At 44.9% G+C, this 143692-nt stretch overlaps 1 protein-coding gene across 3 annotated transcripts; it reads left to right on the top strand.

Moving 5' to 3' along the window:
- Nucleotides 1–23852: 23852 nt before the first annotated feature.
- On the top strand, nucleotides 23853–141135 carry RTN1 (reticulon 1). 3 transcript variants are annotated; one of them, XM_066321605.1, is made up of 9 exons: nucleotides 23878–24300; nucleotides 89901–90638; nucleotides 94229–95014; nucleotides 136065–136272; nucleotides 137885–138023; nucleotides 138874–138943; nucleotides 139334–139380; nucleotides 139477–139535; nucleotides 140313–141135. In XM_066321605.1, the coding sequence occupies exons 1-9, from the start codon at nucleotides 24111–24113 to the stop codon at nucleotides 140353–140355; spliced, it is 2280 nt and encodes a 759-aa protein (XP_066177702.1). In that variant the 5' UTR covers nucleotides 23878–24110; the 3' UTR covers nucleotides 140356–141135. The 3 variants fall into 3 exon arrangements, with proteins under 3 accessions (XP_066177703.1, XP_066177702.1, XP_066177704.1); XM_066321606.1 differs by lacking the exon at nucleotides 138874–138943 and having other exon boundaries at nucleotides 23853–24300; XM_066321607.1 differs by lacking the exons at nucleotides 23878–24300; nucleotides 89901–90638; nucleotides 94229–95014 and adding an exon at nucleotides 123117–123623.
- The last annotated feature ends 2557 nt before the right edge of the window (nucleotides 141136–143692 follow it).

Genomic DNA, 143692 nt, shown 5'->3' with positions numbered 1-143692 from the left:
AACCTTCCACTGGATCATGTTGTTCCAAGCCTCAGCCAACCTGGTCTTGAATAGTTCCAGAGATGGGGCAGCCACAGCTTCTCTGGGCAACCTGTGCTAGTGCCTCACCACACTGACAGTAAAGAATTTCTTCCTAATATCCAATATAACCCATCTCTCTGTCACTTTAAAGCCTTTCCCTCTTGTCCTGTCACTCCAAGCTCTTGTCAGAAGTCCCTGTCCAGGTTTCTTGTAGGTCCTTGAGACACTGAAATGTTATTTAAGATCTTCCTGGAGTTGAGTATGATGGTGGCTGGTTGTTGGGAGATTCTAAACACCCAGAGGTTTGTATAATATAAACTATTCTGACCATCTTCATATGGAAGGATGAGGAATTGCACCCACTTCTCCTTCCATTGGACTAAGTAAATAACAGAGTAAATAATTCAGAGACAACTGTCCTCAAAGCCTGTCTCGCATTTCTGGACACACATTCTCTGTATCTTCATTATCATGGAATGAATTTTCAGTTCAGATAATGAAAATATAGAGAAGATTCTTCCCCCAGGTCCAGATTCTTCCTCCTACAGCTTCAGATTCTTCCTCCTCACAGATTTATTTTTACCTGACATTTCCAGATTGGCCAATTCATGTTGCTCTCCCTGGGGCCTTCTCCAGGCTGAAGTACTCCAGTTCTTTCAGCCTCTCTCCATGGGACCAGTGCTCCAGCCCTAATGAGACAGTGAAAACTGTTTTTGGTTTTGTTTTTTTTTTCTTTTAAGCTCCTCGGCCTTGCTTGGCCAGCAGTTTGACAGCAACACCTTGGAGTCCTTCCCCATCCCTCTGCTGGGCTGCAAATCTGAGCTGCAGTGACATCTCTTGCACTGTTTGTGTGTAGAGTGGTGGAGTGGGACTGATAAAGTGGGTTGTGGAGTGTAAAAAAAAAGAGGGTTAGGAAGTTTTCCTCTGTCTTGGGCCATGGGAGGGTGTCCTGTCTGTGGGGCAGGTTGTCCCTGGGGGGAAATGGAGATTAACTGTGCCAAGCTGCAGCAGTTTACTGAAGTTGAAATCAGTGTGAGCCTCAGCTAAAATAGGCCATTGTCAAACCAAAAGCAGAAATTCTCACTGAGCCATTTACACTGGAATAATTTTATCAATGTAAGACAAATTATAATTAAATCACAATGTGTTTTGTGGGGATGTTTTTCCCCCTCATTTTCTTGCAGTGAGACCAGCTGCACTCTCCCAGGAGGAGGATTGCTCGGCAGAAAATTGGATCCTCACTGAAACAAATGTCATCAAAGGTGTTCTGGTTTGTGGGTACAGAGGTTAACTTCATTGAAAATTGGAAACATTTTTGTTGAAGTCTTTGCATTAATTTTTTTAAACATTTTATTTGCTCAAGCAGTTTCTGCCGTTCTGCCAAGGTGGATCATCTGTCTGCAGCTCATTGCTTGCACTGGTTTTTTCTGTCACAAGATGTCTCTCCAAGTTCACATAAAGCAGAACCTTCCACATTTCTACCTTGCAAAAGATGTTTTGGCCTCTTTTAGGTGCCTCATTTCACTTACTCAAGGACAAATATATAGCCATTTATTTTGAAATGCACTGCTTCTTTTAGCAGAAGTCTGTGACAAGTCTGTGAGTCCAAATATGTTCTCCTGAATTAACATGTCATGGCAAGTACATAATGGAACAATTTGAAATAAAAAAAAAAAAAAAAAAAAAAAAAAAAAAAAAAAAAAAAAAAAAAAAAGTTAATAATCTGAAAATTGTGCATATTTTCTAATTCAAGAAAAACAGCACCAAAACAATAGTCTACTCTGAGCTTTCTTTAGAGATATTTTTATGTAATTTTGCTTAAGTGTTCTGTTCCACCACCTCCTGCAAGAGAGAGGATCTTGCCTAGCAAATTCTTTTCTTTCCTTTCCCCTTGACAGCAATTCACTCCTTTTTTATTTCTTTTCTCATTGACAAAGAACCTTAGGGATGACCTTCTCTCTAAATTAGTTTTTGCAACAAGGCCAACTGATAATATTTTGTGATCAGTTTGATATTTTTAAACAGTAATTCAATGAAAAAGCATTAAAACTGGACAGGACATCCAAATTCAGAGATTCATTGGTACCATCAGTAGCAAATTGGAACTCCTTTTGTTTCTGAGTGTCTGAGTGTCTGACTCAGTATTGGCAGTGAGGAAAGCCAAATGATCTAATTTGGGTATAGGGATTTCTGCTTGACTGGAAAGCACTCCTATCTTACCAGAAGGGAATTATTGCACAAATCAACACCTTGGCCCTTTCTAGGTAACTGAATCATCTCAGAGTGACCTGCTCTGGCAGCCTCAAATCTGAGTGCCTCATATTCTTAATCTCTTTAGCTGCAGCAAACATACAGGGCAGCATTACAATATTAATCATTAACCCTGCTCATGAAAAGCTTGCTAATGTTACTGCTAGATAATCTTGGGGTGGTTTATAAAGCCATTAAAATGTATATTTGCATATGCAGTATTTTTAAATGTCTGGCAGCAGTTGCTAGGTTTCTCTTTCAATGTAAAGGATTTTCAAACCAATCTCAGACTGAATTAATCACTTTGAGTGTTATCTTTCACCTTCTGCTGTGGCACATTCTGCTCTAATTCTCCTAATGCCTTTTACTATAATTTGAAATAGTTTCATAGCAGTGAAAGCAACTGTTAAGTGCTGATGGTGCTTTGCTGCTGTATATTTTGGAATTGTCCTTGTACTTCTGCTGACTGCCATGGAAACTTTTGAAACTGATGTTCTGCAGATTCTCATGGATCACTGTGTGTCACAGACAAGTGTTTCTTTCTCTGCCTTCTATTGGTGCTGATATTTGATGGTTTCACTGGCATTGCTAAACAGTCGTCCTTGCATTTTTTTTGTAGAAGGGTTCCTCATCCTTAAAAAAAAATATTGTTTGTAATCTATGTGTGGCTTTTTGTCTGCTTCTGCTTTGTATCACTGGGGTATTTCTGACAGTGTCATTTATTAATCCAAGTGCTTCTGGAATCATCTCTGCAAACCAGTGTTTGTTTAGATGAAATGTCAGATTAAGAGGCAAGAAGCAGTCATGATAGAGCTCATGTTAATGTTTAAGAGAGATTACATTTCAGAAACTGGGATCTCTGGGCCTTAACCTTAGTAGAACTGTTATCATTTAGCTTTTAGTAGCAGGTAAGATATATGAGACAGTTTTTGGATTGGGTGGTTTTTCCCTAATAATTTTAGCAGTAAAAGTGTTTTGATATGAAATGAGATTTTATCTTATAAGCATTTAAAATAATAGATTTACAGACACTACCTGGATAATATCACCCTTTCAGCTGTGATTGGAAGCAGGATGAACGGGCAACAGTTGGAAAACCGATTACTTACACCGATGCCTCCATCAGAGGCAGGCTCCCACTGAGGTCGAGAAAAATAATACTGAAACTGATGCTGTGGAGTAGCTGTCTAAAGCAGAGGCCAGACAAAATTAAGAGAATAACAGCAGGTATTTATTGCAAGCCTTCACCAGTACACCTTGGGCAGTCAAAACCCTCCAAGGGGCTACACTCAAGTCATCAGTTTTTCATACAGTTACAAGTTTGATCCATTTACATAGCAGGGGCTAATCCTTCAATTACAGTTTCAGGTAATGAAGTAATTTACTCCAAGTTTGCCCCCCCAGTTCATTGCTGTTTGCATCTCTCAGGCCTGAAACAATAAGATGTCCTTGACTTTCAGGCCTAGAGAGGAATTGTTTTGTCTGGATAAAATGGGGGAAGAGTAAATGACAGGCTTTGGAGTTTTAGAGTTATCCACTAAAGCAGTACAGAATCTGAAAAATATAAAAGCTAAATCCTAAGGCACCAAAACAAGACTTTGAGGGTTTGATGCAGGAGTGGTGATGCAGTGAGTGTGTCCACAAGAATCCCATGAGCCATGGGCACAGGTGTGGTCCAGGGAGGAGAGCACTTGCTTGGTTCTGGCACTGTCAAAAATAGATATTATTTAGGGAGCATTGTGGCAATATCCCAGCCTAGTTACAGCCTCATCTTCAGGATTCAATGGAGTAAAAGTGTTGTGTTAATTCTGTCACTTGCCCACATGGAATGGGGCTGCTGCTCATGTATCTGCAAAAGCACACAGGAAGGGTGAGTTATCTCAGATTACTTTGGGCATAGCTGTTGGGAGTCTGTAAGGAGATTAACCACCCCTCTGAAGAAACCAACAAAGCTTCACTAGTGCTTCTAAAAACAGCAGGTAAGACATCACTTATAGAATATTTTATTATTGCAGTAACTTCTTCAGCCAGCTCTGGGCTGGGTGCCGTGCTCACAGGCAGAAATGAGATCAGCATTGATCTATAAATTAGCAGTTGCCTAGTGACTCATGGTCCTGGCATGCTGGCTTTATGCAAACAAAAAATATCACTATGCAGTAATGGATGCATGCCAAGTTTTTGTTAGGGTTACTGTCCCAGAGCTCACAGCAATTTTTGACATAAATTTTGACAGGAAGAGTAGCTTGAAAATGGAAAATGTCAATGGAAGCAGGGAATTGTCCAGAAACCATCAGCTAGGTAGCTACAGTGGAATGTTTTTATAAACAGACTGCAAGGGGAAAAGAACACACGCACAAATTATGAACACAAATGTATGAAAATAAGCACTGTAGATTAAAATAGAATTTGCAGGGCACAAATTAATGGTATAGGAAATTACCTTAACAGCATATCTCGAAATGGGGGAAAATAATTTTAAGGATTATTGATCAAATTAATAAAGCTATCTAATCATTTCCTTGACCATCCAAATGGGAGCATAGATCCCTTCCAATTAAATCTACAAACGGCACAGACTTCTTGAGTAGTAAGTAATGAAGTTCTGGCCACAGAATTATTTGAATTACCTAATTAAAAGCTGATGGTCCAGCAATATGCACTTCAATAGAGCTAAAAGCTCTGACACACCAGGGGTGCATGGGCTACAGCTGCACAATGGGTACTCCCATCTTGGAATCCTTTGGCTCAGAAAAGTGATAAAGGGCCATCCACAGCAAACTGCTTCAGCCTGAGCTCCTGCTGTAGTGTCCTGCTTAAATTAACCAACGTGATCCACGGGTTTGTCAAGTAGATGAAGACAGAAAAAAGACCCAAAGAAGGGATTTTTCTTTCTTGTGCAACACTCATAAAATAGCCTCTGTGATGGTGTGTTCACTTATTTTGTCTGAGATCCAGAAAAGGAGGCCACAATCTCAGCTGGGTACTGGAAGCCAAACCAGATTGTTCACTGTGGACAGACCCTCCTTGATGGATGCTGAAATTAATTCAGCTGGAGCATATAAAAAGCTACAGAAAATTACAGCAGGTAGCAGAGGGCTTTTGAGTATGACAAGGAAAGGTGCAGCAATGTCCAGCCACTGCAGTTTTAAGTTGGCCAATATACTGAAAAATGCATGTGAAGTCCTGTCAGCATCAATGGGGTTGTGCTGTGTCCATGCACCATTAATAATTAATTGTTATATTACATTAATTATAATTCTCTATAATTATATAGAAAATATATAGTTATACACAATAAAGCAATGTAATTATATTAATTATGTTAATGATTATGTACATTAATATTAAACAGTTAATGAGTCCTTCTGCACCATTAATCCGATCTAAGGATCAGCAGGATCAGCTTAGAAATCAGCAGCTGTGAAATTTCATCCTGGCATTTTCCTGGACAGTCTGGAAAAGGAAGTGCAAAGTAATGTTTTTCACTGATTTCAGCTTTATCCTTCCTTGTAAATTATCAATGAACTCCAATGCACTAAACCCTTTGAAGATTACAATTTAAAATTTTCAAACCCTATGAATTGTAAAGTAAATTATTTCTCCAAGCGGGGGGTGGGGGGGTGGGGAACAAAGTTCTCCAAGCTTTCTAAAGAGTCTCTGCATATATAGGAATTTGAGTGTGCTTCTCATCTTAGTGGTGAAGAATATTTCCAATTTTTATAAAAGAAGAAACTGTGCTTGCACCAGGACTTTGAAAAACATCACCATCCTGTTTATCTTTCTTTTCACCCAAGGGCCCGAGCAAGCTTTACTGGAACAAAAGTAAATCTCCCATGGGACATGGTGTCACTACAGGCTTATGAATCATAGAATCATGGAATAGTTTGGGTGGAAGAGTCCTTGAAGACCATCCCATTCCAACCCCTTCCACTAGACCAGATTGTTCCAAGTCCCAGCTCACCTGGCCTTGGACACTTCCAGTCATGGGGCATCCACAAAGGGTTTTAATTTTGGCCCTCATTTGCAGTCTCTGTGCACTCCTGTAGCTCCACTGAACCCCATGGAGTGATGCCAGTTTTGTCCCCAATGAAGGCTGGATTCTGGTCAGATTCTTCCCTGGATTTGGCTTTTTCTACACACAGGACATGAAACCCAACTGTAAGAGTAGGTGTGGAAGAATCATTTCAGTCTTCATCTTTATGAATAATCCTTTCCTAGAGCCTGGATACACAGGGATCGAGACCCTTTGCTCCAGGGTGGCAGGGAGGAGCAAACAAAAGTAGTCAGGAGAGTTCTTGAGCAAATGCTGCAGTCACACTGCAACGGCAGCTGCCAGAGGTCTCTAGGAAATGTGAACCTCAAAAAAAGTAGCATTGAGTATTTTGTCCACCATTTATGGCAAAAGAATGGCATTTGAGAACAACGAAGATATGCAGTGAGGAATTCTCACCTGAGGAATTCTTTTCCTGCAATTCTTCCATGGTGAACAGCACACCTCTGCCTCTGTGAGGCACAATGGGAATTGAAAACCTGCAGGATTGAAACAAGTGCCCTCAGCTTTCCAGGATTAAATAATACCTTAATAGTCCAGTCTGTATGGGAGAAAAAAACTGCCCAAGCCCTCTCATCTCATTCTGACAGAAAGGATGACAAAAGCACCTGAGATCTGATATCAGCTAATCTTCCTTGAGCTATTTGTATCTTTTAATGAAGAGAAGTGCTGATGTGATTTACAGAACAAGAAGACTTTAAATCATTGTTTTGAGCATGTAATGGACTCCTACATAACCAGCTTAATGAAATCTTAAAAGGATTGTTTTTATTTCTCTTGTAGGTTTTTTTTTTTAAAATTAATATTTATGTCCTGCATCACAGAGACATGACTAGCAAGGCACTTGGGAAAACACCCCTTCACTCCAAGGCAGAATGGATTTTTTTCCAAACCATCCCCCTGTGTGTTTCTGTAACCTGCTTTTAAAAGCCTCTGGTAGTGGAAATTCCAAATCCAAATACTAATGGCAAATTTTGATCCCAATAAGCAGAGAAAGTTAGAGAATGCGAGAGAAAATAGGGGCATTCTCAGTGTCCTTTTGATATTACATTAACCTGTGGATTTTCTGTAGGAGAGCAAGAACCTGGAAGTTTCAAAGTCTCATCTGACTGTGTCAACTCTCTGAATTAATTGGCAAATTATTTTTCCTTTATCCTGGCCAAGGAATACATTTCTTGTTCAAAGTCATGAGCTGAAAATTGATAGCAGGAAATGGAATGAATTTGCATTTTGACTTATAATTGTGATAGAGGAGAACACCACCCCCACCACCCCCAATTTAGAGTTTTGAACAGCTTAATATATCAAAACACTTCAAAATATAAATATTGAAAACTTTCAAAACATGAGGCCATTTTTGAAATAATCTAACAGGAAATAATATTTTGCTGTCACCAGGTCCCCACTGTAAAATAGTTATAACACAGTCTAAAGAACTCAAAGTTACTAGAAATATAGAATTAATGATCTAAGTTAATATTGTGAATGAATAAGTTAATGAAACATCCTGAAGGCTGCTAAACAATGTTATACTTTAGGCAAAGGAAGACTGACAGACAATCAGCCTCTATTATAACAAAACAACTCTATTTTTAAAAGAAGAAATTAAGGTTCTCTCTTTGTGTTATAGTTAATTTGAAAAAAAGAAAAAAAAAAAGAAAAAGAAAGAAAGAAAGTGAAGAATTCCAACCCAGTTCTGAGGACCACAATCAATGTATTTCTTTTGAAAAAGAGCAGCAAAGAGATGTCTTTGATTCCTTTTGTACAGCCATAGGTAAAAATATTCCAGGACAAAAGGGTTATGTTTGAGTTTCTGTTATTAAGTGCTCTGACAGCTTGGGGTACTGATATTGCCAAGGCAAAGGAGAATTTTGAGAAGCCCAAGTGACTGAGTCCATCTGAAATGGGTATGATTCCATCAGGAGAGGTGTCAGCCAGTGGAGCCCTGAATATCAAGAGTCCTGACAACTCCCTTCAGTTGCACTGGGAGAGGGCTTATGATTTCAAACCTGTGGCTGAAAGGCTGCACTCACATTTCTGGGAAGTTACATTAGCAATATAATACACCAGCCTTTCTGGGCAGAATATAGGAACTAGGGCTCAGGACACTCCAGTGTTTCATTTCTGGAGTGCAGAAAATGCTTTTCTCTGATGCTTCTATTGTTTGTGTGACATCTGACGTTGTCAAGTTCATGTACACACCTTTTCTAGACTTTCATCTTACCCCTTCTTTCATGATTTATAAGAAAATAGAAGAGAATGATAGAACAAAATAATTAGAAAGATAGAATATGATAGAGTCATAGAACAAATCCATTAAAAATCATTGGAAAAGACCTTGAAGATCATTAAGCTTCAGCTCCCACGAAACCACATGGTGACCACATACATTTACTTTGTGAACATTCTCAGCCATGGGGGCTCCACCATTTCCGGGACAACCTGTTCCAATGTTTAACCATTCTTCAAGTGAAGAAATTTTTCCTAATATCTGACCTCATGTAATATCCAATTCCTCACCTTCCCAAGGCATCTTTTGAACCTGAAGAATTGGACATCTTTGATTCTGTAAACATGATTTTTTTGTGCCAAATTTAACTATATAGGGAAGGATCAATCTTTGGTCAATGATGTTTCTCCCTACCACTCTGCATACAAAAACGAGATTAACTGGTGTAGTCATACTTCTTTAGATCAATCTGCATTTAATAATTTCTCTTATTAGCACATGGACATGGGTGTGGAGATTTTGAAGGGATGTGTTGTATGAATTTATTTGATTACTCAGAATCTATTAATAAGAACATGCAACAACTTAAGGAAGGTGTGTCAAAAATTAGAATTGATGATGAAAATGGTCTCTTGGTGCAGCTCAAGACCGTTTCCCCTTGTACTATCAAGAATCAGAGCTGGACCTGAATTTCCTGTGCTCTTTTAGATGGAACTGGAAAAAGAGCAGGAACCAAACATCATCACCATTACCAACCATCCCTCCCCTCCCTGCCCCCCCCCCACAAAAAAAAAAAAAAAAAAAAAAAAAAAGACAAAAAAAAAAAAGCTTGGAGAGAAAGTAAAACCCACACATGAAGTCCACATGGCCTAATGCCAGTCACTATTCATTCCCAGAGTAGGATAAGTCGTGGGTGTGTGTCTCAGTAAGGAATTTCCAGCCAGTACAACAAAGAGGAGAATTTCTCTGTTGGGAGAAACACAAACACTGACAGCATAAGGTGCTTGGCTTCCTGCAGAAGAAGGGAAATGTGGCTCCCCCAGAATGCTAGTTGCAGTACAGCATCACATTCTTGAGCACATCTTGGGCCAGCTGTGCTTCAAATTGTTTATTTCACCGAACTAAACTCTTTATAAAAGCCAGTGGAGCAACAGTAGCGAAGGCTGGTTTGCTATCGACAGCAACACTCACATGTGAGCAGAGAAAATGCCTTCTGGGGTTACGAGGGACAGCAGACTTAATGAATTCGGCTGATGAGACTTTTTTCTTGCTTGTGCTTCCCACGGACCAAATTAATTCCAACAGATGAGTAAAAGATGGAAAGACATGCTAATTAGCAGCTTTTTTTATGAACCAGTTCTCTACTTCAGAATCTAATTAGCTTTCTAGATACGGCTTAGGCTGAAGTTTGTTTCTGCAGTGCAAGGATTATGTTCCTGTTTCTCCAGTGCTTGAAGAGAAATGCTTGGGATTGATGGATATTTTCTTGTATAGTCCTTACTTATATATTTATGAATTGTATATAAACTTACATACAGTGCCTAGATGATGAGGGTCTCCTCTCATTACAGCTCTGGGGAATTAAACAGCACAATAGATTCCTCCAAGACAGAGAAGGCCGAGGGAACACAAAGGATTAAGAACTGTGGATAAGAGCATTTTACCAGAGTGATGGAGCACAGTTGTGGTTGTGAGACAATGAGCTGAGGGAGAACTGAACAGGAGGAGGTCTGAGGGGAACCACAGTAACAGGAGAAAAGCCAAAAGGAACTCCCAAAATCTATTTGCTTTTCCTAGAGTTTATATATTGAAGGAAGAAAATAGAAAATACTTGATGGAAAACAATGATAGAAGTAAATGTGAAATCTAGAGAAAAATACAAAAAAAATTAACATAGCTCTTTAGGTTCAATTGTCTGTGAGGATAAGGCAATCTCCTGACAAAACTTCTATATGTTTGGGGGGAAAAAGGTAAGTATGGTACATAGTTGTGCTGGAAAAAATAGAGTCATAACACTGTGTTGTTTGCAGCCCAGCACACTGGACTTACTGCCATGAAATATGTAATTTTAACAATTCAAAGCCATATTGGTGAGTACTTTCTTCCAAACTTGCAGGCTGAATTTTTAGTCAGTGTTTGTAAACAACTAGGGAAACCATGAAAGAGGCTGACATGCTAGGCCAGGGTCAAACTTGAACTAAATTTTGCATTAAGTCTGATTTCAGAAATACTCAGGTATCTAAAAATAATGGGATGGCAAAATATTCTCTGATTTAGGACATCCATGAATAAATCCATGGAGGAAGGGCATTTACTGTACTGCAATGGTGGTGGCATGTAGTGAATAAAGCCTTTTTCACTCTCTTAACATATTTGGAGGATAAGCTCTGAGCCTCAAGACTACAAAGGCAGAGAACTGAGTTGAATTAATTTGCTACTTGGTGTTGGTACAGTTAAACCACTAAGGATATTTTAAAAAAGCCACCCAACGTCCCAGCAGCTTCTTGCAATGTGAGAGATCTAGGACTGTGCTGCCACAGAGGTAATAAAGACAGACTCAGGAGTCTGCTTTTCCTTTCCAAAACTAGCTCACATTTCTAGGGACATGCTGAAAAAAAAAGAAAAAAAAGAGGAGGAAGAATGAGAAAGATGTTAAATTTGGCCACGATAATGAAACTCTGCATATTGAACTAGGATCAAGTTAGACTGATTCTCTCTTGCCAAGGAAATTTGATTGCTTTATTAATAGAATTATAAAATGGAATGGAAATAGGGAATCCAAAATTTCCCTTGTATTTGACGGAGTGTGTATTTGAAACACCTCAAAACTTATTTCAAGGGGATTTGGGGGGCGGGGCTCGTAATACCTATGTGAGACCCTGTAATGAAACCAAGATCAAGTGAAGTCTTCAGCTTTCCAATGAAACAATGACATCTCAGAAGTCTTTACAGAGGTTAGTGAAAACTGTGCAGTGCTGCCTCAATCACATCAGTGACAGAGGGCACAGGGACATTCAGACAACGTTGCTCCTGCTGCAGGGGAAGGAATGGCCACGCTGATTTCCATACCCAGATCCATCAAACACAGCCCACGCTGATCTCTTCCACTCAAAGTTATGGCCAAATTAATCTGCCTGCACTACACGTGTCACTGAGGGCTGTTTATGAGATTATGGTGTGAGAGACAAATCAGAAATTGGCGATCTGTGGATGGGAAGCAGCAAACTGTGCAACATGCTTCCAAATTCTTGTTCAATGGTCATAACGTTCCCTTCTCACTGACTGCAGTGAGGTTTGGTACTAATACTCTTGGAAAAGCAATTTGGTCTTTCTGTGTGATTTTCATGCCTCTAGACTCTCACTCACCAGAGGAAATACCAGAGGTCCAAGCTGGGTGGAAGTCAAGCAGAAAGCAACAACTTTTTTTAGCATTAGTTTACACACCATTTTAATTTCTAGAGTTTTGGGGTTGCAGTCCTATTGCTCCTGTTTTGGGGGATGGTTTTTTTGTTTTTTTTTTTGGGGGGGGGTTGTTTGTTTTGCTTTGGTTTGGTTTTTTTGTGTTTGTTGTTTCGTTTTGTTATTTTTGTGTGTGTGTGTGTGTGTGGTGTTTCACCAGGACTGGAGGAGATGGATGAAGCTCCTGTAAAGACAGATGTGACAAATCCAGGCAGCCTCCACACTCCCGTGAAGAGCAGAGCCTTCAAAACCAGAGCACACGAGTGGCTGGAAGAATCCCTGTCACAGCAGAGCACAGATTCAGAGTTGAGAGAAGAATCAGCAAGCTGAGCATGAGGGAGGGAAGTGGGGGGAGGCTCAGTGAGCTGCAAAAGAGTGGGAAATGATGGCTGGAAAGAGGAGGCAGAAAGGGCAGAATGTTCAAAGGATGAAACCTCCCAGTAACAATCAGCGGGGGCAAGTGCTGGCTTTGTCCTGCTCATCAGATGCATAAATGATGTGGAAAACCGAGAACAGTAACAAGGACTACAAATTATGTGGAATTCAGTTAGTAAAAACTAAAGCTGTCTGCAAAGAGTTGCAGAAGGGACTTCATAAAATCTGAGTAACTGGATCATAGAACTGTAGATATCAAACTCCACCTTGATAGCTGGAGGAGGAACAGGCATGAGTAGATATGCACCAATGAGCTCCAAAATAGCTATCTCCTCTCAAGAAAAATTATCTGAGTCATTGTGGGTGACTCAATGAAAACATCAGGTCCATATTTGGGAGCAATGAAAAAAACCCTCAAAGAAACAGACAAAAATTTAATAACCACTGAAGGGTGAGAGAAAAAACCCATCCCACCACAGCAGCAAATCCCCAGTGTACCCACATCTTACACTATGCAAGCAGCTTGACCTCTTCCCACTTCCTCATTGACAAATTTTTAAAAAATATAGCTGGAAAAATCTCAGGGAAGAGTACTGAAAATGATCAGCAGCTCTGAATATTTTCTATACAAGGAGAGGTGAAACAGAAGTGCCCGGCTTGGAGAGGAGAGGACTAAATCACAGAGGTATATGAAATACATTAAATACATAAAATATATAAAATATATAAAACATACAAAACATATGTTATATAAAAGTGTATTTTATATATAAATATTAAAAATATTTAAATACCTAACATATGTAAAATACATAAAATATTAAAAATATGCTCCACAGATGGCATGGAAGATGTAATTGGCGAACTATAGGCATTATTTCTTACTGTACAAACACATCATGAAATCATCAGCAAGTCCTGAACAAACAGAAGGAAGTATTTCTTCAAGCAGTCTATAATGAAATTGTGGAACTCATTGCTAGAGGATGCCATGGAAGCTGAAAGCATAAACGAATTAAAAATGTGATTAGACAAATTTATGGATTTGGCTCCATCAAAGGCGGTTAAACAGAAGGATGTGGTTTCAGTACTTGACTTGGGAAATCTTTCAGCAAAGATTGCAGGAAATCTGCAAGGATATACTGAGGAAGGAGGGCAGAGGATTTTCAGTCCTTGTGAAAGGGATCATTTTTGCTCCTGATTTTCCCCTGTGCATGTTCTCTAAACAGCTGAAACTGGATTGTCTCAGACACAGGATCCTGAACAATCCTTTGGCTTGACTCACTATGAGTCTTTACAATCCTTTCTTTATTTCATTTCTCTTTTCCCTTTATCTACCTTCAGTTTTTATGACCAAGCAATTGGATGAACTAAGTCCTTCAGTAGCATAGCTGCTGACTGACCAGACTTCACAACCCTTCTTGACTTGTGGGATTGTTGGATAGTTTACCTGTGCCTCGTCTTAATGTCCAGCACCTGGAAAACACAGGGAGGATTTTCAGTTCACTCCTGAGTACATGAGTCACAGAATTAATTTTCCTTGATGCATACTGGAGATGTTTTTGAAGACTCTGCTAGGCAAGGCTGGGCAGATGTCTGAGGCACACCATGGACTAACTGCTGGGGATGACTGAGCTGAGCTGGGCTGAAAAAAAATCCAATGAATTTCCATTATCTAAAAGAGCACTTAAAACACAACTAGGAAAAAAAAAAAAAAGTGTAAATGATCCAGCTCTGGAACAGGATGCAAATAGCAATTGGGGGAAATAAAGCAACTATGAAATGGAATCTGGAAATTAGTTTTAAAAACACCTATTTTGTAAACTGCTGCATCTGGGAATCACTCTGCCTTTCCTCTTCCTCATACTCCTCAAGGGGAGGCAGAAATGCAAGTAGGTACATAGAAAAGCAGAGATTAAGTGAACAGCAGCAGGGAAGTGAAATGATAGTGATATATTGAAATGGAAATGGGAGTGGACGATTTGATCTGCATATACAGGGGCATTATGTCCAGAAGCCTCTTGATTTAACCACGGTAAAAGCATATCTGTGGCTCTGCAGCTAGTTTCAGAAAACTGTTAATAATAAAACCAGAACAAATTGCACCAAGTTTAAAACCCACAGCAAGATGAAAATAGGGAAAGACTTTAACAAAGCCATGAATACATCAGCAAAGAGGAGGGGGAAAAGTTGTTTAAGCTGAAGTACATTGTTGGCACAAGAACAAATGGCTGTAAACTGTTCATGAATAAATTTAGGCTGGAGATTAGAAGAATTTGTCTAGCCCTGAGATGAGTGAGTTTTTGGAACTGCTTTTGAGTAGAAACAAGAGAGACAGAACACTACTTTATTTTCAAATGACAGTGAACAGCTTATATGATATAGTTGCCTGAAATAGAAAAGGACTGTGTCTGGCAAGCCAGGAAGTCCCTTATATCTTTATATTTTAAGTAATTCTGTATTATAAGATGGAAGTAGATTTGAGATCATAAACATTTGAAGGGCAGGGAGAGAATTACTTTCGTGAGAAACTTCTGAGAGTGGTTATGCAATATTTTCTCAAAGGGACTCATGGATGACTCATCCTTTGGGTTGTCTAAAATAAGGCTGAATAAAGCAGCAATCCAGGTAATTTCAAGATGTGCCAGCATGATGAACAAGTCAGTCTCAATTGTCACTCTTCATCAGGAGTCATGTCATGGGGCCCTGGTGATTCAAACTCTGGATCTCAATGGCAAAAGTACAAAACAGAGGGAGGTGGATTCTCTGAAAACTGCTGAAAAGGAGGAGATGGTGGCCAAAAGTTATGAATGTTGGGCTGGGCATTCCTAATTGCTCACCCCAAGTGGTGTTAGGTTTCCATTTCATCGGCATGAACAAGATCTGGATTCTAGAGGGGATCGTGCAGAAGGAAACATTTCATGTGGAGGATGCTCATGCACCCTGAGGAACCTGGTCTAGAGGAAGGTGTCACTGCCCATGGCAGTATCCTGCCCACGCAGGAGAGGATTGGAACTAGATCATCTGCAAAGTCCTTTCCAATCCTAACTGTCCTCTGATTCTATGATTTCAGAAGGAGGTTCAAGACCACCAATTCCAGCTACATAGTTCAAAAATGTCAGAGAAAAACATCAGACTCTGAGGCTATGTGTTTTCTAAAAAGTTCGCAAAACTAAGGTAGTATCCATGACAGTCAGTGCCTTTAAGATCAGACCTCAGGTATAAGGATTGGCCAGGGCAGACTGCAAAATTAGCTATTAATTTTAGTTTTATATTTAAACAGCTGACTACTCTCTGAAGATGGCTAGTGGGGTTTTTGTTTGTTTGTGTTTTTTGGGGGGGGGTTGTTTGTTTGGTTGGTTTTTAAAATATTAAGCCATCATTTAACTTTGTGTTTCGCTTTGGGAAAAGATGATGCTGGAAATGTTCAATGATCCCCTCTCCTCTTTCTCAAGTACACAGGAGGATGTTCTGTCATCAGAATGACAAAACATAGCAGAGGGTTTCTGTTCAGAGCTCATGGAACTTTCCAGACCAGTGGCGAACATGATGGCACAGAGACTGGAATATGTGGAAAACAGGATGGAAGCGCAGGCCAGAAGGTTTTTGTCTTACTAGAAGAGTGACTGGTGCTTAAATCTAGTGCATTTTTGAGATAATCTGGATCCATTGTAACATATCACTGTGGCACTAGAACAAGGCACGCTTCGGGTAAATAGTCATGAGGTAATGACCTCACAGTGGTGTTTTTAGCAAATTAGAACAGATCTGTAACAAGATGAAGATACTAATTCTAACTTCATCGATTGGCTGTTTTAATAGAAAATAATCCAAAGTTAAAGTAGACATGCTTGGGAAATGAGGCTCTCACAATGAGTTTTGTGATTTTAATTAAAACTCCAGTTTTGATTCTTTGCATTGTAAGCCTCATTTCCATGCATATCAGAACAAGATCATTTAATTGTTCTCAGAGATATCTTTTCATCTACTCCCTTGAGACTTACATTCCTTGATTAAATAAATATGGTCTGGGAGCATTTATTATCTGACCATGCCCACTTACACATCAGATGTCAGGCATTACCTTTTATTCTTAATATACAATCAAACAGATAAAAGCATTGAAGTTCTGGCCTCTGTCCAACACTGACAGATGAATATTTAACGTAAAAAAAGACTTCAAGTTCTCACATTTCTCGTTCATGATCTCCTTTTATGTAGCTTTCAATACTGAGAATACCAGAGCGGGACAAAACTCTGACAGTAATATTTTCACCACCAAAAATATAGGTTCAGAATCATTAATTATTTCCTACTAATTTTAAACTGCTTCAGCTGGGAGATGGAAGTTCAAATCCAGAATCCAAGGCACTGCTTTGAGATAGGGTCATTCAACTTTCACAGAAGTGATCATATTAATAAATTTTTTTTCCAAACTTGTTGTATATAAATTGGTCAATATTTAAAAATGCAGGAAAATCCCCCCATGTGTCCACCATTAATGAGCACAAAAGTAAACAATCTGATAGTTTGATACAGCTGCAAGTAATAAAAGCTAAGAAAGCACTGAAAAGTCCGATAAAAAATGGAATGGCAAATAATTCCTCCCTGTTTCCACAAGTCAAGCCTCAAGCAGCATCACACAGCTTTTAAGTTTTCAACTCTATCTTGAATCATGTAGTCACTTATTATGTGTTCATCTCACTTTGATTCGTCATCCCTAGCTGGAGAGTCAGACTTGTCAAGATTCTGCGTTTTTTCAGAAGCCTCTTTGGGAATGTCACAGGAATTCTGTTGTGTGACATGGAGGGAGGACTCAGCTGTGGCTTCCAGGCTAATTTTGTCCAGAAAGGGCTTGTGAAACATGTTCTACCAACAGCTGAACAGAAACACTGCTGACCTGAAATGTTTCCTTTTAGTACCACAACCCTCCTTCCATTTGGATTTAGCCTTTATGTCCTGCAAGCAAAATTATCTCATTGTTTTTCACACACACACACACCCCCCTCCCCCCAGAGTCCATCTCCATTTTTCTGTGCTGACTGAGGTCCTGGACCTCACAAAGCCCCTGCTGCCTGGGGTAGAGGACAGGATTCTGAGTCGTGCGGCCTTTCCATCCCCTGGAGGCAGGGGAATCCGGGGGGTAGGGTTGATAAGACTTTCAAGTATAAAGTGCAGAAAATACCCAACCGCTTCCACTTGCTTGAATTTTTCTCAACAGTTCCCCAAGCTGCGTGAAGGTCAAAAGTTCATTTCCTCTTACAGCATCTTTCACTGGTTCTGATCTCTCTCTCTTTTCTTATCTATTTCTCTGCCATGTTGAGCTGTAATGAGTTGATAAGAATAAGGAAATTACAATGAATGGAGTTGTTTGTTTTCTTCTTGGATACAAAAAGGACAGCTTCTCTGTGCCTTACTCTGGGAAATCTTCCCTGTAGTGTTACTTGTGAGTTGTCACAGAGATGAGCTGTAATCTGCAGCTCTGTCTTCACAACAACGATCTTAAAGGCCAAAGGTTTAATGTTAAAGCAACCTCTGAACGTTCCAAGGTAGCTCTTCATTTCAGCATTTTGAGGAAGATAAGGATTTGCTCAAGGTCCAGCATAGGGCCCTAGATATGATTTCACCTCTCTCTCTCTTTTTTTTTTTTTTTCTCCTTCTTGTGCAATGGAGCTGATACCAGGAAACCAGCTGAGCTTTGCTTTCAGAGGAGAGGAGAGGAGAGGAGAGGAGGGGAGGGGAGGGGAGAGGGGAGGGGAGAGGGGAGGGGAGGGGAGGGGAGGGGAGGGGAGGGGAGGGGAGGGGAGGGGAGGGGAGGGGAGGGGAGGGGAGGGGAGGGGAGGGGAGGGGAGGGGAGGGGAGGGGAGGGGAGGGGAGGGGAGGGGAGGGAGGGGAGGGGAGGGGAGGGGAGGGGAGGGGAGGGGAGGGGAGGGGAGGGGAGGGGAGGGGAGGGGAGGGGAGGGGAGGGGAGGGGAGGGGAGGGGAGGGGAGGGGAGGGAGGGGAGGGGAGGGGAGGGGAGGGGAGGGAGGGGAGGGGAGGGGAGGGGAGGGGAGGGGAGGGGAGGGAGGGAGAGGAGAGGAGAGGGAGGAGAGGGAGAGGAGAGGAGAGGAGGGGAGGGAGGAGAGGAGAGGAGAGGAGAGGGAGGGAGAGGGAGAGGGAGGGGAGGGGAGGGGAGGGGAGGGAGGGGAGGGGAGGGGAGGGGAGGGGAGGGGAGGGGAGGGGAGGGGAGGGGAGGGGAGGGGAGGGGAGGGGAGGGGAGGAGAGGGGAGGGGAGGGGAGGGGAGGGGAGGGGAGGGGAGGGGAGGGGAGGGGAGGGGAGGGGGAGGGGAGGGGAGGGGAGGGGAGGAGAGGGGAGGAGAGGGGAGGGAGGGGAGGAGAGGAGAGGGGAGGAGAGGGGAGGGAGGGGAGGAGAGGGGAGGAGAGGGGAGGGGCGGGGAGGGGCGGGGAGGGGAGGGGCGGGGAGGGGAGGGGAGGGGCGGGGAGGGAGGAGAGGGGAGGGGAGGGGAGGGGAGGAGAGGGGAGGGGAGGGGAGGGGAGGGGAGGGGAGGGGAGGGGAGGGAGGGGAGGGGAGGGGAGGGGAGGGGAGGGGAGGGGAGGAGAGGAGAGGGGAGGGGAGGGGAGGGGAGGGGAGGGGAGGGGAGGAGAGGAGAGGGGAGGAGAGGGGAGGGGAGGAGAGGGGAGGGGAGGAGAGGGAGGGGAGGAGAGGAGAGGAGAGGAGAGGAAGAGAGACAGACCCACAGAGAGGACACCTGCTCTGCCCTCCCATGCCTCTGCCTCTTAAGCCTGTGCCTCCCACCCATGTGACCCCGGACCGTGTGACTCCCACCATGTATAAAACCTGTCCCCACCCAGTTTTCCCACCTGGTTTGTTTCCTGAAAGGCAGCTCCTTTCACCCTGCTGGAATTATCTCAGGTGAGGTGACAACAGCTCCCCAAGCTGCTTTCTGGTTGTGGAATAGAATAAATGGACAGGGGTTTATTAAAAATCTGGGTTCAACCAGTCTTCTCTTTCTACTGCATGTGGTACGGGTTGGGGTATCCATGACATCATTTCACAGAGCTGCAGTTTATTGACCCAGTGCTTTTCTCTTCTCTGAAGTTGTTTATCCCATAAGGAAGCACTCCTCACACAGCTGTTCCTCTGGGAAAGCTGCAAAGGTGGGATTGCTCCTGCACCTTGTCTTTCCTGGCACGGAGGTGCTTGTGCCTTCAGAACAAAGTCGGGTGTAAGACTCACAGGCTGCTGCAGATGCTCCAAATTCCACAGCAGTCTGGAATTGGAGCCTGTGGTGGGTCCCGGGAGGGCTGTGGGGAAGGTGGGGAGGTGACGGATGCCTTGAAGCTCCAGAGTTTGGGGTACCTATTCCCAGAAAGACATAAAACATTGTCACAGTTGTGACACAGTTTCCTCCACAGTAGGAGGAAAAGATGAAAACGACCTTGGAGGGGCTGCCTGGCCCTGCTTCATTGCTGGAGCTTGAGGAGATCGAGAGGGAGAAGGTGTGAGGGCCAGAGACCTGAAGGCTCTCTAGGAAGCATCTCTGTGGACTGAAACATGGTGAATGGCCTTTGCTGTGGGGAGAGCCAGCAGCACCCAGAGGTCACCTTTTCGCTTGGGCCTTTTCCCTCCCTCTGGGGACGATTTTGGGTGGCTTGTCTTGCCCAGGAGTTGTCCTTATTCTCACCAGGTTTCCAGACTTTCTTTGGATGCTCCAAAACCTCTCTGTGCCTTGTAAGGTGAGTGTGTGCCAGATTAACCCCACAGCACTGGGGCTCCCTGGGTTCCTCCCTGGCAGTGTCCAAATGGGATCTGACTGCATGCTGCAGAAGGGAATTCGTGTGTGCTGGCCAGCCCGGGGCTGTCACACACTGCCAGAGGTTTTCCTCTGTGAGGATGTGAGACACGTGGAAAGCGGGTGGGCTGCGGTGCAGATGTGGTGAAGTGAAAAAGAGACTTGTCGCTGCTTCACTGTTGAAATCTTTTCTGTGCGGGAGGGGAGGTTGTTTTACTTATCTTCATTTTCCTATTAATGTCGAAAGCCTCTTCTTGTTCCCCCCTTTCCTTTTTCCTATTGCAAGTCATTTTTTCTAAAACCTCAAGAACAAATCCTCAAGGAAGAGGACATGATTTTTTTTTTCCATTGCTGAATCCCTTGATATACCCTGGCAGGTCTTGTGCTCTTTGCTGGTAATGTTACATTGGAGGCCACAAATCCCCTCGGCGTTCAAAGTCACTTTGTCCCAGCATTGTGCGGCACCCCCAGAACACGAAGGGCTATAATGGAAAAAGAGAAAAAAATCTGTGTGTCTGTGTTTTCACACTTCATATATTCACAGGTTTATGACGTCCAAAGGGTACCTCAGATAATTAAATACCAATAAGCAGAGGCAGATGAGCCCTGTGCAGGTCGGTTTGCTACACAGTACAATATACACTACCAGGAGCTTTTGTAAATGCATTAAAAATAGAAAGAATTCACTTTTGTTCCTTGTGCCACTTAAACTCACACCTCTCTTAAACAGGTATCTGATTAAATCTTCATCCAGCCTGGTCTTCCTGTGGGAACCTTAAAAAAAGCCCTGCAAATTAACTTCATGCAGGTCAGTCCTGGCTGTTTTCTCTACAGCATGAAAAATGGACTCATCAAGACTTTTGAGCATTGTTTTGTGGCTCCTGCTGATTTTTTTTCAGTCACCCTGGCATATCAAAGCTTTGCTATCAGAAGTACCCCGTCTGTGATGGTCAGTAGGAGCTCGGGGTTTGTATCCATGGTGTGAGATCACACCTCTGGTTTTCCCTTGCAGTATTGCAATTAATTGCTCTGCTGATGAGCGGAGCTGATTCTATTGCATGAGACTATGCCAGGTCACCTGAGGACGTAGAGGAAATGGTGAAATGAAGTCCTGGGTTGCGCTACATCTCCAGGCAGGGTGACTCCACCACCTCCCTGGGCAGCCCCTTCCAATGCTTGACAACTCTTTCAATGAAGAGGTGTTCCTGATGTCCAGCCTGAGCCTCTCCTGGTACAACTTGTGGCCATTTTTTCTTGTCCTGTCCCTTGTTCCCTGGGAGCAGAGCTGACCCCCACCTGGCTCCACCCTCCTGTCAGGGAGTTGTAGAGGGTGAGAAGGTCCCCCCTGAACCTCCTTTTCTCCAGGCTGAATCTCCCCAGCTCCCTCAACTGCTCCTCATCACATTTGTTCTCCAGGATCTTCCCCAGCTCCATTGCCTTCTCTGCACTGGCCCCTCAAGGTCTTTCTTGTCATGAGGGGCTCAAAACTCATCACAGGATTTGAGGAGCAGCCTCAGCAGTGCCCAGCACACAGGGACAATCACTTCCCTGCTCCTGCTACCGCACTATTTTTGATGCAGAGCAGGATGTTATTGGCCTCCTCGACCACCTGGGCACACTGCTGACTCCTGCTTGTCCCCATTTCTATTCCATAAGCAGAGCACACAGCCCACACTCTTTCTTCTCAGTCCTTTCCTGTAGAGACACTGCCTGTGTTCATGGCAGCAGCCTCAGACCACGGTGACCCCTTTGGAGTGTGGAAATGAATCATTCCTGGCGGCAGTGTGCACACATTCTGATGATGCTGCGCTATCACAAGAGCTTTGTGCTGGCCCGCTGCTCACACAGCAGAGCTGCCAGGGGCTCGGTGCTCTCACAGGCTTCTCCTGAGTGCTCCAGCCCGCTGCTGGAGCTCCAGCCCGCTGCACGCTCCCGCAAGGAGACTCACGGGGCAGCCCAGAGAGCGATGGATGCAAAAGAAAACTTGGAAAGCTGAACAAGGATGTGTTTTAAGAACTACGGGAAGACACATTTTTAAAAACAAAACATACTCTATATTATTAATTTCATTAATATCAGCAATGACATCATCAGAATCTTGCTGAAATCACAATCAGACACTATACATATCAAAGGGGGAAACATGAATTCAGAAAATCGATCTCCTTTGCTCCTGAAGTGAACCCTGATGCTATGGGATTTGGCGTTACAACTGTGATGACTAAAATCATTGCTGCTGATCTGCAGCAAGCATGTCCTGTCTTAAAATAAAGAAAACCTAATTAGCCAGGGCATATTCTTGACTCTGAGGGTGCTGAGGCCCTGGCACACGGTGCCCAGAGAAGCTGGGGCTGCCCCATCTCTGGAGGTGTCCCAGGCCAGGTTGGATGGGGCTTGGAGCAACCTGGCATAGTGGAAGGTGTCCCTGCCCATGGCACTGTGTTGGAACTGGATGCTCTCTGGCCTCTTGGCTTCCTTTCATCCCAAACCATTCTATGATTCTCAGGCAGCAGCAGGACAGAGTGAGGATAAGGGTGGCAATTCCCTGGGAAGATAACACAAATAGAAATCCTCAAGGCTCCTTTTGAAGGCTTTTCTTTTTCTACTGTGCTCTTACCCTGGATTTCCTCCCCCCTTGTCTGGAAAAAGTGGAAACATGTTGAGTTTTCGAACCCAAGCATAAACTTGCTGTAGCTGGAGAGGGTCTGAAACCTGCCTAGGGATGCTGTGACCCACAGATCACAGCTGGAGATCCACTGCTGCAGCAGGCAGAGAGCCAGTAGTTGGGAATGAAATCTTCTGGCTGGGGCAATGACACTCCACTGTGAAGCTTGACGTGTCACATGAAAAGAGAGAGGGCCCTTCTACAAGGCAGGGAATTTGTTTCCTTGACCTGTCAGTGCCAGGACTCTTTGCAATGCAGGAATGATCCCGTACCCTTCACCTGAGCCCATTTCCTCATCTGTAAAAGAAGAGTAAGGAAACTTGTTCACCTCAGAAGTGGCACAGATTCTGTGAAAGTGCAGATCCTGCCCTGTGCTTTCACCTTTGCTGTACGTCATGCTGCTGCTGCTCTCACTGACAGCAAAACCCCCTGACATTTCTCATCGCCTTGGTACACACACATGACTTTCGTGAGGCAGTAAACAAGCAAATATAATGGCACAAAAAAAACAAAAACAAAAACAAAAACAAAACAAAACAAAACAAAAAAAAAAAAAAAAAAAAAAAAAAAAAAAACCGCAAAACTCACAGACACCAGCAATGAGTTTATTTTGACAACTGCCAATAAGCTGCGATCGTGTCTCAAGCGCGGCTGCAAACAGAGAGAAGCCAACTGGGAAAACAAACCCAGGGGCAGAGTGCGGCTTCCCCCGCTGGGTTCGGGGCTGGCGGAGAGGGGCAGGAACAGGGCGATTTTTGGGTGGGCTCGCTAGGAGCTCTCTGCCCCCTCGGCCGAGCCCGGCGGTGCGGGAGGAGCCGGCGGCTCTCCCGGCGGGCGCGGCGCCGTGCCCGCCTGCGGCGCCTGCGGGATGCTCCGGAGCGCAGGGATGCGGAGGAGGGGAGGAGAGGGAGGCGTGTGCCTGCCTGCAAGCGGGCATTTCTTCCTTTACCCGCACCAGCCGATGCCTACCCTGCCGAAGCAGTTAAACGGGGGAGAGCGGCAGCCCGGCTGGCAGATTCCTGCCCTGTGATATGCCAGCCACAGGGTGACGCAAGGGCTGGAAAGCTCCGACTAACAAGCCATTTTCACCTGCGTAATAAGCGCTAGTGGAGAGCGATACGGCAGCAGCGGCGGCTCCCGCAGCCCGCAGCCGGCCAGACCCCAGCGCGGCCGCAGCAGCAGCCAGCCCGGCGGCCCCCGCAGCCTTTCCGGCGGCCCCCGCTGCACCCCGAGAGCCGGAGACCGGCGGCCGCCTCGCAGGCAGCATGTCAGCCCCGCCGGACCCCCAGGAGCTGCTGCTGGCGGGCACCGGGGTGCACTGGGCTGCGGACGGGGCGAACCAGTACGCGACTGGGGCTCCGCTGCGGGATGGAGATGGGGCTCAGCAGCGGGAACAGCCGGGATTCGGCTCCGCCAGGGAACACCCGCCCGTTACCATGGCGACTGCATCCCCAGGTAAAAGGCGAGGGGTGCTCGGGGATGCTCGACAAAAGGGGCCCTTGGTAGCAGCGTCTCCCGGTTGTCTCGTTCCCGATGCTTTCCTCTGTTTTTCTCCCAGCCTGGCTGCTTGGAAACGTTGCTGAACCAGTTAGTGAGTGCATGTAGGGAAACAGAAAATAACGAGGGATTGCGGCCTTTGCAAATAGTTATTTTTTGCCGATGTGGGGGAGGGGGGGAAGCAGGAGCCAGGCAAGTTCCCTAAAGCTCTGAGCAGTTTGTTGGGCACGAGACGACCAGATTTCAGGCAAGTGTTGAAAGGCATTTGATTTCACCTGACTTGATGTGGATCGGTCCTCGTTTGTCATACACCTGTTCACATCTGGAGTGACAGATCTCAACAGAGTTACTCCAGCTATTCCCCATGCACCTGGAATTCCTGCATGGCCCCTTATGTTACGTCAACAGATTTTAATGAAGTGCCGATTCTGAAGTGCTTGTACATTTTGTGCATGCTTTTGGGACTTGTTCATTTATTTGTGGACTTCTTGCTTGCTGTGTTTTCCACCTTTTGAACACTGAGGTGTGTTCAACTTCAGGTACATTTCAGTTTAGGGTCTGCAGGTTCACTGATTTTCAGTTTATTTTTGGGATGTATTCAATTTCCCTTGGTTTAAGGTTGCTTTCTTTAATAGGTGCATCAATAGCAGGTATAAATCTGTTCATGAACCCCAAGAGGCTTCAGCTCCCCATAGCTTCTGGTAGAAATGTTTAGGGGAAAATGACTCTCTTTCCTTCTTGGTGATAATTCCCTACTTTCTTTCCCATTGCTGTCTGTCAGAGAACCCAAACAGCCAGAAAACCCAGCCCTGGGGGAGCTGCTGTATCTCACTGGGAAGTAGATGTTTCCATTACAGAGCCTGAAGTATTAAACTTGTCTTGAGTGAGCTGAGGGTCAGGGCTCAGGACAGGAATCGATCTCTGTTATGCAATAGCTGCAGGAGCATTAGGAACTGCGTTTTTGGGCTGAGTCCCTTCTAATCCCCTCCAGTCAATCAGCACAAAGAGTAGCTGGCCAGGAAGAGTCTGTGTGGCTACGTGTGCTGCCCTGCTCATACCCACACACATGGTCTGGCTGTGCTCCCGACATGGACGTGTCCCTGCTGCCTGCCTGTGACTGAGTTCAGGGGTAAAACGGGCTCTCCCACACCCTCGGCTGATGTGGGAAATGTTTTGTAGCTCTGGGCAGGCGGCTCATCTGCTGATGTGCTGCTCATTCGCTGAGCTGTGCTGGGTTGTGAAACGTGACTTTCTGCTGGAGGCAGAGGGCTGGGAATGTCAGTCAGGCTGCTTGAGTGTGGGCAAAGAGGGGCAGAATTGGGGTCTCCAGGCAGGGCTGCCTCAACCACATAACGACACAGAGAATTGGGGAAAAAGAATCTTGTGAGCTTTTCCTGTTCACTGATGAATAAAAATATGGCCATGCTGAATCTTGGTGTACAGAACAAAGAGGGGTGGTCTCTTAAACTGTGTAAATCACCATTAAATGTGAAACTGCTTACATTTAATGGAGGCTTCTTCAGGCTTGGCATATCTATAGATTCACAGTTAGAGAATGCAAAATAGAAAAACAGAAAGAAAACAAAGAGAAGGAAAAAAAGAGAAAAAAAGGAAATAAAGATGAAAGAAAAAAAAAACACCAAAAAATTCAGCTTTTGGAATCCTCTGCAAAGGGGTTTTAGATGTGTTTGTTTGTTCGTGTCAAACTGTGGCAAGGTGGAGGCAAAGTGAGTGATACAGAGCTTTTTTTGGTATTTGCTGGCTGGTGGGCTGTCACGCTGTCAGCTCAGCAGTACCATAAGAGTAGTAATGTGCTTTAAACATTTCCCATTTTGTTTTCCCTGCTCAATAAAGAGCCGTTGTGTGGCTGTGCATGTGTCTGGCCGGCCATGGCAGACAGAGCAGCATCCCAAGCAGTGCAGCCCTGTGCACGCAGCCTCCCTCTGTTTGTGGCTGCAGCAGCTGTATTTCTGCTCCACGCTACCTAGAGAGCCACGACTCCCGCCCCCTTCACCGGGGGAAGTAAATAATTCCCTTGTTCTCTCTGTGTGACTAAGTATTCATAAGTTTCTGAATAAGAAGACTGTCATGCTGTTGAATATCTGAAACTGTCAAGCTTTTCTGAAAACTCTTTATTTCTCCTGCTCAGAGAGGGATTCCTGCCTGCTCCTAACCCATAGGAATGGACCCAGCAGGAGATGCACAACTCCAGGTTTTTTACAACACTGCCATAGTCTGCCATAAACTCAAACACTCCTGACACAATGGGCCATCTGGGGCCACTTCAGACAAGGAGCAATCCATCCAAACAGGAGTGAACTGAACTGGACAGAATAATTTTCAGGTAGCTCCCCAGCACATCCTCTATCTTCCTCCACACGTCAGACCAGTCTTTTTTTTTTTTTTTTTTTTTTTTTTGTGTGTGTGTGTGTGTGTGTGAAAACCATGGTTATGCTCTCTGAGGTAAGAGCAAGGCTTGGAGTCTGGGAGCATCTCTCAGCATGAAAATAACTGAAAACAAATGGTGGGAATTTATCACAGGTTTGCAGATATTTGCTTATACAACCTAAACATTTGCAAACTTTCCCTGATCATGGCTTTTGTTTTAAGTTTGAAAACCAGCCAGGGATTGTTGAAAGGTTCAGGAATATTTTCAAGCTGGCCGTGGGCCCGGCTTTGAGCCAAGCTGGCTTTGTGTCAAAACCTGGTGAGTGGTTTCTGAATGATGAAAAGCAATGGATTTCAGTCCCCATTCTTTGGATCAACAAAAATCGGCAGTGATTGAGACTGCAGGAAAAAATTCCCACGAGGAGTGGAAAGCTCAGAGATTTCTCAGGCAAAGTCAGGGCAACAGGGAGCTGCACATCCCACATCAGCTTCTCCTCTTGCAGGGTTCCAATGAAGATAAAATCCAGTAGCTTCTAGGCAGGGAATAAGGCTGTTTCTCTTGCTTTTATCCTTGGCCCCTGAATTTTGCTGAAAATGTCACTCTTCCTCAAATGCAGAATTCTTCTCCTTCCCAAAAATGAATTTTGTTCAGGGCCAAGAGGACCTTGCAGGCAGCTTTGGCAAGGACTGGTGAGCAAAGCAGTTCTCAAGGGCTGGTGAACAGTTACACGTTGGTGAAGAGAGCCCCATGTCACCCAACACGCCATCTGGTCACAGATTCTGTTATTTTATTTTTATGCACCCACAGTGATTAAAATCCCTTGACAGGAATTATTTCCAAAAATATTACACAGTCTAACAGGCGTTCCCCAGGATAAATACATATGGTTTCCTCCAGAGAAATGGCTAAATGGAGGAATGGACTGTACTTCCATACTGGGCACGTTCTTCAGGGAAAGGGAAGGAACTCATACAAATGGTAATTCCTGCATAAGGATCTGGGAAATTTCATGCAGCCTGGTGCATTGTGAGTATTTATAGGATGATACAGTCAGTGGTGTTATGTCCCCATGTCCATGCAGCTGAGGTTGAGAGAATATCCAGCTAATGCTCACTCCAGGCCTCCAGGCGGCCCACAGCAGTCAGGACATCCCTGGCAATCCTGGGCAGTTTCCAGCTGCCTCCAAAGTCAGGTCACAAGTGGGGTCCAGCTGCCCAAAGGAGAGGAGGACAGTACCACAGGAGATGGCATTCATAACTGGGACATGTCTATGGGGACACAAAGGGATGGTGAGAATGGCCTGTGGGGACCCTTCTGGAACAGCATCCAGGGGTTGGTTGGGATCCCCTGGAGTGCCTCAGTGGCGTGGAAGCCCTGTGCTTGTGGGAATAACAGCACCCATTTGGTGTCTGCCCATGAGGGACACAGGGACTCAGAGCTGCTTGGATGAGTTGAGGAACAGCCCCCGAGGAGCAGTGGGAGACCAAATCCCAGGAGTGTTTCATGCTCTGATAGGTGCAGATATAACACAGAAGACTATGAGGGGTGTTGGCTCCCACTGCTCCATGATGAGGACAATCCCTAATATCTGTGCTTAAAGTAAAGCACCTTTTTAAAAAACCCATTCTAATTCACATGATTTGCAGAGGCTGGGTTTGAAGATTGTGCTGTATATGTTCTCACCACAAGCTAACCCCTCAACCCAACCCTCTGCCTGCAAGGGGCTGCATGCACCAGCAAATCTCAGTTTATGGTCTCTCTCCAGTTAGTGGCAGCTTTGCACCTCAGCATGAAAGAGATTTCTGATAGTTTTCAGGCAGGTTGAGAGCCCCGTGGTTCACCTGGGTGGAGAGAGGTAGGCATGGGCATGAAATGTTTATGCTGCTCGGGTTTGGCAGTGACATCCCACTTTTTGGGATGTCAGATCACGGACAAATGCAGCAGATTCCCCAGGACAACTGGCTCTTTGTGGTCTTCCCACCCCTTCCCAGGTGTTGCTCTAGGAAGATCTCCCTCTCCCCAAGCATCCATAGCAATCTGCTGCTCAAAGCCACCACTAAGATCCAAACCCTAATTTTTTAAGTTGCTGTAGAAAAGCCTCGATATGACAGATTCACTGACCTAAGAATGACACAGGGGAGCCTCAGCAGGTGTTTGGAAATATGTCCTGAACTGCCAGGCAACCCTGCTCAGATTGAACCACTTGAGGCCAGATTTGGATTTTTTCAGATTTACTTTGGAAGAGTTTATATTCATTCCAATTTTACTATCAACATTTCAGTCCTTTCTGATTTAGAGAACTGAATTAATTTTCTCTCTGCTGTCTGGATTAGCCACTCAAAACTTCTTATCTAGTGCTGTGAGTGAAGGGGACAGGGATCATTTGGTGTTCTCCCCATTCCCTGGTGTTTTGTTAGTGCAAGCAGATTTTGCAGAGGGACAGAAACAAAGTGGATTTCTTCTCGGAGTTTTCTGTTCTTGTAATCCTCATGAAGCTTGAAAAAGTAGCCTAAGCCCACAGTTAGCCATCAAAAAAAAAAAAAAATCCTGTTGAACTACCATCCTTCATTCTTCCTTGGGTAAAGTCAGAGCAATGGCTTCTGCTGGGCTTCTCTCCAGAAATGCTCTGCATTTGAGGGGCTCTCAGAGGTGCCTAAAACTCCTGGTATAAAATCTCTGCAGCAGTGTAGTTCTCAACTCCATACAGATCAAAATGTAGATGGTTTTGCCCTGTTCCTCACAGGGATGCAGATAGTTCTGTCTGCTTTTACTGCCACACTGATGAATTTTCTTCAGCCTTCAGGGCTGCAACTGGGTTGAGGAAGAGGATGAGGCAGATGAAAGAGCAAAGTAGTACCAGGGAGGGTGACTCACCTGCCTTATTTTAATCTTCATCCCTCAGTAATGAAATGTTTTATTTATAGGCAAGGAACAGAGGGGGAGAGTTTGGGGAGGAGGAGAATGGCGTGGAGGGGAGAGGCTTTGAATGTCCCAGTTACTGCAAGTGTTGGGTTTTGTGAGCTGCAGTATTTTCTGGGCTGTGAATCTCCCCTGGGCTGGTTCATCATCTCACACTGGTCCAAGGGTCCCAGGAGGCACATCTGTCTCCTTTTTTCTTCAGCTCTGGAAATGCCACTCAATGACATGTTTTGTGCCTTTTTTTTTTTTTTTTTTTTTTTTTTTTTTTTTCCCAAGAAACCTGCATTGTGCAGGTATCAGTCTGTCTGAGGACAGCAACCCCATAAAATGCTTGCATGTTGTCTGTTTCAATCTCCCAGAAAAGTTTGGGCAGATCCCACAGGTGTGTTTATCATGTCCTCACAGATGATCCCATGAAGGGGTCCTGGCCCAACTGCATGGCCTGGATTGGGCCAGGATGCTCAGGATTAGGCTTAGGCTCTGCTTTTGGTCCTGAGGCCTGAGTTGGCACTGAGACCTAATTATTTTGTGCACAAGTGTTTTAGCTCAAGGTTCCTGAAACAACCAAAGAGTTGTGCTGCAGGTCCCCATCATCAACAGGGAATGGAGTTTTCTTAAATGGGGACTTCTTAGGAGTTTCCCTCACTCTCCCTCCTTAGTAGCTGGTACCTATAAAATGAGCCAAGTATGCACTGAGAGTTTCAATTTTTAATGTAGCATTTATGTCTTCTGTTCTTCATGTGTTATTCTCTTATTTATAAATCAGGAATGCTTACAAAATTCTGATTTAAATGTTCTTGTTTTTCTTGGGTTGTTTGTTGTTTGTTTGGGTCCTTTTTCAAAAGAGAAGGTGGCCTCCACATAGCAAACCATATTTCAAATAAAGAAGCATTATTTGTAATTAGTTTTCTAATTTAGGAGAAGCTGTAGAGTTGGCATGATTCAGCACTCGGGAGCACACCTCACATTTAGTGTTCTTGTTTTCTTAAGACATTTCTGATTTATGGTTAGTCTATTCCTCCAAGAAACCTCATACCTTTAACAATGAGAATATATTCTTGGCACTCACCTGCAAGACAGGACTTGAAACAGAGAGGACCTAAATCATCTATTTCTGTCCTCCTTGTTTCAGTGAAGTATTTAAGATTCTAATTTTATGGAACATAAGTGCATTCTTAACTGCTATTAAAATTAGGATGATCTTACACATATGCATAAAGGTGAGCATGTTTTGTTTAATTTAGGGATAAATGAGATAGAAGATACATCATGTATAAATTGGCTTTATTACCCATTTGACCAGACTGCTTCAGGACACTTGCATGTAAAATGGAAGCACCAGCACTTACCCATCTCATTACAGTACTGTGAAAATTAACCTTTAAAGAGATGGAAAGCTTAGAATGAAAATCATAATCGTGTTGCTGTTGTTCGTTTTGATCTATTGTGTGCATCTAGGTGAGAATAAAAATTGTTAGAAATGACTACATCCTTCATAAGTCTGCCACTTTTAAATATTAAGGTGTTACCTCACAAACATTGGCTTTGTACTTGAATATTCCTTAAGAGCAGGGTTTCCCATCTTTATTTAAGTAACAGCTGATAAAAGAGTTATTTGCATGTTTCTTCCACTGCTGTTATGAGTTGCCTGCCCTTGATGCAGCCTCCTGCTGCCATGAGATCTTGTATGAGAAAAGGTAGCTGGTTTTTCAGAGATGATTTCATCACAATTGCCAGTTAACAACTGCAGCATTCCCAGCATCTCCCTCACATAGCAGTGCCTCCCATCCTGGATGCAGTGCTGCAGCAGGGTGTTTGCTTGGGTGCAGATGATGGAGCAGGGAAGATGCTTTCTGCACTGGGGTGGGTCTACAGACCTGTAGAGTTTTATCAGCTCAAGGCTTCTCTGTGCCATTCAGGACATGAGTTATGTCTTATTTTTCAGCAGTGCTGAATTTATTAACTGCAGCTGATTTATTGCTGGTAGCTTTAAAGACATTGAAGGGACTTATTAACTGTGGCCAGTAAAAAGCAAATGCATGGGGCAGCCTTGCATTTCAGGCTGGAAACTTTCCTGCTTCCAGGATCTTGTATTTCTCATCTATGAGGGGCTTTTTTCAGTCCAGATTATCAGTCCATGTCCTGGGTGCACATGTGGGTGCCCCTGGGTAAGCCCTACTGCTGAGAAGGAGGAAACACCAAGTCTGGCCAGGGCTTTGTACCCCAAACACAGCCCTGGCTACCATCCCTCACCCCATGGGAGCCCCCATGGACATTTCAAAGCCACTAAAGCAGAAGTTACAGATCCCAATGACATCCCCAGCTTTCCCTGCACTGCATTAGTCACTGGCTGCATGATCAAGCAGCAATCCTTGTGCTGGGCAGGCTCTGCAGCACAGCTGTGCAGAGAAGGGCTGCAGACAGCCTGAGCCATCTGAGTCTGTGCTGATGTTCTCCTGCTGAGCCTGGGTGCCTCCACACAGCTCCAAAACGCTCAGAGGCACCTGTGAGAGAACTACTGGAGGGGCAGACTGCACTGAAGGGTTGTGATCAGCAAGAGACTTCTGCCATTCACAGGCCTGATCCATCCCCTAAGTAGGGGCCTATCCCCCCACAAGCATCATTTTGCATCTCAGGAAGGTGGGAACTCCCTCACTCCGCACAGGTTTTGGTGCACACATAACCAGCAGAGCAGCTCTGCGTGAGAATTTTTTTTTTTTGGCCAAGCTCCTGGGCAGCCCAAAGGGCTGGCTCCCGAGCACAGCCTAAAGCTTGCCCTAAATCTGCCACCACCATTCAGGTGTTCACCTGTATCCAGGTCAGCTGCATCCCCCTGTGCTAGGCACCGAGGCCACGGGAGGGCGGGGAGATGAAAGCCTGCAGCCAGCAGAGCTGGGGATCAGTGTCTCATCTCTCCCTGATGTGTGGAGCAGCATTCCATGGGCTCTGTGGGAAGGGGGAATGAGGTTTCACATTCAGCTCTCCGCTGGCTGCTGGGGCACGGAGGGGGGTCTGAACTCCAATCAGTCTTAATTGGGTCTTTCGCTTGATGTCCTTAAAGCGGGGGCAAAAGAGATACACTTGCTGCTCGTGTGCACGGGAGATGTTTTGCATCTCATGGTAATTTCATTCCTGTGGACTTCAGCACCGAGGCACGATGCAACATGCTGGAAATTAAATGTGCACTTCAGGTGACCTGGAAGCTGAGCTGCTCCGTGCAGGTGTGGCTGTGTGATAGCAGCAGCAGTCATTTGTTATTTGCAGACTGATTTCAGTCTTCTAAAATCAGTCTGCTGATCCTCCTCCTTAGGAAAGTTACAAAAATGTGTACTGCAGCTTGTTCATCTTCTGTTTAGTGCTATCTAAGGATGTAGCATGTTTGTCAGTTTGCTGTGTTGGGGTGGGTTTTTTTGTACTTTTTTTCCTTTTTTTACAAAGGTTTATAGCTTTGGTAAACATCATTGAGCAAATGCTCTAAACTGCAATATTGCTGTGCACTAAATTTTAATTGAGACAGTTGCCTTTGATGTAGGGCTAACCTAAAGCTGAGGCTGATTCCTCTTTTGCAGCTTTTGCAGTTCTCTAAAAGAAGACATAATGCAGCTTTTATGTAGTTGCTGATTTCTCTGCTGCTCTGGCAAATTATCACTGGAGCGAATGCAGAATTGATGCCTCAGAATTTCCTGGTTATCCTGAAAGTCTCTGTTAATAATTTGTGATTCTCAGAGTTTAATTAGTTTGTAGGAAAGATGTTAGGCCCAAAGGTGACACTCCAAGATGATGTGTGAGAGTTAAAATCCCAAAGGAGCCCCCTCCTCTGAACACATTGTTTATGGGAAATAACAAATAGAATGGCTTTGGAATAATAATTCCAAAAAATAAAATAAAATAAAATGGGTTTTGAACCTCTGGGCAGTAACTCTGTTTATCACTTTAACTAAGAAATCCTTATAGCAAATTGGCTGGTAAGTGGCATCTTTGTTGCTTGCAAGAGAGGATTTTTGTAGATCCTCAGAGTTTTAGGTAGTATCTATTTTTCTACACAAAAAATTCTGTGAGTGTTTAGTGTACGTTGTACTTTGAACACAGGACTGAAAAGTCAAATAAGCAATTAATTGATTGCATGGACAGATGTGGAGTCATTAAGTCCAACCTGGAGTACTTTTACATGGATGAAATAGGAACTCTGCCTAGGAAAATGCATACCTACCTCTGCTGCCAGGAGAAAGAACTGAATATCCTGAAATTTAAATTTTTTCAGAAATTTGTCATCAGGCAAAGAAAAAAAAATCCTTTGTGCAAGAGATACATGGACCGAAATAGTATTAGTAAAGACAGTGAAATCTTAGAAATAAATGCATGTATTTTCAAATTATTTTTCAGATCAATTCATGTTTCACCTTATTTGGCTGGCAGCAGTGTTTAGAAAATTACCTTTCCTTCCATAGGAAGACATCTATTACAAATATACATAAATTCAGTTTCTAAAGCAGTAATTCCAGCCTGCAAAGTTCTTGGTTCTATTTTAGGATTGCCATGTCATGTACATATTTCCTGTTGTGATTTTTTTTTTCCCCCCTCCCTTTCCCTAGCCTAAAAAACAGCACTGGAGATTATGGAGGATTATCTGAGCAGTTATCATAGTAAAAGCCAGTTGCCATTTTGGGAATATTTTTTTTCCCTCTCGAAGTCCTTTTGACATTAGCCTTTATAATTCGGTGCTGTGTAGTAGAAGTCCAGGTCAGAGCTGAGGAGACAGGCCTGGGGATTAATGCTGTGTGAAATATATGCAATCTCCTTCCACTTTGAACGTGCTAAGCAGACCATGTATAATCCCTGGAATATTTGGTAGATCTGCCAGGCCTTGAAGATGGCATTTGTAATATTTGTCCAGCTACATGTATTTTTTACATGCTTGTCCCTCCCTATGCCATCCAAACTCTATTCAAAAGTGAGAAAGGGCTGAATAAAGACTGAGAAGTAAATTCCTAGGAGGAGATTTTAGAGTTTGGGTTTCTTTTTTTCCTCCTCTCTCTGCTGTTGCTTTTTAATGAATCGTTCTTCTAACCTAGTTTAAATTGAGATTCTAGCATGCTGGATGTTTTGCAGATGAATCATACTGTGCAATGCACTTATGCATATCTGCTGTGCAAGTACATTGTCAGCTTGTATTTGGTAACCTACCAGCAAGCAGGGTCCCTTTTTTATGGAAGCTTGGGATGCTAACATCATTCTCCAAGTGAGAATAATGCAACCACTGATAATAAATCAGCCCGGGTCCGGGGATGTCTCACCACTTTGGCTGCATCCTTGATTAGCATTATCCTCAGAGGTATAAATTAAAGAGGAAAATATATAATCTGGGAAGCTTTCCAGCATCATCTTTGAAAATGAGAGCTCAGTGCTTTGCTGGGATTTCTTTGGTGGAGGAATGCTAATAGCAATGCTGAAGATGTGCCCTGATTGCACCCTAAAGAGTAGGAAGATGCACAGAATAGCTTATTTATTTTTTTCCTTTGTCATCAAGATAACTTCTGATGTTATCTGCATTTGGTGAACAATTTTCTGTGAACAGTGGTTCTGTGAATCGATCCCAGAAATGCAGCTTCAGTCACTCCCTTTTTTACTACTTGTTCCCTTTGTCTGACATCTGTATAGGATCTGGTGCATGTTTTCCCACCTCAGCCTGCAGACAACTGTTAGAGAGTGGACACAGTCCCTCTGAGACATTGGCCAAAACCTGAGCTTCAGCAATAAAGATTTCAGGAATTTCTTCTGTTCCTACAAGGTGTCATCACAGCTGGATGGTAATTCCTGACACCTCCCTCCCCACCAAGGGAAAAAACTGTACTGCAAAATGTGCTGATTTGTAAAAAAAAAAAAAAAAAAAAAAAAAAATCACTGGGAGGGTTTGATTTTTGCAATGTTCCAGCTGTGCTAAATGAGCAGAAAAGGGGAGTTTTCAGCATATCAGCAACATCTTGGAAATGGAAATGCCACATCATCCAGCACTTTCTGGGTAAGTTTTCCCCTTCCCTGCCTGTAATCCACTTGGGTCCTTGGCATTGACTGGAACTCGGAGTTTGGCATGACTTGTTCTTAGAGTCTTGCTCTATATAATGTCTGTGTTTCTATTTGCTTTCCCTTGGCCAGCTCTCTGCCAACATCTTCCTTTGCCTTCCAAGAGATGGCAAAAAGCACAGAATGCAGGACAAAGCTGTTGTTCCTCAGGTTGCCTTTTGGGGAGGCATAAGGTACCTTTATTACTATTATCTTGGTGGAACATTTAACCCACAGGAGGGTGGAGGGTCTCACAAACAGCCCCCAGGAGCTGCATTTGAACTTGATCTGGGTCTGATGAGGCCCAGGCAGTGCCAGGCTCCTCCAAAGAGGTTTTGGCTTCATCATCAGTGACTCAGTTTACAGGGCCTCTCAGGCTGGAAACTCCAAAAAGCCATTCCTCTCCCCTGAAAAAAAATGCAGGGCAGTTATTTTTACTGAGCTCCTGAAGATAGTTATTTTTTTTCCTGCGTGTTATCACTCTTAAATTAATATTGAGGATCCTTAGTTTTGTTTTACAACGGCATTCACCCTTCCAGCTCAACAAAATAGAGGAAATACCGTGTATTATTTGCCAGTTCTACTGACATTGGTAGATTTGCTGAAGCAATATGTTTCAACATTTCCAGACATTTTTCCTGTGGAGCTTTCTCTTCCATAGAATGGTTTTCTGTTTCCCCTTGATTTGAGATGAAAAGAAAATTGAAAATAATATGAAATTTTCCCACAGGACAGAATTTCTTTTGCAACGGCTCAGCTTCTAGGTAATGTCAGGCATAACACAAACCACTGTGATCAGTGTGCTTAATTTCAACCCTGCATTTATGACTTACTCCTTGACATTTCTCCCTGAAGAATAATGACATAACCACGCTTTACTCCCAGCTTGAAAATACCCATTAAAACTGAGAGCTACTGCAACAGCAAGTAGGGTTTGTGAGCATCTATTTAATGCAGTCAACAGGGTTGTGACCTGGGTTTTCTGCCACTGGAAATGAAATTCCCTCCTGGTCCAGCCCATCTCATCACTGCTGTAACACCAAGGAGGTTATTTTCTCTTTATGGCAGGGGACTTTGCCAGCACTGTGGTGAAGAAGGCAAAAAGTGTTCCCCAAGCCAGCAGCTGCCCAGGGTCCTTGGATTTAAATAATTACCATAGAATCATAGAATGGCTTGGGTTGGAATGGATTTTAAAGGCTACCCAGTTCCAGCCCCCGTGCTGTGGGCAGGGACACCTTGCACAATCCCAGGTTGCTCCAAGCCCCATCCAGCCTGGTCTGGAACACTGACAGGGATCCAGGGGCAGCCACAGCTTTTCTGGTCACCCTGTGCCAGGGCCTCATCACCCTCACAGCAAAGAATTTGTTCATAATAACCTAAACCTACCCTCCTTCAGCTGAGGGTCACTCTCCCTTGTCCTATCACTTCACACCCTTGTCCAAAGTCCCTCTCCAGCTCTCTTGGAATCCCTTTAGGCACTGGAAAGGGCTCTAAGATCTCCCCGAAGCCTTCTTTTCTCCAGTCTGAGCAGCCCCAACTATCTCAGCCTGTCTTTAGAGATGTATTCCAGACCTGTGGTAGCTCTCTGCTGGACTCATTCCAACAGGTCAACATCATTATATAGTGCTCCTTCTTCACTCACTTAAAAATGTGACTTGCCTGTTGATGCCAAGCAAGGGAAGGAAAGTGAGGGAAGACAGCAAATAAAACTCTTTCTTCTTAGGCTCTATACAAGACTTTCCTTTTGGGAAAGCCCTCCCCTTCTCATGCTGTGTGAGCAGGAAAGCAATGCCTTTAGGAGTGAAGTGAAGCCTTTAGGAGGCATCAGGTTCCCTTTCCCAACCCTGAACTTGGAGCTGCAACAACTGCTCCCCCAGGTTTGCTGTGCTGCTTGTTTTAGTCAGCTTTTCAGAAATAAAATAAATTAAAAAAAAAAAAGTCTGTTCCAGAAGATTTCAACCAATTTCAGTCCCATTCAGCTGGATGGCAGCAACTTCTAGAGCAGGTAAAATCCAAATCTTACCAGGAGTCTTCTGCTCCTGCCTGCTTCCAGCACCAGGTGTCCTAGGGTTTTGTAACTTTTAGAAACGAAGAGCCAGATGTGAGCAAAAAAAGCCATGTTGAGCAAAGAATCTGCAGAATTGCTCACTCAGATTTCTGGTTACAACTGCTCTGCTGTGCCAAGCACAAGTTTCTGAGAAGATTAATTAAAGAAGCTGGTTTCTAACCTTGTGCAACATAAAGTTGAGAGGGAAAAGGGTGTTTCCTCCTGGTGCTTGGTGGAACTGTCAGGAGAAATGAGCTACTTTTAAAATCAGTGTAGGCAGAAGGGTAACATTGTGTCAATTACACAGAAGTGTCAGCCCAGGGAGGAGAGGAAGTCAGCATGGAAGGGAAAGTGGATAGCAATAAAAGAAATCTCAGCTACTCTCAAGTGTATGGATCTCTCAAGCAATGGATTTCTCATCAGTTTATGAAGGGATCTAGTGATGGGGGTTAAGCTTATAAATTCAGCAGATGCCTTTTGGTCCACATCCCCTGTGCTCCCAAGATCTGGAGGCGAAGTTTGCCTGCAAAACCATCTCCCTCCACCCTTTGTTCAGTTGGAGCAATTAACATAATTGCATTTGAAAAATGCTTTTGAATTGCATTTTTGCTTCTCAGTTATTTCTTTCAGTCAATTGAAAGGGGATGAAGCCCCCATTCTTCAAAGCAGAGACAGATCTGTTGAGCCTTTCACTGTGTGTAGTACCTGGAAGAGTGCTCTGCCACTGGACACGTGCAGCAGCACCTGCCTCGTGCTGGGTTCACTCTCCAGACCCATGGAGGCTGGCTGAGCTCTCCCAGCTCCTGCATCCAGCACTGGCAAACCACAAGGAAGACCATGAAAAAGCAGAATGATCTTGGCCACCTGTATAAACATTTGGAATAAACAGGAGGAGGTTATGCAGGGACAGGGCACCTCAGCAGGAGGAGCCCACTTCCTAAACATGGGATGGGAAATCCCAGATGAATCCATCAGAGAAGGACTGGGATGTTGAGGGTCACAAGCCAAACCCAAGCTGTCAGGTTTTATCTTCTTTTCTGCATTAAATGCACGAGACAGTGTTTCTTGTTGAGACTCAGATGTTTATACATTCTTATCTATGTTACTGTCTCACAAACTGAGTTCTACAGCACTTCAAGCTAACAAACTAAAAATGGAGCCATCTCTCTCTCTCTCTACCAGGCCTTTTAAGGATAAACTGTCCAATTGAGAAATGACACCTAAATTATTTTTACTTTTAACCCAATAACCAACCACCTGTGGCCCACAATGCTGATTTTTCTGTCCAATTACAAAACACCACCCAGACTCATGAAGAAAGTGAAGGAGAAGAACTAAGCCTCCACCATAAAACCTCCATCTTACCTTGTATATATATTATTATATTCTAAAACCTTAAACTCTAAGCTTTCCACCATGTGATATTACACACTTCCATTCAAACTCCACACCCATAATCCAAGTGCTATCACTCAATTTTGGAAGCCCTTTCCAAGGCCTCAGGTCAAATACAGTGTGTTCTTGGGAGTCAGTGCCTGTCAGCACAGAAAGCCTAAATTTCTCAGTGCCCAGGGTTTCAACACCAAGCTACCATAGGCTGCAAATCTTGAGCTGTTTTGCTGTGGCTAAACAGCAGATGCCAGGCTGAGATGTGGAGATGTGTTTTTTCCTGTGCAAGATGCAATAAATGGCCTGGAGATGAGTGTGATGTCCAGTCTGGAGCCCAACACCTCAGGAGCAGTGCAGAAAACCCAGGGCAGAGGGACTAGAGTGATCAGATGTCAGGGAAATACAGCCTAGGAGGGAAGATGGAAAGAACCAGTTTGAGCTAAAAGTGAGAATTGCTGAGGTGCAGAACAAGAGCAGTCTCTAAGTGCTTTGAGCTCATGAGAGCCCAAGCAAAGAGCCTGAGCCAACCTAATCTCCAGGAATGGGTGTGGCTTCAGTTGCAACCTTCAGATTAAACATTAAGGAAAAAGCCCTTTGGAGAATGTGAACGTGTGGGACAGAGAAACACAGGTTGCCGTGTGGGTGGTGGCTGCAGCTCAGGTGCTGGAGTGGGCAGTACAGAGGGGCATCACCCAGATGCAAAGGGAGTGGTGCTTCTCCCTGAGGCCAGCCATGGAATCAGGTCTTTCAGATCTTCCTGGCCCTGTTTTTTGGTGAATCTGTAAGCTGAGGTGAGGGATGGCAGCAGGAAATATGCTGGTTGTTTTTTTTTTTCTTTTTCCATCTTCATTTGGTTCCTCCTTGGTATAAACCGGCAGCTTCTCTTCCTCTTTGAAAATGTGCATCAACCACAAGTCACAGGAAAGTAGGAATGGCTGATATTTTTGTGTTTCAGTGTCTTTTAATGGTAATTATTTTTTAAAGAAAAATAGCTTTATGTGTGTTTTGCAGGGAAAGCCTGACTCTCCTTCGGGGGACTGGGTGAATTGACTCCTGCAGACAAATCTCAACTTAATATTTAATAAGTTGGACAAACAGCAATCTTCAGCAAAAAATAATAACAAAGATTTTTAATAAATACAGGCTTGGCAGAGAGAAATTATAGAAGATAAATTGTGCAGTGATAGTTGGATACTAAGAGCAGAGTGCCTGCATTCAAGGGAGGAGGAAATGGAAAAAGATACAGCAACTACAATCTTATTAAACTGATCTAATTAGTATTGTTGCAAACAATAAGGTAAAGGAAAATTGGGAAAAGTGCATCATTGATTTATAAATGTGGACTGTGAAGACAAACTTGATGAGTTCAGTAAGAGATGGATTGTTTTCTGACAGAGTTTCAGTGAAGTGAAAACCCCAGCACTGCTTGCAGCACATTTGCTGGGGAGACAGGCTGAGACATTTGAGGTTGTTTATTCTGGAGAAGACTCCAGGGTGACCTCATTGTGACCTTACAGTACTTAATGGGAGCTTATATAAAAGAGGGTCAGTGACTTTTTATGTGGGCAGATAATGATAGGACAAGGGGGAATGGGTGTAAACTAAAAGAGGGGAGATTCAAACTGGATATTGAGAAGAAATTCTTCACTTTGAAAGTGATGAGACCCTAGCACATGCTGTGCAGAGAAGCTGTGGCTGCCCCATCCCTCGAAGTGTCCAAGGACAGGATGGATTTGGGCTTGGAGCAACCTGGGATAGTGAAAGCTGTCCGTTATGTACCTGGGAGGTAGCAGGGAAAGCAGTAAGAGAGATACCAGAGAAAAACGTTCAAATGTTAAATACCTAACACTTGGTTCTGATGTTTTCTGATTTGCTTTGGAACAGTTTTAATTCAATTAAAATTAAAAAAAAAAGAAAAAAAAAGTTCAGTTTTATAGAAATTAGTTTTCCCAGCCAACTCTTTTAAGTAAAAATTTTCTATGGTTCTGAAAGGGTGAGGAAATAATCAATGAACATTGTTTGGAGAAATGTAGCACCTCTTCCCAACTGTGCTAATATTGGTGAGAAAACAGCACTTCCTCAGACCAACTTGTGAGTCAAATTTGGAAATTATTCCCTTTATACTTGGGCTTTGCGGACTGCTCATGAATATTAGAAGTGTGAGCTGTGCTGCTTAATTGTAGCTTCTTGTATGAGTCACATGATTTGTTAATGAGGATCCTTGATTGGAGGCATGAGCAAACACATCTCTTATACATACTTGATTGTGCCAGTTTCAGGGCTCATTTTCTCTCAGTGCTGATACATAACACATTTGTCATTGGCCTTGGCAAACATTTCTTTGCCAGAAAAAAATCATTTCCCAAGTATCAACAGAAGATGATACATGGATTTAGCTAATATAAAGTGTGTAATAGAACAACAGAGTCATAGAATCACGGAATCATTTAGGTTGGAAAAGACTTTTAAGATCATTGAGCCCAGCTGTTCCCCCAGCACAGCCAAGGCCACCATTAAACTATGTCCCCAAGTGCCACTTCCACATTTCTGTTAAATCCTTCCCTTCACCACTTCTGTATCATCTCCTCTGTAACAAAACTAGGAAAATAACATTAAGATTCACTTGTGAGATACACTTGGGTGACAGCAGCATGTGTCCAGCTGTGGGAATTCTATTAGGTGAAGTCAGAATCCTCTTCAGGAAAGGCTGATCCTTTTGCTTTCTTAGCTCTACTGTAAGTTGGGATTTTGGTTTGGGGTTTTTTGTGGGGTTTGTTTTTTTTTTGTTTTTTTTTTTTTTATGTTTAGGTTTCTCCAGGGCATGAGGGTGGCTGTAATTCTCGCCTCAGAACAAGAGTGGGTGTTGCAGCTCCAATATAGCTGCTGCAGCGCCACACCTTCTGCACCTCTCTGAGTCTCATCCTGCATCCAGCATTAATGGGGAATCACAAGGTCCTCAAAAGATGTCCAAAAATCATAGAAAGGCTTGGGCTGGAAGGGACTAAAAATGTCATCTAGTTCCAGCCAGAGGAGATGGGTAGTTTTTACCATTTGTGGTACACTGCTTGTGCAACAGATTTCTCATGAAAGTTTGTTTGTTAAGTTTGAGTAAAAAAAAAACCCTTTGTGTTTCCTGAAGACCCTATTAAAGCACACAGCTACAGCAGAATTCAGGAGAGCCTTCTCTGAAGTACCTCTTCACTGGATTTAAAGCTGTGTTTCATGAATATAAAACATGACATATGTGATCTTCCCTCTGCCTAGCAGCAAGGGCTGATGCTGATATAAGACAGAGTCAATGACCTACCTGGATTGAAAAATAATCTTCATTTTTTTTTCACTGTAAAGGTCAGTACAGTTGAACCAGTTCAGAATCCTCGACCTACTTGATTGCTGAAGTTACAGATTATGTTTTTTTAAGAGTACAAAAATGCGATTATCTCTTTGGAAGATGATTCCACAGGTACAATAGAGTCATTTTGTGTTCCAGCTATGATTCCAACATTGCAAACACTGACAATTGTTTCCCACCTCAAGTCAATGTTGTAAACTCATTGTGGTGGCATGGTTATTTCCAAAATTCCTTGGTCTTTGTGTTGGTTTCAATTATTAACAGAAAGTCATTTCAAACACACTACCAAGCCAACCACAACCCCTTGAATAATAAACATAATCAAAATCAAATTCTTTCCAAAACACAACGTTGTTTTTTGAATAGAGTCACTGACCAAAGGAATAACAGATTAAGGAAGAAAAAAGAGAAAAAAATAACAGTATTGGAGATCTGAAGCTGGGCATGGATAAACAAAAGGGGATCATGGCAGTTCTTCAGGTCTGCAGAAAACATACATTTGAGAAGAAAACATGCAGAATGGTTAGGAAAACATCTGGAAGGAGTGGTGCCAGATGGTTGTTTCCTTTTTTCCAGTATTTTTCTCATAAAATACAAAGACCCAATTTTCATGTTTTTCAATATTTAGAGATCTCAGTCTGTATGTGAGAGGGAAAATAAGGTCTCAAGTAGAACTCTGTGCATGCTTAAAATAATCTTGATATTCTCTGCTTTGCTGACTCAGCCTAAATGGCCTGAGATTTTGAAGTGCTGGGAATGCCCAAATCTTTTACCAGTTGCTGGTCTGGGAATGCTATACCCCTATTACAGAAAGAATTTTATTTAGAGAGACAAACTCTGACCATCACATGATTAGAAAATTTTAGCTTATGCTCCTACCACAGAAAAATCTTCTGGAGCTGGTAGCAGGGTGGCATTGACTAGAATAATTTTTCTTGATTTCTGCTTGTGGCTGATGGTGCAGTTCTTGCTTAAGAGATTTGGTAACATCAAAGATACTTTCAGCTGCAGGAATACACTTTCCCCCATCAACCATCATGAAATGCCAAGGACAAAATCAATTTTTAAAATAAATCCCCAGACTTTTGTTATGTGGCATTGTTTCCCACTTCCACTTAGAAGGGAACATATGCATTTTATGTAGCCTTGAGTAGCTGTAATAGCAAATTATTATGTTTTCTGCAAAACATTTGCATTTTCTTTCACAGACCAATGGTCTTAAACTTGTAAAACCTGATGTTAAAGTGGTGTTGAACTGTGGGTATTTTTACATTTCATTGTGTGCACTACAGCCTGAAATGCAAATGTTGGGATTTGAGTGGGGCTATAGTTAACATCATCACCCCATATCCCATGAAAAACATGATTGCTGAGGAATTTAGAGCAGTTCTTTTGCCATTTTCCACCAGGGGGTTTCTTGAGGATATCTTGAGGATGCTCCCATCCAGCTGGATGTCACCTTTGCAAAACAAGATGCTCCAAAATTTTAGGGACCCCCAGGTGCAGCACCACCTGCTGAGACCCTTGTATTTCGGGGATCTGAGGAGAGGACATGGCACAGCTGCGGGTGTTGTGAACACCCCAAGGGAGGCTGTAGACTCTGCTGTCCTGTTCCAGCCCTGAGTTACCCTCCTGTCATACCTCGTCCTGCTCTCTGTCCCTGGTGTCATGTGGGTCATTTAAAGAAAGTCAAAACTCCACCTTACAGGGCACTGAATTCAAATCACTTCCTATTCAGGCAGTGAATAGCATGAGAATTTTAAGGTCTTTCTTAGGCTTTAATTTTGGTAATTTACAATTCATCAGAACTTGGTAGCATAATCTGAATAATGCATTTATTCACACAAACAGTTCTTGGGTGTGTTGCAAACACACAGTGCAATTGTTTTTCCTGAATGATGTGCAGAGGTTCTGGTGGTCAGTGAGATGGGCTGGAAGGAGCAGTGTGGGCTCAGCCAGGGAACTGAGAGGTTTTTCCTTCTATTCAGCCAAGGGTGGATAGAAGGGAAATTGAGCTATCTGAGCTAGCTTTGAAATGCCTGCTTTGAGCAGGGTTTGGGCTGGAGCCCTCCAGAGGTCCTCTCCAGCCTAATTTTTCCTGTGATTATGACTTTTAAGACTCGGTTTTATCACCTTTGTCTCTGCTCTTCTTCTACCTGACTGTTCCTGACCACTTCCACCTGTTTTCCCATTGTAGATATAAAAGTAATTTGAGCTATTTTAAAAGTTGGCTGCTGGCCCTCGAGGCCCTTCTGCACCAAGGGGCTTGGGTTGCCTCTCAAACCCAGCTGAGTGTCGTTGCTTTGCTGTGTAGATCTCGTCACTCTTTCTGGTTCACGGACTGAATTATTGAAATAAAATATATGTATTTCTGCCAGAGACTAGGAATTTTCACTTTCTTCAGGAAAACAAACAAGCAAACCAAATAAAAAGTTGTTTTTATTAAATCCCAGGTGTTCAATTTTTCTCCCTGCCAGTTCCTTTCATTTCACTTTGGAAACTACTTATTACTTTTATGAAAAGTCAGCTTGGGAAAAGACACTGCACATAAATTGCAGTACAGTCTGCCACAACCACTGTGCAACAAAATCTTTCTTCTTAGCTAAAATAATAGGCAGAATTTGGCAGAAATTTCCAAACACTGGGGTTGATCAAGTGTGAGCTTTTTGACCCAATCATCTACCAAAAGCCCAAATCTCAGAAATTCTTCAATTCTGGCAGTGCAGCAGGGAATTCCTGCATCCCTTATTTGTCCTACAAAGGCCAGATTTTAACAGTGTAAAGCAGAGATTTGCACTGGTGAAGCTGCTGCTGGTTTCAAGGAGGAATAATCTGGCAAGTGGTTTTTTTTCTTGTTTTATAGGGGTGAAAAGCTGGGCTGAAACTAAGGAGAAAGGTGAAGGTACAGAGATGAGCTTTCTGTGAGGTGATTTGACTGGGCAACTGGAATGGGGACAGCCACTTCTTCTCTTTTCCTGTCTTTGTCCCTCTTTTCCCCATCCTCAGAGATGAGGAATGGTTTCCTCTTGGCACTGGCACTCTTTGCCGGCAGCGTTGTGTGCGGAGGGGTGGTGATAACAGAATAAGGGCAAGGTAGTGACAAAAGTGCTGATGTTTGCTCGTGTGCTGTGCTATCAGCCCATGGGTGGAAAGCCTGAATAACACTTGAAGTCTTGATTTCTCTGGGGGGAAAATGTTTGGCCATGAATGTGCTGCTCTGTTGCACAGTGGAGGTACCCAGCTCCCACCAGCTGGTTTGGACTAAGGCAAAAGGATGACAGTAAGAGTGTCTAGCCATGTCTCTCCTGCTGTGGGCTGGCTTGTTTATTTTCTGGCCTAATTTCCATGGGCAATATGCACTCCTGCTGTTCTGCCCACTCCGAGGCTGTTACAACTCTTGAGCAAGGCAGGAAAGGAAAAACAAAGCACTGTTATCTATTTCAGTCAGTAGCTGCTGACATTGAGGGCATGCTGGAGCAAGAAGCGGTGCTCACTTTCCATTCCTCAGGTCTTGACTTTCTCAGGTGAAATCGCCTCTGCTGAATTCTGTGGTGTAAGGACAGAGTGTGATGTGGGGTGGGTATTCCCAGGGAGACCAGAAGAAACAGCACAGTGGGGATGCAAAGCTGCAGATGATGTGGAGGCAGAGCAGGATGTTCAGACAGAGAATGGGAAATTGCTAGGAGAGATGCTGTGGGCAGTTGAAAGCAGGGCATAGTCAGCAGTTCACTGTGGAGCCACCTCTCCAGCCATCCTGGGCAGTGCCACACTGTGAAGGTGCCACCCTGGCCTTGTGAGCTGCAGTGCTCTGCCTGTCTGCACAAAACAGGCCTCTCAGCAGGGCTGAGTAGCTGTGCCCAAGGACAAAGTGTCATGGTGACATCTGCCACCATCCAGGCTGTAAAAGGTGAATGGGCTGGAGAACAGTCAGTCTCCAGCTTGTGATGGTGACCGGTCTACAGAAGATTTGGGAAAGCAGAGGACACTCATCGGGAGATCCAGTTGTAGAGGATTACATAGAGATTGTAGTCAAAAGAAGAGTGGGAATGGCACACAGAGGTTTGTAGGGTAGAGGGGTGAAGATATTGACAGAAAACTCTGCTGTATTTTGCTGTTGATTTATAGAAGCAGTGAAGTGTGCAGCCCTGCTAAATAATGTTTATTTCCTAAGTGTGGTTTTTCAGAAGTCAAACTGTGCTGCTGAGCCTTTATTCCTAAGTACTCTAATACAGTCTGCCCCAAATATAATCTGCTGTGCCATTTATCTGCACAAATAGTCTTTTATCACAGCAGAACCTCCAGCAACCCTTAACGGGGTGGAGTGGATGAAAGCATGTATTTGAATCCTGGAAAAATATGAAGCCTATTGTTAAGGCCTAAATGTATTTTGAAAGGAGGTCTAAACAAAGAAGAAATATTTACTACCTCTTTTTTGCAGAATTCTCCCTCTCTGTTGTTCCTTTGCAAAATCTCTGCTGGAGTTCCTCCAATAAGACCACTGACATCCGCAGCATCTCTGCCACTTCTGCATGGGCTGTGTCCTGCTGTGGGGGCTAAGGGTGACATGTGGGGTGGCAGACTTCGACCCTTGGCCAATGCAAGCCAGCAGAGCTTCACTGAAGTCTTTTCCCTGGTTCTTTGAGTTCAGATGGGCCATGGATTTGCAAAGGCCCATTCCAAAACCCTTCTCTCCTCAGGACTATCCTTGGGAAGGGTGAATCTAATCCCTCACAGTTTGCACTTCGTTGAATTTTCCCTGCTACATTCCTATCTTCATTTTTCCAAGAACATATTTGGCAATTGCTTGGAGGGCTTCGGGACTCCCCTTTCTGTTTTTTTTTTTGTTGTTGTTTTTTTTTGTTTGTTTGTTTTTTTTTTTTTTTTGGGTTGCAGGCATGGAAAACTGCATGCACAATATGCTAAATACTTGCATTAATTTCCCACTGCTTACAAGTTACTCTGTCTCCTGACCCCTCCCAGCAGCCGATTAAACTGGAGTTGACCTTCCCCTAATCTACAAATTGAGAAATGTGTCAGCTATATCCCTTAGTTATGAAACTGGGATTATTCCAGCATGGATAAAATCCAAAGGCCATCAACTGCTCTAGTTGAGCTTCTCTCTAGCTGGGAGCAGGAGTACAATCCCTCTACTATAAAACCTGCTGGGTTGGGTGCATTGTTGGGGAGTGTACGTCACCTCTTTTAAATGCTACACTGCCTTAAGCTAGGATGTTCTTTGCTTATGTTCTGAGCAGGAAAATGAAGCCTTGGCACTGTGCTGTGTTACAGTAGGAGTTAATTTGTGGTATCCAGTCCATTTCCAAGGAGATGTGATGCTCGCAGGTCATCCCAAGTATCCATGCTTGTCCTGCTTGCAAGCAACCAAGCAGTTCTGCTCGTGCTGGGGAATGTAACCTCATCATCCTGCTTGGTTTTGCCTCACTTTCTCTCCTGAGCACCAGCTGGACATCCCTTTATTTCCTCCTGGAACTCCCCACACAGGACCTGAATCACAGGGTGTCCCTGCCTGTCCCTGCCGGTCCCTGTTGGTCCCTGTGGTCCCTGATGGTCCCTGTGGTCTCTGCTGATCCCTGCTGATCCCTGTGGTCCCTGCTGGTCCCTGTTGGTCCCTGTGGTCCCTGTTGGTCCCTGCTGGTCCCTGTGGTCTGTGTGATCCCTGTTGGTCCCTGCTGGTCCCTGTTGGCTCCTGCTGGTCCCCATGGCTCCTGCTGGCTAGCACAGCCCTGGTGACAGACAGGCCCCTCTCCACCAGCCCGTCACCGCCGGCCCCTGCTGACACGGCGACAGCATGTCTGGGATGCCTCCCGCTCCCCTCCTTCCATCTGTCTCCTGGGGAAAAGCACAAGGAGCAGCCTTATCTGCTCTGACAGGCAGGGTTGTGCAGAGGAGAGCTCCTCCTGGAAAGCAGATGGGGCCAATTGAGAGTGGACAAGGAGATGTGCTAAATAAATCCGGACCAGCCAGCCATTGCTTTGGGCAGGTGGTGGGGAGAAAACATGTGCCAGGCATGGAGAGGTAACCACCATGCACAGGCTTGACTTTTGGCTGTTAAAATCTTGTAAAACTCCCATGCAGGAGCTCAGGGACATTGTTGAAAGCGTAATATTTACTCCTATCTCTACTGAATCATAAAAAAAAAACCTCCAGATCATCCTGTAGGATGGTGTTTCACTTATAGGAGTGGCTAGTGGCTTCAGTTGAATACATGTGCTGCTGGGTGGGATGTGAGGATTTGCTCTGCGGCTGTGAATGTGGGTAATGTGGCCTTTCTGGCCCATCCAGGCAGACACCTGGGGCTCAAGAAACAGTTGAATGAATCTTCAGGATAAAGCAGGAAAAATAAATTGGTCTCAAGTACTGTGAGCAAGTTTCAGAAATATTTCTGCTTCTTCCTTTAGTCTCTTCCAAAGAGGAATAAGCTGCTTGTGTCTGTTTGGAAATAAACTGAAAAGGGGTATCCTTCAGAAGATGCTGAGCTGTGAAAGGTGAACTCACACTGGGATGCTGAAATTGAGGGCAAAACCCCAACAGAGGAAAATTCTCACAGGTAGACGCAAAGTTCTGGAGAAGGGTCATTTCTCCTGACCTTCTCCCCTGTCCCCACTTAGTGAAACCAGGGAGAGTCCCAGGATGGTACATGGCAGTACCTTGTACTGTTCACTGGGTTGCTGACCTGACAATCCTTGAGGGCATGAAAAACCTTGGAGTAAACACAGCAAGAAAATGTTTTCCCTGTCCATGATAGGGAAAGCTCATGGAGGTGTTAGAAGAATGTGGTTTATTTGCTATAACTTTGTTTTGATGTTTTTCAGAACATTTCTCATGTTGTTTGCAACCAGAAGCAAAAATCTCCAGGTAGTTGTTGCTATTAAAAAATTGAAATTCTTTTATCTCGGACTGTTCAAAGCAACAGAGACACAGTGCAGGAGAGAAGGAGGAGGGTCAGGAAGGGGGTCAGTCTTCCTAGAACAATTTCCATGTCATCAGATAGCAACATTTTCACGCTTGGAATGAAAAATGAAGGGCTTTGACCCGAGAAAAACTCTGAGTCCAGCCTGGAATAGTTTATTTTATTTTCTGTGTCAATTGGTTCTTGTCTCCATTCGTATGTCCAGAGAAGGGCAGTGGAGCAGGGGAAGAGTCTGGAGCACAGGTCTGATGAGGAGCAGCTGAGGGGGATGGAGGGGCTGAGACTGGGGAAAAGGAGGCTCAGGGGGGACTTTCTCAGTCTCTGCAACTCCCTGACAGGAGCCAACTGGGGCTCAGGCTCTGCTGCCAAGGAACAAACAACAGGATGAGAAGAAATGCCCTCAAATTATACCAGAGGGAGTTTGGATTGGAAAATAGGAAAAAATAACCACCCAATGCCTAGGGGTGGTCAGGCATTGGGATAGGTTGCCCAGGGAACTGTTGTGAATTCATTCCTGTAAGTGTTCAAATAAAAAGAGGTGAATGTGGCATTTGGGGACCTGGGTTAGTGGTGGTCATGGTGGTGTTGGGTTAAGCGTGTGACTCAATGATCTTAGAGGTCTTTTCCAGCCTTCACAATTCTGTGACTCTGTTTCTGTTAGACTGTGAGCACCTGAGCACAGCCACTGCATGTCTGTCTGCCCATTCCATGTCCAGCTGCTTCTTCTTCAGTGGGATGCACAAGAAGGAAACTGCAACAACCAGACCTCACAGGTCTGCTGGGGTTCAGCCCTTATTGCCCCATCCTGCTCTGGAATCAAATGGTTCTAGTAGCCTATGGAAAACCCTCAGCCTTCTGCCTGTGTCTCTTTATAACTAGCCAGGCATCTTAAGGCAGACAGGGAAACCCTGCTGGGATGCTGCTATTTTCCCAGTCCTCTGGATTTGAAGCATTTGCTTCGTTCACTTTTAAAAGGACAAAAATGCCGATGAGCCTGAGATCAGGGTGACCCCTCGTTATGTTCAGGAGCCTTGAGTGGTGCTGATAATGACAATCTTGCAAGAATGACTAACACAGTCCTGGGCTGCACCTCTCTGGGAGAATGGATCTCTGGGAGCACACGCAGTGATGGGCATTGGTATTTGCCTGTGGAGATGAGCCTGCAGTGTTGGCCACTGACATTTATTCCCTGTGCACTGTTCCTGTTAAGGTCAATGGGAACTTCTAAAGGAAATTTTTAAATACCTTTTTAAAAGGAGTCAATTTTAGATCAACGGTTTTTCATATGTCTTTAGGACTGGTTTCCTGACATCCAGAGGAAAGAGGTGTAAATAGGAGGGGACTTGTCCCCAGGGGTTATAATCTTGCAGACTTTAACACATGCCCATGGTGGGGTTTGTCAGGAATGGGAGGAGTTATGTGAAAAAAAGACTCCATCAATCACAAAATCAGAACAGATGATCACAAAACACAGGGAGTTTTTTTCCACCCTTTTCAGTAGGAAAGGTGCCCTTTCCAGCAGCAGTTCTGCCAGATCCCCTGCAACCTGCAAGGAGCTGAACAGATGTAATAAAAAAGAGAGCAGTGGAAGTACATCCTGTACTTCTGTTGTGGTTTTGCCCTCACGGTGCCTTTAGACAACCACTCTTGTTGAGGTGGGAATTCCACTGCAGCTCAGGGACTGCCCAACAGGGCTGGGTTTTATGGTCCCAGTGCAGCTCCTCTCCTCTCCACATGCTGTGTCTGTGCAGCAGGCAGGCCCTGGCTGCTGACTCTGTGTGGGCTGAGGGTTCCCAGAGATGTCTGTCATTCCTGACTGTCAGCTTTTCAGCAGCTGAGCATGCCAGGCACTTCCATCACCTTCCTGTTGGCAAATACCCTCAACTGCTCTCCCGTGGGATGGGCAGAGAAGGCTCAGGGGGTCAAATATGATCCACCAGCACCCTAGCCCAGGTCTGAGGGGACAGGGAAATTGCTGAACTGTTCAGAGCTGGAGAGTGGGCACTGGCAGGCATGAGCACAAAGGGGTTTTTTTGGGTTGTGCCACACAGGGGACTTTCTGCTTTTGGGAGAGCATCCTCCATGAGCAGTGGTGCAGGGAGGTCAGTCCAGCAAGCTTGCCTGCCTCTGTGATATCCAGGGATGGCCTCTGAATCTCCAGCTTGTGCAATATTTATGCAGCTGATCTGGTAAATGGCACGGGTTTTACTCTTTGTTAGGTGGGTGAGTGACCCCTCAGCTGTCCCAGGCACCATGGACCCTCCAGAGAGCCCTGTGGCTGCCTAAAGAGCTTGTGAAGCATCATTTCCACAGCCCTGTGCAGACACAATTAGGTTGCAGAGAGCTCCGACATGAATAAATATAATTTTGGGGTACACAGGTTAGCAGTCTTGAGGTCTCATAAAAACCTGTGAGGGCAAAGACTCAAATGTTTTCTGAAACTGTGCAGTGAGTCTATTTAAGCACCAAGAAAGGAGAAATCCGTGGTGAAAAGTGGCAGACATTTCCCTAAAGCCTGGAAAATACCTGAGGAAAGAGGAAAGTATGGCAAGCAGGACAAAACCTTGCCTCCAAGCCATGATCTGCTGCAGGACTGAGGTGTCCCCTGAAAGTCCTGCAGGGAGGAGGATGAGGAAGAAGAGGAGGAGAAGAGAGAAAAATGTCCAAGGGTTTCCTTGCAATGCAGTGGGAGGCATGGGGAGGCCCTTCTGCAAGGGGATGTCCCCAGACTGCCAACATGCCTCCGGGCACTTCTCCTTTCCTGTGCCACACTGACACCCCAGTTACACACTAGTGCTCAGTCCCAGGCTGCTCCCTGCAGCAGCAGCAGCAGGAAATTCATCTTTGCCCCCTGCCAAATGTGGATGTGGGAGAGCCCCTGCCTGCACTGGCTGGGCAGGGACTGAACTGCTAATGAAGAGCCTAGGCTGAGGCTGTCAGTACCACCACTAAGAGGGATTTGGAGACATCCCCTGCAGTGGTTCCAGTGTTGTTAAAACCAGTAACTACCTGAGCCTAACACAAGATTTCTGTCTGCATCCTAATCCTGGAGCTGGGTGTCTCAGGGTTGCCTCTCCTCGCTCTTCACAGATTTCCCTCTCTAGCATCTTGCAGGCTGCACCAAACACCTTCAAATCCAGCTTTCACCCCTGGAGAAATTCTTGGGGTTACTTGGTGGTGAGCAAAGTGATGCACAGAGACCGTGGCTCCCCAAACATCCCATTTAACAGTGCACTTGAGGGGAAGGCAAAGAAATGTGCTGGATTTTCACTTGTATTTATTACTATTCACCCATGGAACTACAGGCCATGAACCAGTTCTGTGCGTAGGCATTCTCCCATTTTTCTGCAGCCTGGTTTCACATGACAGCTACAGCACAGATAATGTTGCTGCAATAACAATTTGTTGGACCCCAAACCTGCTTGGTAGTGATTCCTCTGACATAGGGGAGAGCCCCTTTTTAGCAGCACATGGAAAATTGATGTTGGAGAGTTTCTCCCCAGCAAGCAGAGCCCTCTGAACCAGAACCCTTATGCAATTATGTGTGGTTTTCTGACTCCAGATCCCAAGAATGTCTCTCTTGAATAGCATGTTTCTTGCTGGTTCGTTCATCTGTGAATTTCACTGGCAGGTAGTGTATAAATAGCTCTGAGACACAGGCGATCCACAAGTTCTTTTCAAAATACAGCATTGAGTCATTTTAAAGCCTCCTACTGTAGCTCTTTTAAAGATTAACTCATTATTTTAAGTGTAAGATTTGTGCCTGAGAAAGAAGGATAAAACCCTGGCTTAAGATGTTCTTCCAACAAAGTTTAAAAACCACTGAATAAAATGTCGTGGGAGCTGGCCTTTGAAATGAGCAGGGGACATCTGCCCATCCCCATCAGGCTGTTCATCACCCAGAGGCTACACTGCTTTCTAGAGCCAGGAATAGAAACCAGAGTTCCTCATTCCCAGGAGCCCTCTGCCATGTAGGGCAGAGCAACCCAGCTGATTCCCCGCAGCCTTTTCTCTCTGCCTGACCCCAGGCACTGCTCAGCTTTGAGTAATTAGGGCAGAATTAGGGCAAGATCCCAGGGGACAGAGGCTGCTGGAGCAGGGCTTGCACAGAGGGCAGAGCTTTTCTATATATTGAGCTGAGCCTCCTTTAGCACCTGGAGATGTTGTCCAAAGAGAACTAGGTGATTTGACACATTTGTACAGGTCTGGCATCCCAGCAGGTTATAGCAACAGCTCTGCCCCTGGGTATCCAGAAATACCAGCTGTGTCTGCAGTGCATATTCAGATAAACACCTGCTGTCAGTGCACTGGGCATCCAGAGCTTCCACTCCCACAGGCTGGAACACCAAAGGAAGCAGGAAAACCAAAAGGACATCATTTCTGTTGTGCCATTGCTCATGGTGTGCAGTGTTAGCAGCCTGAGGAACAATAGAGTGTGGCTGGTGCTGACTGCACACATCAGATGAATGGCATGTTTCATTCAAGCAATAGGACAGCTCCCAAACAGACCAAAGTGTAGTGTCCTTCTCATGTGCAAAATACCACAGCACTGCCTATGCCTAATTAGTTAAGGGCTGTTTCATGCATTGTCTTTCACCCCAGCACGATTTTCAAGAGCTGGGTCAGGATTTACTTCCCCATTAAGTTGGACCACCTTTTTTTTTTTTTTTTTTTTTTTTTTTTTTTTTTTTTTTTTTTTTGTGAGTTTCTGGAGGAGGGTACAGCTCTGGCATTGGTTTTAAGTCTGATGTGGGATATGCAACCAGATTAAACCTGCAATGAGAGTTTCAGTAGGACACCTGGGTGGGATTTGCCTTTCTTTTACCATCAAAACATGCCTGACTGCCCTACTCAGAGCTGCAATCTTATTTGCTAGATGCACTGTGCACATGTATATTAGAATTAGTTCTGTGCCTTCAGTCCATCCTCCTGCAATGTGGCATCAGGATTCTGCCCTCGGCATAAAGTGCTGTAGTCACTGGTCCCTCCTGCAGAGTCAAAGGAACACAGGCAAATTCTGTAAACCATGAACATCTCTGACGTCTCTGTAAGTTCAAGGTGAAAATCAAAAATAGCTGTTTGATGCCTGAGACTTTTGATGCATCTTTAGCTTGTGGTTCTGCTGACAGGAGCTCTGTGAGTCACACAAGCCACCAGCATCCTGCTGTTTCCCAGAGCACTTTCAGGGGTCCTCCTTGGGACACTTCTGCCACATCTGCTCTCAGCCAGGGCCCACAGAGCAGCAAGATGCAAAGGTGATGCCCTCAGGGACACAGTTTATTTGGGGCTCTTGGGCTGGCACAGACACTGTGAGTGAGAATAATCTGCTGGAGATCAGGCCCTGTGCTGTGTTACAGATGGACCATGACATGCTGAAGTTTGCAGCCTTAATGGCTGCTGATGCTACAATAAAGTCATATATCAAAGTAAAAAGTGTTCCTGCTTAAAAACTATGAATACATTTGAATCCATCTATTATTGACAAGGCAATAAGCAATATGCTGTGCTGGGTCTCTTACAGACACTCCCTAATGCATTAGTGCATTGCTCCTTGGCACAGGAGGTTGCACAACTTGAAATTGTAGTTACAGTCCTGGAGAGTTCAAGTATCCATAAGGGCTAAAAATACATAGGGAATTGTGGTGCATGAGTGTGGGCACTTGGAATACAGCAGAATTGAGATGGAAGTGCAGGAGGAGGAACACGTGGTCTTCTCCATTCACTGGAACAGTTTAATGTGAAAAGAGAAAAAAAAAAAAAAAAGAAAGCAAAGCCAACGATCAGTTGCACTTCAGGGATGGAGGGTTACTGGTGGAAGGAAATGGTCCTCCTTGGATTTAAATCAGAATTTAAAATTGCATCATTTAATCTGACATCCTGCAGAACTCATGCTTAAAGATTTTATCTTATGGTGCTATGGCAAGGTCAAACTCACTCTGTCAGTAATTACCTTGGAAGTCAGAGTGTGTTTCTGTGCATGTCTACATTTGAAAGGGATGAGAAATAGAAAAAGCCCTTTCATTTCTTCCTAGCTTTTGGTATATTTGAAATAAGTGAATTCACTTACGTGGTGTGGTTCTTCAACACTTTTAATGGATTCTAATTCAGACGTGCTCCCTCTCCCCATAGTGAGTGTGGAAATACCAAGGCCAAGTGAGTAAACAGATGGGGAAATTAAGTGGAGTGCCCAAAGGCACACCCCTCTCCCCAGATGAGGCACAGCATGAGAGTTTGCAGCCCTGTGCTGTGTGCAGGCTGCCTGACCCCATCTCTCTCTTCTGTACCATCCACGAGTGTGAAAACACATGGAGACATTTTTACCAAGTCCGCCAAGCTGGAAATGATTTCACAGCACTTCTTTTAATCTTCTTTGACAGCTTTTTTTTGTTTTAAAAAGAGGGGTTATGACAGTGGGATGAAGTAGCTCTCACAAGTGTTTGCTTGAGTTCTGATTAGGTGCTGGGTGGCTCATCTAGTAATGCTCCTCTTAATTTCTATGGGGTTTGATAATGTGGATATTTGTTATTCATAGTCTGCTGCTGGTGACTCTCATCAGCAGCTGAAGGAGACAACATAATGTGAGTTAATTGTTTAGTTCTGCAGCGTCTAATGAGTAGTGTATATATTCCAATATAACAATTTTCCATGGCTCCATGGGAGAGAGTATTAAGTGTTCGGTGACAACATGCAAATAATGAACATATTTATAGAAAGCAGAACTGAGGGACAATAAAAGGGCCCAGGTTTATGCATAATTTATTCAAAACTAACAATGTGATAGTAAAGGAGATCCAGATTAAAAACATAGATATGGCATTTGGGAACTCAGATGTAATTCCTAGCTTTTTAAAAGTTCAAGCCTTTTAGAGATCTTATTGAAAGCAGTGGAAGGAAGTCTGTGAAAGATGTGGCTGTTCAGTGTTTGGTTAAAAGCAATCCAGCCTTTTTGTCTGGCACTGGTGATACAGTTCACTACTAAGAAAATTTTTTGCCAACCTGTTTTCAGCAAGGCAGTGCTTGATTCTTACTTCCAGCCCTCAGAAAACCATGAATCTCAGGTGAGCACACTCAGAAAATATCTGTCTTATTATCACATCCATCTTATAATATCAGTCAAGGTCAAGGCACTTTTGAGATTGGTATTCTATGGATATGTAATAAGACAGATCCTCCCTCAGAGGTGCACAGAACCAAAATAGTAAATGGTCCCATTTCCACTGACATGACTTCTTTGTGTTCCTCATTTCTCCTTCACGTTCTGTCTCTGGCTTTTCAGGCTGTAGCCATTTGGGGCAACATTGTCTTCTTTTCTCAGCTTTCAACCTATAGGAGTACAAATCACTACTGGGGCTCCTATTCAATTCAATTCAATGAAATTCAAATAATTGATAGTAATGGCACATTAATACACAATAATGATACACAACAGTAATGAATTGTGTTCTTTTGTGTAAGGTTCCTACAGCCCTGAAGTACCAGTGCATGAGATGTGCACCAGAGAGCCAGGTGACATTTTTAAGAGCATCTCTCCTTGGAAAGTATGTCTTGAAAGTCAGGTTTGAACCTGTTTTCAACCTATTTTGGGCACCCTGCACTAATGTATTCTAAGAACAGTGCTGTGTGGAGACACTGTAGGAGACAATAAACCCACCTGCAATGCAGAGTGACTGAACATGAGTGGGGAGCAGTTGTATCTCCTCATACAGAGCAGCACCAGCAGTTGCTACTGCTCCACCTCTGCTTTTAGTGAGTGCAACAGAGCCTTTGAAGAGCTCTTGAAATTCCCATGTTGCTTCTTTAGAGACAGGCAAGTCTTTCCAGGCTGGCTTTTTAAAAGGGAATTTCATTGTAATTGTCTGTTAAATCTAGATTATTAGAGGTTTCATTGACCCCTCGACGAAGTGATCAAAGGACATTTGCCACACTTGATGGCAATGACAGCCACTGACTTCAAGTAGAAGGATAAATTAATTAGTTGGGTGATAGATTTCTTTCTTTCTTTTAAACACCCAAGCCAGAAATCAATCCTTATAGTGACGAGGTTTAGCGCGCTAAATTCCCTTGGCATTACAAACTCTCTCTTTCTTTCTCTACCCTAAAAAAAAAAGAAGAAAACAGGCAGATCTAGCTGCTGATGCTGTGTCGCATCCCACGCACTCGTGTTGCTCCTGCAGTCTGTTGCTTTTTGGGATTCACACACACATTTGCATTTGCAAGCGCCACTATTGCTTTGCAGTAAACACTGCTCACAGCTCTCTCCTCAGAGTATCCAGATGTCTTCCTCTCAGGACTCTGCATTTATCTTTAGGTTTCTCAGCCCGTCAGTGCATGCACTGAATGTACTTTGCTCCTGCAGAGAAACCCCAATCCTCATGTTAGGAAAATTAATCCACAAACGCCAGAGGTTTATGTCTAAAAAGGAGACAGAGGAGTCCTTTTACTTTATTTGAATAAAAGGAGAGGCCATGGGGCATTTCCCCTGGGGTCTCTCAAATTTTGGAGGACTCAGCCTCCTATTTATCCCAATTTCCCGGCCGCATTTCCCTCTCTCTTTCCCCATTGGCTGAGGTACTTGAGAGTTACAGACTTCCTGGAGTGTCCAATACCTAAATTTCCCCTTTAATGTATAAACCCCCCTTTTAATTTTTAATTCTTATGGAATTTATGGGTTTTCTCCATTGTTTCTTTCATCTTTTAATATCCAATTTCATTTATCAGCAAACCTACTGTTTGTTTGTAAAGGCAAATATCTTCTTTCCATTCATCAATCAGTGGAATCCTTGTCATTGTTCTTTTTATCTCTCTGTGCTGGTTTTATCTACCAGCAGACCCACTGCTTGTTTGTAAAGACAAGCCTGTCATTCCTCTCACTCATCACAGAAATTGTATTTTGTGGCGAGGATATTGATTGGGAGGGAAAGGTATTTATCTTCCAAAAAACCCAAGTTTCAATTTCATTCCCCTGATTCCACCAGGTCCCCATGGATAGGTCTGTGCTGGGAGCACTTTTCCCATGCAGCCAACTCTGCCTCCATCAGCAGTGTCCTCTTTGATTGCACACGGTATGTGCAGGTATTTGCTGGCTTTGGGGAGATGAGCAAGAGAAGAATTTTATTTTCTCAGTAGTTGAAACGGGAGGGTGGAGGGGAATGAAGACATTCAGCTCATTTTTTTTAGCAAAGGAAGGAGCAATCTGAATGAAAAAGGGCTCAAACTCCCCTTGTTGGTGAAGAAATGAGGAGCAAATCCCGATCACACCCTGAAGCCTGGTGGAGTTTCCAGTGAGTGCAATGATCAGGATTTCATCCTGTGAAGTGCTGCTGCAAGTTCAGTGAGATCTGGAGAACGGTTCATCTGTTTACTGTCCTTCCCCCTTCAGCCCAGTCTTGGTGGTGTTATAACACCTCACACTTGGCCTTCAGAGCTGTTTTTCAGAGTCAGAGCAGCGCTGCAGCTGTGATGGCCTGGGGACACATGAGGCACAACTGGTAAGGAGAGATAACAACTTCTAATGGACCAGCTAATACTGGTAGGGAAAACAGACAGCTCCCAGGCACAAGTGCTCCCTCATGTCTCCTCCTGTTTGCCAGGGGCTGTCTCCAGCAGTGTGGACATTCAGAATGAGGATTTGCATCTCCAGGGCACAAAGTTCCTGCTGACCAGGAAAAAGGACCAGCTCCTCAAGCTCAGCACAGGCAGAGGGTGATTACTATAAGTGAGCAATTCTGTGTGTATCCCTGGGTAGAAACCTTTTTCTTTTCTCTTTTTCTTTTTCTTTTCCCCACATGATTTCCCAAATCAGGGCACTAATCAGGTTCAGATGGCTATTTGGAGCAGAGTCACAAGCTGCCTTTTTTTATCCCGTTTTACTATGATAAAGGAAAGGAGAGGGGTTTATTGACAATCTTTAGACTTTTAATAATCCTTCTAGGTGAGGTGTGCAGGAACTGTATTTTCCCTCACCCCACCGGTGTGTCATCCTGCAGGACTGGAGTTATCATGGAAGAGTGGAAGGTCTATCAACACAGTAAAAACAACAGCATTATAAAAAGAAGCCAGCTGAGTGGTGGCATTGTGTGTAGTCTGATGTATATTTGAAGAAGGTTAAAAATACATGTTTATGAATGTACCAGCATGAGTGAATGTCTCCTGAATGGGAGACATGAGTAAGGAGAGGATCAAGCCAAGAGATGGTTGCACACAAGGACATGGTTTTCATAAAGGAGACATCTGTAGAGAAGGAGAGAGGAAAAAAAATGTCCCTATTACAAGATTTTTGGCTGCATGCAACCACAGACAACCTCAAGGAAAGCTCTGTGGAGCCACCAGGGCAACCCAGTCATGGAATGGGAAAAGGCTTTTTAACAGCTTCACCTGTGGCTGGGAACACTCCATGACACTCCTGTGTGCTCCTTGACTCCAGCAATGCCACTGGGGCATCTCTGTCCCCTCCTGTGCTGCTTCTCTTGGCCCCACACATCTCAGCACCAGCCACGGGGTTGGCCATGCCACCAGCATGTCCCCTGCCTCACTTGGACCCTCTGTCTCCTCTCTCTCCCTCCATAACTTCTTGTAGGAGAGAAATCATCTACTGGAGCGTGGCATTTTGCTGTCTTTTTTTCCAGAGGTGGGTGGAGATGGGAGAACAGAAGTAATTTGATGTCTTATGCTCTTTCACCTTTTTTTTTGTCTACTCTATAACCTCAATCTGCAGGAGAGGGGTTCCTGTAGGAGGAAACCAAGATGACTACAATGTCCTATACCAGGACTGTATCAAGGGGTGATAGTTTGACCTGAAAATGCAGGGAGAATTTATTTGGAAAATACTCAATATCACACTACCAGAGGCCAGTGTTTTCCTCCCTGCACAGGCAGTGACTCAGCTGGTTTCATGCATGTGGAAGATCAGGGGCTCAACGGGGATTTGATTTAGCATGACCTGCTGTTTCAGCTGGTACACATGGCTTCCATAAGCTCAAAACTTATCAAAACATGTGCCTGCAACTGAGCAGGGAATTCACATCTCATCTGTCACTGGATTGCCGCTTTGCAGATGGGGGATGCTGTTGAGGCAGCGTGGGTTTGGGTGAAGATTTATTAAAGGGCAAAAATGCTGAAACCATCAAAAAAAAGGGGAGATGAGGTTTTCAATGCCTTACGTGTAGATGGGGCTGCTGACAGCCAAATACTTCAGCAGATAAAATGATCCATTTCATTGCTTGTCGAGCCAAAGCAGAGGGAGTTCACCTGCCTTGAGTGGCTCTGCCCTACGTACCCTCCCCTTCCTGCACAATGTACCTCATGAGAGTTTTGGTATAGACTTATATCTTTATGTCTTAAAACATGGAAGTTTCAGCCAGTGAATTTGAGATTTGAGGTTTGCATTAGCATTCCCACTCATGCCGCATTTGGAGGGTGGATTACATGCCCAACAGCAAGGACTGGGCTCTGGGCTAGTCCAAGCCCCCAAAGCCATTCTGTCTCCTGCAGTTACCAGGAGAAGCAGCTTCTTTAATGCTCGAAATGGCTGGCTGCACATCTCGCTCTTCCCCCCTAACAATTACAGAGCACAGGTGTTTCAAAGCTAAAATCTGGAAACTAAAAGAGCATCTCAGATCCTTTACACCCCCCCCCTCTTTCTTAAGTGGTATTGAGGATTACCACATGCGGTTATATAATAATTTCTCTCAGCCTGAGCTTTTTAGCAATTAATTAGTCAGGGATTTTAGGGAAAATATGTCTAAAATGGTTGAATATTTACTTACTGGTCCACAAATGTGCCCTATTTTGTTGCAGCTGCTGTTCTAAAAGCCTAAAAAAGAGAATTTTTTAAAAAATTGGAAAAACACATGGCAACATTATTTTCTTTTATTTTATGTATTCTTATTATGTGACCACAGGTAGGGTGGATATGGAAAGCTAACATACAGCAGGGAGAACATCACTAGTGCCAACAGGTTATGCAGAGCCTCTTCCAACCAGCCAAAGGTGATTCAGGTATTCTCTCTCTCAAAATGCTGTTGCCTCACCGTGTCTCTCAGACAAAACACTTCTGTAACCCCCAGCGTGGCTCGAAAATTGCTCAGAGATGTGGAGTGTGAGATCTGCTTCTTTCAATGCCCAAGATCAAAGCCATCCAGGTTGTTAACACCATCCTCTGAGCCATGACCTGCTGAGTCAGCCAGAGCCTTTCAAAGCTGCTGGGTCCTAACAGGCTTTGTAAAACCTTGGACTGCTTCGAGGTCTGTGGGTGAAGAGTGCAATGTAGGGGCTCGTTTATTTACTGCTGTCTCCCACCAAAAACCTTATGACAAGGAGAGGAAAAGTCACTGTGATTCCCTGGGACAGAAGGGAAGCTTTCCTGTGAGCTGAAAATAGAGGGTGTGCCCTGTTACAGGTGTCTACAGACACAGGTTTTAAAGCTTAGCTGTGGGGTTTTTCAGTCCTGCATATGCTTTGTTGAGATGCTCCTTATCTTTTGGAAGATAGCACAGCCTTTTCCTCCAATCCCTCTCCTTTCCCTGTGCTAAAAAGGGCTGTAGAACATCTTTGTCCGTAATAAAGAGCCCACTGAAGGAGTGTTTCCAACTTTACGGGCTTCCCTTCTTATTTCTGCCTTCAGACACCAGCTCACAGCAGTGCGACGAGTGGGTGCTAATTATGGAGAACCACATTCGACAACAGAGCCCTGCTGCTGGTGAATACAGAGAAATTGCTCATTAGAGCAGCATGGTATTTAGTCAGATTGGCTTCCCTAGATATTAACATCCTGGCATTAATGCAGCCTGGCAGGATGATACTCGAATAAAACCATCTCAGGGTAAGATGTGCAGGAGGGCTGGTGAAATGTTTGTCCCACCTCTGGGGTTTGCAGGGCATTTCTCCCCCACGCCACTTTAGGAAAAAACACCACCCTTGCATTTCATTAACTTTCACACACAATTTCTTGGTGTTTTTTTCTTGCCTCACAGGACATGGAGCATCATACATATGATTTATTTTGCTGGAATTAAACAGGCTTGATCCTCTTTCTGGACATCCAGCCTTTCAGTGTACTGTTTGGTGTGACAGTGCTGTGCCCGTGGTGCAGGTGGCAGGGCTCTCTGTTCATGGCTCTCTGTGCACAGCGCAGTGTGTATGACACTGAGGCCACCCTGGAAAACATATTGCTTGTACTTGGTGTGCAGAATAACTTCGTGAAGGAGGCTCAGCCAAAGCTGGTTTGAACACAAAAAGCTGCAGGTGACTTGTTTTCATGCAGGGAGGCTTTAGCATGAAGGTTTTCCCCTGGTGTTTTATAACCAGCAAGAAGCAAAGCTGAGTGTGTGTGTGCTGCAAGCAGAGGTACCTTTTCTTGGGCAGGGCTCCTTGTTCCCCCCTCTGCAGCATCAGGACACCTCCAGCTTGGCTTTTTGGCTGGTTTGCAGAGCTGCCCACCCCTCTAGAGCAGCGTGGGGAGAGCCAGGTCTCTGGGCTGGTGTTGGGCTGTGCAGCTGTGTGAGCTGGAGCTGCTGCTGGAGCCACAGCCACCGGGAATTCCTCAATCCCACCTCCTGCCCTCTTCCACCTCCAGGCTTCCATCAGCAGTAGCCACTCCAGTGGGCTGATACAAGTGCTGTAAACACACACACACAGAGGACAGAGCTGGCCAGCAGCTCACTCTGGCAGCCACACAGAAGCCAGAATTTCCCCTCCTACAGCCCTCTGCTCTCCACTTCGACTTGAACACCAGCGCTTGCTAATTAGCTCTGCTTTATCTAATTAGCACCCAAATAGGGGTGCCTCCCTCAGCTGCCTCTGCGCCTGCAAAGAACCCAGAGCTGAGGATTTAAGTGGGAGAGGGATTTTCCCTGGGGTTTGCATGGTGTGTCCTCTCCTCTGTGTCCTGGGGAGGTTTGCGAGCCTGTCCCTGCACTGGTGGTACCCTGCTGGTCGCTGCAGGAGCTGGATGTACCTGCACTGAATCATCCCTCAAGTGCCAACCTGTTTCTTGCCTGTGAGTTTGCTGTGTGGGTTTTTTTCTTTTTCTTTTTTTTTTTTCTTTTTTTTTTTTTTCTTTTTTTTTAATAATGGTCATGATATTTTGCCTGTAGTTTGCCTTGGGAAATAGAGTGTGTCCTACATCTGTATCTATTTTAAGACTCTGCTCTATTGCCTGCTACCAGCTGGGGACATGGCTGGAAGGAGTAGTGGTTTTGTGTTATGAGAGGGAATACTGGATATTTCTAGGAGCCTGTAACTATGAAATATGTTTCTAGCCCAAGATACTGTGCTCTTAGGGATAGTACTCATTTCACCTGGCTTCAGTATTTTAAAAGCTGGCTTTCTGGCTTATCTTGATGGAATAAGATCTATTGACATGGTGGAAAATAAGACACACCCAGAAAGCAAATTATTGTTTTTCTAATATTTGTATTTAATTAAGGAGAATATTCTTTTCCTTTGTATTAGTCCTGCTCTGATGTGTTTGGGTTTAGGAAAGCTGGTAGAGATTTTGTTATGGAAACTTTTAATTTTTGTGGTCTGTCCAGATTAAAGTATCTGGAGGCTACAGCAATTTCTTCCAAAATTAAAACAGACAGACAGAACCTCTATTTGTCAGAAAAGCATGAGACTGTTTCCACACAGCTGAAATTCAAAGACTTGGAAGTAGGTGCCTTAATGTTTCACATCTCATGTTTATGCCTGTGAAGGTCTCCTAGTCCACGACTCTCCAGTTCCAAACATGGGATCATCTTCATCCTGGCTGCTTTGTTGTGTCCCACGTGTGTTTTATTCAGCGAGTTGAATGGCATAGTTTTAGCTAAATCCCACTTTAGGCAGGGATGTGGCTCAGAACCAGTTCCACATGAGAATCCAGGGGTCTGACTCCATCCTCCGTTTGCATTGGCCCCATCCTGGAAGGGTTTATTCCCTCAGAAACCCCTGGGTGCTCTTCTGCCACAGCTCTGGGTGTGCAGTCTCGGGTGATGCTGCTACTCTGCTGCATGCCATCGTGCCTGTGTTCAAAGATTTTTAAAAAACCCAAAACAAACCCCAAATTGACCCACCACAACAAAAACCCCTTCCAATAACCCAAAAAAAACCCCTCTATGTCTAGAGATGGCCAAGAGGAATCCCAGGGCCAGTGTTTTGTGGTCTCTCTGGATTAGTTTTGTTTTTTTTTTTTTAGTGTTTTGGCCTGGGTGAAAAGAGGGACAAGGTTACATAAAGGTGACCTTTTAACACAAAAGGTGAGGAGCTACTTGGTAAACCTGGCATAAACTGTTCCATGGTTTAGGGTGGCTTTCTCTGAAGTGCTTCTGTTTTGCTTAAAGAGCTCTTTGCTTTGCAGAACTGGATAGTTGGTGGGTTTCTACGGGCTGTTCATGAATTACCGGGTGATAGTCTGTTTTCTGAAGGGTCTCTCACTTCATTCAGTGGTCCCCCAGTTTTTCTTCTCCAGGGAGGTCCAAAACCACTTGTAAACCTGCAGGTCACCTCTGAGATTGAAGAGGAGCAGAACTTTCTCCGTCAGAGTTTTCCAGCTACTTCCATCTAATATTTAAGACACAGTATAAAAGTTACAGTTTATGCAGTAGCACCAGGGAGTGAATTTTGTATTGATTTTAAAATTAGTCATTTTTAGCTTACTACTTTATGCGTCAGAAAGTGGCCTCAGCTTCATTAAGAATGCTGTACATTATTAATATACATCATTAATTTAGTCTTGGCACTGGGCTAGTAAAAGCACTTAAATCATTGCCCTGTCCTTAAAGTTGGACAAGAGAGGTAGTAATGAATGTGATGGGGAACAAAGCCATGTCAAAAAAGAGCTGTTGGTCCCAGCCCTGCTTTCCTCACACATCTCTTTTTTGCGAGGTCACTTGCATCTCCACCTGGGTCTGCACTACAGGTGAGTCTGGGAGGTGCTGAACTCACCACCTGCAGGTCTGACTTTTTGGCACCCAAGCCATTGGTTCTGAGGTTGGGAAGCCTAAATAGTTGCTAAAGCAGCTGATTCGGTTTGAGGAAAATGGATGGGGAGGGAATCTGCCCTTCCCTAGGACATTAGTGCCTTATCCTTGTTCTCAGGAGGGCTGGGCACAAGCTGCACCCTGGCAAGGTGAGTGCAGGAGTCTCTGTGCAGCCAACTGGAGATGGAAAGTACCAGTGCTACAGGCAAGCCTCCAAGGCAAAGGACCCAATTTCAGTCCCTGTTCTTGTGCTGCTTTATTTATAAGCTGTTAAAGATGTATAAAGTAATTTTTGGAGCAGGCAGTGGAGCCTGTGCGTCTCTGCTTCCAAGTGGATGGGCTGATTGACTGGTTACAGACTCCTGCTTGTTTCCCCATGTCCTCTTTGTGGTTAGATTCTTCCATATTGGACACTGCTGTTTCTCAACTGGCATAAAAATTGAACTTCTGCAGGGTATGGACCCATCCTGGTAAGCCAGCAGCTTTTCTGTGCAGGGTGTTTCATGGGAATTACCAGAATTACTGGTAGTTGTATTCCTGCTGACTGGACATGGCTCCATCTTCTCTGCCAGTTTTGTGGGCAAGTGGCACTCACTAATTAAAAAATACTTTTGGTTGAGGTCTTGTTTGGAAAAGAGCAGTAATTTCAGGATTAGATGTACATTGATGGAATGATTTGGGTTAGAAGAGACATTAAAAACCATCTTGTTCCATCCCCCCGCCATGGTCAGGGACACCTTCCACCAGACCAGGATTTTCAGAGCCCCATCCAGCCTGGCCTGGAACACTTCCAGAGATGGGACATCCTTAGCTTCTGTGGGCAGCCTGTTCCCCATCACCCTCACAGTCAAAAAATTTTTCCCTAATACTTACTCCTCTGCTCTAAAATTATTTTGCTCTCATGACCTGCTTGCTTTTATGGTATCCTGAAAATGAAGTTCTTGATCATTGTTCTGCTAATGCAATTATAGGAAAAATGTGGAAAGAGATCCTGCTGCATCTGATGAGTGCACTTGTTCTTCTCTGGCAGTAATCTATTTTACACAAATTTTGTGATTTTGTAGGAAGGCCACCTTAAATATGAAATAAACAAAAACCCCTCAAAGCGTTTTGTGGGCATCATGATTCACCCAGCTTATTTGCTGAGGTCTGTCGCACAGATATTGTGACATCTGAGTTGGACTGATGGTGCTTTCAACTATCCACATCCTTTTGGTGTTAGTTCAAGAAATACATCATGACAGATGGCATTGTTTTAAAGCTTGAATATGCTGTGCAAAGCACTGAAAAACCCTGAACCTTAGAAAAAGCATTTTGTAATTGGCATTCTAGAGTCTCTTTAGCCTCCTTAGCATCACTTACAGCTGGACACAGAAGCACTGAGGATGTGCCTTTAGGAGCAGAAAAAGAGAGATCGTTTGAAGCTCTGGGATATTTGAGGATGTATGAGACAGAAGGTATTGTCATCACATGGTTTTATTGTTTTAAAAGCAATTGTAGTGAACGTTATGGTAATCCCTGGTGTTCTGCTTCAAAGGCCCTTGAAGTCTGCAATAATGGCTCCATGGAATCCTTTGAGTCAGTTTTCCCATTGTGGAGTGGTGCTGATCAAACCTGGAGGTCCAAAGCTCTCCTCAGAACAGCCCTCCCTGCGCTTTGCCTGCTCTCCGGGCACTGACACAACCAGCATTTACAAAGTTCTCTCAGATCTCTTGATGAAAAGGACTCTGTAAGAGCTCAGTATTATTCTGCCATCCCATGTCAGGTTAGTGGGTTACAAAGTCTGTGCTACAGTGAGGAGCTTGCTGCCTTGGATGTCTGCATGAACCCATTTACCTCCACTTTTATGGTCTGATGATGAAGCTTTCCTTTTGGGACCAAATTCTATTATGATCAGTCTTTGCCCAAGCTCAACAAATGCCTCTCCATTGCTGCTGCTTTGTATGAATGCACGAGTAATGCCCTAAAAGAGGTTTTTAAATTTGAAAACATGCTTTTTTGGAAGAGTTAGGGTCTGTTCTTACCATGATGCTACAGTAAGGCTGTGTGAGCCCCCCGTGGTGTTTGCTGGGGCTGTAAGGAGTCACCTGCCAAGTGCACAGGAGGGAGGGGACACATGGCAGACACCCATTTTGTGGGGTAAACAGCGACCTGAGGTGGTCATTCACTTCCTTAACCCCTCATTGTGGTTCTGGGCACATTATTTAAATGTTCAGTCTCACAATTTCTCACTTGTGGCTTGGGAAAGGTAGCTCCTGTCCTGGACTGGCCCAGTGCAGGCTCCCTCATTCTGGCAGAGATGTTCTGCCCGAGAACTGCAGCACTGGAGAAAGCAGGTTGGAGACTGTCCCTGCTCTGCCGTGTCTGCAGTGCCCCATGCCTTAGGAAAATGGGATACAAACCTGCAGCACTGCCTTGCAGAGCTGTGAAATTCCACTCTCTGTTCAGTGCAGTGCCTGAGCTGTTTGTGAGCAGCTCAATGGAGAGCTTTGCTGTCTGTAGCTCCCTCACTGAGCAGCAGGTTGTTGGGTTTATTTTTTTTTTTTAACTGTCTTTCTTGCTAGTATTTCCAGTCACTTGGTGACACCTAAAAATGCATTTTCCAATATATTTGTTCTGACAAACCCCATTATTGACTGATTCAATTCAGAGCTCCTACTCTGCACTTAGAGATGCAGCATTGATTCAGTGCAGATCTTCCTGAGAGTGAATTTAAAAAGCAGTGAGCCTCTGCTCTCAAGGAGCAGTTCCTCTCCTTGTTTAATAATGTCTATAGGAAAATTCCCAGCACTTGGCACAGTCTTCCTGTCTGCCTGTGTGCTGTTCAGATCATCCCAAAGGTCTTGTAGCTAGAACGTGTCTTTTTACCAGTTCTGGGCTAAGTTCCGTAGAAACTTATTAATTCCTCCCCTGGTTTGTTCCTATAGGGGATGGAGGTGACCTGACTGAAAGCTTTATGTAAGAAGAAGCAATTCAGACTGGCTTTATTGAGCTTTCAGCTAGGTCTCAAATACGTGAATAGCTGCAAAACTGGGATATCCATGCCTAAAAAACTCTACAGGTAAAAAATAAGTTTTGAAGCAGACCAAGACTCAGTTTACTGTGATCATGCAGCTGGATGTGGAGAGCAGTTTGAGTACATGGAGAATTGTCTGTTATCAGCTAAATATTGTGCTGAGGCCCTGCACTTACAGCCAAGCCTGTAGCATTTGCCTTTCCATGTTAGAGACCTGCTGGTCAGGTGGTTCTGCACAAAATACATCCCCAGCCTGTCTGCACTGAGAGCAGAGGCCCTGGGGACTCATGAGCTGCTTTGGAGGATAGTATGGATTCAGGTGATACTGTGAGCAGCTTTTTATTTACAACTGCTCCCAGCAGAGTAGACAGCATGTAATGAGAGCAATTAGGGGAAGAGGGGGCAGCCTTGTTGAAAAGCATGTCAGAAAGGTGAGAATGTACACATCTGATGGGCTCTAGAAAGAGGAGATGAGGCTCTTGGAGAGGGAAGCAGGATGTATTTGCATCTTGCTTTTATTATGCATGGAAGAGAAAATACTGCATTAATGGGAAGGTATTGATCTTCCTCTGACTGAAGCTTTTTAAACTGAGTTAGGAGGAGAATTGGCCAAAGAGATTTTTGGGAATGGGGAAAGCTGAAATTGAATCCACTCCGGAAAGCAGAAGACAGAAAGGACTGGAGAATTAAGCTAACACTGTTGTGGTACTTGTAAATAAGGTAAATGAAGAAGGATTAGCCTACAGCTGAATAGAGTGAATGCTCTGAAAATCCACGGGGAGAGGTCACAAACTTGCTCTGAATTTTCGCAGGTGATCCCTATCTCTGTCTTGTCCATTATCCCCCTAAGAAAGAAAAGCTGCCTCTGTTTTGGAGGCAACTCTCCTGGCTCCACACCCCAGTGACTGTGTCTGCTGTGTTTGGCTGGTTTGCAGCTACTGCTTTGGGCAGGTCAGTATTTGGCTGGCTGCCTTGCAAGCCTTTTGTTTAGGAATTGTTTAGAGCTTTGTTTAGGATTTTTTAAGGCTTTGTTTAGGATTCCAGCTCCAAAGGTGGTTTCCAACAAAAAGACCTATGGATGCCTTAGAGCATGAGGTTAGTGGCAAACATGTCAGTGAGCCTGGGGACCTCTGGAGCAAGAGAGCAGTAAAAATGGCAAAAAAAAAAAAAGTTTTTTATTGAGGCTTGTTAGGTGAAGAAATAGCAGAGGAAGAGAGAACTTTAAAGCAAGAAAATTCTCTGGGTGGGCTGGGAGCTGGAGAAGGAAAAGCCTGAGTAGGACTGAATTATAGACAGTGAAGATGTGTTTATAATTCGTGAGTTGAAGCTTTTTGTATTTGCTATGACTTAGCAAAGCACAGGCTTGTATTCTGTCTATTCCTGTGTTTTCTGTTAAACATGTAATTAAGGTCTGAGTAAGAACCTGTGGGCTCTGCAGAAGGAAGCAAGTTGGTGCAAATGAAGTCAACAGAGGGAGAAACTCCAGCAGAAGGATTGGAAGCAAGAGCAAGGCAGCACAGGCTGAGAACTGCAGCACACATCCACCTCCTCTTCCAGTCAGGGCTGCCACAAAACACTGAAAGCTTTCTGGGATCTGAGCTCAACATTTAACCTGTCTTGAGTTAAAAAATCATGATAGGGAAACCATGAAGTGCTCAAATCCAGGGATGGTGATAAAATAATGCCCAGAAGGTGAGGGTAGTGGGTCATGGAGCTCGTGGTGCCCAACAGAACTGAGGGCCTGATTCCTGATCTCCTGTGCCTTGGATCTCATCAGGTTGTTGAAGTGACTCTCCTGGATGTGGGCCAGGCTGCTTTGAAACCTCCTGAAGTTTGGGATGTGAGAGATGGAAAGAAACATCCCACAGCTCCCTGGTCATGGTTCTGTGCTCTCCAGCCACCTGCTGCTGGCTCGGAGCTGGATACGGGCTGGGGTGAAAGACTTGTGGTGCTGGTGAAACCCTGTCTAATGACAGTTCATTCTGAGATGTAAAGTATGGCTGTGAATGTTGCACTGGTCCCCCCTGTCCTCTGGAAGTGGGATTAAAGGGAGCAGGGGTGTGGGAGCGTGCAACAGTGGATGGGCTCCAGGGATGCAGTGAGAGTGACAAGAGGCTGTGTCCGCTTGGGGTGAATGTCCTCCCCAGCTCCTGAGGAGGTGCATGGGGCTGTGAAGCTCATGCCTGTGGCTGTGAGGGGCAGGGCAAGGCAGGCAGCCCCCCACTGCTGCCTTCCTTCCACATCCTGCTTTCTGGAGAAGCAGAATATAAAACTTCTCCTCCACACACCTTGGGAGGTGATGCTGGGGTCGCTGGGACTTTCCCTGCAAATTAGCTCGTGGCTTTGCCAGAAATGACATCATTTGTTAGGCAGATTTCTTCATTAGGAAGCTTTCTAATCTGAGACATGAGCGGCACAGAAACCCTCGCTGCTCCCCAGGCGCCGAGGAAGCCGGGCTGCACTGCCAGTCTCTGCAGCACGCTCTGCTTATTTATCATTCATGGCATCGTGTTTGTTTCATGACAAATGAACTCAATCACGATTTTCACAGTGGAATACACAGGGAAAATACTGCAGGATAACCATAGCTGCAGGTATAGAAAACCAAACTTAATTTAGAAAGGACGTACAGGAGCAGTCTAAGCAGGTGAAGAATTGAATTAATCTAATAAAAAGATTCAGCTACACGTAATTCTTCATGCTGAAACAAAAGCCCTGTGAGATAGGATGGTGCTCAGGTTCTGCATGAAACTTTTTTCTTTTGTGCTTAATGCTCAGCCAAATCATTATTTGTTGCTGAAAAGTGCATTTGGGTGTTGGGAATTTTTTTTCCTGCTATGTCTTAAAGTGGAGGAGGGCAGGAATTGCAGATCATTTATTGATGCTCTGCTCCACTGTGGTCTTAATCTCCAACAGATGGGCCGGGATACTCTGGCTAACATTCAGTGTGAGCCTGCTGACTTGCACAGAGCTTCCCTTTTCAAGCACAGTGATGCAGGGACTGGAAAAGGCACTGCGTGTAATGGTCATCCTGAAATGCAATTCCCGCAATTTCAGAGGCCTTAAGTGCTTGGGAGGGAAGGGGGTGTGCATGTGGGAGTGTGTGTGCACAGGGATGTGCCTTCCTATGGATGTTTTGGAGTAGCTGGGTTTCGATTCTTTGATGTGGCATTTACTGTGTGGCCATGCTTGCCAGGGAAACTCTGAGAACTGCTTCCTGGACTCTGGTAATACTGTGTGCTTCCAATTTCAGCACCATTTCTGATCCTTACCAGTGTTTCTCTTCCTTTCATGATACCAGAGCAGAAATTATTAAGGTTGAACCAGAAAGAATAAGGCTTCAGAAACCACCCTACTGCTGTCAGTGGATTTTTCGTGCTGCTCCAGCCAACTGAATGGTGTGAGCTGCCTGCACTGCAATAAAACACATTTCTGTGTAGAAACATCACTAAAGAGTGGGTTAAAGTACACAGCATTAAAGAAGAATTTAGGACAAAAAATAAGAGAAACTTTCTAGAGTGCAGCACCAAGCATCCTAAAGTCTCCAGGAGATTTAGTATCCAAGGGTGGAGAGTTTTCCTTAGGAGACTCGTGACAGTGCTTTGTTTAGTCTGGCAAAATGAGAGCTCCAGGGGAGGGATTGCTTCCTGTGAATATTTTCTAGGGGCGAGAACTGATGATGGCAGAATAACTAATGGATGTAGGTTGGTGAGAAATAAATTAGAGCTGGAAATTTGGGAGACTCCTAAATATTGGACAGGTTGTGTAACAACTTCCTAACGAGTGTAAGGAATCAAAACCCAAATTTCTTTTTAAGACAGAGGTTGATGTCCTGAAAAGGGCCTTGTGACAGTGTTTGTCATTTGGCAAGGAGATGGCTTTGCCTAGAGATCCAAATGTTCCCCACTTTTAGCTTTGAATTTTGTGAAAAACTGGTTCCTTTGCCCATGGAATGTATTGGAAAGCAGCAGGGGCCTGTGTGAGGAAGCAACTTGGTTACAGAAACCTGACTCCTTGGTTTAAAGTTGTGGTAGCTGGAGATAACTAGGATGGCCATGTCTCACCTGAGGACCCCAAAAAGTGGAGTTGAGAAGAAAGTCATGGAAATGTCAGACATGGTGGGGATGGAAAGGGCACTACAAGTGTCTCACCTTGTTGTGTGCCAGCCCTTGCCTTGCACATCTGGAAACCATTTCCCTGCTTCCATTTGCCCTTTTGAATAGGCTGCCACACTCTCCCAGCAGCATCTCCTGCCAAGGACTGAGAGGAAATAGATTTATTTTTGAGGGCTGAAGTGCTGATAAGCAGAAAGAACTTCCAACCATTTCTAAGGCTGGCAACAAACCTCACATTTGAGATATCCATCTCCTCCTTCAAGTCTGACATCAAGGCAGGCTGTGCTGAAACTCTGCAACCACTCCCATATCTCAAACCCTCTGAGGGTTTTGTTCCTGCACTGCCTGGACTCTGCATGGCTTTGCATGGGGATGACAGAGGAGTATCACAGGAGAGGCTGATTCCCATCTGGACATTTGTGCATTCTCCACCCTCTGCGTGTGCATTGGCAATTGAATTCGCCAGGAAAATGTGCTTCCAACCATTAAGCAGCACTTCTGCATCTTCACAGTCTCTGCTGCCCTCTTTCCACCCAGCTTCACCTTCCTGCCATCTCCCTGCATCTCTGGTTTATTCCCCTGGCCACGGGACACAGCCCAACCAGCTAAATTCATTAAAGCCATCTCTGCTGCGGCCAGGCCTTCTGGAGCTCCAGTCCCAGAGACTTTGTGAATGGATAGGGAATCACAATAGGGAAACATGCCAATTTTTAAGCAAGGATCTGTATCTTCAAATTGCACATCAGTTTAATGAGGATAAATTGTGCAGGCACTCAGACTCTGATGCACATTCCTGATATTTTTAGTGCCTGGACTCTCAGGAGGGTGCATCTCTGTCAGCCCAGTTGCTCTGAGAGGCAGCTGAGTAAAGTCAAACTGCAGCTGGACCAAAGTCTTTTGGTTTTACCTCTCATAAAAGTGATGCCTCTGCTGCAATCTCATAAAATTCACCAATGCCTCGCTTCATAAAACTCCAGATGAATAAGGCTGCACAATTTAGATAGTAAAATCCAGCAGCCAAAGGAAAGGAACAAAGAACAATTTAAAAGGATATCTGGAAGATTGTTGCCTGAGTCCTGTCAAACAGTGTTCAGTTCCTGACTCTCTGCTCATGGGTGTCCCCAGCCACCTCCCAGGGAGAGGGACGTGTACTTTTCAAAGCAGCCTGAATGTACCTTATGGTCAAATGGCATGGGGCTGGGGGGAAAGGTGAGTAGAAATGGCTTTGTGCATCTCCATGTGCTCCCACTTCATGTGGAGTAACAAGAGTGGCTCCAACTGGAGTTGGGGCAGCCTTGAGGCAGAGCTCAGCCAGAATCCAGCAGCACTACGGGGAAGAAACAGGAGGTGATGCTTCCTCAGAGTCCATCCCTGCCTTCCTTGGTTTCCTACCCAAGAAGGGATGGGTGGTTTTATACAGATTCTGGGTTCTTCCTCCTGTAACTGGTTAAATCATCCCCAGCTGATGCTTATAGTGAGGGGCAGAGCAGCTGTAATGTGCAGGGAACAGGACACAGCAGCTTATTTGACTGATTCAAGCACACAGATGGGAGAAAGTTCAGCCTTAAATCAGCACATTTCTGCCTTAAGCTAAGCCCCTCCCTGCCCAGAGTTTCCCACTGCAGCAATATCCACCCTGCTGATGAGGATGCATGGACCATCCCTCCAGCAGCACGTCTGCTCCAGCCAAGGTCCCCACACCTGATAGGGAACAAAAATAGCACCAGGCTGGTGCTCCTGAACCTGTTTCAGGCTATCCTCAGGCAGACTAGCATGGCCATGGTGCAAGAAGCTGCTCCACCAATGCAAGCAGCAGGACCTGCCCAGCAGCTCATGTGTTCACCACGTTCCTCTGCCTTTGTGCACGTGTTGTTCCTCATGCTCTTTGCTGCTCCAGACTGGAAAAGCTCATTCCCTGCAGGGAGACAGGTAAAAATGCCTGAGGAGGCAGGTAAAATTCCATACAGGGAGGCCACCACCTCATCATTCACTCCCAAATATCTTCTTCTATTCTCAGAATAGCTTCCTGGCACAGCCTCCTCCGCAGGAACAGCCTTATTTATTCATAGGCGTTGGGTTTGCTCTGATAGTCTTTCTGAATTTATTCTAAAAAGAGATCTGCCTTGTGCCTGGGAAGTGCCTGGCCCTTCCTCCAAAATGGAAGTGAGAAAAGCTCCTTGTGTGGTTTTTGTGCATGGTTAAAAATAGCCTCCCAGAACTGTATGTTGGATAAATATGAATGAGGGAAGAACTAATGTAGTAACCTTCAGAGTCTGCAAATGGACAGGTATGTGTGTCTGTCCTAGAGCTTCTTAAATTTCTTTTCTCATCCATTTCATACTCCAGTCCCTCCTTTCTTCTCTACTTTTCTTTGTCCTGTGTTTCCATGGCTTTGTTTTAATTCTCCTGCATCTTTTTTTTTTTTTTATTTAACCCTCTGCTCTGCTTATTTCTCTCCCTTCCCATCAGTGTCCTTCCCTACTTCTGCTTTCCATCCTGCTCCTCCACACCTCATCTTTTTCTTCTTTCCCAATACTTCTCCCTGTTTTTGGCCAGTGCTCCCTGTTCTCCCTCCTGTCTCCTCTTCCTTTTCACTCTGGGGACTCTTGATCCCCAAAGACAGCCCTGACCTGGGTTTCCAGCACAGCCTTTGGCTCAGGAACAGGGATGGCAGCCAAAGGGAGGTGTGTCATTGCATCCTGGTTGTGCAGACAGAAATACCTCACTGAAATGGCTGTTTACACTTGTCATCTCGGTCAGAATCAGACATAAACTCCTTAAGCCTATATCTGATGTATTTAAATGGGTGAAAACGTTAGAAATGAAGAGTCTGCCCATATGTTGTGAGTGTCTTACAGTGACAGACCTGAATGTTTATCCACATGAAGACCCTTTCACACTAGAGAACAGTGTTAAATGGCTTCAGGGTAAGTGGATTTGAGCCAGAGAGAGTATAAATAGCCTGCTGGAAATGCTCTTCATGCTGTTTCCTGTCCTCAACTTCCCTCATCTCTCCCATTTCCAGTTTTTAAAGGAGAAAAATATTGGTTTGGGGGATATTTCAGGTCAGTCTGGGAGCTGTGTGGGCCTCAGCAGCTCTTTTTGTGCTAAAATCCCATGGCTGATACTTGCATCTGTTGGGCTTGTGGGCTGTAAGGGAAGAGCCTGAGCCATGTGGCATTTGGATAGGAAAGCATCAAATGCTGTTTCAAACTTCTTGAAATCACTGAATTATTGTGGAAGGCCATTGCTTAACCAATTAGTTGTATTTCACCACTCAAAGCCACTTTTTGTCTTGGAAGAAGAATTTAATGGAAGAAGCTGCTTTAGAGGTTCTTCCTCCATCTAGTGCTCTCTGCCCATGCTCAGCTCTGTACTAATTTCATGTGTGCTGAAGAATGTACACTGTTCTAACATTCAACATCAGGAGAAAAGAAGGTGTTTATTGTCCTTCCTAATGAAAAGGAAGCATTCAGAAAGTTCTACTGGAAAATTAAACCTCTGCAGCATCATACTGTAAATTCTTGTCAAAAAAAAGAGGAGAAAAGGTCTGGGTTTTAACACGTTTGCTTGGGCTACCAAAAATGCTCATTGTCTGCATTTAAATTAGAGCATATTTTTTTCACTTCTGGAAACTTTGCTGTGAAGAGGCAGCTTTAGACAAGCTGGAAGTGCTTTTTGCCCTCCACAGCTCAGCGCCACAACGGATAGCACTGAGGGAAGACAGGATGTGGTTAATCCTGGATCAGCTCTTCTTGGGGGCAATGGGAAATGGAAAGCCATTCAGGCAAAGATGTCTCTTACCCCTGCTGCACAGCTCCTTCCAATAGATGGGATTTTGGAACAGTAATTTATATTAATACTCAATAGGGTGTTGCTATAGCAACTATATGATGTGGTGAATAATTTCATGGGCTTAAATCCAAAATGCTGGGAGCTAAGATGGGTCTGAGGATGATTTAGGACTTTGTTCATGTGGGTGCTGTGCTGGAATGATTTGACTTGGGGAAAAGTTAGAGTAGAAGATAAAAGATGCTTCTCTGGCTCTGAAGGGAGCTGGACCCTGTTAGGTGCAGCTGGGATGGGAGAGTGAAAATTCAGGACACTCCAGAATCCTCTCTATGCACCAGTTTGCATGTGTGGCCATGAGGGACCCTGATGCACAGCAGTTCCCTTTTGGTATTAGAAGTTTGCTGTAAACCAGATCTGACATTTAGCTTCAGGTCAAATTAAATTGATTTGACCTAAATTGATTTTTATTGGTTTGTTTTTGTTTCACGTTTAAAAAAAAATCATTAAAAAAATCTGTTACAGCTCAGTTCCAAGCAGAATTACTTCCCTTTAATTTTCTCTCTTGCCAAAATGAAGAGTCCCTTAGCTTCCCAGCTTTCATCTGCAGTGCTAAGTTACTAGAGGCAAAATAGAGCTGTTTATGGTGGTGCAAGAAAAAGACATCTGGAACCCTGTCAAAGGACAGAACTGGAAATCATTCCCTCATCCAGATGTGCTGTAATGGGGAGATTGTGCATTGGCACCCCTGTGCTCCCTGTTTTACTCCCCTGCCCTTGTCCATCAAGAAATAAACCTTGACATGCAGCCTAATTTTATTTATTAACTTCAAGCCACTTTTCCTCCCATCCTCTCCGACTGTGACTAATTCCCTCCTTTCACTTATACCTTGAGAATATTTATAGACTGTGATCCTGTTCTTGCTCTCCCTTTCCCTCTATTGTGCAATACAAATTTATCTGTTGTTCCCTCCTGCAGGGTGGCCCCAGGTATCCTGCCCTCCAGGGCATCTTCTGTAGCTTCTCTTCATCTTTCTGTTCTTGTCCTCCTAAACAGGGGAAAAACAAACCACAGAAATGCTCAACTCCTGGGTTTTCTGTGCTAAAGGACAAGGTACAAACAAATCATGGGAGTCTTTTTTCCCCTGTCCTGTCCATCCCTGTCAGGGACTTCCTGTTTTACATTGCAGGGTTAGTCCATGAGCTCTTATTTGTATTATTTCTGTCCATGGGCTGGCTCCTTTAGTGTCCTACTGAGTGTTCAGTTGTGCTCAGGCTGCAGCACTGCACACACTCACTGAGAGGAATAACTGCATCCCTGAGCACTGAGGCACCCACTAATGCATCTACACCACCCTGGCTGAGGTTTTTAATGCAATGAGTGATTGCCAGTGTCTGCTACTGCATGTAAAGGCCTCACTCCAGGACATCTTAGTGTCTTAATTCCCCTGTTATCACTTCATCCATCTGACTGATACCCTGTATGTATGTTGTAAGTTGATTACCAGAGGGAACCAAATGTCAAAATTACATGAAAAAATGAAGTTTCCCACACTCAGTATTTTTCCTGTGATGCCTAAAGCCAATATTATAGCCAAGAAGGCTGTTAAATTTAATTTTTGAACACTATTTTTTTTTTTTTTAAAGCACAAGCTAGAGGCTGGACATGACTGAGCAATATATGCTGGCAGCACAAAAAGTCAACTGTCCCCTGGGCTGCAATAAAATCAGTGTGGGCACTGGGTTGAGGGAGGGGATTCTGCCCCTCTGCTCTGGTGAGAGCCCACCTGGAAAGCTGCATCCAGCTGTGGAATCCTCAGCACAGGAAGGACATTGAGCTGATGGAGTGAGTCTAGAGGAGGCCACTGAAATGTTCCAAGGGCTCGAGCTGCTCTGGGGACAGGCTGAGAGGGCTGGGGATGTTTAGTCTGGGGAAGAGAAGTTCTGGGGTGACCTAATTGCAGTTCTTTGGTACCTGAAAGGGCTACAGGAGATCTGGAGAAGGGCTGTTTAGAAGAGCATGGACAGACAGGACCTGAGGGAAATGGCTCCTAACTGACAGAGGGTTAATTGATTTGAGATAGGAAGAAATTCTTCCCTGTGAGGGTGGTGAGGCCCTGACACGTGTTGCCCAGAGAAGCTGTGGCTGCCCCATTCCTGGCAGTGTTCAAGGACAGGTTGGAGGGGTCTGGAGCAACCTGGTGTAGTGGAAGGTGTCCCAGCCCATGGCAGAGAGGCAGAACTGGGAGATCTATAAGGTCTTTTCCAACCCATTCTATGATTCTAATGCTTAAGATTATCTAGTAGTGATGCTCTTGCAAATGCCCTCTGGCTCACTGACAGTGGTAGACTCTAAAAATGGGCTTTTCCCAGAGGAAAAACTGCTTCACTTGCCCTGAAGTTTTCTGGATCTCCTGTCTCTTTGAAAACAGTGCAGAAAAAACTGCTTGCCATATTTTGATATTCTCTTTGGACATTTTTATCATTGTGGTGCAAACCTGTGGGTGAATCAGCAGTATCTGCAGAGATGTCGTGTCCAGAACTTGTTCTAGAAGCTGCTCTCTCCTCAGCTGAAGTGCTATACCTGGTGTATCTGCTGGGATGGAAAAGGTCCTTGTTGGTCATCACAGATGCAATTCTGACTGTAGTGTAGCTGTTTTCCAGAAGTAGCTCCTGCTAGAGCCTGAAGCAGGAGAGCTGCCCTGGAGGTCATGTATCTACCCTGTCTCTTCAAGCAGGAGCTCCTCCCTCCACTGATTGCATCTGAGAGCTCCTTCTGTAACTGCTCTCAAAACCTTTTAGTTGCTCATGATCTGAAACTTTCTGGGCAGCACAGGAAACTATTCCAGTGCCTTCTGCCTCCTCTAGGGCCAGGGTGGTAATGACTTGGGAGCCTTGGGTGTTCCACTGGGGGAAAGGACATTCTTTGGAGGAAAGCAGACCTCCCAGTGTTAGAAATGAAGAGGCGTACTCCATTTTCAAATTAAGTAATTTATTAATTTGATGTTGGGCAAAAAGTGGGCAAGGCAGCTCTGGGTGCACAGGGAGTCACTGATCCACCAACATGCGCACCAAGTGTTAATTTTGTAGGTATTTAGAGGTGTCCATGTTCGTAGTCCCCTCCTAGTTTCTATTCTTCCTTGTGATGTCTAGTTTCCACTCAGTATTGTTTCTGGTGGTCGCTGGGGGGGTCAGAGTCTTTATCCTTCACCCTTCTCTGACCTCTGGTTCCTTTTCGTGGCAGTTTTCCTTTGCTTGCAGCTTCATACAGTTACATCTTTGCTTAACCATTCTGTTCAGTGACCACACATTTTGTTCTGTTATCATTCCTTTCGTTTCAGCTGGCAGTTTCTTAAAATTTATCTTCGTATTGTTAAAAATTGTCTTTGTATTATTGAAATGTATCTTTCTCCATGTCACAATCTCATCGTTATACATATTTTTCTCTGACACGAGTCATAGCTTAATTTCCCACACCTATGACTGGGAATCTAAGTTTTCATTACAGCTTTTCCTGGAAATCCTGCCACAGGTGTGGATGAGGCAGCAGCACATGGATGGGATGACAAGCAGAGCAATAGGAGACCTCTCTGCTCCTGCCTTTCCCTGCAGCTTCCACAGGCAGCTGGCACCTGAGCCGGCTCTGGTAAAGCTGCAGGAGGTTATGAGGAGCTGTGTAATTATCCCCAGCCTTTCCCTGCTGGAGCTAAACCCCGGCTGAGAAGCTCCTGACAGAGAGGTTGGTCCTGGCACTGCTGCGGAGCTGCTGCCCCCCTCCCGCTTTAATAACACACCACAACTCCAGCAAATGGATGTTTTGGATCCTTGCTCGCTCTTCCACAGCCTCAGAAGCTTTCAGGAGTGCAAGCTCTGCAGTACTTCACTTTGTGAAGGCTGGGGTTTAGCCACCAGCCTGTCCTATGGGGAGCTGGGTGCCACTGCAAGGAAGGAAGGAAGGAACAGGAGCATCTCCTGGGCTCTCCGGGAGGGTGACAGTCAAACTAACCTGTATTCCTTGAAATCTTAATTATGCCTCACTCAGAGCACAGAGTCCAAACTTTCTGGCTGCTCTCCTGGGGGTGGGGGGGTGAACAGTTTTGGAGTCATGTATTCACAGTAAAGAGAGAGAAGGGCTTATGTTGGCTCTTCTGTAACATAGAGTGAAGGGTGGGATAGGTCTAAAAATTGTCCACCAGGGGAATGAGACGTCTGGAGAGGATTTTCCTGTCTCTGCTTGGAGTGAACTCATCTGTCACAGGAGAAGAGACACAGTGGCAGGTAAAGAAAGGAGAGACCTTGAAGGCAAGGATATTTCTAGCATTAGTTATAGCACACATGGCCCAAACCTCCTCAAGCAGAAGCTGGAGCCAGCAGGTTGATGCTGATTTATGACTGCAGTGGCTCTGCCCCAAATTCTGCACTACTTTGAGAGGTTTAACTTTTAACACACTTTTGAAAACTTGCTGAGTGACTTTCTGGTGCACCCTTGGTGGCACTGCCTTCTAGAAACAGAGAGAACTCACCTAATGTGCAAGGAAACCCCATTAGCCCTTGGATCAGAGTCAGCTGCCTCACCTGCCTCTGCAGAACCTCCCCATGTCTCTTTTTTCTTTTAAATATTTTCTCATATTATATATTCTGTATCCTGCTTAATACTGTACAGGGTCTTTTGTCTTAATGTTTCTGTTGCTGCCTGTAAAAGCAGACATCAGGAGTCAGCACACCTGCTCCTCTGGCCTTTCTGGAGCAGGTCATGTTGAGGTGGGAAAACCGTGGGTGGAAAGAGAGCTTGATGATGATTTTTGATATTTCTCTGTGTCTGGCTGCATCAGCCTGGCACTGCTGTGTCCTCTCTGACCTAGATTTCTCTGCTGTCCCCTGGGCATTAGATTTGATCCTGATTTATGGCCAGTAATGCCTTGTCTCCAGACTCTATTTGTTGGCTCCCAGGGCCTCATACTTCCTTCCCTAGTGACAGTTTTATGCAGATTTAACTCTTGTACCTTTGGTGGAGTCACTCCTGATTTACCCCCAGCCCACAGTGCCTGACAGCTGGTTTTCTCCCTGAATTACTCTGCCTGACACATCACTGAAGGTGTTAGGCATTGCCACAAAATTAATTTTCCTCTTGAGAGCCCTCAGTGATTTCAGCTGAACCTCTTTGCAGTTGTCTCTCTGTCACCCTGGAAAATTCATCCAGCTGGAGTGGCCTCAGCCTTGGGGGATGGGGAGCCAAGTCCAAGTACAAGACAGCCCTTTCTGCCTTTTCTCTCATTTTTTTATAAATGGTTTTCCATGACATTTCCACAATTCGTTGTGGTCAGATATGAGTGGCATAGAGAGAACTCAGCAGTTACTCCAGAGGTGTATCAGATTCTTACTAAAAAACCTTGTACTACAGCAAAGCTCTTCTCCAACACTGGGTTTTCGCTCCTTGTGGAAGAGCCTGAAGCTGCAGGGCAGTGATTTCTGTCCCAGGTTTATCTCAGCATCAAAAGCAGCTGGCATTGGAATTTCTCCCTTTTCCAGGCTGAGTTGAAACCTGTAGCTCTGTGGCTGGGGGTTGACTTGGAGCAAGCATGAAAAGCTGAATTTACAAGGAACTGGGACCCAGCAAACGTGGGGCTGGAGGTGCCTGGGACAGGAAATTCCAGGGGTGGAATCTGGCCAGGAAAGAAGGTGGTTCTGCAAGGGAGATTGGAGGACAACCTGGTCTACTCTATGGGTAAAAGCAGTGAGCAGCTGAATTTCATGATCCATGCTGGAAATGAGGTTTCAGTATTTTAAAACTTAAAAGACAAATGAGACTCTAGCCAAACACTTCCAGATTTTGTGAGATGCTTTGGAGTCTATTGCTCTAAAGGGAGTTTGGTCCTGTTTCAGGTAATGGAAAAACATTATTTAAGTGCTAATTCACTTAGTATTGGAGTATTTTTGTCGTGGAGCTTAGTGAAGTTTTATCATTCCAAGGAAAATGTGACAACAGTGAAGTATGAAAGAATTAATCTTATAAGTGGGCTTTAATTATCCTCAGGAAATTGCATTTGAAGGTATTTTAGGTAGTATCATGGTGTCATTGAAACCTATCAACCAGTCATGTTACTATCACTGGAGTGAAAACCTTTTCACAAGAGCCAGATTTTTGTTAACTCACTAAATGATTTTTTTTTTTAAATGCTGGACATCTAGCAGCATTTGCAAATTTGTGCATGTTTCAAATCTCCTTCTCAGGCCTCCTTTTAAAATGCTCGGTATTTTTCATGCTGTCCAGAGTGCTGTGGAGGGCTGTCACAGACCTTATGCCAGTGTTTTACTGCCAGGTCAAATTGGAGCTCTCTGAGACCATTTATTGAAGCAGAAAGCCCCGAGGGCACATGGGGGTGGGAAATGCTGAATGATTTACGATGGGTTCACTTTGCACACTGATGGTTGTCTTTAGGGCACCTGCTCAGCAACCCCTGCCAGATGCTGTGAGCCCTGGAGTCCCCTGGATGCCTGTGGGATCTGAGGATATTCAACATCACCAAACCAAGCTCTGCTCCCCTGTTTGACTTGGCTTGGTCTGGGGTGCACCATGGCACCCTCAGTGGCTACTGTGCAGCAGAAAGGTGGACCCTGGTATCTTTTTGGAGAGGCACTGACAGAGAAACAATAGCTGCTGTGGTGCAGCATCTGTGGCCAAAAAAGAGATGCTGTTAATATCTGGCTGGGATGGACCTTCTTAATCTTATTAAAAGCTCAGCAGTGATTCGGGCATATCCCTCCCACAGATGAGGCTGTAGCACTCCAGAGCAGAGCCAGGACCTGTTCCATTTCTGTCCAGATGTTGGAAGAAACCAGGAGCTGGCTGGGCAAGAGGAAGAACTCCAGGCAGGGTCTTGGGAAGAACCATAACATGATGGTGACCTGCTACCAGCTGTTGAGGGGAGCTTCTCAACCTGGCAAACTGATGCTCCCAAAAGTGTCAGGGTCTCAGAGATGCATCCTGAAAGGGATTTGTCTCCTGCTCCAGTCTCTTTGCTTACAGGAAGGTGGGGAATCGATAAAAGTTGCTCATCCTCAGCAGCCAAGGTTTTCTGGGGCTGGGATGCCAGCTGACCCCCATTCATTCCCCCATATCTTTATCATATGGGGGACCGAGACTGGGTATCCCTGCATCTGGAAGCTGCAATGCCTTGTTTACAATAGACGGCTAAAGCTGTGGAAAAGTGATGCAACTCCAGCTGGGAGGCTGTAGTAACTCATTTCCTCTGCAAAATGACCTGGAGGAGAGGTTTTACATGCACCAAAGCTTATCGTTAACTTGTTTGAATTTAGGACTCACTTCCATCTCAGGGGGGTGATGAATCAGAAGGCACTTCAATGAAATCAGTTGAGTAATCAGTGTGTCTATAGGATTAAGCCTGTTCTCCCCACACTGTCCTCTTGCCCTCCTACCTGTGCAGGAGGCAGCACCTGCCATGGCAGTGTTTGCTGGGATGCTGGGGGATCTAGAGGGGAAGAGTGAATAACTTGCACAGCTGAGGCACTGACTCACTCCTGTCCCCAGGAGCTGAGGCTCAGACTGTCAGCTGCTGGAGCTTCCCTGCTGCTCTGTGTTTCCCCAGCACGTTCGGGACCCTGCAGAGAGCCACGGGGAGGAATAACAGAGTAGGATCGTGTACCCTCCCCATACATCCGGTTTTTCTGTAGCATCCCTTGTGCAAATGAATCCCCAGACCACTCTCGGGATGTGGCCGTTCGTGTCTGCCAGTGCCATTTGTGGGGGATGTATTTTGTTGCAGACAGGATTTATGAGAGGAAAGGAAGGAGGAAAGGAAGTTGCCAGCCTGTGAAGTGGGTTTGGGAATCCCCAGCTAAAACACAGAGCACCATCTCCTGGCAGCTGGGAATAGCTGGCGCTCCTTGCAGGGATGCACGCCCCGTTGCAGTCCTCCTGCAGGCAGCTTGCTGCTGTCTGTCTAGCCCAAAGTACCTGGAGGTGGGATAGCTCAGGGCTGACAGCTGGCTCTGAGAAAGGCTCAGCCAGGGGACTCTGGAAGCTGATGCAGTGGTCTTATCCACAGCACAGTGATGCCTCTGCTTGGCGTGAGAGGTCTCGGACATTTGGGGTTCAAGCTCTACTCGAGTTGACACACAATTGCTAAAGAACTTCTGAGTTTTGTTTGGAAGTGTTTGGGGTTAGAAAATTCCCGCAGAAGGGTCTTGCAGAGCTGAGACGTGACTCCCATGTGGTACACTCAAATATCCCTGAGGGTGCCCAGATTCTTTTGAATATGATTTGGGTTGGGGTTGAGAGATACCTCTGCCATTACCACTGCCAGGAAGGTGCTAGTCAAGGACATTTGGAAATCTGGATCTTTCCTGGTGCTTGGGTTGAACTTGAAAACAAGCAGAGAGGGAAAAACAGCTTGGTCTGGATCCAAGAAAATGGTGTGTTTGAATCTGGAGACAGACTTGAGACTGCTGGTCTGTCTGGGTAGGGTAAAGAGGAGTGGAAAGGCGATGCCAGACTGAACAGCTGCACAAAGTCGTGTATGGATGCAGATGAGAATGCACTAAGATACTATGAGTTTTAAAAAGGAAACTGACTGAGTTAAGGAACTGAAAGGACACAATGAGGCATCATGTATCAGGGTCAAAAAACAGGAAAATTTCTTTCCCATTCCCCCGCTCCTTTTTTAAGTGCAAGTGAGGAACAAAAAGAAGCCAAGGTCAAGCAAAGGCTTTTTACTAGTAGCTGATAACAAAGTTGTAAATTTGGTACAGAAAGAATGGCAGGACTGTTTAATAACTACTTCTGTTGTGCATTTGGAAGAAAGCATGAAGATACATTACTCATGGCAGAGTAATAAAAATATAATTTTATCTCTAGTTGATTAATTACTGCAGGTCAAGGATTACTGAAATGGGACAGGGTGGACATGGGAGAGAGCTGGGAAGACCCTGCTTCTGGGAGCTTTCATCCCTGCAGCACTAGGGCAGCCAGTAGTGACTCCTGAAGCTCAACACCCGAAGCAAAAAGTCAGAGCCAACTATTTAAAAGACTTACAGGAATTTGCTGGAAGCTGCTTGCTCCCACTGTTCTGCTTTTGTCTGAAAAGGTCACTGAAACCTTGATTCCTCCCATTGCAAGCAAAAAGATTTTGTCTTCTCTGCACAGCTCCAGGCTATAAAAACGGCATCACCTAATTAAAGATTAGTTCTCCCTTCTCTTCTTCTGAAAAATTATTAATTTTGAGCAAATCTATGACATGCAATAAATACAGAACCTTGCACTGAGGGCTTGCCAGCTGTTTAGGGGAACTGAAGTTTCATGTCACAGAATCACGGAATGGTTTGAGTTGAAAGGAACCTCAAAGATCATCTTGTTCCAATCCTCCTGCTGTGGGCAGGGACACCTTCCACTAGATCAGGTCCCTCAAATGTCAGTCTGTCTGTGCCAGTGGAGATCACCAGAGCTGCATGTGAAGCTTGACAGGATAATATGAAATAAGGTGATTTTATTGAAAGTTGAGCGCAATATTCTGAAGTGATCAATTTTAGTAAGGCCAAGAGTACTCTAGCTGGGGAAAAAAAAAAATCAGTTTTATTTAAATCAGTTCCTTTTCTTGACTGTGATCCTCAGCTAACTTTTTGTTCCCTGTTCCAGTCTGCTGCAGCAGTGCAGCCTGCCTTGATCCAAATTGGTCTTCAGATGCTTTTCTTAAATTAAGAGCTCCTCTGCATGGAACTGATGATTTCTAAATTATTTCCTGTGTCAATTGCTAAATAGCTCTAAATCCAGTTCGGTAGGAGAGGATTTCTGGAGCATTCACTTATTCTGAGCAAACAAAACAGTCATTTTCCAATATTCATTTTTTCTCCTTTGCAGTTGATGAAAACACATGTAACTTGCTGAGCATCTCAGCTGGGCTGGAGCGATTGAATCAGGCCCATTACTTCTTAGCTGGTCGCAGGAAGTGAAATTATTTCCTGAGGGTTCGTGTTACAGGAAAGCACAACTGCTGCTCTCAGCAGCTGAATAGCTTTCCTTCACCTGAATTGGCAGGCAAGTTTTAGGGCAGTTTTGAGTGAAATCCAGATTAAAAAACCCCCAGCCTTTGTAACAAGGGTAAATTCAGACATGATACTGTCATCTGTTACCGGTGCTATTCAAGGCTTCTCCTTCCCACGGATATTGAACCAAATAAACTTAGAAGTCAGAGAGGGCATTGCTTAATCACCAGGCTCTGAGTACACTATTCTTCAGCAAAAATCTGCTCAGCTATTATCAGTTTCCATGTCTTTAATAGCCAGTCTAATAGCTGAGAGATTCACACTTCCCAAATGAGAGGCAGTTTTAGCAATGGCTTTAAATCAATCCCAGAGGAAATAGGGAGTTACATTAAATCCTATTAATTAGGCGATTTCAGCTGTCTTCAGTGCTTTTGACTCTGCTGTCGCCTTGAGAGTTGGGATCCCCATATGTCCTGTTAATGTGAACTTCCCTTTGCTCACATACTCTGTATCTCTCTCCTTCTCAACCCCAGTAGCAAATGCGTATTCTATTTTCATTTTTATTTGCAAAACCGCTGCAGGAAAAACCAGAAAGGTTTATGATTGGCAGCGAATCCATTCTAAATCAGCTCCTGTGTTAGCATCTGCTACAGCACCGGGTTTGTACGATTTGAAAATGTAATGTTTGTGTCAATGACTATTTCAGCGTTGTTTTTCCTTCTCCTGAGGAATAACCTAAAGAATAGGCATAGTATTTTCCGTGGCTCTCCTGTGAGCTGCCTTGGCTCTAGCTCCTGCTGTGAAGCACCTAACACAAATGCATTAGAAACCATTTCACTGCTCTGTTGATCAGCATTGCTAAGAGCTGCAAACGCTTGTGCATCTGGCTCCCATGTACTGTGGACAAAGCACAAATGAAAGCTGTGAAAAGCATCTGTGAATATTGCCTTGGCGGTGGCTTCAATCTCCTTTGACTCTGTTTGTGCTCCCTCTCTCCTAGCAATAGTGGGATGTTTGTAGGAATGGAATTTTTACCCTCTGATGGTGTTGTTACAGTGTTTTCCTCGTGAGCAGAAAGTATCCCACAGCCATCTTGAGGTGGTGCACAGGCACTTTGAGTCAGTGGGACTTTTCTAGTGAATTCAGTGGGCTTTGGATCAGGTCGAGGAAGCATTTAATGAAAGAGCAGCCCTGAAACCCCATGGTTTAGACCAGCCACTCACCCAGCACAAATAGTAAATTACAAACAGCAGATACTGGCAGCAACAGGCATGAATAGTCTGTAGTCAGCAATTCACCGTCTGGAATATGTTGGCGTAAACAATGCATCAGATAATTCCACCTAACCAACACATTTGTGAAAATCCAAGCCTGTTTATGGATAATTTTCAAAATGGCAAGTTCAGCAAGAAAAGCACTTGCAAGGAATAGGACCTTTCCCTTTTTGCTTACTGCTCATTTAGAAATGTGCTCTGGGTGTGAGCTGTCCTTGCAAGGCACTGGTGACCTCAGGTAGAATCTGGGTGTTGAGCAGCCCAGTTTATCCCTTATTCTGCTTTGGTTTTTGCTGTGGTTTTCCACTTGGGCTTCATTCTCACGTACCTTTGCTGTTGAGACTGAGTTATTCAAAGCAGAGAGGATGGGAGCTGTCTGCAGCAGGTTACAAAAGCATCTTGCAGCCCTGAGAGAGCTGGCAGGGAAACAGAGGGTGAAATTTGGATTAGGCAAATGTAAAGGTGCATAGATAGAGAGGAGGAAATAAGCCCCGAGTTCACATCTCTACAGTGACCCTCACCACTCTGAGGCAAGGGCTTGCCTTGATGATAAATGTTTCTATGAAAAGTTTTATGCAGTGCTACACAGCAGCGAGAACACCCAGCTGAAGGCTGGGAATGGCTGAGAATGGATGATTTTCCACCCGCTGGCTGCAGCACCCTTGGCTTTGTGCTCTCCTGTGGCAGAGGCTGCTACAATCCCTGGATGTGGGGATGGAGCATCGTGTGTGCAGGAGCAGATCAGCTGGGAGGAGGGGTGGGGACCAACAGCACCCAAATGGATGGTGACACAGGAACAGGTAGCACAGGGAGGCTGAAAAGGAAGGAGTGGCATTTTTGGGTTGCTTTTCCCCTCTGCTCCCAGGTTTCCCCTTGAAGTAGGAGGGGCATTTTGTTCCCAGCCTACAGGCAATCCAGGGAAAAGTTGCTTGCAAGACATCACAACCCTGAACAATGCAGAAACACGATGAGGGAAATGATCTCTTGGGGGGGGGTGTGTGTCAAATCCAGTGAGGCTGTGCAGTAAAAGAAAGCCTTCAGCTACAACTCTGAAGCATTACAGGGCAGAAAATACTGCTTCAGGGCTCACTGAATGAGCTGCACATGCCTGATGCGTGGAGGGCTGTGGGGAGAAGCAGTTGTGGTGGTGTTTAGAGATGGTATCATTCTTTGTGTGTGCAAGGAGGAAGGAAATACCCAAATGCAAGCATCTTGGGAGCTTTCTCATAGACGACTTCCACCTTCTGGCTTTGCAGCTGCAGCAATGTCCCTTTAGTATTATGATGAATCTGCATTGTGTGTGGTAACCCAGGCACTTGTGGAGCAGGTCAGGAGCTTCACATCCCTTATGGGAGATGAGGAGAGGTTGGAGAAAGTCAGCCAGCCCCTGTGATGCTTCAGCACACGAGGGGTTAAACAGGCTGCTCCCTCCCATAGGCACCAGCTCCTACAGACACTGGCTTTGTTCCTGCTCATCCCATTCCTTCAGCGCCCACAGAAATCCGTCTCTCCCACCTCCCTCATGGGGGATCTCGCTGTTCCCATCGCCGAGCTGGGCTTTGTATGAATGCTGCAGAGAGAGAGTGGCTGCTGTTTCTAATTTAATTAGCATCATCCCCAGGAACTGAGAGCGTGGCAGAGGGAATTAGAGGCAGTGCATGAAAATGATGCATGGGTTTAACCACCTTTGTGCCAGCATGATTTCTAGAGGATGCACACAGGCTACAGCTTTCTGAGCATGTGGAAATCACTAAATGAGGATGTTGAGTCTCTGCCTTGGTGTTTCACAAATTTAGGGTGGCTACTCTGAAGAGAAAATGTAATTTAAATCTGCTTGCCAACTTTCCCTCTCAATTTCTGTCCATCAGAATTTTTTTTTTCATCATGAGAAGTTTCCTTAGGATGAAATTCCTCCTTTAAAAAGAAATACTCGTGTAGTATTGGACATTAGATTTCTTTTAAAGGTATTGAATGCTGAGCCCCTGGGTTGGATTGTGAGGGATGTTGTGAGGTTTCAATGACAGGAAGTTTTTATTTACAGGCTGGACAAATACTGGCCAGGAATGCTTAGTTACTACCAGGATCCCTATAGCTATTTTAGGATGGAACAGCAGCTGGAAGCCTTGTGTGACAGATGTGCCACTATATTGCCCAAAGATATAGAAAGGGACAGTGCCCAAGAGCTTGTAAGCAAAGTCAAGTCTGGTTCACAAACCAGACCTAAAATCAGCAGGGAGTGAGTGTGGCTTTGCAGAAAGCTCAATGCAGAAAGCATGCAGGCATTTGTGTCTTATTGTACCTCGTTTTTGTGTGTTTGCTTCAGGTGTCACAGGCTCATCACATCTCTTTGACTACGGCTCCACTGCCAACGGAGGGGACAACTCCTTCTACACCTCTCTGATCTCCGATGTCCACTACACCACCCCACGGGACTCCACCTATTTCACGGGCATCTATCAGCAGGAAAACACCCCCATTTCCTGTTCGGGCAGCACGGAGGGGTTTAACGCCCTGGGGCATCCTGTTCAAGACGTGACTGGGTTTGAATCCCGCGGCTTGTTTAGCTCAGACTCGGGAATAGAGATGACTCCTGCAGAGTCCACTGAAGTCGACAAAACCTTAGCAGATCCCATGAAAGTAGAAGCTTACAAATACATGGACATGAGTAGATCAGAAGAAATAAAGTACCAAGAAAAACATGACTCTGACTCAGAAGATGAGAGCCCAGACCTTAGTGATAAGTACCGGGGAACACCCGTGGGGTCCAACCACGCCGCTGAACCTCCACGGACGCCTTCGGAGAGCACAAAGGCAGCCAAGGAGCAAGACCTGCTGGAAGACAGAAAGCCTGGGGGTCAGCACAGTCCCTCTGTGGCCACAAGCCCCGTCAAGATCACACTCACTGAGACAGAAAGCCCCAAGGAAGCTGCCAGCAAAGAGCCGAGTCCGACCCAGCCGGACACTGGCCTGAAGCCGAGCCATGAGGTGGTGCCGACGGTGACGGTGTCGGAGCCGGAAGATGACAGCCCAGGATCTGTCACACCACCCTCCTCTGGCACAGGTAATGCTGCTGGTGGTGCAGGGCACTGACGGCTTTGCTGTTCAAGAAGCGTTTGCAATTGTACCCTGCACACTGGAGAGTTACCACGGATTTTTGGGGGTGACTGTAACATGGTGTGAGAGGGCACTGCCATGCTGGAGGTGTCTGTGCTCTGCTCTGGCACCAGTTTGTGCAGCCAAACTGAAGGGGAAGGCAAACTCTACTCCCCATCACAGCACACTGCTCAGGATGGGCTGCTGTTGCTGTATGGGAAGGTATCCAGGTCTGCTGAGCACAGTGCTCAGGGATCTTTCCTCAAGGGATAACAGTGTGCCTGTGGACGTCACCACGACGTCTTCATCTAGGCCATGGTTTGAGCTGGATCCTGGTGCTTTGGGGGTCTCTTGGTCACCCTGGCTGCCCTGATTCCCCAAGGGAAATGAGGTGTTTGTGATCAGAGCAATGCAACTGACTGAGTTCATATTATTAAAATTTTAATGGCTAGCTTAATATCTCTTTGCTCCTGCAGAAAATAAGGTTAAATTGGTAAAAATCAGTGCTGTTTTCATGTCAAAATGCTGCTTTTATAAAGTGCTGAAGAGGGAAATGCTGTCACCTGATTTACAAAGGGGGCTAGAGGGACAAAGAGCCAGTCTCTTTTTAAAAGACTCCTGATTGCTAGTGGGAGGTCACCAAAACCCCATGTTTATATATTTTCCTATTGTCTGATTACTGCAGCAGTGCATAATACCTATTCCTCATTTTCCCTATTATACACTGCTAAAATATAAAAGTAACATAGTCCTTTAAAAAGGACTAAAGTTCTGGGACAGAAAACAGAATTTTTAGACTGAAAATTACATTTCAGTATCCTGGAATCCTTTAATCAAAATCATTTAACAATGAAAATTTGACAAACATCCCCAAACTGAAACTTCTATTGCTTCAATTACATTTAGAAGCACTTAAAGAAAAACTTAGAATTTCATTAAAATGGCAGTCTGGCACCCACACGAATACCTCCCCTTGGAGAAATATTTGGTTCCTACAGAAAAGTGAGGGAGCATTTGGTCACTTCCACATAGGAAAAGGAGATAGATTCACCACAGCTGTGAATTTTTTCTGCCTGCATCAGCCAGAAACTTTAATGAATAGACTTCAGAGCCGCGTTTTCCTTCTTTTATTTGACTGAGTGAAATCACACACTGCTCCTGAGATGTGCCACTGTTCATCGATTTACACTTTTTGCTACAAGGTAATTAAGGACTTCAGGCACTGTTACTTTCTGAGTCCGGGTGACTGTTCTAGGCTGCCTTGGGGATGCTCGGTATCTGTAGCCCATCAAAACTCCTTACCTATCCTGCTAAGGAAAGAAGAAGGCATCTTCTTCTAGAGGCTGACTCCCAAGGGGTGTTTCCTCTGGATTTTCTGCCTTTTCCCTCAGCTGGGATTGTTCCATGCCCAGACCCCGCATTCATAAGCGATGATGAAATTTAAAACCTGCCCTTGCTAATCCCGTGCAGTGACCCAGTGAAGCTGTGGCTCCTGGGAACCCCTCAAGCATTTTGGCAAAGCTGCCAGTCACCCCCTGTTGGAATTCTCACTGAGCCAGGACGAGGGTCCAACACACTCTGAGGGTGTCCAGCACCTTATAGAAATGGCTTAAAATAGTTTGTGAGATGGCACAATCTAATGTGTCTTGAAAAAGTGAAAAGGTTTTAATTAAAGAAGAAAATAATACAAAACAAAAGAACAAAGCTGTTCACAGTGTAGGGACAGGTCCCACACACCTGACGCAACACCCCGAAAATGCACTGAGAAGCTTCATGCTCTTCTTTAAAATGCTGAATGATTTAGGTGGGGTTTTTGGCAAACGGCCCAATAGAAAATAACTATATTTCTGAGAAACATCTAAAGAGACCTATCAGTGTTTTTGTCTTGATATTGAGCCAATTACTGCCAGGAGAGCATAGAAACTTCAGGTGTTTTTCCCTTAAAAGGTTCTGGGGTGAAACTGAGACCCTGCTCATTATACAGAAAACTTCTACCTGGTGCAGTGCAACAATCCCCTATTTGGATCAAGACTTTCAAAAACGTTTTGCTTTTAATCTCTGGCTCTCATCTTTCTGGGGAAGGAAGACATGCTCTGTCTCTGCACTGGTGTTGAAACGCTGTGGGTATTTATCCCAGTGCGAGCAGAAAATGTGACACCCTGCTGCTGGCCACAAAGGATTGTTTTATTCCCAAGGTGAATGCCAGGGCTGGGAGTTACACACTGCCAGCACAGGGAGGAGTGGGGTGAAGCCTAGGGATGGCCCCGTTGCTGTACTATGAGGGCTGGAAGTCACATGCCTGTTTGGATTTGTGCCAGATTCAGTCTTGGTTCAGGGAGAAAACGCTCACATGTGGTGATGCAGGAGAGCAGCACGGCTTCCTACAGCCACAGAAGGAGGCACAAGCTCACAGTGCACCAGAGAATTCCCAGCATCCGGACAGGAGTGTGTTGTAACAGTGCCAGCACCTTAATCCTGTCTGTGGCCACAATCTGGTGTGCAGAAGGATTTTCTTGTGTCACCTGCAGCCACAGGGCTGGAAACCTCCCTCCAGTCCACTGTGGTACCCAGCCCTGTGGACACCTGCAGGCACTGTCCTGTCATGGACCTCTTCACCAGCATCCACTGGAGGAAACTTGGGGATTTGTTTTCCTGGTGGCTTTCTTGACTCCTCACAACCTGCAGTGCCCCTTAGTGACCCCATCACGTTAACAATGACTTTAAATTAGGGAATGAACACATAAATTAGCATCCCAGAGAACAAATTTCCATGTGTGCTTGATGGCTGTTTTGATGTGATTGGGGAATTGCAGTCAGAAAATGCAGACTAGGTTGTTAATCTTTTTGTTTTGTTTTGTTTCAAATTTTGGGCAACAAGATAGTCATTATTTTTTTTTTACTATAGTTCAAGATGATATTAAGAATTACAGTAGAAAAAATTGGTTTCATTCTTGGACCCAAGTGAGCTAAAAGCAGAGAATTCACCACCCACACCCTGAGAAAAAACCAAATCCCAAATTAATAAAAAAACAAGTAGTCAACCAACCCACCAACCAACCAAGAAAAAAAAAAAAAATTCTGATCTTAAATTTTCCACACCTGAAAGTTAAAGTTGGGCAAAACTACAGGGAGTTGCTTGGATCAGCAGAACCCACCAGCCCCACGTGTGTATTTGTCCCCAGAACGGATGAATATCTGTTGGTGATAGTCTGATGCTGTCATGTGTGTCCTGAGCCCACGTTCCTGTTGACTGATGATTTTCCTGGTGAAAACCACATTGTTGAGCCACTGTCAAGCAGTGACCAGCATTGCCTTGTATACCTCAGCTTTTTCTTCAGTAAGTGATGCTTCTTTTTGAGGACTGCCTGCATGGGAAATGCTGTGTAAGGTCAAGCTGGTATTACTGTTAGTCATGCCAGACTGGGAGACTTTGTGCCTGTGCTCCCAGCCGTGCTAGAGGGATACGTGCTGCTGTGAAATCTATGGGTTTGTTCCCCAAGTTGCGAGAAAACAAGATTATCAATTTTATTTTTAATTTTTTTTTCTCCTGTACGGCAGAACCGTCCGGCTCAGAGTCGCAGGGCAAAGGCAGCCTGTCGGAGGACGAACTCATCAGCGCCATCAAGGAAGCCAAGAGCTTTTCCTTCGAGCCCCCGGAGGCGCAGCGGTCTCCAGCCCCTCCGGCGGAGAAGCGAGACCAGCGGGCCAAGCCCGGCCGCGCTCCCTCCTCCTCCTCGCACGGCGACAACGAAGCCAGCAGCGCCGAGTCCGGCGACTCGGAGATCGAGCTGGTCTCGGAGGACCCCCTGGCCGCCGAGGAGGTGCTGCACTCCAACTACATGACCTTCAGCCACGTCGGGGGGCCCCCTCCGTCGCCCGCCTCGCCCTCCATCCAGTACAGCATCCTGCGGGAGGAGCGGGAGGCCGAGCTCGACAGCGAGCTCATCATCGAGTCCTGCGACGCCTCATCGGCCTCCGAGGAGAGCCCCAAGAGGGAGCAGGACTCCCCTCTGATGAAGCCCAAGGTCATGGACATTATCAAGGAAGAGAACAACCCGCGCGCCGACGCCTCGGAGTACGAGGCCGGTAAGATGACGGAGAGCAGGATGAACAGGGAAAACCTGGCCGAGTCCTCGTCCTACCTGAAAAGCTCCTTTGTGGCACCAAAAATAGGCGCGGAGCCCCCGACCTCTGCCGTCAGCACCGAGGAGCTGAAGGAAAGAGTAATCCTGAAGAAACCCATCGAAGAAACAGTTGTTAACCAAAGTAAAGTGTCTTCCAAGGACTTTGGCAAAAAAAGTCCGTTGGCTTCGTTCCTACTGCCGTTTTTAAATAAGCAGAAAGGTAAATGCAGATGTTACGTTGGTTTTTGCAGCGCTGCTGAGAGGAGCGGGAGGGAGGAGCGCCTGCTCCTTGCAGGGGAGATGTTCCAAGTGTGGAGCAGGGGGAGCTGCTGGCATAGGATGCCCTCAGGTGGATTCTGGGCATGACTGTGACAATCCACATATCATCATCGACCTGCCCATCCTCAGGGAAAAAATAAATACCAGCAACAATAATTTTTAGGCTTAAGTGTAGATACAGGCTGGTGCAGGAACCCCAGTACTATAAGGCTGATTTGTACATCAGGCATCTGGAGAACAAAGAGGAACAAATGATCATCTTACCTTCTAAATACTACTTGCCTTGTCCCAGGGCAGGAGTGCAAGCAGGGATGTGGTCCTGCACCTCTCTGATGTGTAAAGATAAAGATTTTCAGGATGCATTTATTAAAAAAAAAAAAAATAGGAGGAGAGAAGTTGGATATAGTGAGTCTGGGTGGTTTTGGAAATGTTAAGGCCAGGTTGGATGGGGCTTGGCTTTGAGCAATCTGGTCCAGTGGAAGGACAGATCCACAGACACACCCTGTCCGTGGATGTGGGCTTGGAACTGTAGAATGTTTAAGGTCGCTTCTAATCCAAACCATTCAGTGATACTGAAGCTGGTGCAGTTTAAACACGGTAGCTGACACTCTCCACTCTTAATAATGTTTCCAGTGCAGGGGAGTGGGTGGCTCATCCCATTTCTGCAGGACTTAGGGGACATCCTGTGTGGTCCTCTGAGATCCCCCTCCTGAATCCAGCAGCGTGAGGAGGAAGGGCAGGACACTTCTAGGTGAGCCTAAATTGTCTCCCCATAGGATCCCTTCAAAGCCAGTGCAGAGCCAGCCAGGTCCAGGCTTGCTGTGCCAGGCACTGTGATCTAGCAGGACACGCCAAAAGCTTGGAGACACCACCAAGTTTTAGTCTGAGCTGAGCCCTGAGGACCAAGGGGCAGCATGTGGTCATTGCATCTAACACTGCCGGGGTCTCTATAGCCTGTAAAGGGCTTGGGTCACAAACTATACACAAAACCCCATTATTCTTTGTAAGATGCCAGCTTTAAGTAGCACTTTGTGTGCCCTGGCTTTGCAGGCTGGTGTGGGAGGGAGGGACACTTGGACTGCCCCACACCTGCCCTGCTGCCCCTCTGCCATCCCCCTGGCTGGGCTGGAGGGCAGTGACTGCCCACGTCTTGTCAGATATTTTTGGAACTCAAAGAGCTGTTGCTTCCTTGCAGACAGCTGGATAGAGATTGGAGGAGGGAAAGAATCCCCCCCAACCTGCTTAAAGAGCATCTTTTTCCTCTGTCCATGTTCGTGCAGGCATGTCCCACATGATGGCCCAGAGATGTGGCAGGCCTGTGTGGGTGGCACTCTTAAAACCCATTTCCTCTGTGCTGTGAGCCCAAGCATGCAAGTCTGGTCAGGAGACAGCCTGAACTATCATGATGTGCTGAGGACTGCAAGATCTGCAGCACAAACAAAATATGTTAATACTGATTCTGAGTGCTAATGCATTAATGACATTAGGAGGCTGAATAAGAAACATGATTATTGCTTGTAAGTGTGTTTTCCTGGCAGACTCTCAGAGCTCCCAATGTCATGCTGTGCATCTCATTTCCCTCACAAATAGTCTGAGCTCAAACCATTTCTTTCCCACTTACCAAATTCCCATTTTTCAGGACCAGACAAGCCTCTGCTCAAATCCTACAAGTTGTAGGGCTGATTAAATTAACTTTAAACACTGCTCCTTCAGTCTAGCATTGGGTCTCTGCAATCCCAGTGTGTGTGTATGTTGCTCTGGACAGAACACTAAACATTTGGTCTTGGATTTGGGAGAGTCGCTGGGGGACTATCATGTGGACAGCTAGTGCTCTGTACCTCTATTTTGAGTTTTCAGGATCTCTTACAATTTTTAGTACCCCTCAATCATATTTAGATCTTTTTGGCCTAAGTTTTGTGACTCTCTTTATTTCTGTCATTGCCTAAAGTGATGCTAACAATCTTGTTCTCATATGGAGGTCAGAGAAACTCCCTGTGTACATGAGCAGACTTTGTCCCCGTGTGCATGTTTCCTGGCTTTATTCCCCTAGGACAGTAGAGGCAGGAACTTTACCTCTCAAGACAGCTAATTACTGCTTGGTAGTGCAAAGAGGATTAACTCAGTGTGTGTTTTTTTGCTCTCAAGACACCCTGCTACCCAAGGCAAGAAAAACAAAAACATAGAGCCTCTTGAGAGTAATGTTGGTGAAACTTGTGTATCTTTTTTAAAAGCTGATTTCTAAATATGGGGAGGTGGGTTCAAGATAAGAAAGTTTGGATGATGATAGGATTCAGTTTACAATATCTTCCAGTCACAAGTGTGCTGCTGTATTTGGGCAATATTTAAATTGTTATGTTAAATGAGGTATATGAGGCTCTCCTGGGCATGGAGAGCTGGTCTTTCTCTGGGAGAATTCACATGAAACCCACAAGAAATCATGTAAAAGCCAGCACTGTATCAGTTATCAGAGGTGAACTGAGGGATGTGTTAACTGGCTTGGTGGAACCAGAGCGTCCCTGTGGGTCCTCCCAAGGCACATTGTCTGGCAGGGAAATGATGTGGCAGAGCGCATCCACTGGGACAGGGGCTGCTTTCATGGCATCAGCTTGAGGTCTTGGCAGAGCTTGACATCACAGCATCACATTTGTACCATGTTCCAACTCTGAGGCACCTGGCAGGCATTTGACACAGGCCACACTCAGCCAAAGTGACAGGAGCAGGGGGAGAAGTGGCAGTGACACACAACAGAGGTGCAGCAGAGGGATGTCACCCAAAGCAGGAACAGCCGTCATTCACTAATTAGGAGAATTATCTTAGTCGTACTTACATATCATTAAGAGAATACTAACAAGATGCAACTATGCACTTGTTAAATATAGAAAACTTTGATTTTTTTCCTATTACTTACTTGTTACACAAGATCAAATGAAGCTGTTCAACACATCTGGCTGTGGTTTTGACACCCTGCTGTAGATCTTTGTGGCCCTTGGCCAGCTCATAGCCAGCTATATGTAATTTAAAAACAGTCTCCCATCAGTTTCAATGTAAGCCTTAATTATTTCACAGCGTGGCGCTGTGATCCCACCAGGTGCTTTTTCACCCCTATCCATGGCATTAATGTATTTTGCATTCCTCATCTAAAGACTTTGCTCTGAGCTGGTGAGACGAAAATTGATCTTGGGTGCAGGAAAGTTATGGAAAGTCCGTGCAAAGGAAAAGCCCAGCGTTCAGCCTAGCCCCAGGAACAGCCTTGCTGGTTGTGTGGCTGCCAGCCTGTGGGCTCTGGACCTCTCTGTTGTGTCTGCTGGGTGTGCTGAAACCGCAGCCATCCCCCAGAACAAGAAGGCAGAGCGCAGCAGGCGCCTGTGTGGTTTGCGCAGTGATCTCTGCTTAACGCCTATTGCCATCTAGTGGCACTAACAAAAATGGGCAGTGACTTCCACCTCCATTTTGCTGGAGCTATCGGGATTTGATGGAGTGGAGCTATTCCCACGCTGTTCATCACCAAGCAGCCTGCCTTGCTTTTCTGCATGGTCGGAACGCTGGCTTTGCTTGATGCACCCCAGGTTTGGCTTTGGCCGGAGATGTGCAGTTACCTGTGTTAGCGCTGCCAACTCCTTCTGCAGAGCACAGAGGGGAAGGCAGAGCTGCAGCCAAGCAGCCCTCACATCGCTCCTGGCATCTCCTCCCTGGGGTGGGCACAGCCCTTACACAACAGGGCTTGGAGCATATCTGACTGTGGCACTGCAGGAAGGGAGGGTGCCAGCTCAGTTTCTTCTTCCTTTTTATTTTTTATTTTTTTAATTCTCATGCGCTGGACTTGCACGTGGCTTGGACACACGGAATTTCAGAAAATATCTGCTGTCCTGGAAACATGAATCCTTTGGCCTGGGGCATTTTGCAAAAGCCCAAAAAAAGCCTGGAACAAGGCAATCTGAGAAGGAGCTCTTTGGCTGAGTCTTTTCTTGTCTTCTCTCGTGGTGCCTTTTGGCACTCTCTGCCAGGGTGGCCTAGTTTACCTTGTTCTGGTGTCCCACAGCCTGAAGACCTTGTCCTGGGAGGACATCTCCCTTATGCTGGAGGATCATGTCTCTCCCCACCTCCAGTATTAGGAGATTCCTTCCTCTTGATCCATTTAATGAAATACATAGCAGCTTGTTACACTTCAGATCAGATGCCTGATCTCAGGACATATGAAAGAAAGAAAGAGATGTGAACATTTGTAGTAATGGTTATTTTAATTTTCATTTTGCTTTATGGCAGAATTTCACTTAAGAAAAGGAAGGCCCAGGCCTGGGGCTGTCACTCACAGGTTAGATGACACAATGGGCAGGACCCAGGCTCCAGGCAGGATTCTGCTGGACACACAGTCAAATAAAATTAACCATTTCAAGTACATTATTCTGCAGCACTGTGCCAACCTGCCACAAAGCATCTTGATTTTTATGCCTTATGAAAGGCTTTCACAGCATTACTCCAGTCAGTCCCCGACAAATGTGTGTCCTTACCACGCACTCTTGGTGGCTGCTGTGGCACTGAGCACCCATGAGGGACACCAAGGTTTAGGGCCACCCATCCCTGTGTGGTACCCTGGTGTCTCTTAGATGGTGTCACAAGCTGCAGTCAGGATCCCTTCTGGTTTTTGGCTGGCAATGGAAAATGCCCTGGGTCGAAGAAGGTGTTTTCCCTCCTTCTGCAGCCTCTTGTGCTGTCCCATGGTGTCCAGGGCTATCCCACAGTGGACAAACACTAAGCAGTGTGGGCTTTTCCCCTTTTGGTGTCACAGACAAACTGATTTTACAGAGTTTCTCAAGGAAATGGTTTTCCAGCAGCGATTGGGAAAGACCCAAATTTGTTGGGAATGCTTTTTCGTTCAGCTAAACATTGTCTGCATTGAGTTAGCACATCCCTGCTGTTGGAGGAGCTGCTAGTGAGGCATTTTTCTGTAGGAAGGGGATGTTTGGTTGGGTGCTTTACCAATCTGAGGCTCGTTTCTCATCTGCATGCTCTCACCAGGCTGGCTCTGCAATCAGCAGCAAGCCAGGCCAAGGCTTAAGCATACGGCAATGTTAGTTTAATATTTTAGTGCCATCTGCTGTAAGTGCCTCCACACTCTGGCCCATCTGTTTCCTGTGCTTCAGTTTGCTTTTTATGGGGCTCCGATAGCTTTGCATCCTTTGGAAGCCCCTGCTTGGAAAAGGTGTAAGGGAGAGGGATGTCCCCTGCCTGGGGGTGGAGTGTCTGCACCTTGTGATGCTCTAGGAGGAGTGGGATAAAAAACCTGTCCAGAGAAGTAATTATGTGAACCTAGCCCTGGTCTTGCCATGAAATCTTGGAGTAGCTTGGTGAACCTCTGTGGACTTTCCTCCCACGTGGAACAATTCAGGTGGGAAGGGGCCTGTGGAAGCTGCTGGTCTAAACCCTTGCTCTCAAAGCAGTTTGGCCAGGTGGCTCCAGGCCTCCCCTGTCATCTCCGTCATCTCTGGCCTCCTGTGCCACCTCTGTCCATGCTCTCAGCAAGGGCAGAGGTTTGGGGGAGCTGAGAGTTGGAGCCTGTAAGTGCCATTGCCTGCGGGCAGAGGAGGGTAAAGGAGAGATCCCACTCAATGCGGCTCAGATAGAGCAGGCTGGCAGCAGCTCCACGAGGTCCCAAGAGCCCATCTCCTGGCCCACAGCCATGATTCCTGGTAGAACACTCTTGACAGATGCCTGTGATTCATTTGGAAAGGCCTCTGTTGGCACTAGTTCCCAGGTGTCTCTCAAAAACTGTTCCCACTCTTCCATCCTTCTTTACTTTAGGTTAAGCAGTTCTGGTTTCTTCATTTTTTCCCCTCTGTGGTATGTTTTTCAGCTTCCTGAGCTGTCTTGTTCCCTCTGTTCTTCCCTACCATTGGGTCCGAGATATTATCTCCAGCCACTATGATCAGAGGAGTTTCCCCATACCAGCACTGACTCTTCCTCGGCCCGTGGAGGAGGAGAGGGAATTTCACAGATGCACAGTCCTGCCCCACCTCCCCACTTCTGGCCATTTCATGCAGTCCAGCTGCCACCTGACAGCTTGTCACCCATCAGGCTGTGATAAGGCAGCCAGAGCTGGAGAAAGCTGGAGATGTGCAGGCCATGGTGGTGGAAGTGAGCAGCGTGCATGCCAGTGGCTCCATGCTGTACAGGATTTGTCCTTCACTCCTTTTCTTTTTCAGGAACCAAGGAGTGAGTTTGGCCCTTTCTGGCCTCAGGAGTGGTTGCAGTGTCACCTGGCCCCTCTGCAGAGGGGACACAGAGAGCTGAAAAATAGCCATGTGCTGACTTTGGTGTTCTTCCTGGAGTCCTGGTTTGATGGGAGCATAGCAGGGTCTCCTAAGTGAGGAGAGGTCACTTAGAGGAGATGCCTGCACCCTGGAAAGGATCAGAACAAAGCAAAGAACGGGGGATTTTCTCCCTAGATAACAGTTTGCTTGGGCAGTGGCTGGGATCAGTGGTGATTACTGCAATAATCCCCCTCACTGTGAGCACCATGTACATACACCAGAGCATGGCCTTTATATGACCTTCAGAAATGTCTCAGTAAATCTCACTCCTTCGTTCCACAACCTGTGTTATCCACAGCCTGAGTATTTGGCCTGCTTCACCTCTAGCATCTCTTTCCTTCCCTGATTTTTGTCTCTGTTGGTGAAAATTACTCTCCATCTATTGGGTATGGTCAAACTTTCAATGCATGTGTGTCAAAGCATCTTAAACACAGTGACTGGATGCTCAGAGGGGCTTTGAAAACTGGGCATAGCTCTAACGTGGGAGGATCACATGTCTTCTCCTGGGACTGCTATCTACTCCACTGCCTGTGAGTGTTAAGTACTGAGCTATAAAAATTACAGGCTTTATCCTTCCGTTTTTATATATCTTCCCTTTCAGAGCAAGGGATAGCCTCTGAAGAGCTGTCATCAGTCCCAGCACTCAGACAGAAGTGTACCTTTCTGGCAGATATGACAGAATGATGACATATGGGTGGTGCTTATAAAATCATCCTGCCAGATCAAGATTACATAGCTACCAGTAGAAAAACAAACAAACCAACAAACAACCCCCTGAAAACTATTTGTTTAACTGTATGCATGGACCTGATGGTTGTGTCAAATGTTTTAGTGTGAAGGCAATGAATAGCAAAGTCCAGGACAAGCACAGAGAGTTGGGAGATATCTGTAGACAAACAAGAACCTGCTAACAAGAGGAATGGAGAGGAAAGATGTGTTACGTGCAAAGACTTGTCTCTGTGAGTCCACAGCTTGCTATATCCATAACCATGTCTATGTCCATGCCACACCAAACTGAGCACCCAAAGCTGGCTCAGTTCTGCTCCTGGCAAAGGCTGCAAGGAGACACCTGCTCTTTTCATGAGTGATTTTTTTCTGTTAATTCAGGCACACCTCAAGTGCAGAGTAACTCATAGTTTATACACGTTTTAAAAGCCAAAATCTTGACACAGAGTCCCTTTTGGTGTCTCTTTGTGTCAGGGATCAATGACTCAGCTTTCAGACAAGGCTGTGACACTGACAATCTGATGGTGGCCAGATTTTGCAGATGCCTGGATGTAGGGATGCTTTGCCTGGATATTCCAGCAGATCTGAGAGATTTCATGGACAAAGAAACTTCTAGCACCTATGAGACAGCAATAATAGATTTTCTGTGGCTGACACAATATATAGTGAGAGGGGATGTTTACTCTGGGCACACAGAAACAGGAAAAAACTCAAGCCCTAAGTCATAAATAACGAAGGGGTGAAAGTTATACAACCTGTAAGGTTTTTTGTAAATTACATTAAAAGATCTTTCATAGAACCACAGAATGGTTTGGGTTGGAAGGATTCTTAAAGATCATCTTTAAGGTTCCAACCTCCTGTTCCAGGGATGAGGCATCCGTACCAATTCAAGGTTTTAGCTGAGAAGGTGCTTAAGGAAGTTCATACAGTGGAATATAGATTAGGTAAAGGAAAAATCAAAATATATTTATTTTAATATCATAGGATATTTTTCTTATTAATGCAGTTTTCTCATGAATTTAGTGTTTTGAAGGGAACTCCTGGAATGTTTTGTTTTCTGATCTAGAAATGCTGCTTCTTAACCTCTGCAATGCTCTGTGAGCTGGGAATTATGTTTTCTTGCCAGTCTCATTGATTAATTAATTCAAAGAGTTTGGACTCATTCCAGGTCAGATTTAAATCTAAGATTAAGCTCCAGTGATACAAAATGTACTTCTAGGTCTCAATGAGAAGTGGAATACAAATTCCTGAACCTGTTGGCTGTAATTCCTCAGATGTTCAGCAGAATAAGGACTTCCTTGGGTATTGCTATTTGTGTCTGGCAGACAGCATGAAGTTAAAATTAATGTATTTGACTGTAGTGAAGGGTGGGCATGTGATAGATTTCCACTGGGAATAAAACCTGGAGGTGGATATTGATTTTCCTGGTGTTTTTCCTTAGCTTCCGAGGGTACACTGCTGATTGGGACGTAACAGCTCCATTGACTGAAAAGGGGATTTATTTTGTTTTGTTTTGTTTTCCTTGGGGAACTGCTGCATTCATGTCAGTTCAGAACAATATAGAAATTAAGGGACATGCAATGATCCAACATTCAATCCAAAGGGCTTGAATCCCCCCCTGAAGGAAGCATCTCCTGTCTTCATCACTTTAGTTCTTAATCTTACCTTGGTTACCACATTCCTTTGTTTTATTCCTCTGCAGTATACTTTTTTCTATCTCTCTTGACCTTTACACAACCTGGGCAATTTAGCCTGCTATTTTTTTTTTCCAGAGATATCACAAATACCTTCTTTCCCCTCTGGCTCTGAGAGTAGCTCAGTGGTTTCATGAGAACTGTGGCGGCGAGAGGTTATTCTGGTGTTCTGCTTCTGCTGTGTTTCATTTGTGTGTGAGGAATACAAACAAGTATGGAAAAAACCCTAATGCACACAGAAGACACATTGGTTTTGTTGCAAATAATCTCCTGCCCCCATCACAGGCAGGCTTGCCCTGTGGTGGGGATATATGGGGATGTCAGGGTTGCTTAAATCAGCTGTAGAAATGAAGATGAAGTTTGTCTTTTCAGTGATGAACACTTTCACAAGTGCACTGGGCCTGGGATGGTCCAGCTGAGCCTTGTTTCTGAAAATTTGGCATACAAAGCTCCTGGTGCTTCTGAAATAGGTGTTTCTCCACCCAGGATGAGTGAGTGATTGTTTCCTGCGTGCTCAAAGCTCAAAAGACAAAAACCATGACAGATTTGCAGCTACTTTACACAGCAGTGAATTTTTTGTGGGGAAAAACCTGCCAGTTGGGTTGCTTTGGTACCAGAACCTCTGTTTTTAGGGTTTATCTTCCTTGCAGTTTCTACTTGACTCACTGTTTGAGCCTATGCACTAACAGACCTTTGATATCACCTGCTCAGAGAAACCCTTTCCCAGCTGGTGCCAGGAGATTTTATATGGAATTGGTCCTCCAATACTTTCGTGCAACTCTCCAATTTCACTGGAAAAGATGTACAGGATTTCTCTCAGTTCATATCAAAATAATTCACAACTCAGTTCATGAGAGTGCAAGGTACAGCAAGAGGTCACCTCAGGAGTCCTCTGAGCTGGGGTAACTTGAGAGGCACTGAAAGGACACAGATAATCAGTATTACCTTTGCAAAAAAACCCATGTCTTAGAAAGGGAGATATAAAGCTTCCAAGGCAGCAAATTGAGCTTTCCTTAAGGATTTGTCATTAGACTATCCAAACTGCCAGGTAATGTAGGAATCTCAGTAAAGACTGTCTTCTTTCAAACTGGATCCTTAAGAGTAATTTGCCAGGGAAACAGCTTTTGATGTTGCTACATTATCCATCTGGGATGAGAGCAACACATTTCATACAAACGGGCAAAGTGTAATTTTTAAAATAGCTTCTTATCTTTTGAATAGAAGGTGCAATGAGACTGCAAAATTCAAGGGATAAAATTAATTCAGATTTCCAAGGTTCGTACCACCATGGTCTGGCTGGTACAAGATCAAAATCCTCTAACACCAGAGACACTGTCTGCTGAGCAGTTCCCATAAAAGCAGCCCAGGATCTCTGCTCACTCAGTGTGTGCTGTTGGCAGAGGCAGGCATTGCACAGACAGATTTTCTGCTCTCTTTTAGGAGTAGAGACAGTTCCTTACAGAGGAGTGTGTGAAGGGGTCCTTGCAAACATCCTCATGAAATGCTGAGAGCACGAACAAAGCAAGGTCTGTATCTGAGCAACGAACAAGGTAGGGGAGCCTGAAGAAAAGCCAGCAGAGATTAATAGCCAGGATTTCTGAAGGTCACTTTATCAGCTAATGTAGCATTGAAACACTGAAGCACAAACAGCTGAGCTTTCTTGCTTAGGTTAAATGTAAGAGTTGTATCAAAGAATTGGAAATTACATCCCAAAGAGGGAGAATGGGCTGTCTTCCCTGTTTGTCTGGGATTCCTGCACTGGAGAAACAGGGCCATGTTTCACCCTTAGCTGAAAGTGAAAGGCTTATTGCTCCAACCAGGGAGTGATAAAATGAGTGGGATTTGATAAAAGCCATAATAGCAATTGTGCCTTCTGACATGAGCACTCACCTTACCCTTCATGTGCACAATTATTGCAGCTGGATGTCACACATTGACTCCACTACACGTGCACACCCCTTTTGTCTTGAAAAGCTGCTGAAAAAGGACTGGTATTGGCTAATTTATTGTGTGAATAATTGATTTGTTGGTGTGATGAATTGCTTTCACTGCGGTAACACCAGGAACACACAACAAAGGTGGGAAATTACCTCAGTTTTTTTCTGAATTCTGGTTTGTGACATCATCTCTATTTGAGAGGTTATTAAACCTTATAGCTGATAGATGTCTGGGGGAAAAAAAAAAAAAAAGGCAAGCTACTTTTTTCCATCATTAAAAGGAGCAGTGAGCAGGAGCAGCAAGGCATCCAGCAAAATGATTAGCAGCACAGCATTCCTATCAAAGAGGGAATTTCCATATATATTGTTATATTTCTATATAACTGCAGCACTGTGCTTTTTACTTGTAGATCTTGCTCCCCCAGCAGCAATGAAGGGGAGATTATGTTGGAATGAAGTTTAAATGGAGAAAATGACCAAAGAACTGATCCTGCTAAGACCTGAAACAGCTTTGGCACGTGTTTAATGTTCTGAATTATTCATTGAGCTGGCTGGGCAAGCCGACATTGCAAAGGGAAATAAATGAGGGTGCTGCAGGAAAAATGCTAAAGGAGGTGTTAGCCAAGTGTCCCGGTGTCACAGAGCTCACAGGGAATTGGGGCAGTGATCCCTCCCTGAAGTGCCAGCAGCTGTCAGGTGCAAGCCTTTTGTAAAGGAGAGAGTGGATGTTTTGGCTGTGCACACAGACTTTAGTGACATTTGTGGGCCCAGATCAGCTCAGCGTGGGATGTGAGACCTTCCCTCTGAGGGGAGGCATTGCAAAGAGCTGCCCACTGCTCAGGGTCAGAGGTGTGGATGGGGGAAGTTCATGGAGCACGGAGAGCCATGCAGACTGAAAGATTAACCTTTGTCAGACACACTGTCTGGGGAACATGCCATCTCTTAGCCCTTCTAAAAGGGAGTTTTGCTTCCTTCTGTTCCTGCACCCGTTGTTGAGTTATATCTGTGCTTTCCCTCAGTGCTTCTTCTCCAGGTGAGAGGTCCTTTCTCTGACCAATCTGGGCAACTCTCTGAAGCTATTCCCCCTCTTCCCTCCACTTCAAATCCCAAAGAAAGAGCAGCAGTGGCTCACCAAACTGTTCTGCATTACAGCACGACATGTGAAGGAAGGGAGGCAACTGAAGGCTGTTCCTCAGCATGGTTGGGATCTGGCACTTCCTGGGGACTGTCTGAGCAGGGGCATTGCCTTTGCAGGGTTTGATGCCTTGGGAAGGCTGACCTGGAACAGAGACCGGACACAGCTAGGGAATAAAGCAGGTATTTATTGAAAAGCCTTTAGGATACACCTTGGGCAGGACAGGGTCTGACCAGCACTGCACCCAAGGTGGACCCAAAATGGTCACAAAATGGCTGACCGGTCACGAGGTCTTACTGTTTTTTTAAGTTTCAGTCCATTTGCATATTGGGGCTTAATTGTGCAATTACACTTTCAGGTTGTGAGGTCTCATCCTTGTTTTCTCTCTTCAGTCTCTTTTGGGCCTGAAACTTGTACCTGTTGTCCTTGGTCTTCAGCAGAAAAAGGATTTGTTTTGTCTGCCTACTCTGTGAAGAGACCTGACTGAAACTTAATGTGAGGCTCTGAACTGCACCCCTGGGCAGCACAGAATCTGAAAAACATAAAAGCTAAAACTTAAGGCATCGTGTTCACTGAACTACAACCCAGAGCAGCAGCTACGAGGAGTGTCTGGATGGGCAGTGGTCACTTAGCTCATGCCTGATGCTACATGAAAGGGAGTTGAAAAGATCAATGTGATAATCATGGCCTCACAGACCTGCCTGTGCTGTGGTTTGAATCCTGCCTGGGGAGTAGAATCATTTCCTGGCACCTCTGTGTCTGCTAAGAGTAGAAATGTTGCCTCAAACACTGTGTAAATATCTCTGTTACATATAGCTGTGTTCTCCTGGGTATTCTGCAAGGAAATATTCAGAACACTTGGCTTCAGCTCCTGTTGCTGTTGCACTGGTTTGGAGATGCTGGCAGATGAGATTTTCAAGATTTATTCAGATGAGAGCTTTGCTTTTGCCCTGTGGGCAAGGCTGGAGTTCAGAGCTGCAGACTCTATTTGTGGATCTGAGTAAGGCATAGACCCAGATCATACCTCTATGTATAACCCTCTACCTGCAGATTTTAAAAATCAGGGTTAATTGTAGGGGGTTGAATCTTTCCAAAAAAGGTGAGATTGCAAAACACTTTTGGCTGCCACCCCCACAGGATCTCACTTTTGCTGACCAAAGTGAAGAAACTGTAAAATGCTGAGGCATCCCCTATGTGTCCTTTTAGCATAATTCAACCCAAAATAGGAAGAGGGAGGATGTAAATATTTACTGGAATTGTGTATCAGAGAGCACCCAGGGATCTGCATTTGGATAATCTGCATTGCAAGGGAAGTCAAGGGAATAGCAGATGACTTTGAAAGGCCACAGTGCTGGATGTGTTTCTTAACATGCACAAATTGCTCCCTGATTTCTCAGGAAAAAGAAAGCTCTGGGCTGATTATTGGTTTTAGATCTTATTTTAGATGTAGTGCCTGCAGACCCAGTCAAGATCAGGATCTTTTGTTAGCCAAGATAAGAGTGGGCAGTAAGGTCCTTTCCTCGGAGAGCTTGCAGGATGAATCTCAGTGTGAGGAGGATTATTAAATGCAGGAATTGCCACCTTTTTGTGTCATCTGAGATGCTTGTTCCTTTTTTCAGTCCCTTCACAATGGTGTTACCCTTTGGGTGAAGTTTTGAGTGGAAAGGTGAGGGAGAGGGGAGAAAAACGAGTGGTCTGGGGGTCTACTCTGCTTTCTCCCCAAACCTTTTCCCTACTTAGATGCATTTAAAAGGTGAGAATTGGCAAACTTGTATCTTAGTGAGTTACTACATGCCTGACAATGCCAGTCATCCCTGTGTACCCCAACAGCACCAGTCCCATCACAGAGGCTAAGGATGCCTAACATTTGCTCTACAACACAGCCATACAGAGGTCTGCCCACTGATGCTGAACTAAGAGATGTGTCTCTCCTCCTTTTCAGGAACTGTTTTGGCCCATTGCCTGCAGGCAGCATAAACACAGGCCATTATTTCCAATCCCCACACCCCAGGTCTCTGATCAGTCTGATTCCAAGCTGCTCCCATTCCCATTTTATTTGAAGTCAGCTTTAAATATAGCTCATAGAGAAGGATGCAGTCAGTGAGGGTTTGGTAGGAGATGAAGCAGAGCAGTCCCTGTGATCACAAGATTCCTCCTGCCACATGCTATAAATGATCCTTCTGCCGTGCATTAGAGAAACGGAACTACGCAAGGGCCTGAGGACCAAGTGCTCAGCTTTAATTATTCATCATTAGCAGTAGCTATTATTATTTACGAGCCTGACATGCTGGCCAGGGCCTTTCCTTGATTGCTGCCATCCAGTATCCTCCTCTTTTTGCTCTTGGGCCAAAGCAAAACTCTTCTCCATCAAGCCACCTCCAACCCTTTGCCATATCCCATTCATCCAGGCCCTCTGGACCTCTGCTCCAGGCTCTTGCTTGCAGTTATTCATACCAAGCCAGACAGTGCTTTGCTGCTGGTGCTAATCCCAAGTTGGTGCTGGGTTTCCCATCAATATCCTCCTGAGTGTGACTCAGATGCTTCATACAATACGTTCACGGGAACAGTTCCCACCGGCGGTGCCAGCACGCTTTACTATCATCCCCATTTCTCCCTGAGAGGCACAGGCCTTGTTTACTCCTCTTTTAATAACACAGATGGTTTTAATAGTTCCCTGTCTTCGCCCCCAGTTCTTTCTCCTTGTCTGTAGTCTGTTTAATGCTTCCCTTTAAGTGATGGCTTTGTCACTTAATCTCATTAAAACTTCTCTCCATTGAACTCCGTGAGCTGCTTATCAGACCGTAAGCCTAATCTCCCATTTGTAATTAATTCGTTCTATGCCTCCTACAATTTGGCATCATTAGATAATGGCACCACCCTCAAGGTCACTGATACATAGAATGAGGTAAACACCCGTGGCTCCAGCACAGGCTGCCCTGCTGGTCTGCTCCTTCCTCCTCCTCCCTTTGACACAGGGCTTGATTTTATTGATATGTTTCTCCCTTTCCCTCAGCCAATTTCTGATGATGCTTCCTGTCCAGCCTGTGCTGCTGTGTGACTGCAGATCAATATCTCTGGCTGTCTAGAAGCAAATGCTTTTCTGATATCCTCCTAGTGCAGGCTCATCTGCACCAGTTTTCTGCTCACCTTTCAGTTCCTTCCTCCTTGGTCCAAGAATTACTTGCAGAGCTCTTCCTTTCCTTAAATGTTTTTAAAACTTGAAGATCCTTTTCATAGAATCCTAGAATCACTAGAACAGTTAAGTTTGGAAGGGACCTTAAGGATGTCTCAGTTCCAACTCCCTGCCATGGCCAGGAACACCTTCCACTAGACCAGGCTGCTCAAAGCCCCATCCAAGTTTTCAGCCTGGACTTGAAAACTCCCAGGCACGTCCTGGTTGGCTTGGAGCTGGGAATAGGATACAGGAGCATCTCATCTTCAGGCTTTAGGGCCCAGTGGCTCACTTATCAATAGCATAGGTAGAAACAACCCACAAATCACTATTATAGTTTATCAAAACATAATAATGCACAAACCATTATTATGATTTGACTTCCATATTTTTGAACAAAAGGAAAAAAAATCCCATATTATCACAGTTCATGGCACCAGCAGGTACAACCAGGCAATTTCCACTGGTGAGAGGAAGAATATTAAGCACTAGCCAGAGATGAAAAACAATCCAGTGTACCCTCCCTTTAAGCCATGTGTTCACAGGCTTCTAAAGGAAGAAGGATACCTTCTGTGGTACTCCCATCTGCTCGCTGGGATGTGCCGGTATTGAGTTGTCTGGGACCTTTACAGGCTCTGGAAATAAGGTCAGTCCTGGTACAACTCAATGTTTTCATTTTCCCCAGCAGATTTATTTTTATCTCTCATATTTCCCTGTTTGTGTGTAGCTTCTAAGAGATGGATTTGATCCATTCTTTCAATTTTTGCTGTTCTCTGCCTGAAAACAATCTACTAAACTTAAGTCCTAGATGCACACAAAGCTGTCATTAGATCATGGGTATCATTATTCAGTGAAGTACTGACCACAGTATTCAGAAATTCAGCATTTAGGCAACTACAGAGAACAGCTCCAAATCCACTGCACACAGAGCTGTGGGCAGGAAATCTCCCAAACACTAAAAAACTCAGGATTTTTAACTCCCTGGAGTCTGCAACTCTGTTTCCTAATTGGCAGGTTTTTTTAAGTGTGCCTAATTTCTCTTGCCTGATAGTCAAGAAAAAAAAAGAAAAGAAACCCAAAACTACTGGTGAGATATTCTGCAGCCTTTTGGGACAAGGCAGGCTGTTAAAGAGATATATGTTTTTCTGAGGCGGGGGGTAAGTGCAGGAAGGACATTTTGGGCTTGATCCTGTAATGGCTGCACACAGATCAGCCCTGGTGCCTTGCTGGGAGCTGGCACGAGGCCACCAGATAGATCCAGCTTAGTCACTCCAGAGCAGCTACAGTCAAGTCACCCAGCGCCACATTTTGGCCAAGAGGCAGCTCTTTACCTGAGGATAAATGGTCATTGCTCCCAGTGAAATGTGCCTGGCTCAGCAGTAACATTTTTGCAACTGGCTTGGGAAGTGTTGGGAGCTGTGTGTTTTTTCTGGATGCAGTGATGCCTCAAGATGCTCATTCAAGGCCAGGAAAACTTCATGGTTATAGTCAGAAACAAGTTCATGCTCAAAGGACAGGTTGATAAGACAAGTGACTGACTGGCAGGTTGACTTCAGGAGACTCACTCCTGAGATCAGAATCAGGTTTGATCAACAGATAAACTTTTCCTTTTCCTAAACAACCCATATTTCCTAAACCATCCTTAGTTTGGTCTCTCTCACTCCTCCAAACTGTACTGAAAACATGTTTTTATTTAATTTATATAACTGCCTTTGTGTGCTGTGCTGCCATTCTGTGTGCTCACACAATCACCACACCAGTGTGACCAACAAAAGAGCAAAAATCATTTTATTTGGCGTATCCTCTGTTTCCTCTGAGAATGAGCCCAAGTTTGGTTTCATTCAGCTGTGATGCACTTGAAACCCTGTCCCTGAAGAGAATGTTGTAGCACTAAATACCAGCTATCTACTATCAGAAGGGATGTTTAAATTTTCAGGTATCTTTTATTTTTAATGATCCATTTGTCTTTTCAGGCTCGTGAGCAGGCAGTGTGATTGCTGTGATTTGCAGCCGCAGGCTGCCCGTTCCCTCCTCTGCTTCCATGGAAACACATGCAGGATGAGGCAGAATCAGGCACAGACTTAAAAAGTACATGATTTCTAAACTATTTGCTTTTCCTTTCAAGGAGTCCTTTACCTCCTGTTTTTACAAAACTCTGTGTGAGGAGGAAATCTCTCTAGGGAGAGGCAGCTTTTTGAGGTGTCTGGTGTTGATGCACAGGTTTGAAAGTAAAATTTCTGAGCATATGCACGTGCTGCTCAGAGGTGAAATGCATGAGAGACAGAGCAGGGGCATTTTGGGGCTGCTGTCACTCTGGCTGTGGCATTTGGGATCAGAAGAGTTCTGCTTTTATGTAAACTCTTTGCTTTACTTTCATCTCCTCCCTGGAGAGGTAAAGATTTTACCTTCTTCTGCTCTTCAGGACCCCAAAGATACCAAATTTGCACATGTAATAGCTCCATGTGTTCTCTGGGCAGCCCCTCTCCTCCCTAGTAAAAAACTCTCTCCCTCAGGGTAAAAACCAGATTATTTTCAGTTTGATAGTAAAATGAGGCAGGGCTGAGAAAAGGGCAGCAGCTCACACAGAGCTGTGTATCATAGCTCAGTACAACTTTCTGGTGTGTTTTGTGGGGGGGAATTGATTCAGAAAGAAATTGTAGGAGAAAATGGACCTAAAGTGACAGCCACCAGCTCTTCCTATAGCTCCCATGCAGCAGGGAGGGAGTTATAGGAAGGACTTATTAGCAGGGCTCTCACCCTGCAGGGACATCAGCTTGCTCTGCCACCCAGTGCCAAGCTGGAATCCTGCAGCAATGGGAGCCAGATCCTGCTTTGGGGGCCAGAGCCTGCTGTGGTGGCTGAGTTTGCAGCATCTGAGCCTCACCCCTGGCACACCTGATATTTCTAGTTGACTCCTCTTTGTTACTGAGAGGGGAAAAAAGAAAAAACCCTTTTAGATGTGGTGACTCTAATGAGGCACTGCAGGGAAATGAGTTGCTGGGTGCTACATTTGCAGGATGTCTTCCCTGCATGGAAAAGAAAGGCAATTTATCTTCCATCACTTGCAAAGCATTCATATTTTGAAGGCTGCTCGTGTCTGTGGCAGCCTAAGCACAAAGCAGGGCAGAAACCTTTTTCACAGAGCAAACCCCAGGCAGCGCCCTTTCAGCTGCAGGAAAGGATGGGAGCCTCATCACAAAGCCATGTCTCAGGCATCAAGAAGTAAAACTAAATGTCACTCCATGACACAGTCACTCCATGGCTGTCTGATGATGCCACAAGATTCACACTAATCAGAGCCCTTCATTAATTATTTAGCTTCAGGGAAATGTGCCAAAGGGTTCTGACACTTCAGATGTACAAAGTAATTGCCACATTTACTTCCCAGCTAATAGGAAGACCAAAATAAATTGTACCTGACTGAGTTGTTGTGTGTGTATGGGCAGGAGCAGGATCTTCCTGCCCTTGCATGTGATTCCATCCATATCCTAGAGTCCACAGAGCTTCCCAATATCTCAAAGGGCTCAGAATTGTCCCCTGTGTGTCAGGGTGGGCTGGACATGTCACCGCACTCTGCCACGACCGTCTTCATCCTTCCCTCCATGCATCCTGTCTCCATGTGCCTTCTGCCCACTCCAGGGCTGCTCTGGCTCCTCCAGACAACAAGGGGGCTGCTGGTGGGTTGGTTCTGAGTTGCCAGAGCAGGAGTGGACCCTCTGCTGGGAGCAGTGCACAGCCATGTCCTGCACGGAGGGCTCAGCTCCCTCCCGGCTGCTGAACAAACCAGCAGCTCCCCCTGCTCCAGGATAAGTAGGTCTCCACTGCAGGTTTGCAACCTGAGAAAAACAAACAAATGCAGAGCAATGTGGCTATATTTATCTGAAATTTAGAAGCTGTGGTTCACAGGGAACTTTGATCACTTTAAATGTCAGGCAGTCTGGGAAAAGAAAGGGTGGGGGGGAGGGAAGCACAGTTAAAAAGAAAGTGTTTTGGAAAAGGTAAGAGCTGCTGCTTCCAAAGCAAAGATCTTCTCTTCTGGCCCCCAGTATTATTCATTATAATCTTGAGGGCTGGTGTCTCTCAGCTTCAAGCTGGGGGTGCTCAGAGGCTGAGGTTTCCAAAGCCCAGCCCCACAGATGCTGAGGACCAGCTGGACTCAGAGTCCTGCCCAGAATCCAGTAAATTCATTCACATTTAGAATTCACATCTACTGCACCTGTGAAAGAGGAGGTTCATCCCAAACAAACTACAACAATTGAGTTTGGGGGTTGGTGTTTGGTTTTTTTTGGGGTTGTTTTTTTTTTTTTTTTTAGTTTGCAAACCTAAATAAGATTGTGGTTTTCTTGAATTTATAACAATTTAAAATTAATGTCATGCTATTATGGTTTATCTCTGATTCATCAGCAAGACATTAATTTTAAGTACCTGGCTTGAAATTCAAGAACCTCATATGGGACACAAGGGATATTATGCTTTGGATTCCTGGGTGGATTTATTAAGAATTAACCAACTGATAGAATATAATGAGATATTTGGTGGTACCTGTCTCAGTCAGTTTCATCAAAGCCCCATGTACTTAAATGTTTGCAAGGAGGAAAACACTTAACAAAAGCAGTTCTGAAATCCCAGCAAACCTTCTGTGAATTTTGCCCAGACTTATTTTACTGTTCTTTTAGGAAACTCCCCATTTCTGCAAAAGCCAAACCTGTTGCAAGGGAATTCACTAGTCATGCAGAATATGCAGTATGCTTCCTTCCACCTCGCATTGCTGGTGTGCAGTGCTCTGGGATACAGTTATTTCTGGATCTCTGTGAATCTGCAGTTACCCTGAAATTCCTGATGCTTCTACCCCATCCACATGCTGTTATCACAGTAGAGTGGTTAAATTGCTGTCAATAAGGAAAACACCTTCCCTTGTTTAGTTTTGTCCAGTGAACTTTCAAGCTACTTATTAATTGATAAATACGGGAAAAAAAATTCTATTTTTCATGTATATATTCAAATCCACCCTATCCCTTCTATTTTGCTTACACTCATCCCAGGACAGAGAGCTCTCAGTCCTTCTGCAGAAGCAATCAGGAAAATGTGATTTGTGGTGTTTAACAATATCTTCAGAGAAATCTGAATTCCTCAGGCTTTTTCGTTTGGTTTTCTATATGTGAAATGGTTTTGCTGATCTATCTTTAATCCTTTAGCCTTGAGAATGGGAAATTAAATTGTCTTTTCTCAGATAACTTGATGTCAGCATCCAAATCAAGACTTTCACATTGTGTGCAGAGAGCGGGCAAGGTTATATGATAGTCAAGTGCTCTGAGATAGGATCTGTTCTTCAGAGAGAAACTCATTTCCACAAATTCAGTGGGTTCAACCAGGTTCTGCATTTTTTTTTCTCCTAGTTTTCCTCATTTTGCATCTGTTAGCATAAGATAACTGGTTTTAGGGATGACTGATTTTAAGTCCCTAATGGGCTAGCTCCAGGGTGTGGATTTTCATGGCATATTCTGCTGATTGGATGCTGGAAGCTTGCTTGACCTTGCTTATGGTATCTTCCATAAGATACATATGATCTGTCCTCTTCCCTCTGTGAGGGGATGTGCTGGGGCAGCCCCTCACTACTCAAACCATTTCTGCTTTTCTGTGTCGCTTCACTTCCAACTGACGTCTTAGAATGCCACACAAAACTATTTCCCCTGTTTGTTTCCCCAGCAAGCACAACTCTGACCGCTTTTCAGCCAACACTTCTGGCACATCATTTCCTGATCTAATTCTTCTAATTGCCCTGGAGGCCCATAATAATGTTTAAAACTCAAAGTGCTGCTTCACCATCCAAAGCATTTCTCCAGCCAGTGCCCACACAGACTCTCAACAGAGCCCTGCCCTTGTTTTCCCCTTCTCACAGCCTTGCACTGGCATTTCTGCCTCACACATCACTATTTTATGCCCTTCCCTGCTCCTTTTGGGTTCTTTTCCCCTTTGTGCCATGCAGCACCGTTGGCATTGCTGCAATAAGCAGCCAACTGCCTCCTCCATCTCTTTTGCAAGCATTTTAGGCTGTGTTTGCTCAGGACAGGAGCAGCTGCTTCTCCCCCTGTCCCACCCGTCCTTCATTTCTCTGCAACCTCAGCCAGGCTTTTCCCATATTAACAGGCAGCTTCCCAGGCTGGCTATGATTAGAGCTGTGTCCTTGCAGAGAGCATCTTCATACCCAGGTTCTCTCATCCATGGAGCAGGCTGTTGAATCCAGCTGCGTGTCAATGGTTTGCTTCTGTTTTCCGGGGAAAGCTGGGGTTGCCATGACAATTGTCTGCCGGCCAGGGCCGGTGCATGGCTGCAGTATCCACACACCTCCAGCACTAATGCCTTTTATCCTCCCTGCAGGGCAGGGTGGGGATGTAAAGCTGCCCGTGTTGAGATGCTTGAAACAGCTCTGCAGCACGGTGAGAAGCTCAAGCCTTTCTGGGGAGCACCTTTCCCCAGAGAATATTATTTTTTGGGAGCATCTGAAATTGAGGAAAGGGGCTTGATCTACATTAAATTATTCTGCACCTTCTCCCCTGGCCTGAACTGGGCTGGCAGCAGGAGTGGCAGGTCCAGGAGCAGGGGAGCCAGCAGAAATGCTGCAAACCTCAGCTCATTCTCAAGCATCCCAGGCTGCTTATGAGCATCCCAAACTCAATTAAGGGCTGAAAATGTAGCCTCAGTCTCATGAACTTCTGCCTGCAGGCTGTTGGTTTAATTTGCAGTCACATTTGCAAAATTTGTAGCTGCATTTTACACTTGTGCAGAGCATCCCAACCTCTGAACCAGCACCTGGAGCTTCAAAATGTGGGTCTGATCCCAGCAGAGCCAGAGCAAAGGATGGTCCTGCAAGCTGGAAGCAAAATCTTCGGCATTTTTGTGGGAACATCTTTCCTAGGTTGCACCAGAGCTGCCTGAGCTCAGGACTTGGATGTGCAGAGGAGCAAAGGGTAGGACAGGACTTTCCCCTGGTGGCTGGTGGTACTGCCATGTGGCTTGTGGCACATACTGGACCTTGCTTCAAGAATTTGCTAAAAATGAATCATCATCATCATCTCTTTGGGGCATGCTTGGCCAAAGAGGAGAGTCCCCTGTGCCCCTTACACAGCACCAGGCAGGATTTCACCATTTGCAGGAGCAGTGCAGCTCAAATTCAACTTTACAGCCTTGCTTGATCTCCCCTGGTCCAAGATTTCAGCCAGTAACACCAGCCTGGCAAGTTGTGTTGCAAAAATCAGCGAGGCTCCTTTGTTGGAGCCACAGATGTTGTGCTGGGTGCTGCAGAAACAAAGCTCAAAAAGCAGATGATGCCCCAAATTTAAATAGACCAAGCAGAGACCTCAGAGAGAGGATTTCCCAAGGTCACGTAGGAAGCCTGTGGCAGACGTGGGGACTGAACAGGGATCTCCTGAGGTCCAGCCACGCTGTGGTCTCAGCACTGTCTTCTCTTTTGTCTTCTAGTACATTAAGAAGATCAGTTAATGAAATGGAATTAATAATGCCAGCTGCAGCACCAGCAATGCTGTAGGAGAGAAAAAGTTCACAGCACAGGCTTGAAAACAGAAGGCTTGAAAATGGGAATAAGCTGCAAGCACTTCCCTTTGTAATGGGGGAGTGCAGGAGGTCAGAGAGAGTTTTAGGGTCTTTTCAGCTTTACTGATCAAACCTTAAAGGAGGAATGAAGATGTAGCAACTACCTCCCCCAGAGGAGAGAAACTCATGATTTTAAGGTTCCCAGCAACTGAAAAAAGTAGTCCCCCTGGAAAGAATCAAAAGACTTTTCTAGGTCAACGGCAGGAATAGAGCCTTTATTTCTATGAACCTCACAGTTCAAAAATAACATTAAAGAACCAAGAGAAATTATCCACCTCTGAAGAACCAGGAGTAAATCAAAACTGATTGTTATGTGTGAGTTGTGCTGCTGCCTGCAGTAATCAGGGAGCTCAAATGGCACCACAGGAGTCCCAGCCATCTCTGGGATGGCTGCTGAAGGAGGTCTGAGCCATGTTCACTGAGACACATCAGAGGCTCAAAACCCAAAATTGTTTCTTAACAACACCATTGAACGTAAGGAGTTCCCCTTCAAAGGGCTCATTTACTAGGATTCAAGGAAAGGCCACCTCGTTCCCAGGGAAGTAAGCAAGCGCAAAGTTTGTGTCACCTAGGTCTTTTTACCTACTCATTTGGCTTTTTGTTGAGAATCTTATGATAATAAGATCTTACTATACACTTATGTGTTGTTATTATACAGTTATGTATGGTTATTGCACAGTTATTTATGGTTGTTTACAGTTATATATAGTTATTGTACAGTCCTCCTATACAGTTGGGACTCTTGAACCTGGAGAAGGGGAGACCTCAAAGCACCTTCCAGTGCCTAAAGGGGGCTGATGAGAGCTGGAGAGGGATTTTGGACAAGGGCATTGGGTGACAGGAGAAAGAGGAGTGGCTTCATCTGACAACAGGCAGGTTTGGATTAGATGTTGGGAAGAAAATCTTCCCTGTGAGGCTGGTGAGGCCCTGGCACAGGTTGGCCACAGCAGCTGTGGCTGTCCCATCCCTGGAAGTGTCCAAGGCCAGGTTGGATGGAGCTCTGACCACCCTGGTCTAATGGAAGGTATCTCTGCCCATGGCAGGGGATTTGGAACTGGATGATCTTTAAAGTCCCTTTGAATTTACACTTCCATTATTAGATATATCCATATATATCTATATATAGATATGCACATCTATATTCTCAGCCTTTGAGCAAAGATGGGTATGAAGAACAGTTTTGCTGAGCAGAAACAGAGGCAGCAGAGCAGAAGTTTAGCACGTCTCAAAATCACACTTCTTGTCCTTCTGAACAACTCAAATATTTTGGCTGATGATTTAAAAAAACGCCTATAAATCCAGTCATTTCAAGACCTAAAAAGAAATTCCAGAGAGGCTGGAACATTATGTGACATGCCAGGACATGGGGCTTCTTTTGTTGTGATTGTTCAGCTTCAAACTTTAATTCTGCCAGTTTAAGACCATATTGTCTTTTTTTACCAGCTTATTGATTCCTTTTGTAGTCTGAAGACCTGAGAAAAAACCAAAGGTAATTCATCACTGCATTACATCTTCTAAGAGAAAGCAGCAAAGACCTGGGGCAAAAGACAGCAAGGACAGAGCTGTCTGTGTGCTTCCTGCACTGTGAGAAGTGATGGACCTGAAAGAGCCATCAGTATCTCCCAGTTCATGGCCTTGCCATTTGAGCTGCCTCTGAGCAGCTCTGCAGACCAGAAAATGTGCAAGAATGGGCACAAGACAGTGAAAAGGATGACAGCAGAGCCAAGCTTTGGCCCATCCTTCTGCTATTGACAGCCTCCTCACGAAAATGTAATTGCTGGCTGCCCTTGCTTGGAGTGCTCAGGCAAAAATTCCCCGTTGCTCTTTAGAGCTTCGAGACATATTAATGCAACTTTTAAAATAGCATCCTCTCTATTTTTGTTGCTAATGCTAAGAACAAATTATCTTAGAAAAATAACCCAAATGATCTCCCTTAATGCTATTGTTCTCCAAAAGTGCCAAGGGTCAGGATCTTTCAACACCACATTGCAGATCTGGTGCTGCCCTCAATGTGTCCCACGGAGCCTTGACGTGGAGTGATGCAGGAAAATGGAGTCAGTCCAAAGTGCCTTCAAAGTCACTGCACTCCAAACAGTGTTTTCAGCTCTGTCTTTGGATTTTTGATCTTTAAATAATCTTTGAAACCAGCTGGCTTCCATCCCTGCCCTCCAGCAGGGTTGTTAAGGGCCAGCCCCAAAGTTTAGTTCCTGCGGTAGAACAGTGGGTGCTTCTGAGCTCTTATGGACTGCTATGGTCCATTCAAGTATATCTACCTAAAAAGCTTTAAATGTTGCTAACTCTGACCTCATCAGAGCTCATCAGTGGTGTACAGGTGAGTTGGCTCACTGTGGAAGGACCTCTGAGACAAAGTGGGGCTGGAGCACAAGTCCTGCTGCAGGATTTCTTGTGTTCCTGCAAGAGGCACAACCCTGGTGGCCACACACCATGGCAAGGTGTCCCTGTCCTCTGCAGAGCTAGTCTCATTTGGCCATCCAGGGGTGGGTGCCCCATGCCTCGAACTGTTCAAGGCCAGATTGGATGGGGTTTTAAGAATCTTTGTCTAGTGGATGGCATCCCTGCCCATGGGCAAAGGGTTTGGAACTAGATGACCTTTAAGGTCCCTTCCAGCCCAAATCACTCTATAATTCTGTGGTCTCAGATGGAGTTGGAGGCATGGAAAGAAATGAGGTGGACAGCAACGTGTTCACTTGGCCAGTGGTTTCCTGCAATGATCGCATGGGTAACTGTATTTTACTGAGTCCTTACCCCACACATCCTGCACACTCAGGTCATTATCTCCAGCAGAGCTACCATAACAGGCAAGTGTTGATGAGCGCTCTTGGCTTGTGGCTGTGCCATCAACACTGAGCTTCATGTGATCTCACCAACACATCTTAAGATCTGTAATAATTTCAGTAACACCCACAGGAGGCTTCCCATGGACAGTGCTCTGAAGGCAAGCAAATTCCACTTACTACTTTTCATCCTGCTCCTATTCAGGATCACAGGAAAGCTCTCCTCCAACACTGAACTTTCCTGCAGCTGATGCCAAGATCTCTGTACATATCTCACCCTTCTAAGATCCAGGCAGTGCAATGTTTATTTGTGCCTTCCATCCTGCTCTTGGTTTAGTTCTGTGTCAAAGAAGTAGTTCTTAACCTCAGGATTGATGGCCAAGTGCTTAGTCCTAATTCTGGCTCCCTACTTACTGGATGCAATTTAAAATCTCATTGTGGATATGCATTTTTCATCAATGGCCATTTAATGCTGGATCCACCCAGCTCTGATTGGGATTTTGTGCAATTTCTGTAGTCACACATAGAGGTGCTCCTGTCCCCCACCTGCCTCAGGTCCTGGGACAAGTGAATGCACACTGGAGGCTCCTCTTAGCCCATGTGCATCTTCCAAGTGTCTTCATCTCCCTGTTCCAGTTCAGTTCTGTTTCTGACACAAATGCAGTGTTCTTGTTACTGCTGGTAAAGTGATGGGTTCTGGTGCCTGTGGATTAAAATAGTTCTAGAAGTAGTGTGGGAGAGTCCAATCACATGGGCCAGGTCTGAAGAGACACTTTTCCAAAGGAGAGTAAGAATTTAAACAGGAAGCTTGGTGGTCTGGTTCGTTTTGGTAGCCTGAAAGAGGGAATGGAGACATCAAATCTGAGGAAAAAAAAGAATTCTACCAACAATGAAGGCAAGGAGAAATCATTAGTGAGATGTTAAATGTACATGGACCACTCTTCTGTCCAAAGGAAATTTGTCCTTCATACTTGACTGAGAAATCTGGTTTATAGTGAGACCAGAGATCTTTTTCCTTCTCACTGCATTGTTACTGGTGGTATGCACCCAGTAGCCATGAATTTGACCTATCCACCATGTTTGAGGTGTCTGTGGCTATTCCAGGGACAGGGATGTAGAAGTCTTATGTGAATTATGTCTCTGTTTTACACACACTGCTTGTAAATACTTTATATTAAGGCTTGGTGCTGGGAAGAGCTGCAAAGAGTTTGTGGGGGAAAATGTATAATAGGGATATTTTCTGCTCTTGCAAAGGGTCTAAACCAATCAGTCTATGCTTAGAAATCATCCCTTGCCAACACATTTCTTCCTTTTCTTTTCTTCTTCTTTTTTTTTTTTTTTTTTTTTTTTTAAACAAAGTCAGAAAGAACACAAAATCCAGATTTGTAAAATTATCGATGTTTTAATCGTACTATATGCAATGACTGCTGAAGCCAGTTCTGCCCCAATTAGTAAAGGATTTCCCTGTTAGGGGAATGAAGATGCTGAGTTCAAGCTTAAGCAAGTGTTTTTGGGGATCTCAAGGATGGTTTATAAACATGAACAACAGCTGTTGGCCTCTGTAATCCCAGCAGAGTTTCCTAGGTCAAGAGTAAGATAATACTCCGGTGAATCTCCTTAAATTTTGGCTTTCTTCTATAAGATGAGTTACCTGAGGGAAGGGTAAGTGACCTACAACTGCCAGTTGGAGGAGATATTTGTGTTCTCGGGTATTAAAGACCTTTTATTTTGGAGCCAAAAGAGCAGAGGGGTTCAAACTCTACTCCACATGCTGATGAGTATGTGACCCAATGTGTCTGTGTTGGTGTCTGTTCCCACATAACAAAAGCAAAATGCAGTAAAACACAACTAAAGTGAAATTATTTCATGAACTGTCATGACCTAAAGGTTTAAATCCAGCCTCAGAGCTGAGAAGTGCCCAGCTGGGGTCATTGTGCCCAAAAGGACTGGACATATTCTGATATACTGGTCACTCTTCAGTGAAATGGGGTGACTTTTGGGGGAATTTCTTAATATTACTAGGCACCCCAAAATCTGAAAATGCAAACAGGTAGAGTGGCTGAAGATTTTCTTTCCCAGTGTTTGCCAAGTACAACCATTGCCTGGTTATGATGTCTCTGCAAGGCTATTCATAATAACTTATTGATGGGGAAACTGAGGCAGGGGCTATGTCCTGCTAGGGAAGGAGTGGTGGGGCCCATGTAAAAATTCAGCTATTCGTGGGCCTTTCACAAATTGCCCTGTATCCCTGCACCCTTACCCCTCAAATCCTGATTTATGGAGCATTTTGGGCGATGAGAGGAGGCAGCACTCATTCCCTGTACATCCAGACCTGGTGCAGCTGGGAGTCCTCAGCATCCTGGTGTGGCAGGGCTTGGCATGGGGGGGCCACACGGGTCACCCCATGCCGGCAAGGTTTTACAAAAAAAAAGTAAAATAGGGGTTGCTCTGCAGGCCTTGGATCGTGACCTTGTTTATTTTCCTGCCTGCTCCCGACCCCACCCAGCTGGGCAGAGGAGAGGGAGGCAGGAAAACCTGGAGGGGTTGGGTGAAATTTGGCTTTCATACACAAAAAAAAATTTAAAAACAAAAGAAAAGAAAAAAAAAAAAAAAAAGAAAAAAAAAAAAAAGAAGGAAGAGGGGAAAAAAGAAGAAAACACCAGATTCCATCACTGTCAAGAAATTTCTGGAACACGAACAGTCACAACCGTACTGACACATAGCTGCTCACCGCCTCCCCCCGCTCCTTTACCCGCGCCCAATTTGTTTTTATTTCTTTGCCATCAGGTTGCCTTAACCATTTCCATGGCTTTAGGAGAGGCTAAGCCGCCCGAGCGCAAGCTTTTGATTTGAAAAGGGACCCGCATCCCCTTTTCAAAGGAGCCTGCTCCCTAGGGCAACCACATCACACTGCTGATTTGCTGCAGTGGAGACCGCAGCGCGTACAATATGCCCTCCCCCTCCGCCTGTGCTGCTTACAGCATCAGTCCGGAGCCGAGCGGGGAGACGGCGGCCGTACCCACCGACCCACCCATGCTCGGGAATGCCTGACTGCTAACGCAGTGCCTCCGACCACAAGGACCGGGCAAAATCCCTCCAGCTCTCCCCGAGATGCAAGCCAGTGCCGATTCCACCAAGATGGACTGTCTTTGGAGCAACTGGAAATGTCAGGGTATTCTATCTATTCTAGTGTTGCATGCTAGAGACTGCATGGCAGAGGAGGAGGCAAAGGCAGGATCCATCCATTTTTTTTTTTGTGCATTGTTCACCTGTGTGGGCCTTTGCATGCTGTTTCCTCTCCCTCTCCGCCAAAGCTTTTCTTTGGGGGTGATTTAAGAAAGAAAGGTTAAACCCCCCTATTTCTTGGAATGCGTTTCTCCCATCCCCAGGCGTCTCACCCTGAAAGCATCCAGGATACAGGTCCTCCCTTTCCCACCTCACAGCTCATTCCCAAAGCATCCGCCCTTGCCCTTAGCGGCGTCATTCCTCATCCTCGACTCTCTCCGTCGGGATATCGCTGGCATGGTTTCCTACCTTTTCGGGCTTTGGGGAAGCCGGGTGACGGTGCCTCGGTGCCCGCCAGGGCTGGCGAGGCTTTGCAGGTGGTGGCTTTGGGCTCCCGGGTGCCTCCTGCCCACGGACACACCCAGAGCCCGGCTTAGCCTTGTGGCACACAAAGAAAACGCAGCTCCGGCAAGGAGGGCGACAGAGCCGGGGGTGGCCCCCCGCTGGCTACTTTGCTCTGGGGTTGGTTTTTTTTTAAAAAAACCCCAGAATGATCCTTCCATGGTGCTCCCGAGCGCTCGTTCCGGGGGGTATAAAATATTGCGGTGATGTTGTGTCGCTGCCGCGTAGGCGAAGGGAACAATGGCATCTCCCTTTTTTGGGGGGTTGATTTTCAGCGTATTTTGAGCGGGTCGGTGTCTGCGCTGGGTGGGGCTGGCCACCCTCCCGAGTGCCTTGGACAGGCTTTTCAGCCATTTTTAGTCGGCTTCACACTTCCCAGCCAGCATCCAGCCTTTGTTTTGATAAAAGACAGTCTCTGTGACGCTGCTCGGTGGGCAGATTAGAGGGAGAAAAGCCAGCGGCTGATCCTGCCCGGGCAGGCTGGGGCTGCTTCGGGCAGGCTTTGTTTGGATGGATTTTTTTTTTTTATTTTAAGGTGCATGTTTACGCTGAATAGTCAGTTCTGGTGCTGATGCTCACAGCAGGGTCCCTGGGAGAGAGATTACTCCATAGCATCCTCTCATTAAAGGGTTCAGGATGCTTGCAGACATAGTTTCATAAACGCAGCTCAATGCAACAGAAGCTGAAAAACCTTCCTAAAATGTTTTTCTTGGGGAGGGGTTGGAGAGACTTTTCACACGCTTGTCTCTAGGGAGCTTGATCTTTTTGCAATCTCAGTTCAGCATCTAATTGTATGTGGGAACTGGGGTTTTTTTAAGGAAGATGAGTAGCTGGAAAGTAAACATGCACCTGTTAAATGCCAGGCTCCGGCAGCTCCCGCTTTCCACACCGAAATGAAGGGCAAGGCTTTTCCATGCGTTTGTGGGATTCATGAAGCTTATAGGAGAGCCACAACCAAACTTCGGGGTCTTTTCATCTGAGCTTTGCAGATGAACTTCCTCTTAGGGTGGGGTTTGGGTTTTTCTTCAGAAATGCTCGGTATTTTGCTGATTGTTATAAAGACATTGTCTTGCTGAGTCAGATTGCTGAACCACCTGTTTTTAGAACCAAACTGAGTATTTTCCTTCTCATCAGAAAAAAAATTCATAAATTAAAAGAAGGGGAATAACGAAGGGCATGCTGCTATTCTTTAATTAATAATTAATAATAATAATAATTAATAATAATGATTAATAATAATTAATAATAATAGTGAGGTTTCTCTCCCTCAGTGTTTTCCATTTTGAAAGTGAGATAGATTTGATGAAAATTGAATGGCACAATATGTCCCATGCTGGTTTGAAAAAAAATCCCAGGTCTGAAAAAATCAACGCAGTTAAAATAAATCACTTGCCTCACTTCCACAGCATTTGCATATTTTTTCTTTTCCTTGGGTGGTGCTTTATGATTCCAAAATGATCCCGCAGAAAACATGAAATAGCCATAGAATATTACTTCTGTCATCAAAATTCTTTGATCAGTCCCAGATAAAATAGAGGAAATTTAAAATTCAGGAGAATGAAGACTAAAGAGGATTCATTGATTCCTTTAGTATCTATTATTCATGTTGTCTCTGTCTCAACCTGGAATATCAGTTGTGTGCAAATCTGGAGTTGTGTAATTTTGCCAGCTTGATTGTCAATGGAATTATGGTTCCTCCCTGAAAAGTCTGGAATGTGTCTGTGAGTGTAACAGATGCAGAGAGAAACCTCAGTAAATACAGAGCATATTTTTATGGAAATCATGGAGATGCAACCATGAGGTTAAGAAGAGTTTTGATTACTCAACAACCAAGCCTGCAACTAGCTGTATCATTGAATTGATCCTGTAGAACTTAGGACTGGTGTAAAATTGGGTGGGGATCATGAGGAGCTGCAAAGACTCTTTGGTGAAGCTTTGACTTTCCCCCACTCATTCGATGTGCTGTTGTTTCCCTTGCAGTGAATCAACTGCTGCTGCTGCACGCATTTAGAAATATTGGGTTTTACCTGCCCATCCTGCAGGTACAGCAGGATTAGAGCAAAGGTAGCTCATGATCCAGCCCTTGGTTGAACAGGACAGTAATTCACCCCTGCTGGGTGTCTGCTTCATTCAGAATATTAACATGGGTGGCTTTGGGGAATTGCTGCGACTTCCACGCCCAAGTCATCTCCGCACTGGAAAGTGATGCATTTGAAGCAGGCTGGGATGGAGCCATGCATAATGCATGAGTTTGAGGAGAAATGTCCCCCCCTGGGCGTGCTGGTGGCCTTGGAGGAGCAGCCTATAGACTGTGCCAGCTGTGTGTGCAACACTAGCGTGTGACACAGTGCTCAGCTTCCCACTGGGAGCTGCTGGGCAAGGGCAGCCTCCAGAGTCAGGTGAAGGAGCAGGTCCCTCTGCCTTCCCCAGGGACTCAGCTCAGCTCAGCAGGATACAGGTTCACACCCTGCTAGAGAGGTTCTCTGGAACAGGAAGGACATAATACCATAGAATATCCTGAGTTGGAAGGGTCAAGGTTTGTCAAAGTCCAATTTCATGTCCTGCACAGGACACCCCCAAAATCTCACCCTGTGCCTGAGAGCATTGTCCAAATACTCCTTGAACTCTGCGAGGTTTGGTGCTGTGCCCATTGCCCTGGGGAGCCTGTGCAGTGCCCAGCACCCTCTGGGTGAAGAACCTTTTCCTGATATCCAACCTAAACCTCCCCTGACACAGCTCCAGCCATTCCTCCAGGTCCTGTCACTGGGCACCGCAGAGAAGAGACCAGGAGATCAGCGCCCAAGTTTGCACCCCAGCTTGGAGGAGTTGTTTGGTGTCAGTACACTGGTCCTAATGAATATTCCCTTTTCCACTCTTCCTTCTACATGCCAACTCTTGGCTCATCATAAGTGTCAGGCTTGCCCCTGCAGCTTCAGTCTTCTGCAGGACATATTAAAAAAGAAAAATGTAAAGATCCAGAGACACAGGCCCATGAAGTAGTCATAGAAATGATCCTAAATATGACCCACACTATAATTATAACTTCATGTAGGAAAGGACTGCAGACTTCACCAAATCCATCTAGTTGACATAACTCTGCTGGGATTGCAGTTATTGATTATTGTTTTCTTGGCAGCTGTTTTCAGAGAGCCAGCTTCCTTACTTGACTGATACACCCTTTGGTTTCCAAAGGATTGGGATGCTGCAGCAGCTGTTCATGGCCATGTTCCTCATTTTAAGACTGATAAATAATTTCGATGGCAATAATACAGTTGCTTGCTGTTAATCTGTAATCTTATTGACAGTTGTGAAGTCTGCCTAATTACAGCTTTATAATGAAACTTCAGCCAGTCGGTACCTTCAGTGCTTTACTGAAAATATTGTGGGTTGATCTCTCAGCTGGGATCCACTTGATAAAGATCTGCCCCAGTGTTTGGTTCTTATGTTGGATCTTGGTAGGGCTAAAACCTTGGTACCAACTCAACACCTGCTGTAACCAATTTAGCTCATAGTTTCATAAAACTGTACCAACTTATGGGGAGTTTATTTCTTAATTTCACAGGTGATTTCCCGTGAAGTTTGGAGGAAATTTGTCAAGATTGTTTACCACTTTGAGACTTGCCTTTTTTTTTTCTTCCCCACTGATGCAGAAATTGGATCAGTTCTTCTTCCAGCACTTTCCTTTTGATGGAAAAAAAAACAGTGAGAAAATGTGCTCTGCACACCTGCTGTGCCATCACAGAATGGTTTGGGATGGAAGGGACCTTAAAGACCACCCAGTTCCAACCTCCCTTCCATGGACAGGGACACCTTCTACCAGACCATGTTGCTCAGAGCCATGTCTTTTAAGCACAATATTCTTTCATTGCCAGAACAAGGGGCAAACTCCCCCAAAGTAAGAGTATATTGAGGTATTTCCTGAGGATTAATTTAAAGTCCATCAAGGTGCTGATGGGGGGGCAATAGCTGAAGGCAGTATTGGAGGGCTGCTTTTGTCCCATTAGGCCTCTGGGAAGTGAGTTCTGGTGAGGCTTTTATGATATCAGAAGAGGTACTTGCTCCACATCATATTTAATTACAAATAACATAGGTCTGAACCACTCATTTTGAAAATCTGCAGATTTTTGAATGTTTGGATAGAGTCTGAGAGAGAGTCCAGATCTATTCCTTTGGTCCAGGAGCATCTTGGGAAAATCTTACCATATCCATGGCATTATGTGCACTCAGAGCCTGCATTCAGGGGCTCCACTTATTCTCCTTCATTTCTGCCTATTTAAGGTGAGAGCCATAACATCCTCCCCAGAAACTGGCCAAGGCAGGCAGTGATACAGTTTGATGAGCAGGAATTGTGTGTTTCTCCTGCTGATGTGCTCAATCGTGGTTTTAAAGAATCTCTCAAATGAACATGAAAATGACAACAGCGTAATCATTATTAGCAGCACCAATCACATAATAATTAATAATTAGTGATAATAAGTGCTACAATAGGCCCGTGTGTGGTGTGGTTGCAGGAGGTTTTTTTACTGACAATCCTCTTTTACTGCCAGTCATCTCCTGTCGACCCAAGCCTACTCTGGTGCCTCACATAAGGCAATCCATCAATACTTTTTTGCTCACAACTTGATCTTACAGGTGTTAGGATGTAACATGGAGGGCATCTTGTATCAAGGTTTTCCTTTTCCCTGATGCTAGTCTTATTCCAGGTCTCCACTTATCAGACTCTGAGGACTAAGAAGGTCTGAACTTTCAAGTTAAACCTTGAAACAGGTGGATGATAAAGTTATGAAGCTGAACTGAGGACAGGAAGTTAATGGTCAGAGCATGTACAAGAGGCAGAGGTACAGAGAGATTGCTCAAGGCTGGAGATGAAAAATCAGGAGATATTCCTCATGAAACATCACAGATATCCTCTCTTGGCTCTGGTGTTCATGACAACATTCTCTTGAAGGCAGCAGACTGCTCATTAAACTGTGTATCCATCTGTATTACATTAGAATCAAATCTGTTGTGGGGAAGGGAGCAGTATCCGCATTGGATCCTTCCTTGGAGAGGAGAGGGAAAGGCTGGTCCTGCAGCCTGTGGTTAAACCTGCAAAACTGAGCTTGCTTTGAGTATGAGCAGTATTTATTTCTACTCAAAACCTACAGCATTGTCTTATTTGTTGTCAAATATTTTTGTAACAGTGCTATAAACAAGATTGTTCTTCTTAAGTTTTTTTTCTTGGGTTTTTTCACTCCCAGAAGGTCTGATAAATGCCTTATGAAGTCATTTATATTTATGAAGTTGTAATATTACACAGTGTACATAAATAAATGCTGTGTACAGAGAGGTTTTTCTCACTTCTCTTAAAAACTATTATTAGATAGGGAGTGAAGCAGTACAACCCATTGATTTTTACCTCCTAAGCAGGCCTAGTAGTACCTCCATGGTGGGAAGCTGGATCCCCTCAAAAGTAGTGTAGTACAGGGCATACAACCTTTTATATAATCATCAAGGCTGGGTACCAGGGGTTTGCTCACAGTTTTTGTACTAACTGCCATGGAAATTGTGCTTTTTGCATGATCATTCTTCACACAGTTGTTGCAGTAGAGGAAAAACTTGCCAAGTCAGAAGGAGAGAGCAAAGATTTTTGGAGGAGAAGCTGTGGAAGCTTTAAGCTGTCCGGTCTCTACTTGGCTGATCGTTGATTTCCATTCTAAAATGCTTTTCTTTGAGATATGACATGGAAAGATCCCCATTTTTCCTACAAATGTATTTTTGGAAAACATAACCATGCAGGAGGACATTTTAGCTACAGGTTGGTTTGGATCCTCTATTCTCCCTCTGGAATCCCTGCAGCTGTCCCACACCACGAAGCCTCTGGGGACCACAAAACCCCCAAAGCCCAGTGTTTCCAGATCCTAACAAGAATGGATTCAGAAGCATTTTTACCTTGGCACTGCCCTTTCCAGCCCCCATATTTGTCTTCTGGCTTTTTTGATACCAAGCACTGAGGAGCAGAAACATTTTCTGCTGCAAGCCTTGGTAAGAGCTGTGGGAGCTTTTAGGCACCAGTGAGCCCCTGCTTGCTGCCACAAGCACTGCCTGCTGCTGCTGTTTCTTATATTTGTGAAGTTTAATTTTAGCTTGCCCCACAAACGTGGGTATTTACCACCTGTTCATATTAACAAGTGGTTTCTTGTACTGTAGAGTTCACCTTTGTTAATCTGTGAACTTCGCCCCGAGTGCAGGATCCTGTTAGTTTGGTCAGATGAGGTTCTGCCATAAAAGTATGGCTTTAAAGCACTGGGTTTTGGCACCTTCGAAAAATCTTGCAACTAGAAGACTGCTTGAGTAACATTTAAGTTCTGCTGTGAGTTAAAAAGCACAAGCAGGCAACACTTGCAGATAAACAGCTCATCAGACACGCTTCTCCAGAAACATTCTTCAAAGGCAGTGCCAGTGACCTGCAGTGCTGCTGTCTTAAAGATGGCTGGTAAGTCTTCCTTAATAAATGCAAATAGTTTTAAGTCTGAGGCAGTTCTGGCAAAACCCAGAGTCCTTTTATACCTCCACAAATGACTCAGACCTTTTGGAGAGTTGTACTGCTAAGAGTGCAAAGTGAGTGATATTGCTTCCCTCCTTCCAGGAGGCTAAAGGGAGAACATGGAAAGCTACAGCAGAACAGCTTCTGCATGTTAATGGCCATGGGCAGGATTTTACAGTAGTGATTTTCAAAACAGAAGGAGCCTGACCCTCAAGTGAGGCCAAGGCTGATTTTGATGCCCAAGCCCCTTTTGGCAAACCCTCGCTGCAAACTGGGTGGTTTGAAGTCGGCGTTTTGGCTCTTGGAAGTGGATCTGGCTTAGCCAAACAGACTGAGCCCCTGTCCAATTGCATGCACATCACACATCGACAGCCTCACGTGGCACCAGCCTCCTGCCTCATGAATATTCCGTGTGCATTGCTCAGAATTGTGCCATTGTGGTGGGGTCTGGGCTGCACCCTACACACACACCCCTTCCCAGTAAAACACCTGTACCCTGCACCACTCTAGGACTTTTTATCCTTTCTCTTCTGATTGACCAAAGCAGTCCATTATTATGTGGTTAATTCTTACTGTCAGGTATCCTTTAGTTTATCTGGGAATGCTGTGCCCGCCTTAGGGCTGGGCTGGAGGCTGTCTCAGCCTGGCTGAGCACGGGGCTGGCGTGTGCTGGCGAGTGGCTCTGCAGAGGCGTGTGTGTGAAAGCTGCGGCCCCAGCTCAGCTCCTGGCCCTGTCACCTTCATTCCCACTGAGTCCTCGTGTGCTGGGGAGGCTGCTCTGAGCCTGGCTGGTTGTCTCTGCAGTGTGCCAAGAGAGGGGTACAAGCAGCTGCCTCTCAGCAAAGGCTCAGGCATTGGTTATTCTTAGCGACCTGTTGGAAGACATTAAACCCATGGGGTCAGAGAGTGTTTGGGAGGAGTCGTTTGGTATCCTAAGCAGTTTTACATGAATATAGGGTGGGATAAAACTCAAAGCAGACATAAAAATGTGGTGGAGAACCTCATCTTTAATTTTAATTCCTGTTCAGAATAAAAAAGAAGGGGTGTGAGGAAAGTTGATGCATATCTGGGTTCACCTGATGGTCAGTAAGAAAATATCACATTCGTTTGCCCCTTGGTCTCTATCTACAGCACCAGACACTGATGTGACAGGTACTTTGCCTCTGTTGAAAATGGTTACAGGAGAAAATGGCACTCTGAGGAAGCCAGGCAAAGGATCTCAGCTGGGGCATTCTGCACCCAGAGTGCCTCTCCATGCATTTAAGGGAGATTTGTTTGGGTAAGAAAATGTAGGAGAAAAATGTGTTTGACTGCTGCCTCAGCAAGGAAGCATTTCTTTACCAACAGGGTGGCCAAACACTGGAACTGGCTTGTAGAGAGTGTCAATGCCCCAAACCAGTCAGTGTTCCAGAGGCATTTGGAAAAAGCCCTCAAAAACATTCTTTAAGCCTTTGGTCAGCCCTGAATTTGTCAGGCTGTTAGAGTAAGTGTCTCACAACTTAAATAGTCAATCCTATCCTATCCTCTCCATTCCATTCCAATAATGTAAAAACCCTTTGAAGTGACTGAAGCTGCAACTGAAAGAGAAAACATGGCTCTGACAGGTGTAGCCCAAGTGTTTTTAGCGGCATCTGAGTTCCAGGGGAACTGATACAGCTCAAACCCCTGAGGCCTGTCAGCCAAAATCCTCCAAATCTCCACTGATTTCTAGTTCTGGATTCTCCTTCTTCCCCTTCTCTGCCCAAGGAGCTGTGAGGTTCACCTCCCTCCTGTATCACCTTTTGCAAAGAGGTTTGATTCAGCCCCTTCTTCCTTAAGGGAGAGGAGGAGGAATATCTACAGGAGCATCAAATCCCACCCGAGCAGCTGGACAGGGCAGCAGTGCTGCAGCTCCCTGTCCCTTCCAGGGAGATGAGGAGAAAGCAGATGTTTTTCCTGCCCTTGAGAATCCTGACAGACCCGGCAGGCCATGGGTGAGGGGAATGTGCTCCCAGACTGGCCCTGGGCACTGGGAGAGCCGTGCAAAAAATCATTGAACTCATCTCTCCCTTTTCTACGCTGAGATTTTCCAACTAGCAGTTGGCACTTTTTTTTTTCCATGCACATGGGAATATTTGCCTCAGGTCTAAAAGACGCAGGATCCCTCTCTCTCAGGTCTCCTTTGGCTGGAGAAAGAGGCCAGATGCTTTTTCATCTCCTCCCTGGCACATGCACTTGTTCCCAGAACTGTGTCACTTGGCCTCTGTCCATCTTGCTCTGATCCTTTCCTTATCTGAAACAGTCATTCCATGGCAGGAATAGATGACTTTCAGAACATACACATACCTGGTCAAGGCTGTCTCAAGTAACTCAGCATCTTTTTGAGGAGAATGAGAAAATACAGTTTGGCATCTCTACATAAGAATGCAGCCCACTGCCAGTCTGCAGGAATATGAGTTTGAAGATCATCAGAAGAAAAAGGCTTAGTTGGTAATTCTGGATCTTATCATTAATTAGGATAAGGGATAATTGGATTCAGGGAACTCTATCGGAGTTCAGTTTGTATTTTTTGGCTCAGTTCTCATTTGTTTGCCTCTCTACTGCCTATGTCCCAGGAAGTGTTTTCTCCTGGCACATGTCCCTTTTCTGCCATCAGCAGATGATGTGCCACGTACACCAGCTCACCTGTGCTTATTTAATTTAATGTTGAGGTTTCGTGTGATAGAAAACTGAGGTATCCCTAAGTCAGATTTGTGTAAATTTCCAGTGCTGTCCTCTGCCAGAATAATTTTTGAGCACAGAAAATACCAGGTTGTGAGTAATCACAGAATCTTAGAATGGGTTGGGTTGGAAGGAACATTAAAAATCAGCTTATCCCATTCCTCCTGCCATGGGCAAGGACACCTTCCAGTTGTTCAAGCCCAATACAGCCTGGTCTTGAACTCTTGCAGGAATGGGGCAGCCACAGCTTCTGTGGACATCCCATGCCAGGGCCTCAACACCCTCACAGAAAGTAAAATACCTGTTGTCCAAGTGCTCACAGTTGTTGTGCTGCAGGGTTTTGAAGTACCTTTATCGAAAAAGAATATGAAAAATGGCCAAACCTGCAGACTTGTATTGTGGATGCCATCTTGTAAAGATGGTTTGCAAGGATGGAGTTGCATGCTCCAGCACCGTGTCACTGTGAGCAATCAGTGAAGCTCCAGCTGTGTCCTGCCATACAGAGGTGTCTGCTGCTAAACCTCCTCATCCAGGTGCTCTGACAATGCTGGAACTGCATTTTGGAGCATTCCCCACTCCCTGCCCCGGGGTTTCTGCAGGAAGCAAGAGTGGGCATATATCTGTAAAAGACTGGTCCCTGTTCTATGGGGTCAACACCGAGGATCCCCAAACAGGCACCAAGATCCCTTTGTCCTGTGGCTTCCATGCAGCCCATGGGATCCAGTCCTGTGTGCTCATGATCATAGGTCTGGTGCTGAACACTTAAAATTAGCAAATGGTTATTTTATAGTGTATAGTGATGGAGAATATAATTGGATGTGAATGGTGCATGAAGAGAGGAGAGCTCAGTAATACAGCAGCAGTTTTTGCATTCAAGCCCATCTATAAGGCAAGGCTAATGTGTAATATGTAATGTGTATGTGTAATAGTAATGAGTAATATAACTCATTGACTCAAGGCAAGCACGCCGTGGTGACTCAGAATTTTTGGAGATTAGATGATAAGGACTAAGAGGCTGGATTAATTTTGTTTCTTTTAGTATGGGTGACTTATTTTTTTCCTGACATATTGCAGTTTTTCCTGAATTTACTCTTTGTTCAGAATGATTTGACAAGTGGCATCTCTCAAATCTGTTTGGCTGGTGGTGCGTTCAAGCTGTTCTTGAGGACTTGTGCAGTGTGTGAAATTAAAGCTGTTTTGCTTAGGTTGTCATGAGCACGTTCTCTGGCTGGATGAAGAGTCCTCTCAGAAACAGATTGTGGGTGTAAACAGATTAAATTCACCTTTGTGGACTGGATATTCCACAATCCTTTAGTAAAATTTTGCTATTTTAGCAGCTGTCTCTGATGCTGAAAGCTTTTGCTGGAGAGGTTGAAGTAAAATATAAAAAGTGGGTGGAAAAACACTGTTTTTACAGTGTTAACTGCTTTACAGTTAACTGCTTTACAAACGAAAAAATGCACTAATTGAAAATGGTCTTATGCACTTGTTTTGTTCTAACCAGCACCTCCCATGGACAGTTATATAACAAGCAGAAAGCATTTTTTTTTTTTTTTCATATTTCTGAGATGGTTGGATTGAGTAGCAAGAGAGATTTATTCTGTCTTTGAAGGCCTTATCTGAAAAATGGTTTCCTACTCATGGGACTATTAAGCAGTGGTAAAACCAGGAGTCTTTTCCTTTCTCAAAACTTACAAAATAACAAAATTAAATTGCCAAAACTTTGAATGGGAAAGAGGTCTATTATGGCTAGCCCCAAACTTTCTCATTCCCTTATCAACAACCAAAACTGGAAAACACTTCGATCAAGCATCTGGCATTTGAACTAGTGGGAAAAAAAAAAAAAAAAAAAAAAAAAAAAAAAAAAAAAAAAAAAAAAAAAAAAAAAATTGGAATTTCAGACTTGATGCAAGGTAGGTTGAAATCTTCCATACAGCCCTAGCAACAACACAAACCCCAGCTCACACTTGCCTTGCTGCTGCAAGAGACCCACCCACCGTGCTGCGGTTGAAGATACTCACCCATCTTTTCTAACCCAAGGAAAACAAGGATTTCAAGTAGGTCATCGGTTGCAATTTCCTCAGCATGTCGCTCCAGCCCCTTTGCTGCTCCTGGTTGAGGAGCTCCTGTTGCTGCTGCTGTGAGGAGAGATGCGGGAAACACTAAAAGTAAAAAGGATTTTTAAAAGCCAAAAGAGCAGGCCTAAGACAGAAGAAGCTGGGAACTCAGAATCTGCTGCAACTAGAAAGTTTGAAACTAGGAAAGATACAGTAGTATAGCAAACAAGGACATGGGAAACAAAGGCTGAGTTTCTAGATTTGGGTCGAATAAATCTTAACACTGCAGAAAATATATGCCTGACAAGATAGTAGAAGGTTTTAAGCTTAATAATGGAATATTGTTTATTGCTAATAGAAAGCACAGAAGCAAGAATTGTTTGAAGCAGGTGTACATGTGCTGTCCATGATTGGCTAGAAGAATTGTCTGTAAGCTACAACAATATGTTACTGGCTGAAAAACTTTTAAAATGCTCTGTAATGAAGAAATTTGGTGCTGCTGCTGGCAGACTGTGAGCTGTTGCTATTTCCCAGTTGTCTTTACCCCTGTAATGAGACTGATAACTTCATTAAAGATTGAGAACAGCTACCCCAGCAGTCCCGGGGTACACAGAGACATCCCTGCTGCCCTTCGAGGCTCACACAGTGCCCCACAGGGGCCTTTCCAGCTCCTGCCTTTAACAATTTGGTCTTCTCCCCCCAGCTATCGACCTGTTGTACTGGCGTGACATCAAGCAGACGGGGATCGTGTTCGGCAGCCTCCTGCTGCTGCTCTTCTCCCTGACCCAGTTCAGCGTCGTCAGCGTCGTCGCCTACCTGGCCCTGGCCGGCCTCTCGGCCACCATCAGCTTCAGAATCTACAAATCCGTCCTACAGGCTGTGCAGAAGACGGACGAGGGCCACCCCTTCAAGTGAGTGGCTTCTGTGCCACGTGGAGTTCTCTTCTTGCTCATAAAGTGGGAAATAATAATGTTTTCATGGTGTTCTGTGAGGTGTTCTCGGCTTAGATCCTGGAGAGAGACAGCGTGAAACGACACGCCACAAAAATCATCCTCTTCAAAGACGTAGGATTTTTTTTTTCTTCCTCAAAAAGATACAGGAAATTTTAAGCAGAGAAGAGGGGTTTCTTTAGAGCTAGTGGTAATACGCACCTGCAAGGGAAAAGAGCATTGTTTCTTATCATTACAATTTGGGACGGCTCAAATAACTATCGCTGTAGGACACGAAAGAAAGATGAGATACTCCAAATATTTCAGAAGGCAAAGAGCATAGAAAAAAGCTTTATTGTCTTAATTCTTACTACCTTTTATAAGGTGTTTTGATACAGACGTAACGTGATTGGTGAATAGAAACGACACCTCTCTAATCTCATTGGTTAAACTAGAGAAACAGCAAAAGATCACCTGGAGAAAGATTGTTTTGAGGAAGGATAGTTATTTGCCAAGATTGTTTTGAGAAGAACCTTTCTTGAAAAATTTTTCCTTGGGAAAAAGTTAGCAGCTGCTAGCAGGCTAAAATCTCTCAGACCTAGAAATATCAGGCCCACAAAATAATGATATGCAGAGCTCTGGTTTCTTGGAGGGCTTAGAGCAAAAGTTTATTGAAAGACAGACTCTTTTATAGAGTGTTTGGGTACAATCAGTATGATTGGGCATTTAGAGCAACACCTCTCAACCATTTCTTACAAGTAAACAAGAAGTTAGAAAAACTTGTTAGAAAACAGCTGCTGACAGTTTTCTACCTTAATGGTTTTTCAGCTTCCAAGGATTGTTCTGATTCTTCTTTACGATTTCCCAGGCCACTGTGAGAAAGTTCTGTACTTGGCTTTCTCACAGGCCCAAGCTATTGGCTGGAGCCTAAAAATCTATGTTCTGACCACTGTCAGTTCCCACAGTTTCTGAGCACAATCTATCGGGCATAGAAGGAAACGATCTCTATCTTTTCTCCAGCAATCTGATATCTAAGTGATGGCGCCAGTGCCAATGTACTCCCCACTCTGCACAGGGTCTGGGGGGTTTGCTCCTTGAGAACAGTGATCCCTTCTCCTCTGCTGTGCCAACCAGTTGGTAAACCAGGTCATGGAATGGTGTGATTTACAAACATACACAAACTAAAAAATAATCTTGTTGGGGTGCTGCTCCTTCTGCTCCACCACAGTTCTGAGCAGCAACTCAGGATGAGGGGAATAGCTCAGAGAACAGTGCAGAAATCTGTGGGGAAATGTCTCAGATTTGTATCTCCATTTGGGTGAGAAAAAGAGAGAAATCCCATCAAGACCAGGCTCTGAGTGGGAAGAGGGTGAGGCTGGAGGCAAACAGCCCCAGCTCAGCATCACCCAGAGAGATGGGTCATGCAGGGTGAAGAGGGTGGGCTGGTGGCCCTATGCCTGCAGGGAGGGGAACACATTGCTCCAGCACAGAGAAATGAGGTCTGGGAAGCAGGGAAGGATGGGGTGGATGGGTATGGAGCATGAACAGCAGGGGAAACTTCCCAGGTTTGTAACAGGACCTGTGTTTCTGGCAGAGCCTACTTGGAGATGGAGATGAATCTTTCACAGGACCAGATCCAGAAATACACAGATTGTCTCCAGCTATACGTCAACAGCACAGTCAAAGAGCTGAGGAGACTCTTTCTCGTTCAGGACCTTGTGGATTCTTTAAAAGTAGGATTGCTCTAAATATTTTTAACCCCTCTCTAGAGGATCAATCTACATTTCAAAGAGCTGCTTCCCATGTTGACAGGGTTGTCATGAAACCTAGTTTTGTGTAGCTCCAAATATGAAAGCTGCTCTGCTTTTTGATTTAAAAAAGCTGTTTCCAGCACTTTAGAGGTTTGGCATTTGAATGCATTGATAGGTAATAGAGGATGTATAAATTTGCAGAACCAGCTTAGCTCCACCTCAGTTCTAGAAGCATCCCAACATTATGCTTTCTCTGGCTTTGCTATAAAATAATGTTCCCCTCTGTTAATCTGGATTTCCTCTGGTGGCATTTCCTACTATGGAAGATCTTCTTTCACTCCCTGCTGAAATAACTATTGATTTTTAGCCTTTCACTCAAGCAGGTGTCCTTTAGAGCAAAGGCGGGATCTTCAAGAGAGCAGACATAGGTTAGGCTCCTAAATTAGTAAAGAATTTTAGGAAAATGTACCTATTTTTCAGTCTTAAGTGTTATCAGTCCCTGGGATTGTCACTTTAGGGCTCTGTTTAACCTCTTTGGGATGACCCCTGCCATCATAAAAATTTGATGCAGAAATCTGCCTATGCCATTCTCAATGCAGAGTCCCACATGGATGCAATTTAAGTCCTAAATAGACAGGAAAGCTGAGCTGAGAGGGTGAGAAGCAGAACAGAGAATGGGGTTTATACACCTAGAAAAACTACCTAGTTCCTAATGTGCCTTAATCACTCCTGTCCACATTACAAAAGGCTAATGTGCTGTTAGCTAGTTAAGCAAACTACTTTCTTCTTATGCTGGCACTGGAGGTGATGTAATGATCCATCTTTAATTTAGTTTGCAGTACTAATGTGGCTGCTGACTTACGTGGGAGCCCTCTTCAATGGCCTGACTCTTCTGATAATGGGTAAAAAAAATCAACATTTCTTTTAAAAATCTGTTTTTAACTTGAACTCTCTCCAGATTTCAACTTAGACAAAACAGCCTATGCCTGGCATGCCTTCCCCTCAGTTAAACCACCAACATTTATTTCCCTTCCTAGTAAATATTAATTGTTCTGTTATGCTGTCCGTCCTGATAGAGCTACTTTGCAGTTTATGGTTTTGCAGCTCCTAGTCCCAGAGCAGTGGGGTAAATTCCATATTTGGGAGGCTTGAGCAGAGTGCATATTAATACAAAGCTCCCTGGTGGATCAGCTGACCAAGTGGCACGATAATGTGTTTGCCACCAAAGTAGGTCTCTCCTCTGGGGGAATCTGATCTGCAGGAACATAACGCTGTGCTCTTTTTCTCCTCAGCTGTGGTGTCTATGTTTACTCTCCCTGTTGTATATGACAAGTACCAGGTAGGTCTGTCTGCAGGGTGCATTTGGGGTGGCTTGGGTGGCTCTGCCTGGTTGTTGCCTCGTTGACTTGACTGGGTCTCCTCTTGCTCTTTGCAGGCACAGATTGATCAGTACTTGGGGCTGGTGCGGACCCACATAAACACGGTCGTGGCAAAGTGAGTTCAGCAGCTGACTGTGTGAGCTTGTGGTGCCCTTGGGGGTGGCTGGGACCTGGCTGGTCCTGGGGACTCTGTGTCCTATCAGTGGTGTCCTCTCCAGATCCTGGAATGTGGGAGGTTGAGGGAGGGCAGATCCCTGGAGAAATGCAGACCCTCCCAGCTGAGTGCAGACTAAGGCACTCCATCCTTCTCTCTCTTCTCCTGCCATCTGGGGGAATTGTGGACAGAGCAGCCCAGTCATGGACTCGTGTCCACACTGGTACCTGGCCAGGACAAACAGTAATGAATGAGTTCTCCTCCCCATTGCCCACTCCAAGCCTGGTTTTTTGCATTCAAGCAGTTAATAGCATTAATGAACAATTAGGACACTACTCTGTTACAGAAAGCTCGTACCTGGAAGCACGATGATCTTCAGTGTTTTAAGCCCCTATGAAACAGGCAGAAGACCTGGGTGAAATTCTGAAATTTTGTACTGAAAATTCATTTTTCAGACTCCATTCCTGGCTTTCTATAAACAACAGACCATGGGGAAATAATGTTGGGGGGAGAATATCACTGAACCTACCCCAAGATTACATGAACCACCAAAACCTGGGCCTGTAAAAACAGCTAGATGGGCACCACTTTTGTTTCAAATGGCACTTTAATTCGCTGGATTTGAGCCAACACACTGATCATCGACTAGAGATTGTCCCTAAATAAAAGTCCAAGTGGGGAACCAGTGGAATGGAACAACTGTCTCACCATATAATCTTTTCCTTCTTTATTTTTTAGGATTCAAGCTAAAATCCCAGGTGCTAAGAGAAAGGCAGAGTAAAGCAGACACCAAGAATTCATTGACTACAATTAGTGCATAATGGGGAAATCTGGAGTGAAAACAGCTCTGTTCTTACACTTTACTGCAAATTTATCATTCTTTTTTTTTCTCAACACCATAATCTTAGAGACATGAAACTCAGAAGCAGTGCTTTTCCCCTGCTGCTTCTGCACTTAGAATATTTGCAATCACTTGTGTCAAGCACTAAAGTATAGTAAAGAGAAAAGTGTACTAGATGTGGTTTTTTGTGTTGCTTATAAAGTGCATGATGGTGAGAGCCTAAATAATATTGATCTCTTTATTTATTATTTTTATTTTAGTGTTTTTCCTTCTTCTATTGGCATTGCTTCTATAACTTTTAATGTTACATGTGGCTAGGGGCTTTCCTGCTTAGCGCACTTGATGCAATAGTTAAAATTGCTTCTACGTCACTGGGTTGCTGGTTGGATTCATCTTTATTAACTATATAGAATTGTAGACTGATGTTTTAGTGTTTTCCAGCACAAATAAAATAAACAGTAATCGGTACTTATGGTAATCAGTTTTGTATAACTCAAAAAGAAAAAAAAAGAAAAAAGAAAACAAAACCCAGTACTTTTGTCGTAAAGGATTGACAGGCTGATTTACATGTATGGTAACTGGAAAGTTCCAGCATGTTCAATTTATTACGATTTGTATTACATTCTCTGTAGTTCCTAATGGACTTAATTATGGACTCTGAATATTTGCACTTATGTACTTGATACCGAATGCAGAAATAAATGTTACTAAATGTAAAAAGTTCTCTTTCTTGTCACCACTGGGATTGCCTTAACATGTGGGAACTGGGGACATACTGAGCTAAAAGGAGCATTTTTCCTTTTCTCTCTCCTCTGGACATCTGCACACACTTTGCCCTTACATCATTGTGCAGTCCAAAAAGTAGTACTTAAATAAGAGTAAGTAGCTCATCTAAATTTTTTTGTCTTGATGTTCTTTCTTGGAACAAAAGGAAGATCTCTGCACACAGTTTGTTTATTTTTGGTGGTGGTGTAGCAAATATCAGGTTCATGAACAAGTGTCTCTTCCTGTGATTGCTCACTGTGCAAACCATGAGCAGCACAGCACAAAGGGATTTTCAGTTTATTTATCACCAGTTGCTCTCTTACCCAAAGCTCTTCTCTGAAATCTGCTTTAAACAGAATCAATATCAAATCCAGAGGCTGGTAGCTGAAACAAACATTTACTCTGGTTCAAAGGTGAAGGTTTTTAAAAATTGGAAATTGGTGTTTGAGAACCATCAGAGGAGAGAAACAGCTGTTGAACATTACCCAAAGAGCTTCAAAACAAACAGTTGGTTAAGTGGTTGATTTGCCCATTTGTGGAGCACACCTGTGGATATTTTTTTTTTGTATAAAAATATGAACATCAAAATGTGAACATCAAAACAGCCAAATGGCTGCTCTTTTCTTTTTCAATCACAAAGGTTTTATGAATTTCTTTTTATACCAAGAACTGGATTTTGAAACACTTACTCCAACTTTTTAAATTTGAAGTCTTTCCTTAGAATCATTCATTAATTCACCTTTGTCTCAGTTCCACATGGCCACAGTGACACCTGTCCAAGGCCAGGCTGCAGTTCTGTTTGAATCTAAATGTAAGACCCAAATGCACGTAAGGAGTTGGTAGAAACATTGCTAATGCTATGGGCTAGTTAATTCTTGTGACCAGTCTCAAATACCTTTATTTTCATTTAAGCTTTATATCTAAATGTTAAAAATAGTAGACTGGCTTTTAAATGCCACCTGCAGCTAGATGGGAACATTTTTCTTTAATGAGAAACTGAATGTCTTAAAAGAACATATATTGGTTTTGATAAAATGGAATATGTTTGCTTTAGATTGTGCAGTTTGCAGCCAGGAGTTAAAATTCAACATGAATCCCCAGCTTTAATTGCCTTGGAGTTCCCTGTGTCCCTGAGGAAGGGAGTGCAGGCCATAAAAAGCATCCTTGAGGATAAAGATTGACCACCAGAATTCTTATTGCTTGCAAGATGAGTGTGTGGGCCCAACATGTTCATTTTGAAAATGAGCTCATTTAATGTCCCATCCCCCTGGTCCCATAAATGTGTTCTTCCCTCACACCCCCAGTGCAGTAATATCCAAGACTGGCCTTTTGCAATGCTGAACCCTAAGCGCAATTTAAAAGCTACATCTCCTGCATATTTGGAAATGAAGCAAAATAAACCTTCTGGAAGAACACAAATATTCTCAAGAGCCTAAATCAATAGAGACCAATATTCCCATTCTTGTCTTCTCCTGCATCACCCTCTCCCAAGCCTCAATCCCAGTCCTCAATCATCTTGACTGTACCCCTGCACACACACCTCTAAAACCCACATCTGTTTCTCACATCCCACCTTGCCAAGCAAACCTCCCAACTTCCTCAGAGCTGCTCTGACTTCCCAAATATTTGGCAGGAAGTGCTGCTGAGCAGCTGGGGTGTCTTAACCTGGTGGGTGGGACCAACTGAGAGAGCCACGCTGGGATGTGAGAGAAGCAGAGGGTTTCAGGCAGGGTTTGAATTGCTGATGCTGCTCATGGCCACCATCCCCTTACTGGGATCACAGCAGCACTTTCTGTGATACCTTAGAACATGGAAGCTTGGAGAAAGCCAACTTCTGCTGATTCCTGCTGCTGCTACACAGCTGGCAATAACAGGGTCCCTGTGCATATGGGGAGTGAAGGTTTGTGACACCCTCAGTGTCCCTGGTAAGTCTCACTCATAGAGCAGCACTTTGTGGAGGGGTTGGACATCCATTTTTTGATTTTCACATAAGGGTGGGGGGAAATAACTAATACGGAGCTCTACTTGTTAAAATATTTTAGTGTGATTACAGTAGAATGCTGAAGAAAGCAGAATAACACATTCACAAGCTGTGCTCTGAGATACACAGGCTGTGAAGACCTTTCCTTTCTGATCTTCATCTGCAAAGTAAAAAGCAGCAGTAGGAAATCTGGACTAGTAAAAGCAGCAAACTTATGGGTGTTTCTAGGCAGGTGAAACCTGGGAAGTAGCTCACTCTGCCTGAGTAAAATGCAGGGGAAGGTGTTAAACCATTAATTTCTCTTCAAAGTGTCCCTTGGGTGAGGAACCTGGACATCAAATCATCAAGGATTCAGGGGTCAGCTTTTCTGCCTGCTTCAAAGACTGCTTTAATGAGATAAGCCATTGATGGGTGTTTTGAGGACCCATATCTGCTGAGGAGGTTGTTCAGGTATTTGGACGTAACTGTGTGCCAAAACCCTGGCCTGGACTGTGCCTCCCTCCTCATCTCTGCATAGTTTGTCATGCTGAT

Source organism: Sylvia atricapilla, chromosome 6 (genome assembly GCF_009819655.1).
Source record: "Sylvia atricapilla isolate bSylAtr1 chromosome 6, bSylAtr1.pri, whole genome shotgun sequence".
In the NCBI taxonomy this organism is placed as follows: domain Eukaryota; kingdom Metazoa; phylum Chordata; class Aves; order Passeriformes; family Sylviidae; genus Sylvia; species Sylvia atricapilla.
The sequence above is the reverse complement of the archived record's forward strand: the minus strand, read 5'-3'. Positions and strand labels throughout refer to the sequence as shown.

Excerpts from the sequence above, each read along its gene's own strand:
- RTN1 (XM_066321605.1), top strand. The coding sequence starts at position 24,111 with ATGTCAGCCCCGCCGGACCCCCAGGAGCTGCTGCTGGCGGGCACCGGG. Across the intron at positions 136,273-137,884 it reads GACGAGGGCCACCCCTTCAA|AGCCTACTTGGAGATGGAGA; the intron begins GTGAGTGGCTTC and ends TGTTTCTGGCAG. Across the intron at positions 139,536-140,312 it reads ATAAACACGGTCGTGGCAAA|GATTCAAGCTAAAATCCCAG; the intron begins GTGAGTTCAGCA and ends TTTATTTTTTAG.